This window comes from Crocodylus siamensis, chromosome 6, assembly GCF_052110815.1.
Source record: "Crocodylus siamensis isolate JL-2025a chromosome 6, ASM5211081v1, whole genome shotgun sequence".
Classification (NCBI taxonomy): domain Eukaryota; kingdom Metazoa; phylum Chordata; order Crocodylia; family Crocodylidae; genus Crocodylus; species Crocodylus siamensis.
This window is the reverse complement of record NC_143400.1, coordinates 28,100,905-28,243,102: the sequence shown is the minus strand read 5'-3', so window position 1 is coordinate 28,243,102 and position 142,198 is coordinate 28,100,905. Positions and strand designations below refer to the sequence as shown.

Below are 142,198 nucleotides of genomic sequence, written 5' to 3'. Positions count from 1 at the left end.
GGGCTTGGAAGACCTGTTTTTCTGACCACAGCAACAAGTGGTCAGTGTAGACTCCGTATTATAAAAGTCCCGTGATGTGTTGCCTCGCAGATGTGCTGCAGGAGATGTTAACGCACTTATGGGGTAACCCCTAGCCTTCTCTCTCCCTGTGTGTTTGCGCATGAACCAACAGCAGGCCTGGGAGTGTCACCCTGTCTAACCTGAGAAATTAGTATTTCCACTGCAGACTGGATCACTGTGAGAAGGCAGCTTTTCATGCCCAAGAGACAGCCAGCTCAGATTGCATCTGGCCTAGAGCCATTAGCCCTCATCCAAGCCAGACAGTGCTGAGGGCCCTGGGAAGTGCTAGAGAGCTGAACTTTTACAAGGGGCAACTATACACAGTGGAGCAGCAAGAATCAGGGAAATAGGATCAGAAAGTGAAATACAAAGCCTGATTCACCAGTGCCAGCAAAACCCCACCCTGCAACTGGCTTCATGCTAGCTGGTCTCCACTGATTGTTGGTGGACCAGCCCTGGTACAGTGCAGCAACGAATAAGACTCTTAGCACTGTGGGGTTTTACATCACACAAACAGTCCCAGGTTAGGAAACACCTCTGTGCAAACACATGCTCTCCTTTATCAGATGATTTGGCAGGTCATCCACCCCACCTCACAGTCCTGATTCTACCAAGAGGGGTGCATGTGCTTCACTCCGCACCCTGAGATATGGCCCACTGCTCCTGTAACAGCAGCCGGAAACAAAGGCAGCAGAGGTAACATCCAAGATGGGGTTGGTGGGGCCTGGGGCCCAATTCATTCCTGTCTCTAGCATCAGTGCATTTATAAAGGGCCCTTGCCTGGTATTCAGGGCTGAAGGTGAGGGAGTACCATGCTGCCACTTTCTAGACGAGCTATAAAACAGACCCCACATCACTTGGGCTCTTTAATACAGCCATAGGAGGGGAAGGCATTAACACTGCAGACTGGCCTCTCTGACAGTAGAGAGCGGCAATCTCTCTGCTCTCCATTTGATCATAGGTGTGGTTTTCACTTCCATCCCTGAAATGTTCCATCTAATATTCTGGTACATCTAATATTTGGAGCTCTGCTCCAAATGTCCCCAGACCTCAGGTGTCCTCTGAATGTAGCAGAGGGTTAGGGCAAGCTCTTTCCTACTTGTAAAAGTCCTGTTGCTCTTAGTTACACCACTGCAAATTCAGACGGATGTAGTTGTGCCCCTTTGGGATCTCAGTGGTGCAGTTTGGAACAGATCTAAGGCCCCAGCTGTCTCAGACACCTGATTTCCACCTCCAGTTATTTTTCCTGTGCGTATTTGAAACCTGTGCAAACAGCTCCCAGGACAGAGAGTATCATTTTACCTTTGATTTCCATCCCCCTTTTCAGTAGTTTCCACCTAGATCCCAGAGCCAAACGGCCAGGGTCCCGTTAACGGCTTGGAAACGCATCTTCATTCTGTTGCTGTCACATTAACAGACACAATCTATGCATCTCCCATCTTCTTGGGCCCCCTGAGTGACAGGCAAGTAATCTTCACACAACTGGCTGCATTGTTGTCCCGTCCCCCCTCCTCCACCACCATTCATGTACTGTATATTTAATCCAACAGGACAAAGCGCTGTGGAGATGGTGATTTGCCAACTAACAGAGTTTCAAGACTCTGCCTGCTTCTTGTTCACAGCCCTTCTAGGATGGAGGGGTATAGTGGGTGTGCGAGTGGTATGCTGTCTTAAAAGTAGGTTATGGTCTCAATCTAGCTGAGAAAATCCGTTCTGTTGCTCTGTTATCTTCCAGGCTGACAGCAGAATAAGGCTGTTGCAGACAAGTCGATGTTCCTTGATAGCTTGGAAAGCTACTGAGGTCTAGTCAGCAAGGGCAGGAAGTGGAATACAGAGACGATCTCTACTCCCCTACACAAGGTTCTGTAGGATGGGCCATGGAGAGACATGGCAAGTGCAATATTAAGAGAACAAAAAATGGAGGCAAAGACTCATGTACAAACTGGATGATTTATGGTCTTTCCCAAGTGTCTGTTCTGCATGCCTGAAAGCATTAGGAGCCCTTCCACAGGGCTGTACCCCATGCCCATGATATAGGAAGAGGATAACTATTGCTCATGGCAGAAAAGCAACATTACTGACTGGTCATGGGCAGCATTCCCCTGCAGGGACACCAAGCCAACTGCAGGCTGGCGCTGCCTTGTGAAGGGTTAACTTGAATTGTCAGTGTGATGAAATCATCAGCAAAACTAACCGCACTTTATCATCCATTAGCATGCATGACAAATAGAACCAAAGCGGCGATACTTCCCCACTATGCGGCACTGGTCAGACAATAGTTGGAGTACTGCATCCAGTTCTGGGCACCATACTTTAAGAAGGATGTGGATAACCTCAAGAGGATCCAGAGAAGGACCACTCATATGGTTAGCCCTATGAGGGCCCTGGGGCTAAGGGACCTGGATCTGTTCAGCCTCCACAAGAGAAAGCTGAGAGGTGATCTTGTGGCCACCTACAAATTCATTAGGGGGGTGCAGCAAGGAACCGGAGATGCTCTGCTCACCAGGGCACCTCTTGAGGTAACAAGGAACAATGGCCACAAACTGACAGAGCAGATTCAGGTTAGACATCAGGAAGAACTTCTTCACGGTAAGGGTGGCCAGAAGCTGGAATGGGCTCCCAAGGGAGGTGGTACTCTCCCCTGCCTTGGGGGTCTTTAAGAGCAGGCTGGATAGGCATCTGCCTGGGGGCCCAGCACTCTTTCCTGCTCAGGACAGGGGGTCGGACTCAATGATCTGTTGAGGTCCCTTCTGACCCTAGCATCTATGAATCTATGAACTTGTCCTGAACTGCTCCAAGGGCTGAGGTCAAGCTGTGTATCCAAGACCCTGCAAGCAACAAGGATTAGCCTACCTTCTGGGAGGTAACTTGATGAAGAAGACGAGGGAATAACCCACATTAATTGCATAGACACACGCACACTCTGTGGGGCCAGAAATAGACTCTTTGGTCAGCATAGGCAGAGGAGCTTGAAAATGCAACCCACACTTAGCATGAATTTTTGCCATCTCTTCTCAAAGATAATGTCCCCAATGCATATTCATGGGACAGAGGAGAAATGTATGCAAAGCTGTAAGATGGTCTAACAGGATTAATTCTGGCCTGCTGTGGTGCACAGTACCTTGAGGCCTGCTGAAATGAGGCAGATCTGTCGTGACTGGGATTTTCTGCACAAAAGGGCCAGTTCTGGCCTATTCACTTCTTCATTCAAAAATGTTACGGGGGGAGGTGGGAGAGGGATTTTTACCAATGACAATTCCAAAAGGAGAGTTTGTCATACAGCAGGGGAACAGAAGTGGGACAGAGTGGATAATTATTTGGTCTTGGCCCTCCGTTTTTGTCCAGTTCCGTGAACATACTGGGTGTGGTTGGCTGTTTGCATGAGCACAAAGTGACTGTGAAGAAGGGAGGGCCTCAGTTTTAGTCACTGTGCTGGGGCTTGGGGTCTGGGCTGGGTTTCCCTTTGAGGGCAGATTTCTGTGTGACCTCAGGCCAGTCTCGCTTGGTGCAACTAGACTCTGCTGTGCTAAGTACTACTAGTCTAAACTGCTAGCAGGTCAGAATGAATTATACCAGCTTGTATAGGTGTAAATTACCCTGTAGGGGACAAAGCAAGGGAGAGTCAGGACCCTGGAGCATGCTAGAGGTGATGGTGGCAAGCATGCTAGAGGTCATCAGCATTATCCCTCTGTGTTCAGGAAGGATGGGGAGCTGGGAGAACAGCATGCAGCCCATTTGCTTTGATGGCAGTGGGAGCTGCATTGGCAATTCCTTACCCTTCCCGCCTCTACCGCTTTTGTTTTTGTTTCATTGGGTAGCATGTGATGGGGAATGATGACAAACCTAAATGTAAATCTCTGCCATTGGCCAGCGGTGGGTAGGTGTCTTGGAATCCCCAGTGTTCGTGTAGACACAGAGGTGATTCAGCCCTCTTGGGATGAACTGACAATAATTTAGGACTTTCCGGCTGCTCCCAGGTAACCTCCTCTTGTCTCTATGCCACCTACACTGTCACATGCCCCCTGTGTTGTTTTCACGGCTGCCTCGCTGACCTTTTTAGCATGCTGGATGCTGATCTGTTGAAGCCATTCCTGCCCTCTCTTCCCACAGCCAGCACCAGGGAGATGAGTGTAATGGCCCAGCAAAACAAAGCATTTTGCTTTGTTGGAGTGGCTGGCATGGTGCAGATCAGGCTGCAGTGAGTCATGGGACATGCCCAGCACAGCAGTTCTGGCTCCGTTTGGGCTGAAGAACTTGTGAAAGCCCAAGACATTCCAGCTTGGTGATGATGGCAAGCGTCAGCAGGGGTTGGGGATAAAATTAGCTTCTTTATTAATCTTTTTGCAATGTACTGTTTCTAGTGATGGTGGCAAGCAGACCTGTTATCTCCAGTTCTCCAGGGCCAGGGGCAGAGCAGCCTTGTGAAGCAGGTACTTTGTCAGACCATGTGGTTCTCTCCCATGGAAATCCATGCTTTGTGCTTATCCACTTCTCTCTCAAGCAGTTGCACAGGTTCAGCTAACATGGACATTAGCCAAGGGAATAGTAATTAACTGGCTCGGGAATAGCATGGCAAGCAGTTGTGAAGGTGTGTGTTTTTTCTCTCTCACTTTGGTTCCAATGCGATTTGTCTGTGATTACATACGATAACAGTCTTCAAATACCTGAAGAGTGGTTTACAGAAAGGATGGAGATGGACATTTCTCTGGCGCCATATAAGATAGGACTAGGAGCAATGGCCTCAAGCTGCAGCTGATAAAATTGAGGTTGAAGATTAGGAGGAGCTTTCTGAGGTCTGGCATTGGAACAAACTATCTAGAAAAGTTGTGGAATCTCCACCCCTGGAAATTTTCAAGAGCAGGTTGGACAGGCACTTGGCTGGGGTTGTTTAGCCAGGGAGCAGGGAGTTGGATGAGATGACCTTGTGAAGTCCCTTTCAGCTCTACTTTCCTATGATCCTACGTTGCTTATGAGGAGGTTTAACTCAAGCAAACTCCTCGCAAGCTACAATGAGAATGCCTAGGCTCTCAGGAGGCCTGGTGCAGCCTGCACTGAAGCTCAGTGCTGTCAGGAGTTCATTGCTTTCTGTTTCTGGGCAAGATAGCTTAGAGCCAGCTCAAACACTTGTGCATGTGCTGCCATAATAACTCCTAACTGTAGTGGAGACAGCTTATATGCCCTTGTGGCTCGCTCTCTCTCCTCTGGTTTCATATGTGAGTGGCACTGGAGAAGGGAGGGCAGTGACTGCTTCTGCAGCAGCTGCAAGGGAGAAGCTGGCTTTAGGAATTGATAGCAAACCACTCAGTATGCACTTGAGGTCATCTGTGTAACATCGGCCTAGCTCAGTAGGGTCTAAAGAGGGATGGCAAGAACCTGGTATAGTTTCACTGAACCTGCCTCACATCAGTCAGTGAATTATCAAACAAGCTATCATCAGTGGTAACTTGTTTATCTGTCAAGCATGTCTTTTCAAAGCAACTGAATACAAGAGAGTGAGGCTTGATTCACTTTGTCACTTAGTCCATGACTTGGCGTGGCTCTGTAGAGAGAGAATGATCAAAGTGAAAGAAGAAGCCAGCCCAGGTGGTGGACTACAGAGTGCAGGAGATCTGGACACACGCAGCGGGTGTTCAAGTAATTGCTTTCCTTGGTCTGTTTATTGCAATATGGTGGAAAAAATACCCGGGTACCTGGCAAATGGAGCCAACTGCTGGCTTCCTGATGTTTGGCATGTTCAATCTCTGTTTATACATGTTTGCAGGGATACTTTGCTTTAAAAAAAGAAAAAGCACGCACTTCTGTTTGAGGAACAAACATCCAGCCCTGAGAATAACAAGATGTCTTTTTCCATGATTCACAGGAAAGTCTTTGACTGGCTCCCTTCGGCTGTGGAGGCAGCCAAGCCCAGAGACCCAAGCAACCAGGAGCTGAGATGCGGGGAAGTATTGAGTTCTGGGAAAAGATCTGCTTCTCTTTCAAAAGGGTTCTTTAGACCTAACCAATCGCTAACACTGGCCACAGAGAAAACAGTCTCTGAGTGTCTTGGTGGAGCGCTGTTTTGAGGGCTGTAGGCTCAGGTGCTCTCTGGTGGACATGACCACAGCTATGGCTATGCTGCCTTGATTAGAAGCACAAATGATCTGGAACCGCTGTGCCTGTAGCATCAAGGCAACTGTAAGCAGGCTACAGAGTTAATGGCATGCAGTGTCTCACTAGGCGGGCATGGACATGAAGGTGGGCATGGACATGAAACCTCAGAAGCTGCCATATGGGGGTGTTTGATGATGGATTGTGAAGCAATTCCCTGAGGCTGCCAGTCCGGTTTTAGTTCAGGCTGGAGAGTGACCAGTAGTCATTCTCACTGGTTCCTAGTAGACATCACCTCACCTCTGTTTCAAAAGGACCATGATAGGTGGCCATCTCAAAGGGAAGCCAAGGAGCAAATGAACCAGAAGACTGAAAGCATTCCCTCAGAGACTCAAGTGTAAGCAGGTGTCCTAGGGACTGTCCTTTGTCCTAGCCGTGGAGAGCAAAGACTCTGGGGAAACTCTGAGGCCTTAAAATCCCTTATTGAGGGGATCTGGGACAGAAAGTAAAAGCCAGCTTGCCCCCTGGGGACAGGGGGAATAGGGCAGTGAGAAGTTTCCACAGAAGGTCTGATGGCTGGTAAGACAGGCAGCGTTAACTCCCTACTTTGAGTGCTCAACCCAGAGATGTCAAGGGATCTGACCTTCTCTATATTAGTTAGTCACTGCTATCTGGGAGAGGAGCCTCAGGGTGAAAGAGCCTGAGGATGCTCCGGGTTGCTGCTGCTGCCGCCTGGTGCTTTCCAGGAGAAAATGGAGAGTGGGTTCATTCCGAATGAGTCACGCATGGGTTTTGCTCCTGGCAACAGTGTGTGAATGAGGTATATGCCACAGGGCTGGTTAGGACAGGTGAGAGCATTTGGCTGGATGAGGAGCTGGCATGTGAAGAATGTGCCTGGTACAGAAAGAAAAGCAAGCAAAGGAGGCTTTGAATGGGGAAAGATTGTGCAGGGGGAGTAGCTGGAGTTTCAGGGATACCCGCTGACTTAGATTTGAGATTCTCTCTTCTCTCACTTTCAGCAAAAACACTGCTAGGACCCATCTGCCTCCCCCTGAAATGGGTTTAAGTTCATTGGAGCAGCAGACTGGACAGTAGAGGTGGCTGCATTTTGTTTCTGACATTGACACTTGCCATGTGACCTCAAGTAAAACACCTTGCAAGGATGATACCCCCTAGTTCATATCTGGAAAAACAGCACCATGAAGTTTAAGTAACTTGCCCAAAGCTGGAGTCTGGGATGAAAAAAATCATTCCAGACCTTCCCTTTTGTTTACACAACACTCCTCTGGAATAAACATCACCTGATAGGCAGTGTAATAAATAACAAGGGTTTTTTTTATTTTAACTTAATTAGAGGATGATTTGGGTAATGTGTGATCAAGAGGCTAATTATTAGCCTGACTGAAGTCAGTAACTTAGACTGTTCTTGTATATCCTGACTCCTTGTCGTCATGGGATCAAGAAAAAACTCTTAACACCAGTCTGGTGAAGCAGATCTAACTTTCAAGCAGCTGGTTTCACAGCTTGAATTATAAATGAACAAGATTAATCAACTGAATATTCCTCCCAAATGGGGAACTGTTTTGGGAATGGAAAAGACTCCCACCACAGCAGGTCTTATCAGAAGAAATTCCCAGACCTGTGTAACCTAGCAGTTCAAACTAGAGGAGGATCCTAAAGCCCCTATGGTCTTAATCTGTGAATTCATGCAAGTCAGTAACAAATGGAGTTAACTAAACCTCGGGGTAAATGGTTAAAAACACTGCACAAAGTCATGGTCACTCCCCTGCTCCCACTTTTTCAGCACCCTTATCCTTTCCCTCTTATCCTGACATAGGGTTTTCTGTGGGATCTAAACACTGTGTCTGATTCACTTTTGCTGTGTACTGTGTGGACTCAGTTAGGATGTAAACCAATGTCTGTTGAAATCTGGGTTTTCCATTGAGTCCCAAGTCAAATAGGGATGGTTAGATCATCTGTATTTATCTTTGCAAAGACCAATGGGATGGAATTTATATTAAGATGACTATAAAAACTGCATTGCAGTATCAGTGTGTTTGTGTGTGTGTACAGGCATTTGGATCAGGGACCTGTAGTTTATACCATAACACATGCTGGGGCATGATGTTTTGTTTATTTTTAAGACATGAGGGTGGTTCTTTTGGGATTATAGCTTCCACAATCACTGTTATTATTGAGTTAGAAGAGATTTCCTCCTCCACATTCCTGTGTCACGATTTAGTGTTAGAGTGAGATCTGTCCTCTGGGAAGCTGGACCATAAGCCCAGCCTGTCTCATCAAAGCTTTTTTGAATGCAGTGTTCTTTGTCCTTTAGCTTGGACAATCCTCTTGGAGTTTCCCCAGGCCACCTGATTATATTTGAAGTGGTTGGACATTTTTATGGAGAAGGGAAGAGCTCTGAGACATTTGGAGAAACCACAGGCTTTGGTCACTTGTGTTGTACTGGGAAGAAAGTAAAAGAAAGATATTAAGTGAATGGAGCCCTATGTTTTTTCACAATGCACTGGACTAGTTCTTCTCTTTGCACGTGAACCCTCCACTTCCATGGACAGAAAGCCTCTTCATTCCACTTCTAGGGAGAGAAACAGGATGGAAAATACATTTGTGAGGAGAACTGAGGACTCTGGCATTATAAAATGATGGGAAGAGGTGTATGCATGTGTTGTTTCTCTTCTATTTGGATGGACTCAAAACTGCTCAGCTGTGTCATGGGCTCTATGCTGCTCTCCGTTGGTTTCAAGTTAATGAATAGAGCCTTGTGGTTTTTGGAGCAGGGAAAGTTGGGAGGTGTCCCTGGTCTGCTGCTCTGTGTGGTCACGGTGTGTAACTGTGATAGACACACAGGCCTGATGGCTATAGATGGGTCCCTGTGCTCTGATACACAGTTTGTTGCTAAGATGACCTCTTTAACAGTACTTCTGAAGGCACCAATGACTTAAACCTGATTCTGAGTCAATCAACCAGGGATAATGCTTTTCTACTTCAGGGGTCTGTAATGACAAAATATATTTGTTGCCATGAGATATCCAGATAGGTGCTGATGATGGGCATCATTACACAAGCTAGGAACAACTTTTTAAGCAGCAGATTTATACAACAAGGCACTCTGTTCAGACCTGAGCAGCAGCCTTGTGTCCAGAGAAATGCACATTCTGCTGGCAGCAAGGCTAGTGTAATCAACCACATGCTGATGTAAGAGCCGTTTCCCCTCATTTCCCTTTCTAAGTGAATTAACCTTTCCAACCAAGGGATCATGTGCAGTAACAGAGCTTTTGACACACAAAATGAGTGGCTTCCACCACTCCAGAGAAGACCTCTGTAGTTTATAAAAGCCCTGTGCCTGTAATTCTGTGCTCTGTTTGTTAGCTATTTTTCTTAAGTGTGAAAATTTAACCCCTTGATGAAGCAGGAATACTCTGACCTCTCCCTCCAGCTCTGATCACTGGTGTCCTCTGAGACATTACATGTGGCTTGTGTTTGAGCTAGATGTTCTAAAGGGCTCTGAGGCATGTTTTTGGATGCTTAGTATTAGGAACCCTTTATTGATCTAACACCAGATTGACAGATCTGATGCCAGTGGTGGACAGTGAGACCTTCTGGAAATTCTTGCTAAGCAAGTTGGGAATTAAAGCCTATGGTGAGGAGAGCCTATGGTGCAATGCAAGGTCCAAATATTGCATTGGAAAGGAGGTGACTTGTAACCAGGAGACTTCAGTACAATGAGTTTCACTGCAACAGAGGCTAAAAACAAGAAGGAAGAGAGGTGATGTACTCACTATTGGGTTCTCTCTGGCCTGATCACAGAAGAAGTCAGCTTCTAACTAGGTTGAAATGAGAACTTTGCACCCTTTATTCTCCTTGGCGGAAGTCCCGTGTCGTGTCCCGTCCCCCCTCCCCCCGCCCCCCTGCCAAATGGTAACAGATATACATCTGGAGCAGTTCAAAGGCTGGACTTTCCCCCAGTTCTGATGTGGATTTGGTTCTTACTGAACAGTTCAGTGAGGCCAGTCAGTCAGACCCTGCTCTGTTAGAGTGAGGCTGGTAGGTCTGTGCCCTGACCCTGGGCCCAGGCTCTTGATATACTGCAAGCTGTAGAGTATATCTCAGTTGCTCTCTCTCCAATCCTTTTCCCTGACAAGCCTGCAAGTGTTCCTTCCAGCACAAAGAGCCGGTGTGTGGGGCTACATGTTTGCTCCATAAACCACACTGTCACAAAAGAGTGAGCCAGGAGGAAGCAGCAAAGGGCAATGACTGAGAGCAGTTACTCATGGGGAAGGGAAGGAGGAAAGGAAACAACCATGCACCTTCCTTTTACTGCCTGCCTGTTAGGAACTTGAAAGCAGCCCTCCGTAATCCTCCTTGGCCAGTGGCCAGTGTTCTCAGTCACTGAGGAGAGATTTAAAAGAAGCATTTATTTTTAGGTGCCAGATCAGTTCTGGAGACTTGGCAAAGCTGCTGAGATCTTGGCATGGCCCCCCAGAAGCTCAGTCAGAGCAAAGAGCACAAGTGACATAGATAGATATAGATATCTCTCTCTCTCTCTCTCTAGGTATAGATGTATAGATTTTTTGTTGTTGTTCCATTGCTCCAAGGGCTGTGAAGGAGCTCAGATTAATACCTGCCAATGGGAGGAGGGAACTCTGCCAAATGATTCAGCCAGGAAGGTTGAGGGTCAGGCTATTCCTGACCTCCCCCCTGGTCCACCCCACTACTCTGAAGAAAATCCCTTGACTTCAGCTTCCAACCTGTGAAACAAGAACCATTTCCCCGGCACCTATGAAAGGGATGGTTGTTACCATTGATGATTATAGAGAAACCACCATTGACATTCCACTGCCAGCGAGTAGCCCTAGTGGGGTCAAGGTAAGATTCTTGCTGAAGGAACTGAGGGAAATGCTGACTTCTTCAGGAAGCAGCTGGCATGAGGCATCCCAGCTACACATGGCAGGCAGAGATGAGGTGTACTTTGACTATATTTGTTGCAAAAGTTGTATTTTGCAGGCAATTAATAGCCTGAATTCTTTCTGCTCTCTGCATGTCACAATGCCAAGAGCTTTCTGTGGGCTGGACACTACTGTAAACACACAGCTGCTGAGGTGCATCTGAGATGTGTGTTTCTGGAGCTGATCAATCCTGCACTGCGTTTCTTAGAAATGGTAAGAGTGGCTCCCAGAGGAAATCCGGAGTCCTTACTTCTGGTTTACATATTGCTTTAGGTTAGGGGTATCTCTGCTAATGTAGTACCGTGAGCACCTGTTAGGGAGGGAAGGCTGATGTTAGATGTTCTCTCCTATCCCATTGACTTCACCTCACTTGATCCATGAAGGATAGCTCTGCCAGCAAAGCCAGTTCTACAAAGCTTGACTTGATTGAGGGGTCTGTGATGGCATCCGTGAAGTGCCCAGGAGAGTATAAGCTACCCAAGTGGGCTAGGAAGTTGGAGATTATTAGTCACTACAAGACTGGGCAGTGCCTGCTGGGCCCACGCTGGAGAAAAAGGTAGGTGGTGGGGAAAGGTACTCTTGGGTGTAGCGGAGAGGGGGCAGGTGGCTTTCACATGGCTGATCTGTGATGTGGATAAGGAATCCACAGGCTGTGTCACACACCAGCACTACCTGCTGCAGCTTGGGAGTGGGGATAGGAGTGCAAATGTGAAGCAGAGCACCAGGGAACAGCCTTCCTGCCCTCTCAACACTCCTTCATCTCTTTCCAAATCATGTGTGTCCACAATTACTAAGTTTCCTGGCTGCTGTGATGGATTCCCTTCCCGTGAGACACCCTCTGGCTCTTTCAGCCTTGGGCAATCAACCCTGAAAAGCCATATTAGCTGGCTTTGTTTTTGTTTCCTTTTTCTCACTTCCCTGCTGTCAAGGCCCTGAATGTAGCTGGATTTGAAGGGGATAATTGGAAAGATATGACCCAGATCAATCTTGTTCTCCATTTGCTTCCTGATAACAAGTACTCTGAGCTGCCTTGGCTTGACCCATGCCAGCCCCTGACCCTGCAATGTCCTCCCCTCCAGACAGATGGTTGCCTCCAACAGCTCACCTGCTCTGCAGCTCTATAGCATGAAACAATGTTGCTAGATCTAAGATCCAGATTCAGCATGTTTGGTTTTTCCTGGGTTTTTTTGATTGTCACTGGGTGTACCCACACAAGACACTTAATGTGCAGTAGCCTAATAACACCATGCAGTAGTGCACTGGGCAAAAACACTGCTAATACTCTTCTGCACAGTATTATTAAGCTACTATGCAGTAAGTGTCACAAAAAAAGCTGTGTGCTGGCGCTACTGCACAGCAACTGTAGTTATTGTGCATTTAGTTAATACTTCTTTAAGCAAGTACTAAATTAAATGTTCAGTAACTACTGCACATTAATGAACATGTAGACACATCCACTGACTTGTATCCTAAGTGTCTACTGTTGTGAAATCATCATTGCAGTAAAAACCCTGTTTCCTTAGCATGGCCAATGGAATATGTGAAGAAATCTTTCCTTTGGAGGCTGTTTGGGGTGTTTCCTGTTACAATGGTCATTGTTGTGCCTTTGGATTACACAAGAACTGTTGTCCATGGATTCAAATCTATTAACTCATTCATATTAATCACCTAAACATGGACTAAGGGAACTTACGGCACCTGATTCACCCCTGTCTTGCCCTGACATTTATGGAATGTAAGAATAGCAACATTGCCAGTAGTCCCTGGAGGACTGGTTCATCAAGATTCCTATCTAGGCTGGTTTTCCACAGCTGGTGTTTCCTCAGGTGAGACATGCTGCAACTGAATGCTTGTGCCACACTGGACAATGGGTGGCCAATAATTGCAAATCCCACAGATGTATGAGGCTGCTTTGCTCCTATTCCATCACAAGACTCATCCTAACATTATCTGGCCACTTGCTGTTCCTAGGAAGGTGAGAAATGCCTGCTGCAGTGCCAGAATGGGCATGAGGCTAGATGTGCAGAAGTAGTCCCAGCTCTGCCCCATGCCTTCTATGACACCAGGGGTGAGTCCCTTGGGTTCTCTGTGCCTTGGTTTCGCCCTCCAGACAAGAGTGATGCATTGTTCTTCCTGAAGTGCTTTGGGGCACAGGCAGTTCAGTGCCTTGCAAGAGCAAAGGTCTTATGTGTTTAGCTCAGGTTATTCTGTGCTGAAGAATGTTCCTGCCCTCTGCTCTCTTGCTTGGAAATATGATGCAGACAGCTTTGCCTTATTCCTGAAGCCGGCTGTTCAGAGATCTCCAAGTTCTCATCATCCCCAGTAACTCTGACCTAGGTGAGGGTTGGGGCGGGGGATACAGGCCAACATCTGTGTGGCTTCCTGGAATCTTTAACAAACACTATCCATAATCCAGACTTTTAGCATCAGAGCATTGTAAATAGCACAGAGGCAGACAGATTCTGCAATAGGCGGACCTTTTATTACACACAATTAGGTATGCAGAAGGTAGGTCAGATTCTGATATCCCTTCTCAGTGATTACTCAGTGTTTACTCAGGGTCTGGTCTGAATCGTTTCACTCAATCCGAGTAGTGCTTTGCTCCATACTGACCGCTATAGTCAATAAAGCTGCTCCTAAGGTGCTAGAATCTGACTCATTCCTTACTCAGGTGATACTCTCCTGGCAGGATCTGAGACCTGGGACTGAGTCAGGAATTCAGGCTTTGACCCTTTCAGTCCCCTGACACTCCCTAATTGCTGTGTGCAACATCGTGCTGATAGAAGTTATGGGTTAGATACTGCCAGGTGGATTCAACCCAGCACCATTCCAGGGACATGAGTACAACTGATGATCTAATGGATGTATGTTCTTGTTTTGGAAAACTTCCACTGATTTGTTTTGGGAACTTCCCAGATATTTTGTTTTCTGCCATGTTTGTTGTATGCATCTTACTTGCAACCTACATTCCAGAGGTAGTTGTCTGAATTACATCTCGGCTCCATTATTTTAGAGGCTATGCAATGATGTGGTGAAAGACGGTCCAAGTCTCAGATGAGTTTGCAGTCTTGATGGGGCCATGAGCTGAGCGATGTGAATAAGTAGAGATCAGACCAGATGGACTGATGCTACACGGGGCATGTTTTATATGGGCTCCGCATGTGCACAATGGTTATCATCAATAGCAGATGCCTCTGCCCCTGGTCAAGAAGTGTAACCTGGCTCCTTCTCATAAGAAGAGGGGTTTGACCTTGACTTAGAAATTTCTCTTCCCTGTGTGTTTTACTGATTGGCTTCTACCCTGCCCCTGAGAAGTAACTACATTTGATTTTCAACAGCATAGCAGATATTTGTAAGGTGCAGTGGGGCTTTTTTATACTCAGCACCCATTACTGGAAGCAGACTTCCCGAAGAGGTTGGCACTCAGTTTAAGTACTTGGGAGGAGATCAGGAAGAGAAACAGCATTAGAGCTGGGGCATGGGGTTGTTCTGAACTGAAAGCAAATTCAGTTCATTTTGTTCACATGAATAGAGCTGATCCCTTGTGCCAAGAGGAAAGAAGATGCCTAGATCTGTGGGGTGCAGCTGTGCTGCAAAAACCTTATCCTGGCTCTTTAACAAGCTTCAATACTTCAGGAAGGGCTGAAGAACTCGGGTAGGCTTTGCACTCCCACTTGGCCAAGAGGGGTGGGGGGGAAGATATTTTTTGCTATGTCACACATTCTCCAGATTTTTCTCTCATTTTCTCCAGCTGCAGCTTCCCTCTGTGCCCAGCTCTGCTACCCCAAACTCTGTGCTAGCTGGCATGGGCTGCCAGCCCCTGACCTCCTTACATTGTGTTACAAAGCCCCTTGGTTATCAGACAGCCTCCCATACTGCTTAGGTTCTCCCTAGAGCTGTTTAGATCTTGCACTTTGTGCAAAGAAGGGAGATTTCAAAGATGCAGTGGATCCAAGCTAATGAGAATTTAAATTACATTACAATGATGAGGCTGAATTTACTCTCCTGAATCAGCCAAGAGGTTAAAGGCCCTGGATCTTAATAGGCTCAGGACAGGGAAGGGTGCTGTCCCCAAACAGAGAAGCTGTAGTGCCTCAAGCACTCCAAGCGGAAGCTTAAGGTGACTTCCATAACCCTTCTGCTGGGGGCAGTAGCCACAGAATTACAGAGCTGTTGTTTGTAATTGTAAATACTTGTTATCTCAGCATACAGTACATCATGTAGGTGTAATACTTCTTGCTTCCCCTGCCCAGATCTGCTGAACCTCAGCATCTGAAGAGGCATTAATCGTCCTGTGCACTGACAACTGAGGGATTCCATGCCAGGGATCTGTCTGTACTTTTGAGTTCTGCTCTCCTTTCTACTGATGCAACTCAGATGGCTTCAAAGAAATTACAGCAGATTGATGTCAGTGGGACTGAGGTCAGGACGGGGCTTGTGGGTTGTAAAACAGCCACCCATACCTCATTATATCTCTGCAAACGGTCACTCAGTGGAATTTATTGTAGCATACAGTCACTGAATCGAATCCCATGGGAGTTTTATCAGGTTGATCTGGGCACAGGGCAGATGCAGTTTGTCACCAACCTTCCAGCAGTGAATGAGTTAACCCAGAACACACCAGGCTTGCATACAACTTGTGGCCAGGCTGCCATCTCAGTGATGCTGATGTGATGGAAGAGTGTGAAGCTCACTGTGATTACTCCAGACTGAAGTCAGCATCACAGAACCGAGTGGAGCTAAAGCCATCTCTATTTTTAGAGGTGGTGTTAGGCTGTACATATCTAGCCAAGTACCTGGGAGGTGATTAGGAAGAGAAACAGCATTAGAGCTGGGGCATGGGGTTGTTCTTCATTATAGCAAATTCATGTAATACAACGAGAATTCAGGCATAGGTTTGGGCAGACCCTGGTTGTTCTGGGATGACCAGGACTTTCTGACATCAGACGTGTCCCGTCATCTGTGTCGTCATCTCCCCCCGTCCATCTCCCCGCTAACGTGCATGTTGGGGGTGAGATTCACCACTAGTCTTATGGTTCTTGGTTGGGATTGCCCCATCAGCTGAATGTTGCATCCTCTTCTACCCCTGCTCCAAGGCTAGGAACGAGAAAGGCAGAGGTGTGTGCCTGATAGCTCTTAGAAAACAAGGAATTCTTCCTGTATGGCCCAGAACCCACCTAGCGTGGCTGTGGCAAGAGGCACCTCCAGTAGAAGGGCATTGGGAGCCAGGACACTGTCTTGAATTGTGTGCATGAACGGTTTTGATGGGCTGAGTGGCCGTGTGTGAGCGGCGGGTTGTGTGCAAAGAATTTTCAGCAGCTGATGAGCACAGGCAGCCCGAGCCCCGCAGCCCTGCCCCAGCTATGCCTGGCATCTGGGAGTCAGCATTCTGCTGGTTTTATTGACATTTGAAAGCCTGCCTCCCACTTGATAGCAGCTTCATGGCCCAGGGCTCGCTTGCTTCTAGGGAATATCCATGCAGTTGTCTGCTGGTGAAGTCATCCTTTGCACAGAGGCTAGGAATGTGGCCCCATAATTGAGGAGGATGAACTCATGAGAAAGGCACACATTGAGAATCTGATCCCCACTCGTGCTGCACGCGACTGCCGCTGACTCCTGAGAAAGCTCCAGCCACACACTTAACCCCCTCTGCTACTTGTACAAGCTGATGATGATGACCCAGTGCAAGCCACAGGGGGATGCATGGATGTAAGTGAGACTAGATTCACAGCTGAACCATTACCGTTCATAAGGGCCATATCCAGCACTTGTTGTGAACAGTGCCATTGAAATAGGGTTAGATGAGCATCCAGTGGATGCAACAAAGATCAGAATCGGATGGAGGGACAGCAGCATGCGCCTGAGTGCCCACTTGTACTGTTATTGCTTGTATTCATGCAAAACATTCCTATTCTCACTGTGCAGCATTGCACATACTCTAACTGGTAAGGTAGAGGTTGCACACAACAATACAGTAGCATTACATGCAGTCTGCAATGGTGAGGTCAAGGATGCAAATGAAGACCAGATGTCCTGTCAGCTCCAGTCCCCGGCACTTGGAGAGACTGGCACATCATACCCAAGGCACTGTGGTGGGTGCTTTTAGAAGAGCTGAGAAACTTGGCTCTGGGCTCTCAGGTAGGAATAACCAACTTAGATAATGCTGGGCTCCTCCAGAACCATGCCACCTTCTCCATTTACCCAAAGCCTCACAGGTCACGTTTCCTTTTGTTCTCACCACATCCTTCAAATGGTCCAGATGTGACAGCTGGCTGCCCTGCTCCCTGCACTACCCACCACTGCCACCCAGCCTGACCTTGGCAAGGCTGCCTGGGCTGGAAGGCAGAGGGAGGAGGTGCTTGCTGTTTGCCTGGTGGCTGAAAGCTCCTTTTATTAGCAGGGTTGGCTGAGAGGGAACAGATCAGAAAAGCAAAAATGCAATTAAACGCAGGGCCCAAGGGTCAGGATTCACCCCCAGTGCCAAGGCCAGACAATTCAGCATAACACCCATGTGTTGCTACTCAGGACCTGATCCTGCCAACACTGACTTCAGCTGAGCAGTTGTGCTTTACACCAGCTGAGGGTTTGTCTAAGCACTGTGCTAACTCATTGCACAGGGATTAATTTCACACCCCCGACCCACCCCCATCCTTGGCCCTCTGTCTGTCTGTCCTCATGCACCCCAACCCTGTCTTTTCACACAATTTCTCTGTCTCAATGATCCTGCATCATCTAACTCCCACATCTAACTCCTTCACGTCTAACCACGTCTAACTCCCACCCTAACTGGGCTGCTTTTTCCTCTACCTCATCCACCCACAATAGCCACGTGAAGTTTTCTTGTTTCAGCCCCTCCACAGTCTTTGTCATGATTACCTCCAGGCCTTGCTTCTTTTCTGGCCCAGACCTAAAATCTTCTCTTCTAAAGTTATCTACAATGGTATTTTCCCCCTTTCTCTTCCTCCAGAGCTGTGGTGCTACTGTCTTATGATAAACCTCCCTAGGTCTATATTCTGGCCCAAAGCTTCATTTCCCTGATTAGGAACGCTGGCTTCCTCCCTGTATATGACCCTGATGCCCCTAGAGCTCTGTAACCGTGTCAGTCCTGCCCTACGGGCACCCTTTCTCTCACCTGCCAAGCCTTGTTGGTAATTGTAATAAATAGGAATGCTGCCCTTGAGTATGTTTGGACATGGTCCTAGTTTCATAGTTTCATAGATGCATCTCAAGCAGGTCCAAGGAGGTGATCCCCACCTCTATGTGGCACTGGTCAGGCCACAGCTGGAGTACTGTGTCCAGTTCTGGGCACCACACTTCAGGAGGGATGTGGACAGCATGGAGAGGGTCCAGAGGAGGCCACTTGCATGGTCAGGGGGCAGCAGGGCAGGCCCTACAAGGAGAGGCTACGGGACCTGAACCTGTTCAGCCTCCAAAAGAGAAGGCTGAGGGGGGATCTTGTGGCCTGTTACAAACTAGTCAGGGGGGATCAGCAGGCATTGGGGGATTCCCTGTTCCCCCCAGCACTGCCAGGAGTGACCAGGAATAACAGTCACAAGCTGGCAGATAATAGATTTAGGCTAGACATCAGGAGGCGCTACTTCACGGTCAGGGTGGCTAGGATCTGGAACCAACTTCCAAGAGAAGTGGTGCTGGCTCCTACCCTGGGGGTCTTTAAGAGGAGGTTAGATGTACACCTTGCTGACCCCAGTACTCTTTCCTGCCATGGCAGGGGGTCGTACTAGATGATCTGCTCAGGTCCCTTCCGACCCTAGAAACTATGAAACTATCTCTGCTCTGAATCATTTCTTACACCATAGTTTGCACAGCATAACTCCAACCTGTGCACTCTGCAAAATGTCTCATATGCCCACAGCTCTCAGTGTATCACTGCCCTTTGTTAAAGCCAGGAAAGTCCCGAACTGACTTAGTCTCAGGCAAGCATTCTCGGGGGGGCAGTGGTGGGTCACCTGTCCATCTGTCCACCTCCATTCAGAGCTGAGTAGACAACAGAAAGTAGCCTCCTCATTCAGCCGAGTCCCAGGGTTACTTAACCCTGAGGGCACTGAAGTGCACTGGCTGCCATGGAATGGTTCCAGCCTCCCACTGTGTAAGACTGGGGAGAGAATGGAGCTGAGGCACAAGGCATCCACAGACAGAGTAGATTTGTGGGATGCTCGTGGGGAGACCTCACCGTGCTAAATTTAGGCTTCACGCCATTCGAAGACTAGTAGCTACTGTCTACATAATCTGGAGGAGCTGTCTGTGTGTAACCAGAGCTTGGTCATTAAAGAACCACTCCTGCCCTAGGATAAACATATAGCAACACTTTCCCCTCCGTCAGGGGCTCGTTCTTGATTTCTGCAGCCAACATCGCTCTCACATTTTCTTAATAGCTTTCCTGCTGCCTGTCTATGGCCAGATCTGGCTGGCATCTATTTAGAGTGCTATGTGGAGCATCTCCCTCTGTGGTTTTGTGTTGTGCTACACTTTGGCCATGGTGATGATTTAATGAGCAATAGGGCCACTCAGAAATAGCTTGTACTGACCTGCCCCCAACTAACAAGGTGGCCCAGTGCAGGAGTTATTTTGGTGCCAGGTCTCATCTTTATTCCTCCCTCTTCCTTTCGTTTTTGCTCCTCTTGCACGTCGTCCCTGTCAGCTGACTTTGCTCCCGTGGGGGGTGGGTCAAGTTGTTGTTGATGATGTTGGGTTTGAGGCAGAGTTATTTTTATCTTCCTTGCAATCTTGGGGTGAAATTCAAACCTTTGCACAAGTCTGGCATGGGATCTAGGGATCATGCAAAGCTGTACACGAAAATCTGGGTTGTGGGCCAAAACAGCTCTCACTTAGCCCACTATCAGCCCAAAGGAACTCATGTTTATTTGTATTGCGGTAGCATCTGGGGCCCATTTGGATTTGGGTCTGCTCAGACTCCTTGGAAGAGACCGGTCCCATTCAGAAGAGCTTAGCAAAACCAGTGAAGGGAGGATTATTAGCTGTGTTTGAGAGGTAACTCCTGAGGCCCAGAGAGGTAAAAGGCCCTGATGTTCAGCAGTACTTAGCATTGGAAATAGTCTAAACCAGTGGCTTTTGACCTTTTGGATCCCACAGTCTCCCTCCCCCTGCCTTCCCACCCCAACTCAATTAAATCCATGAGAGAATACCTTGGAGGGTCTGTGCCTGTTCCCATGGATGTGTCTGAAAAATCCCAGCCTAGAACTAAGGGGAATGGGAGGGAGAAAAATTACTTTTCTAAAAGGGACTGGGGTGCCAGGTGTCTTCCACTCCTCTGAGAGGCGAGTGGGACAGGGGGACAGAGCCCCTCACAGTATCAGTCCTCCTAATGAGAATGCTCTTGCCAGCCAAAGTGCATCCCAGTTGCCTCCCGGCAGGTGCTGGGAACCTCCCAGACATTCCCACTGCAACGGGAGGATTTAATGCTGTGCTAACCTAATGGGGGTGTTTCATGCCAGCCCCATTAATCCAGCTGGAGGTAGTTTGGCTGTATTGTAGGGCTGTTTTTTGGCCTAAGGCTTGGAAACAGCAGGGCCTCCCTTTTCTGGGATGTCACCACGCTCTATTACTATGGCAACGCTTGATTAGGCCCAACTAAGTGAATGCTGCCTTGTCACTTCAGTGCTGTGGGAAAGGCTTTAATTGAGGCCAGGGTTCTGCCCTCATTGAAATCCAAGCCCGATGTTCGCTGAGGGGGCTTTTGGTGCCAAAATCTTAGGCAGGCATTATGTGAGGCCAAAGAAACCAGTTGGCTTGAGACTGCCCCTGGGGATCTGCAATCTGTTTGGATGTGTGTTAAGTGAACTCATGCTGCCAGTGGTCCCTCAGGCTTCACATCTTCATTGAATTGCTGAAGGGCACCTGAGTAAATAAAGTTGAGCCACAGCACCTACAAGCCAGCTCCGTCATATGGGCACAACTGGGGTTGGTGGACTATTGCAGAGAAGGACAATTTGCAAGGTTGCAGGTTCAACCCACACAAATTATCCACCCCAAAGTAATCAAGGGGCAAGAAGGAGCTAGCTCTTGGAGACAGAGGCATTGAGGAGGCTTTTGGAGCTTTTAAATTAAGTTAGGGTAGGACAACTTTAACACTATGAAAATGGTTGCAGTAAAGAGGATGGGGATAAATTATTTTCTGTGCTTGTTGCCGAGTGGCCAGAAAGAAGTGGGTTTATATTTCAGGAAGGGGAAGTTGGGGTACATTTTGATAAGAATTTTCTAACTCTGAAGGTGGTTCAGCAAGGGAAAAGATTGCCTAAAAAGGCTGTACAGTCCCCATGACTGGAAGTCTTAAAATGCAGGCTCGACAAGCACTTGTCCAGAGTGGTTCGCGCAGGGACGATCCTGCATTGAGCAAGGAGTAAGGCTAGCTGACCTCCTGAGGTCCTGTCTAGGCCCATTTTTTTATAATTCTATCTCCATGAGGAGTTGGGCAGTAAATACCCCTGTCGACTATGCTAATACACTTGCACTCCTACGTGGTGCTCTCCTGCAGAGTCACAGCACCCAGTTACCGGCAGTTCAAAAAGCACCATGTAGAGCCAGTCCAACCAGTTTGAAGAAACCAGCACCTGTAAGTCTATTTTACTCCCATTTTGAGAACTGACTAAAGTCATGAGACTTTAGACCCAGCTCTGCTTTCTCTAGAATCTCCTTGGGTGGTTGTCCCCTCCTTCTCATCTCTGGCTCTTCAGCCTGCTTCCCCATACAGGCTCAACTAATTTCCCTCTTCTGGAGTCTGTCTCAGACTTACGTTGTGCTAGGCCTTGAGCCACCTGTGGTCTCTGTCCCCTAGGTTTTAGATGTTTCACCCTCTGTGTGCAGCCTTGGCAAATCAGGCCACCGGTCTTGCTTCTTGTGCTGGACTGCTTACTCTCCTACATAGCCGTTATGTCTGCCGTATATGCTTCAGCCAGCTGGACCCAATCTGGCACTGCAAATATTCTCTTGCCATGCCTGCTAATGAGTTCCTCCAGTTTCTGTCTTAGTCGGTCCATCTAGTCTGTATGGTGGCTCTATTTCTGATTCAGTCACCATATGAATGCAGGCAGGATCTCTTCCTGTATGGTTGTAGGATCCCTCCATCATGGTGCTTTTCTCTGATTGCAATGGTCCTGCCTCATCTTTTGGATTCTCTGGGCTCAAGTATCCAGGTAGCTCCACATGTTTCTGAGGCTTCAGGACCCTTAGCCACATGGCCTCTAACTATGTCTCAGTCTCCCTTAAGGACTCTTTCAATGCCTCAAGTTCATGGAAGTGCTCTTGGCATTCACCTTTAGCCATGGCTGTGTTTCACCAACTCAGCTCCCAGCACAGACATCCTCTCTCCAAGTATGTCCATAGTCCTTAGCATTTGAGGCTTCAGTCCTGCTTCAGCAAGCGTTGCGACATATGCGGCGCCTGGCATCTCAATCTCATGGGCATCCTGGACTTGTATAACTGTCTGGTCCATTGTCTTGCATAGTATTTGATTCTCTTGATCTAGTGACTGAACTTGTTCTCTTTCAGCTTGCACCCAAGATTGTAACCGCTCTCCCTTTGCACCCATTACTGCCTCTTCAGCTGTGCTGACTTCTAAAAGAGTTTTCAGGGACTGTACCTGTTCCCCAAGCTGGTCCTTTTCCACCTCCACTCTTTGCAACTGGGTTCACAACCTGTCACACCCTTCAGTTCTGGCTTTTACCTCATTTTCAAGGGACTGCTTCTGATCCTGCAACGCTTTGTAACTCACCATATATTATTTAACTTACTCCATTTCTTTTTAAACCACCTTTCCTGTCTCCTCTGCCTGGCTGTGGCTTTCAATCAGCTTGTCTCGCAGCTCTTCTGCAAGGCGTTCTGCTTGCATGCATCTCTGTTGCCAACTCTCCAATTCCTCATGTAACTCTTATATCTGGTCCTCTTGGCTGTGCAGTTCTTTTTGGAGGGCTCCTGTAAAGCCCTTCGACACTTCCACTTTCCGTAGCACATCCTTCTATTCCTCTGTCTGGGCTGTGCGGGCTTCAGGAGACCTTGTCATCCGTGCTGTCATCTCCTTCTGCATCTTCTCTTCCCACTCCCGGCTCTTCTGAGCCGTATTCACGACGAGCTGTTCAAGTGCTCAAGTCCTCTTAGCCTCCACAGCTGTTAAGCGCCTGACTTGTTTGGGCCATCCTTCTTTCTTGCCAGATTGTACCCACAGCTCTAAAGCAGCCACCTTTGCCTTGGTTTGCTCCTTCTGGGACTTCACCAGATCTAACTCCCACTCTAACTGGGCTGCTTTTTCCTCTACCTCATCCACCCACAATAGCCACGTGAAGTTTTCTTGTTTCAGCCCCTCCACAGTCTTTCCCATGATTAGCTCCAGGCCTTGCTTTTTTTCTGGCCCAGACCTAAAATCTTCTCTTCTAAAGTCTCCTACAATGGTATTTTCCCCCTCGGCTCTTCTTCCAGAACTGTGGTGCCACTGTCTTATGATAAACCTCTCTAGGTCTATATTCTGGCCCAAAGGTTTGTTTCCCTAATTAGGGACGCTGGGTTCCTCCCTGTATATGACCCTGATGCCCCTAGAGCTCTGTAACCGTGTCAATCCTGCCCTACGGGCACCCTTTTGCTCGCCTGCCAAGTCTTGTTGGTAATTGTAATAAATAGGAATGCTGCCCTCGAGTTTGTTTGGACATGGTCCTGATGGACCCCACTGAACCCTGTGGGTTCCTAGACCCCTTTTCTGGGTCCTGGTCTCAATGGATACCTCACGGGATACCCTCAGCCTTATAAGCTAGATGCGTGGCTCCAAAACCACCCCTTTACCATGACCCATGCCTTGCAGGTGGTATTTAAACATTTTCCCTCTGAGACCTTAGTTTAGCGTGGCCTCTTATCAACACTGGGCTTGCCGTAGCCCCTTTGTCTCTGCACCCCAAATGAAGTCTCCTCCTCCCCGATTGTTATTTAAACCAGTGGACTGGGCTAAGGCTAACAGAACACACAAGCCCCTGGGCTATAATGTAATGCAAGCAGAGCAGGGTGCACTCTGTCCCTTTAATAGGGGCAAACTTCTCCCCAAACATTAAATACTTTGTAGCCCAGGGTGGGAGCCCCATTAGTCCTGTAAGCAACATACTGGGCAGCCACAGCATTTCTTGCAGTGCTTTTCCGTAGGCTCCTTTCCCCGGCTGCTGCCAGAGAACCTGTGCTGGCCTCAGCCCTGGGGTTTATACTGCCCCAGGCCCTGCCGCCTTGTGGTCAGCTGACTGGGTGCAGGTACAGGCTAATTCCCTCATTAGCCTGCTGCCATAGTAACCTGCATCTGCCAGGGATCTGCCTGGCTGCTATGGCCCCTTCTCTAGGCAGTTTCTGCCCTTAAAGGAGCAGGCACCTTAGTCCCCTGCAACAGCTCCCCTCTCCAGCTGAAGGGAATGTTAGCAGGGCGGGTGCACTGTGGGGTGTAACTGCCTGCTGCATGCAGTTTCCTCCTTCCTCTATAGAGTAAAGCCGAGACATGTCTTAAGACTTAACTATATACAGATTTATTAATATATATATTCCATTTTTAACTCTTCTTGTAAGACATGGGAACTACGTGCAATATATATATACAACTTATGCAAATACTCTGAATGTAGGTGAGGGGATCTGGAAAGCAAAGGTCTCAGTGAACGTCATGCAATCTTGTACTTTAATGAAATATAAATCTATAAAGCATGAGGTGCAGGATTCACAAAATATAAAACACAGGGCAATGGAAGGACAAACAGAGATTCTCAAGAAAACCGGAAGAATAGTGCGGGTTACCCTGGAGCAATAGCGGGACCCCAAAGATAAGAAGAGGGGAAAAGTGATCCTCAGTGCTCTTCAGGCCTCAGCAATCCAGCTTGAATAGCCCATGGAGACAGCATCCAATAAACCCAGACAGCCCTGCTCCTTTGGGGCTTCTCCTCCAGCTGCCATTCCCAAATGATGTGGGGGAGATCCCTCCTCCCCTGTGGAAATCCCCTTCCCCTGTAGCTTGCAGCTCTCCCAAGATCCAGTGAGGCAGGCCAACCTTGCCCTCCCCGGGTGAGGTGCCTCCTTCCTCAGCTGATTTGGGCCTGCTTTGCACCAAGGATTGGAGTCCCGAGCCGCCTTGTATGGTGCCATGGTCTCTGTCCTCTCCCAGAACCTCTGTGCACCGCCTGTGTGCCGTGGTTCCGGCCTCACGCCGGGTACTAGAGACCCAAGCCACTCCAGAATCCCAGCCCGCTCCCAGACCTTCTGTGCACCGACCTGTGCACCGCATGCCTGGCCTCTTGCCAGGACTTGTAGACCCGAGCTCCTCATGCAGCTCAAAGGGTCTCGGTCCCTCTGGGACCCTCTGTGCACTGACCTGTGCACTGCTCACTTGGTCCCCCTCGCAGTGGGGCTGGGAGATGCAGCCGCTTCACCACGCCCTACTCGATGAGGAGGCTTTGGGCTCTTCCGCAACAACAGCTTCATCCTGCTGGTCAGCTCTGCTAGCTCTCCTTTGGCCTCTTCTCCATCCCTCAATGCAGCTGCCCATGTGCTGGGCATGCTGCCTTTCTATTCCCTTTGGGGGCTTCACCTCTGGATTGAAAATGGACCAGTTGGAGAGAGGGAGGTGTTGGTCCCCTTTCAGGGGACAGTTGGTGAACTAAACAATCCATTTACTGCACAACTCAACCAACTATCAAGAGTGGAAAAGCAGTTGGGTTGGACTGGAACCCAAACAGATTTGTTGTACATGTATTTATGTTGCCAAACAGTGTGAAAATCCAAAAGATTTATTCTACCCAATGATGCCAGGGGGTTGCAAGTGGCTCCACACACATTAGGTGACCCTAGGCTTGATTTCATCCTCCACCCCAAGTTGTTGGGTCTCCACAGTTCTGAATGGTGGAATTGTTCAGCATCCCTGCAAGTCAAATTCCAGGTAGATGGCTTTTGAACTTGGAGTTGCTTATTATGAGTCTGATCTTACAAAATATTCAGATGCTAAGGGGGGCAACTTGTGCTGCAGGGGCATTTACTCCAAGCCTTTAAAAATGCAGTAGGTGTGCACAGGGCCATGGCTGGAAGTAGTGGTGGTGAGTTGTTGTGGTCTGTAGTGGTTTTGGATTCATTTACATTTTGGGCCTGAGCTCTGTGTGGAAAGGCAGTAGGTAATTTCATAGTTTTATAGTTGATAGGGTCAGAAGGGACCTGAGCAGGTCATCAAGTCCGACCCCCTTCCATGGGCAGGAATGAATGCTGGACTCAAATTACCCCAGCTAGGTGATTGTCAAGCCTCCTTTTGAAGACCCCCAAGGTAGGAGCGAGCACCACTTCCTTTGGAAGTTGGTTCCAGATCCTAGCCGCCCTGACCGTGAAGTAGTGCCTCCTGATGTCTAGCCTGAACCTACTTTCAGTCAGCTTGTGGCCATTGTTCCTAGTTACTCCTTGTAGTGCTTGGGGGAACAGGGCCTCCCATTCCCCACTGGTGCCCCCTGGTAAGTTTATAGATGGCCACTAGGTCCCCTCTCAGCCTTCTCTTGTGGAGGCTGAACAGGTTCAGGTCCGTAGCCTCTCCTCGTAGGGCCTGCCCTGCTGCCCCCTGACCATGCAAGAGGCCTCCTCTAGACCCTGTCCATGCTGTCCACATCCCTCCTGAAGTGCAGCGCCCAGAACTGGACACAGGACTCCAGCTGTGGCCTGACCAGTGCCGCATAGAGGGGGAGGATCACCTCCTTGGACCTGCTTTCAGTGCATCTGTGGATGCATGACAAGGTGCGGTTAGCCTTACTAACCTCACATTGGCAGCCCATGTTCATCTTGGTATCAGTAATGACTCCAAGATCTCTTTCTGCCTTTGCTGACGAGAAGGGAGTTCCCCAGCTTGTAGGTATGCTGCTGGTTCTTTCTCCCTAGGTGCAGCACCCTGCACTTGTCAGTGTTGAATCCCATCCTATTCTCAGATCTAGTTGTAGCCTGTCCCTCCCTTCTAGCGTGCCCACCTCTCCCCACATCTTAGTGTCGTCCGCCAATTTGAACAAAGTGCTTTTCACCCCCTCATGCAAGTCGCTGATAAAGATGTTGAACAGTGCAGGCCCAAGGACCGAGCCCTGGGGGTCCCCACTGCCCACATCCCTGGGGTAGCACTGTATACAACTTGATTTTTAGAGAATAATTAGAAACTGATTTGCCTTTTGGTTTGCTCCTTTAGGATACACATTTCTCAGCTTTTCTTTGGAAACACAAGGGCTGGAAATTACCTTTTTGTTTAAAAAACAAAAAACACTTATGTTCTTAGGGAACTGCATGATTCCGGGACCTGGGACTTGGAGTGAAAACTTTGGACGTCAAAAAGGTCATGATAAAATCTCGAGCATCGGCAGCACGTTAGATATTCAGCTGGATTCGCTCCCTATGATCCGTCACGCAGAGCTTATCTGTCCATCGAGGTGTTTCTGTCTCACTTGCTAACATGGTATGTGCCAAGATGGCTTGGAGATGCTAGTAGACTGAACACATCTGAACCGAACCCCCATGTCAAAGGCACGCCGTTTCTGCAACCAATTATCAACCCCCAGAGGCACAGCAGGGCCACTTTGCACCATGGAGGGCACCAATATGTAGCGCGGCACCGGCAGCAGTGGTGCGGCCAGCTGCTGCCTGTGGTGGGGGCTGTTTTTTTGCGTCCCTTCACAAAGGCAGCACCCAGGACTGCTGGCCTCTTTGTTACATTAAGGCAACTCCCCTGAGCTAGGCAGTGCTCTATTTCCTTCACCTTTCTCAACAGGTTAATACAGAAGATCATTATGTGTTCCTAAATCTCTGAGGAAAGATTACTCCGGCCTGGGCTATGGGACTAGGGGCCTTGTGTTTGTTCTGAGAGAAACGGAAGCCATATTGCTTGGCTCGCTCAGAACAAGTATGTTACAGCCATGCCTGACTTAAAAAACGATATAGTGCTGGAAAGGACGTGCAGAAGGCAGCAAGTCCAAGCGGGATCCGCTCTGTTGATTTGATTTGATTTAGCTTTTAGATTTATATCCCACCTATATGCAAAAGGCTCAGAGCAGCTCAACCTCTCTGTGGTTCAGGGAAGGCCTAGGTGACTCTGGCAGGCTTCTTCCTTCATGCTTTTTGAAGCATGAGGGGGAGAAATGTATACAGCCACAGTGTTTTATAATCTCACCCACCCCTGCTGGGCTGTCTGTGTCCCGCCATTATTACTGTCCCCAGTACAATACAGCTGCCTGCTCACTTCATACCTCCCTTCTTCTACAAAGAAGGGGAGTAGTTGACACCTCATTAAGGATTAACAATGTGGAGCTACTAACATCACGCCCACTTAACACTAGATACAGACTGAACCAGAAGTGAACGCCTAAAAGTCAAGCCTGAAGTGATTGGCTTGGTCCTCCTGACTGTCACCTCAGGAGTGCTTCCCTCTGCCTCAGAGCTTCCCCACATGTTTCCATGAGGAGAGGATTCGTTTTAACTGTCTGCCCCCAAAATTTCTGTCATGCCGTGAAGCTGACCCCTAAAGTGTGAGGAGATGTCACAATGTTTTCAAGCTGAAAGCAAGGCAGGGCGGCACCTTAGAGAAGCATAAGCTTTCATAGGTGATATCCTGCATCTTCAGATGCTAAGAATGGTCTTGCAGAAAACATGGTTACTAAGTAGAAAGGAATAAAATCATTTTCAATACAAAGGGTAAGGAAAAGAGGAGGAAAGCATAATGGCAGTCAGTATCAGGAGGGTTTTGGCCTAATTGTGGTAGGCCAGTCATGTTGTGCTTGGCTTTGGTCACCCCTGGCTAAAGTCTCAGGCTGTTTGGCTCTGGGAAGCATCACTTTGCCCCTAAAAGATCCAGCAGGAATTGAAGAAACAACCCTACTGAAACAAATGGGACCAGTCCTGCAGGAAGCCTAGTGTCACGGAGTCACAGAGGTGCTCCGTGATTGTGAGGGTGATTGGCAGAGCTGCCAATCACCCAGGCAGCTCAGGTGCCAGGTTACCAGGGCAACCAGGCGGTCACATGACCGGAAGGGGGCAGGGCCAGGCCTTTATAACTAGCTCAGGCCAGAGCCTGAGACACAGTTCCCTTCTGGCTGCCGCAGGAGCAGGAGCTCTGCGGCTGCTACTTCATCGTGCTAACCGGCTGCAATGATGCAGGGAACAGCATCGCCCTGACTGGAGGTAGGATTGTGAGCCCTGGTGGGGCTTGGAGTTATTAGGCGTGTGGAGCCTTTGCTTATGTTATAGCCAGATGGCTTGAGTATTAAGTTACAGTTTATCCGGAGGACCGGGGAGGCTGTAGGGGAGCGAGGAGGCCTCAAGGGGAGCTCCCCAACAGCTTGGGGGTTCCCAGTGCCCAGTTGAGGCACAGTGCCAGGGGCACTAGTGTTGGTGCGGCTGGGCATTATATTGTGCCAGGGAGGTGCAGTGTGCGGGGTTATAGACCCCAGCCCATAAGGGCGGTGTTTAGCCCCGGAGCGGGGCAGGGACAGGGCGCCAGGGGCGCGGAAGTTAGCCCCGAGAGGGCAAGGCCCCGGAGCGGGGCAGGGACAGGGCGCCAGGGGCGCGGAAGTTAGCCCCGAGAGGGCAAGGCCCCGGAGCGGGGCAGGGACAGGGCGCCAGGGGCGCGGAAGTTAGCCCCGAGAGGGCAAGGCCCCGGAGCGGGGCAGGGACAGGGCGCCAGGGGCGCGTGGTGTGTCGGCCCCGGAGGGGGGAAGCCCAAAGGGGCAACGCGCAGGGAGCGCGGTAGCGGCCCTGATGGGCAAGGCCCCAGAGAGGGGCCGAATAGCCAGGCCTAGCTAGCCACCCGAAGGCACCGAGACTAGGGCGGCAATAGCGCCGGCCCAAGGGCACCGAGGCTAGGGCGGCGATAGAGCTAAGGCTAGCGCGCCAGGCGAGAGTGAGCCGGCCCGAGAGCGCCGAGACTAGGGCGGCGAGAGTGCTCCAGACTCAGACCGAGCCAGCGATTAGCCAGGCGCCGGCTAGAACCCGGCCCAGGGGGGGCCGGTAGTGAGCGGCACTGGTGGAGCCGACACAGGAGGCGCCAGCAAGTGGCTGGGCGCCAGCGTGATAGGCCCAGGGCGTGGGGAACGGGCCAGAGATTGGGGCCCGACCCAAGGAGGCGCCAGGTGGGCGAAGAGCCCCGGTGCCCGAGAGTGAGAACAAGGGCACCCGAGGGGCGAGGGACCACACAAGCGTCCCCCGGAATAGCTGCGAGGCTTGGGGCGTGCTAAGGGGGAGGCTTGGAGGCACGCATTGCCCTTAAGGCAGGACGCTTATTAAATCCCCAATCTGGAATAGGGACGTACAACAAGACCGTCTATTAGGGAAACTGGCAGCCTCCACATTATATCTTTTACCATCAAAGTCGTGGCGGGCGAGGTTCTGAGGGTGCTACGTCACCCTAACGTGACGGTAGGGGGCGCTAGGGGGTTCACGGCCGCCCCTAGTCGCCGCTCCCTCACACCTAGCCAAGAAGCACATATACTACATGGCCATTTTTCTACTAGTCTGTAAGACACTTTTGCAGAGATTTTGCATGGATGTCTACTGTGAGGTAGGATTTTGAGCTGAAGGGTCTTGGTTGAAGGAGGAAGCCAGCATGGTTACGTGCCACTTAGCACTGGTTTTGGTTAGGCAGCAGCTTGCTATTAATATGGGAGAACATTGCATGCTTGCCAGGGGTAATCATATGTATTTATTTAAGCTGGTGCCCAGCAGCATTTTTTTTTTGGTTTCTGATGGAATAAATGTTAATAAATACTAGTTTGCTAAGAAGCTGTATTATTGTTACTGCTCCAGTTTTATAACCAAGGAAATTACCAGTTGCCACCTCTTTGGGTTTGGAGGTAGAGCTGAGCAAATGCCTCAAAACCCAAGTACTATGTATATGTACTTAATTTTTTTTAATTGCCTTTTCCCCCTGTTTGGATGCATCTCTTTGTGCCTGGAACTTACAGGGAGACAGCAGAGGATCTGTTTTCCACTTCAGTGCCATTTACAATTTATTTTGGGCACTTAAGTAAAGGACCTAAATGGTGGATTTGGATTATCTTATGCAAAGACTGCTTCCCTCTCCATGATTACTTTTGCAAATAAGTTTGCTGGAAGAAATATCCCAGGGAAGCAGCAAATTTTAAATTAATCGTAGAGGATTTAGATTAGATTATAATACCAGGAAGGTTTGACTGTGTTCATTAAGCCTTACCTCCCATTAAACTTCTATGGGACCCCCCTGAGTTGATGCCCAACATAGGCAAATCAGAAAATGGGGTAGAGAGGGTCCCAAGAGACTGCCCTGTCCCACGACAGCTAACCAGCTTGTTCTGAATATCCAGTATGAAGGACTTGCAGTGAAATTCTGAGAATAGGCCACATCTTAACAAACATTTCCTTGAAGGTACTCAGCATTGACTTCAGTGTAGGGGGCTGACTTTGCATTGCACTGAGCAGCAAAGCTAACTAGGTCATATGCCAACTTGAAAAGTTGGTGCATACCTCTAAACAGCCCCAAAGGAGGTTGTCTACTGGGTTTTAGTTTATTTGTTCCATGTTGATTCCCTCACAGGCTGGAGGGACGTCTGATACCCTGGGAAATCACAGGCACTGTAAGCTCTCAGCCAGAGAACTAAATTCCCCACCTTGTGCAGATTGCCCAAAGTTACAGACATTTGCATTCACTGAGGAACTGGCCCATGTACCTCCCTGATGCCGCACGCTGTGCCAGTTTTCTGTTGGCCGAGCGACATCCCTGACACATGGTTGACGGACAGAATTCCTCTGAGTAATGCCTAGCCAGGGTCTCATGACACCAACACCACAGCAGGCAGGGAGGGAAACAGGAGTAGTGCCCTCAGCTGGCCCAGTCCATTGAGCAGGATCCCACAGCGATGACATATGTCATTGGTTATTCCTGGGCATACAGAATGCTTCTGTGCTTGCCCTATGGGGGTCTCTGCTATTCCTGTCTGCTGTGTAAGTGCATGGCTAGAATAACAATGGGCTTTTCAACACTGGCATGCCAATTATGCGACATGCCCTCAGGTTGCAGAGGCGCTGCGCTTGGGCAGCAGGTCATTTGGCCTGTGTTTCCACAGGGCAGTGTTTACATAGCACAATTTTGCTCTCGTGGATCTGTTATTGATTTTGCACTGTCAAATTGGGCCAGGAACTGCACAAACTCATAACAGATAAGTAGCTCTTGCCACATGGAGCTTGCAGTCAAAGCAAAACATGTTACACACCTAATAGTACACCACAAGCTGGGCATGCTCACCCACCGCAGCTCCATTCACTAACTAAGCCGGAAGAGAAATCCAATTAGCAAAGCCCATCTGCATCTTCTCGGGTAATCAATAAGAAGTGCAGCAAGCATCCTCCAACTCAAACAGGCACATACTAGTGGCACGTTACGTGTGTTTTATTAGAGTAGATGAATACATTGCATTACTCCTGCTGGAAGGGAAAAAACCCAGTACAGGGAAGGGAACATAAAAAAAACCCTACTTCTTTTTAAAAAAAATTTCAGGTCCCAGGCCATATCAGCCAAATCAATTCCAAATTCTATCGACTGAGCAGAGCTCAGTTGTTCAAGTCTGTTTCCTGCCTCCCTTCCAGCCGGGGCTTTATACTCCCAAATTTATGACAGGTATCCTATAGGTCTGAAAAAGACATTGCATAAACCAGTTTGACTCAAATCAGTTAAGTCTCATACTACATTCAACCAGGTTTATCTTAAACCAGTTTCAGCCATTTTTTAAACTGGTTTATGTGCACTGAACTTATGTTCTGTTACAGGTTTAAACCAGTTTCTGAGCATTTAAACCAGCTGAGGTGTAATGTCTGTCCCTAGCCTTGGAGTTCAGATGCCCCCTAGTTCACTTGCCCCTAACTAAAAGGCCAAAGGAGCAAGCTAGAGGGAAAGCCTGAGAGCAATTCTCCATCACCAAAAACTGTGTAGTCAAGATCCTTCAATTGGAAGCATTGTAGAGTCTCACAGGGGTCAGCCTGCCTGTCCACTTTGATCATGATTTCTGCAAAGAGCTGCAGGTGCTAAGCAAAAGAGCCTCACAAATCGCAGGTCTTTCTCCAGGACCCCGGGAGCAGAGTGAGTGAAAACTCAGCCTTGTACCCCTTAGCATTCACCCAGTGTTTCTGAAGCCTGCGTAGCCTAGGAGTTGTTGTACAGCTGTCTTCATGTCTCATTCTCCCCCACTGATCAGACCCATACACGCACAGTTACACCCTTAAGGGTACAACACTTAGAGATGAAGTTCTCCCAACCAACCTGGAAACAGCAAAGTGGATCTTTGTGATGACCTGAGGAAGGGCACTTGATGCTAGAAAGCTTGTCCCAACAGCTTTCCCAACCATATAGCTGGTGCAATAATAGATAATCACTAAAAATCCTTGCCTCTAGTCTTTGTGAAGTATTTTTATATAAGCACCCTACATTCAATCATGATTTGCCCACTTTCTTGGGATAGATTTATATGTAGTGCTGCCTGCTGGGGAAGACAGGGATGGGCCAGCATCAAGTAGAGGGAGTCATATCAATCTTGTAACTCCTGTATACAGAGATAACAGGTAATCATACTACACAGACCTGGAGCATTTCTGGAACATGGGGAGTTCTAGATATTTCCAGTTTGCTTTGTTATGCTTAGCAATCAGGCAAATTGGTATAACTCTGTGACCTCATAATTCTCTCTCCTTGTTTATAGGTTCTCATAAATTGACCCATCATAGGGTTGTGCTCTGAATACCTCTGTGATATCTAAACACTTGATCCCTCCTGCATGTGGGGAAAAACTAGGCCTACATGCTGGGGGGCATATTTTGTGCCCAGGGGCAGCAGCATTGGTTGGGGTGACCGGCATGGCCCTGTATACTCTACGTTTGGTGTAATTCTGTAGAGGGGTGAGCAGATGAGCTACTCAGATGAACTACTTTAAAAAGCCAGTTCTGTGGTTGGGAACTTTCTATGCCTTCATGCAACCTAGAGGGGATTTTGATGGATAGGGTTCCTTATGCTGTAAGTAGGTGTTAATTATGTTCCCACAAGGCTCTGACTAACAGCACAGCTTTGCAAGAAGGAGCTGGACTTTGACACAGTTTAAGACTCTGAAGTGTGCATGTGCTTATCAAATCCAACACACCCAGGCTCCTGATGTACCTGTGAGGCCCCTGGAGTTCATTCTCCAGGCCCGAGATTTCAGGCCACCATTCCCCTGGGGAAAATGCAGCAAAGGTGCTGCCCCCAAGGGCTCTGTTCACACACAGCTCACTGGGGAGATGTCCCTGACATTATGTGCTATTCCTTAACAGCTTTCTTATCAAAGCTCTTTGCAAACTAATTAGATCTTTGTACCTTTTGTCCAGGGCACATTAACCCTTAGTTGTCCCAATGTTATGAATGCAGCACAATTAGACACACAAAGTAAGTAGGCACAACTCAGAGGAGCCAGGTTATGACCTGATTTGGCTTCACAGTGCCTGGCTTTAGCTACCAATCAGTGTTTCCTTTTCAATATGTAATTGGAATGGGATAAAGGGCCTGCTTTTTTCCATAGCCTGTGGATTGTGACTCTAAGCTGACTAAGAAGTTGCCCCATAAAATGCATTTGAAAGCAAAGAGTAAGGATTTAAGTAAATCCACCTACCCATCAGCCAGAGGACCATAGCAGACTTGCATGTTCCAGGGCATTGTCTCTGTTAACTGTCACTGGAGGAATTCTCTTAGTCAAGTGCCAGGAATTTTGCTTCCTACAACCAGAGCTGAAGATGAAAAAATGCCTTAATGGAAAAAAAACATAGAAGGAAAATCTTCCAAATATGATGCCTGGCAGTATTTGACCTTTGTGAAATCAATGAAAAAAAAAATTGGGAGACAGTCATTGGAGGGGAATTCCCAATGAGTATTCAAGAAATGCTGGGGGATTTAATTTCTGTTCATGAAGCTCAATAAATGAGACTCTGAGTTATGTTCTAGTTTAGGTGGCTGCTTCTGTACATTGTGGAGTCCTACTGTAGGAATTCACTGGGTCACTTGCAGTGGTGGCTATAAGAAAGGCACTGATCATACTCTCTGGCCATTAATTCCATGCATAGCTCCAGGAAAAATGTCCTCCCTAATTTAAACCTGTCAGCTGAGAGCCACCCAAGTCACTGCCAAGTGTTCCCACTGATGAGAATATTGCCTAGTGATGGAGGAGGCCTGGTGTGGGGTCTCCCACCCAATCCACAACCCTGATCCTGCTGTGTGATATAGGCAGGAGGTCTCACACAGAAGCCTCCCAATAACAAGTCCTGCTTTGCTCTGTCAGGGGGAGTTTAGGCTTGGAATTTTACTGGGAGTGAGGTTAGATTTTGCAGTAATACCCTGGCTTTCTGCTCAGTGTCTGTCCGAGTGTTTATAATATGCCCATAACTGAGTTGTGCTAGGCTGAGGAGCTGGGGCCTGCAAAGTTCTGTCTTATGCACATGCGCACGTGCACACTCACACACACATACACGGGTGAAACGCACACTTAAATAAAGCTCTGTCTAGCTCTAGGGTTCCCCTGGCTGCTTTCTTGGCTAGACAAGGGCAAGTGGCCATTAGCAAACAGTGGAGGAGAAATAAAACCTCACACCCATTTTGTCACGGAAGAGCCTTTGAAGAATGTCTGGCCCACTCTGAAGCTGTGGAGGGGATGAGCCAAGGGAGGCTTGCAATCTCTTGACCCTGGGATGAGCCTGACCAGCTGGCAAGGACCGTGGGAAAAGACAGAGAGTGAGCGTGGGTGTGAGCACCACACAGTGAAAGTCTGAGAGACCCGGAGATGGGCTGATGTGCTTTGAACCAGCTCACTCCTGTGGCTTTCAGGGAACACTTATTACCCAGGAGTCTCAGCCACCACATGCTCAAAAGCTAGGGGAGAAATTTCTCCCTGGGACTTCTTGTCTTCACCAGTACTGCTGTCATTTTTTAGGGTAATCCCAGTTAGCCAGACAGCCCTGTCAACTGACAGAGGATAATGTCCTGTAGTAGCTCTGAGGGCCAGGAGCCTGATGACCCTGATGTGGCTGACTCCAGCTAAGCTGCTTTAGCTGCAACTAAGTACAGCCCCTGCCCCTGCTGTACTCCAGTCTGGCATGTGGTTCACAAACCAGGCTGTGGTTTCTGGCCTTGCCAGGCTGTGTCCCAGCTTCTCAGTACCTTCAGGAGTCCCCCCACCCCTGCTCACTCCAGGCCTATAAAGGTGGTTTACTCCATTATTACGGGACTGTCTGCAAAGTACTTCAAGAGCATAGAAGGCAATGCCAGCACTCACACCTTTATTTCAGTTTACCGCCAAGTCAGCTGCAGGTATTAAGTGACTAGATCCAGGCTGAGCAGCATGTCAGTGTCAGCACTCCGCCAAGAACCCAGGCATCCTAATTCCCACTCACGTTTTCTAGCCCAGTGATTCTCAACCAGGGTGCCATGGCACCTTGGGGTGCCTTGAGGTCCTTTCAAGGGTGCTTCAGGGTACCACACAGTATTAGCACTGTTAGGTATGCAAATATGATTCACAAGATAAACCCAAAGATTTCAAACAGGAAGTGTCAAAACCATTTTCCCCTGTTGCAATTGTTCTGAGTTCTTTGAAACAGCAAAATAGCTCTATTATTTTTCTGTAGTCAAAAAACACATGAAAGCAAAGGGCTGACATTTTCTGAGGGGTGCCTTGAGGCTATTGAGAAGTGTCTTGAGTCTGTGAAAGGGTGGCTTGAGTCTGAAAAGGTTGAAAACCACTGCTTTAGCCAGTCAGTCACAGCCCATTCCCAGCTCTGCATCACGGCTCCCAGCTATAACCATCCCTTCCTTGATGGAGAGCAGGTCCTAGAATTATTTTTCTGCCATAAGAGGACAGAGGTCAGAGTCTACTGCACAAGGCCTGGGGGGCAGGGGGAGTTGGGCAAGAGAATCTCCGAGAGACCTGGGATATCAGCCCAGCCACAACCCAGCAAAATGCCTTCCTCCCTGCTTAGCCCTGCATACTGCCCTCTGGGACCGTGGGGCTATTTTATGTTTATTCTTCAAGGTAATTTTACTGCTGAAGCTAAAAACCGTTACCCTCAGCTCCTGGGCCATGGCCAGCAAAGGTTGCAGACAGGGATATCATTGTGAGGAGCCTTTCACTGGAAATGCTGAAATGCTTCTCTGCTCGCTACGGGCTTGTGCCTCCCTCCTCTCTGCCGCTGACAGTGTTGTGAGTAGTTTTAAACCACTGACTGTGCCCCAAGCAGTGTTCAGTGCTCAGCACTGCTCTGTCCATACTGAACAACCAGGAGAGATGGGGCTGAGGAGATTGCTGCTTTTACCCAGGCTTTCTGCAAACATTACACATGTAGGGCATTGCAGAACAGTGCAGTCCACAGGGCGGGGGGAACAGGTGCCCCTCGCGCTGGGGGGATGGGTGTGGGGAGCAATGATGCCATTCCCCTCACAACCCAAGGTTGGCACAAGGGCTTGGGAAGGAGATTGTTTGTTCTCGCTAAGCTAATGTTCTTGCTGTGCCTGCATAGGCTGATGATTTTTTCCTAACATTTCATCCCAAGATCCTAGATCCTCAAGAGCAAACCAGAGTGTCCCAGGGGTGCAGGACCAGAAGAGGGGGAAGCCTCATTCAGAGGCAGATCCCAGACCAAGGCAGAGGAAGGAAAAAAACTTACCTGTTGCAGAGGTCAGGAGGAGTGAGGAAGCGCACGGTGGAAAACCACCCGCATGGTTTGTCAGCCGCGTCCATATCCAGCTAGGAGGACTATTTAACTCTCCAACCCAGGGAAGGAGTACGGGGCTGAGTCAGGAGCAGCCAAGGGAAGTAGGCCTGACAGATGTAGGAACAGCAGGGAAGGACGAACAGACTACTCCAAGGAGCGAGACCTCCTGCTCAATTTACCAGGACTGTGCACAGACAGTCCAGGGCCTAGGGCAACACAGGTCAAAGACAGGCTCCACAAAAAGGGAAGCAATCCAGCTCAGGAAGGAAGATAGAGCCAATGCACATGAGATGAGAGGAGGGAACAACCAAGCAAAAGGGGATCAAAGCCTGAGAAAAGGCCTCAAGTCTATCTAGGCAAGTCATGTGGTGGAGGCTGAGAAACATCATTGAAGAGAAAGTTGGAGGAGTGGCATATATTAAGATCTATAAGGGACCGGTAGGGAGACTCACTGTCTGGGGAAAGATAGAGTTTTGGAAAGAATATGCCCAGAAGGCATTAAGAAGACAGTGGGAGATATGGGGAAGGCTCCAAGACCTCCAGGGAGCTGGAGAGAGACAAGAGACTCTACAATCTGCCTGGAGAAAGAGATCCGTAGGAAGGGAACGTGGATGGGCCAGAGAAGAGAGGGAGAAGAAACCCCAAAAAGTGGGCAGGAGCTCAGCCAGCAAAGGGTGCAACTTACCAAGTTTGGCTAATGTGGGGGGACTACCTGTGGCGGGTAACTCCCAAGTCCCACACGGTGTGCCTTGGGTAAAAGGCGAGTAGGAGGCACCTTAAAACCTCCACTTATGAGTATCTACATGGTCGGAGAATACGAGCCAGAATCGAAGAAGACTAAGATCAAGGAGACGCGGTGGCCGAGAGCTGAGATCTGTCTGAGTGAGTCGAAACCTAAAGGTGGGCAGTGTGTAGCAGGGCACTGAGGGGCTCTACTTGTGCAGCAGTAGGCAAGGAGACCAGCTGGTGTTTGCCAGGGAAACCGGTGGGAGTCAGCTGACCGGAAGGTGGCAGGGCCTGGCTCCTATATCACTCCCAGGCTGAGGCCAGGTAGGTAGTTTCCTTCTGGCAGCCAAAGGGGAAAAGGAAGGGACCTGAATGACTGAACAAGGCAATACTGGTGAGAGATTGAGAAACCCTGGAGTGGCTCAGATGTTGTTATAGCCAGATGGCTTAGATTTATTTTATAGCCTAGGGGCTTGAGTTTTGTGTTTAGGACCGGTGGTTTGGGTGAGGCTATTAGGGGTTGGAGGAGGCCTCGTAGGGGACCCTGGTGCCAGAGAAGGCACAGCATTTGGGGTGCGTTGACCCCAGCCCCAGAGCAGGTGCGATAAGCCCCGGTGTGAGGGGGCAATGTGAGAAGCCCCAGCATGGGCGCGCTGAACCCCAGAGCAAGGGGGCAGCGCCTGTGGGGCACGGTTGTGAGACAAGGGCTGCGGAGAGCCTGGGCACAGAGACAGCGAGACAGACCAAACAACGTCTGGTACATCTGCGAGGCTTGGAGCGTGGTACAGGGGTGGTTGGAGCCATGCATAGCCCATAAGGCTGGGGTGCCCATAACCCCATTATAGAAGCAAGATGCAGGGTAGCAGGAGCACCGTGACCAAGAAGATGAGCGGCAGCATCCCTTTACTATATTTAAGATCAAGACATGGTGGGCGAGAATGAGGGTGCTTTGAAGTAAACTTGGCATGGTAGGGGAGATCACAGCTACCCCTAGGACCCCGCACCATGACACAGAGATCCACAAAATCGCTGGGACAGTGTGATGCAGTGCTGCAGTAGACTGACTTGTACACTGCTGCCTTGTGGTTGGAATCAGAACTACTAAATTAGCTGCTAAATCGTCATAGGCTGTATACTGCGAGCGCCTTGGCAAGACACCTTTTGTCCGCTAAAGGGAATCTGATTTCTCTCCTAGCTCGCACCAGGAAGATCCAAATAGCCACATGGTGTAGCCCAGCAACAGCTAGTGGCCATGAAGATGAAACTTTACAAGTGTTTCTTTGCATGCATCAAACTTTGGCTTCAGACCAGATGCCAGCCATTAACTGGGTTTCCCCTGATCTCTGCTAGTGTCTTATGAATATCAGGCAATGCAAGAAGATGGATCAGAGCTGGTCATGGTGCCCTGATGCCATTGCTATTATGATGGCTAAAGGTTTCAACAGCAGTGAAATGAGATGCTCCTTCCCTTTTAAATGTGACGCAACACTCATTTCCTTCCTATAGCACTAACTCAAAGGGCTGGCAGAAATATGACATCCACAAGTACTGGCTATACTTGCAAACCCCTGAATAAGAAAGTCACAAGAAGGAAGGCGAAGCATAGGGTTCTATAAATTAGAAATGGGGAAAGGCAATTCAGGGTTGACAGATTGGCCTGGATTCAGAGCCAGAACTTTTCTTGGATATAGGATGTAGCCGTGTTGGTCTACAAGCAAAAATAATCAGAACTCTTGAGGAGGTGGTTATCTTTTATTAGACCAACTAGATAGTTGCAAAAAGTAATTCTATTTGCAAGCTTTTGGGCACACATGCCCAAACTCGGGCGTAGGAGAGTGCAACAATTGTTAAATTTCTCCCAGGTAGAAATGAGAAATCATATTTCACAGGACAGCTGAAAGTGTAACATCCATGAGATCTTACATCACCTTTCAGCTCTCCTATGAAATATGACTTCTCATTTCCACCTGGGAGAAATGTTATAATCTTTGCACTCTCCTGTGCCTGAAGAAGGGTGTGTGTGCTTTAAAGCTTGCAAATAGTGTGGGGGTTTTTGTTTGTCTGCTTTGTGTCATCTTTTTTTTTTTTCCCAACTATCTAACTGGTTTAATAAAAGATGTCACCTCCCCAAGAGTTCTGAGAACTCTTCTTGGGATTCTTTCTGTGTAAATATAGAATTAAAAAATGTGTTAATAATAAAGAGATTTGTTCTATCCTAAATGATCACAATTGCTTTCAGCTGCAAACCCAGTTCTAAGCTTTTCTCTGCTCGTCAAAATAATACACATGCTGAGTCGCAAGGAAGATACTTTGTCTTATGGAGATTATCATAAAAGGTTAATGTCCCAGCAATTAACTATACAAGCTTGCCTACTGCAACCAGTATACATACAGACAAACATCAGTGCAAGCTTCCAGCCAGAGATTCTTCTGAAAGCTAGGGAAAATCAGTGACATGTTTACCTGAGGGGAATCCCTTATGGGACCTCATTGGGACTGAAACTGCCTCCAGGTACTTCTGAAGGTGCTTTATGGTATTCGCTACAGTGAGGACTTATTTATTTTCCAGCCATTAATGTCTAGTGCCAATGGACCACTGCAAATCCCTAGTGTAGACAAGGGAAGCTGAATTTTGTACCAGAGGAAGGTAATATCCGAGTATCATTTCCTAGAACTGGAGCGTGCTTCTTAAGAGGATCTTGAATTTCTGTAGGGGGCAGAGAGTATTTGCTAAGGGAAAAATCCTATTGGACAAAGCTAATTTTTAAGGCTTCAAATGACATGGGGATTATTCATGAAGAAGGACATTTCACTTAGTGAAAATTATCCACAAAGCTTGTTAGCTGGTTAGCTGGAAATTATTCCATTTGTTTAACTGTTACCACAGTTACCCTGTTACCCATTTGTTTAACTGTTACCCCTGCTTAACCTCTCACAATGTTGATATGATCCATCATGCCACTTAGCAACGTAGGGGTGTTTCCAATGGATCACCAAAACCACACACAAGGATTGGAATTCTACGCATGAGAGAGGCCTGACCAGTCTTGTTGAGGTGGGAGGAGAACCGCACAATGTCTCCTGCATTTACAAAACACTTGATGCCCTAGAAGTGTCATTCAGAGGTTAGATGGTTGGGCTTTTCCCCAGGAGGAAGCCAGACAAAATCCAGCTGTAGAAATGCAAGACTCTTCCTGAGACATGGATGAGGAATTCATAGCATGTAGAGTTGGTGGAATCCTAGAATTCTTGATTTTTATTTTTATTTTTTATTTTTTTATTTATTTTCCCCATAAAACATTAATGGAAGCTTCTAGTGTTGCTAAGATCAAGGTGCTCACATATAAGATGTAGTAGCTCCAGCTGAGTGCAAGGGCTGCCTCAGTAGTCATGTGCTGAAGAAGTCTAGACAAGGTGAAATCATTCCTAAGTCAGTTTTAGATCAGGAGAGAGTGGGCATTCACATTTTCTTTGCTTTTCCCTAGAAAACCGAAATTAAAGGAAAAACCCTGCTCTTATTTTTTTTTATATGAAAATGGCAATATTTTCAGGTTGGCAGGTTTGACCAAAAATGTCTGGATTTTGATTTCCAAAAACTAACAAACAAAATGATTGTTGGCCTGGAATTTGGTTCCCTGGATCTGCCAGCTGTTAACCAGCTGAAGGATTGATTGTCACATCATTCAGGAGATGATCAAGGACAGTGGTTTTCAACCTGTGTTCTGCGAACCTCTGCTGATTTATAACCAATAAAAAGTATATGAATACCCACACTTACAATTCAAAGGGGTCCACTCCACACCTCCATTTGAAATTTCCAGAGGGGTCTGCACATGCATGCAAAACTTCTTAAGGGCTCGCAAATGAAAAAGATTGAAAACCACCAATCTAGGAAGACCTATCTTGCCTTGTTCTGTCGCTAACTATCTGCATGACCATGTGCAAGTGAAAGTAAATAAGTGCCCATGATGGACAGAGTATGGAATTGACATGGAATCGAGCCCACCCAAACTGACTTGACGTAACTGAGCCTACAGCTTCCAGACAAGACGTCATAGCACCATAAAAGAGAGCATGTGTTATCAGAGCAGGAGGCTTGGAGGGAGGGCTCTTGACGTCGGCTTGTTAGTTCTGCCACTTGTTCACTTTGTGTCCTTGGGCAAAGCAGTTAACCTCTCTTTGCCTCAGTTTATGCATTGGTAAAACACAACCAATAGTTAATGCATATCTCCTAGAGATATTTTGAAGCTTCTCCAGTTAATACTTGTAAGCCAGATCCTTAGATGAAAATGTCTGGGGAGTGCACAGGCCTGTGACAGGAGAATGGAGAGTGAAAAGCAGCCTACCATTTGGGTAAACCAGTTGACAAGAAGGCTCTAATGAACCCTTATGAACCTACAGCAGAATCAGAGCCTAACATCCTTCTAGCCCAGATAAAAGACCAGCACCACAAGCAAGGTGGAGCTTTCTGGAGAATGTAAAAATAAGAACTACTATAATGAAGGATTCACTTTCAAAGGCCCATGGCATCGTCTGATTCTCTTTCTAGATTCAGAATAGGGAAGAAAGCTCCTGCCAGTCCCCTCCTTTGCAATGCAGTACAATGAAGCTTTGTCACATAGAGCTCCCCTGATTCCATTATTTCCTTGCCTGTCACCACAAAGCAAGACCTCCACCTCATAGTCACTTTCCAGTCATTGCATCATATGAATGGTGCCACCCACACTTATGTGCCTGACTGGAATCAAGAAGCGTCTGGCCTTTCCTTTAAGATGAGACACACTTTCACATTCCTTAGCTAGTGGCAGGTCCAAAGCCCTGCAGTTCTGGCAGCCTAAATTAATTCAGTTTTGCCGAGTGTCTTTCCCAGTGTCACATGGATCCGTTTTCACAGCAGTTCTTTTTCCATGCTTATCAGGGAGGAGCCTCTGCCTGCTTATACCCATGAGAAGCAGATCAGTGTTGGCGCTTCAGGCTTGTTGACTGTGAAGAAGGTGAGGTGTTTAGAGATGCAGAGGGCATGTTTACACATGCACGTTTACTGCATAGTAACTGAAATTACTGCCCAGTACAGGCACACATAGGCATGTGCTCCCCCTGACAGGGCCGTCCTCTGATGCTGACACCGCCACTGGCTTCTGCAGGTACCCTTCCAGACTCAGGAGGCACCAGTTGTCCATTCAGGCGCATCTACACATGCATGCCCATACTGAACAGTAGATATGGTGACTTACACCAACTAGAGTGTAAATTTGATACCTGCATCATGCAGGTATCAAATTTACTCCTGATTAGTTACTGTGCAGTAACGCACATGTAGAAGCCTTACTGCTCAGTAACACTGTGTATGGAGTAACTTTAGTTCCAAATCAGTCGACAAACAGCTTTAATGTTCTTTAATGCCTGCATGTGTAGACGCTGGCCTATTCCTGCTTACTGCACAGTAACTTACTGCACAGTAAATTTTAAGCTGGTGTAAAAGTACATTTAGACAAGCCCAGAGAGTGCATTGCTAAGACATCTCCAGGCTGAGATTCGGAGCTCCCACAGCTGTTTGAATCCAAGGAAGCTAGAGGGGCTCTTAACCTCTGAAAACTAGGAGAAGGGAGGCCAGGACTCAGCCATTTTAAGGATACATTGCATGCATGCAAAGACTTTCCCACAGTCCAGAGCCTGACAGCTGTTAACCCTGGGCCTAGACATAGCAGTCCTGGCAGCGCATCCCAGATTTGGCCAGAGGGGGCCAGAGGTTCACTGGGTTTTAGTGAAAGGGTAGATTGTGTTGGCTTTAGAGGAGGCATATATGACAGCCCATGCTTTACAGTGATGCAACAGTGAGAACAAGCTAGCAGCAGGATTCCAACCATATGGCAAAGGAAAATCTAGCCAGTATGGGATGCAATCAATGCAACGGGGCTGGTGTGAGAGCTCATGCCACCTTACATAGAGCAAAGATGGCTTTTTTTTTTTTAAGACAGCTGACTGAAAGGAACCGTGTGTGACTGACAAAATACAGGTATTCAAGGTCTTTAAGGCATTAATACAAGTCCTGGGCCTGGCTAAGGCTTTCCCTGCACAATTCACACCTGGAGTATTGCGTCCAGTTCTAGGCGCCACACTTCAAGAGGGATGTCGACAGCATGGAGAGGGTCCAGAGGAGGCCACTCGTATGATCAGGGGACAACAGAGCAGGCCCTATGAGGACAGGCTGCGGGACCTGAACCTGTTCTGCCTCCAAAAGAGAAGACTGAGGGGGGATCTTGTGGCCTGTTATAAACTAGTCAGGGGGGATCAGCAGGCATTGGGGAAGTCACTGTTTCCCCGAGCACCGCCAGGAGTGACCAGGAATAATGGTCACAAGCTGGCAGAGGGTAGGTTTAGGTTAGATATCAGGAGGTGCTACTTCACGGTCAGGGCAGCTAGGGCCTGGAACCAGCTTCCAAGAGAAGTGGTGCTGACCCCTACCCTGGGGGTGTTTAAGAGGAGGTTAGATGAACATCTTGCTGGGGTCATTTGACCCCAGTATTCTTTCCTGCCATGGCAGGGGGTCGGACTAGATGATCTGCTCAGGTCCCTTCCGACCCTAGAAACTAGGAAACTATGGTTCTTGACTGTCTGGTCCATCTGCCTTTGAACTGGCTGAAGCCACCCACTTCAAATGCCCGGTGCTGATCACATCTATCAGGCAGCTGGAACTGAAGACACCGACACTATGTAAACCCATTGGAATGTGAAGTTCCATTCTTCTTTGCCTCCGCTTGACCCAAGATCCTGGCAACGAGAGCAGCAACTCGTCCTGAGACCATTACTCTGGGAAGATGTCTATTGGAAGCTATTTCTCAGACCTGTTGGCTGATGAAGCTCATTCCTGAATCCTATTGTGATGCACAAGCCATTTCATAATGAGGAGAAAAAAAAAGGAAGCCAGGACTGGGAACAGGTAGATTTGTTTCCGGCTTTCTTGTGAAAAAGAACAAGAAGTTATGAATGAAGTGGTATCTTCTGAGAGACTGTCACAACACAGATACATGTGCATGGCGGTTTGGTCTTTGTGGCCTGTTCAGTTTTGGGCCTCTCGAATGAGGCTGCTCATTAGGACCTTGTGATGGGGTTCTTGTGCCACGCATGCTTGTGTCATTCCCTAGTCAGTGTGCATGACACACAGGAAGTGCATGACACTCACTAGTGGGTTACGTTTGTACAGTGAAGGTGATGCTTTATCTCCTGAAGGCTCATTGCCTCCTATTCAGAGCTGGGTGTTTGTTATTACGTTTTTTTTCTGCTCCCACAGGAACCACCAGCAGCCTGTATGAAGAAAACGATGCTGGAGAATGAAAAGCCTTTCATGCTGCCCCCTGAACCCATGCCCCAAAACTATTCCTAGAAAGAGGGAGCTTGCTTCCTGCCCAGGGAGCTGATGGAAGTTATGTCGTGTTGCAAGAAAAGAGAGAGAGTTCTTTCCCTAAATGTCCCCCACTTCCTGCTATGCACGCTTCGGCTGATGAAATGTGGCAAGCTGCATCTTCCTTATTCAATCTCATTTGAGTTCAGGGGATTTTTTTCTCCAGGAAATATTCATTTGCTCTGCAGAAAGTCTCTGACAATGCACTGAAAATAGCTAGATTCTATTTTCCCACTCCCCACAGGACACCTTGTCTGGCTTATTTCCTTCGTGATTCCTGTTAATAATGATCCCTAGTGTAACCCCTGCCTGAGGCAGCGTAGCCCTCTCTCTCCCCCTGGTGACTGCACCGAGGTTTATGGTTCCTTTGCAAAGAGAACCAACTCTCTCAGCTCGTGGTAAACCAGTCTGGGCACATACCAGAGGACTGATTTCTGTGAGAAGGACAAAGTTGGGCAACCCAAGGAAAAGGAAGCCTCAGGACATGTCTTCTCTCCTCTCCGAACATGGGGAGCTAAGGGACACCTCTCAGCTGTAATCCCAGCTCTAGCATCCATGGCATTTGTGGCCTGAAATGGATCACTTAACATCTGTGCCTCAGTTTCTCTGGCTGCAAAGGGAGAAAGCCAACATGGCGAGGGACACGCACTCATCTCTGTGCAGCTTGCCTGTAAAACACAATCAGTAGTTAATGTACACTGACTTGGGGGGGTCCTTGTCCAGACGCTGATGGTGGGGGTGGGATATCACCAGTCCTTGTACAGATACTCTGCCACATTCGCTCTAGGCTTACAGGTTTTCCCTGAGGCTCCCAGTGGGAAAAGTAACTACATAGATCAGGGGTCAGTGTACCCCTGGTGGCCAGTCAATGAGCCTGAGAGGGGTGGGGGGTGGCCCCCCAGCAGCAGATCAGTGAGCGTGCCAGCAGCGCAGTGGTGGTGGAAGTGCCACTGCTGGGTACCCCCTGAGGCCATCCCAAGTACCCCCAGGGGTATGCGTACCCCCGGTTGAAAACCCATGACATAAAGAACAGAAATAAAGCGCTACTACACCAGCCCCAACCCCTGAGCCAGAGGGGCCTGACCAGGGGTCCCACAGGTAGCATGCTGCCCTCTGAGTGCCACTGGTGTATCGCTTGGCAGGCGGCCCTGTCGTGCTCGGCGCTGTACAAAGCGGGGAAAGAGGGTGCTCAGGCTGCCCTGCAATTGCTTAGCTCTCCACGCGGGGTGCACTGATGTCCCTGGGGTCTTGATACGCCTGTGCCTGGACTGGCTCGGGAAGGGGAGCAACAGAGAGCTCGCCAGACGGACGCGGGCACCCAGCTGCAGTACCCGGGCCGGGCACCGGGGGCCGCTGTGGCCCCCGGAAGCGAGCCTGGAAGCGGGTGCGCGGGCCGGTTCCTGTCCTGCAGGCCCACGCGGCTGTTGCGGGCGGCATGGCTGAAGCCCAGCAGAGCCGGGTGCAGGAGGCTGTGGATGGCATGGTGCAGGGGCTGGAGAGGGAGAGCATCCGCAAGATGCAGGTTCTGCTTTTGCATTGCATTATATTGCTCGGCGGCGGGGGGGCGCGGTGTCTCTGGCGGTGCACCGCACGGCCCCAGGGCCTGGGGCGGGCGGTGGGGAGGTCAGTGTGGTGGTCAAGGTCACTGCTTCCGGAGCCCGTTGCTTGGCAGGGTGGGGGGAGCGTTCTGGGTGCACAGGTCCCTTGGGAGAGCCCAGCGGTAGGTGTGACCCCTGCCATGTGTATCACCTGCAGGGGAGCATGTTCCGATGCAGCGCCAGCTGCTGTGACAACGACAAGGCCAGCATGCAGCAGGTGCACCACTGCATCGAGCGCTGCCACGCACCCCTTGCCCAGGCCCAGTCCATCGTCACCAGCGAGCTGGAGAGGTTTCAGGTGAGGGCAGGGTGCCCCAGGACCCCGGAGCTGGTCCCAAGGGGTCTTGCAGGGGAGGTGGGGTGGGGAAAAGTCCAGCCCTCCAGGAAAACTATGCTCTTGGTACATCAGCTGCTCGGGGAAGCCATGAGCAATCCAGACACAAAAGGGGCTGGGTAGTGCAGAGCACTTGGTGTAAATGGAGTGTCGGGGGAAGAGAGGGTTGGGGGCTGTGGCTTGGAGAACTGCTGTTCTCTGTCAGCTCAGACCCAGCCTGTCACAGCAAGGCTCAGGGTCCCTGGCAGGCTGTGTTCAGTGCTGGAGGAATAGGCTAGTGGTGAGTCCTCTGCGCGCCCTTGAGGCAGGTGTGGCCTGGGCAGAGTGCAAGCTTTTTTCTGTCTTGGCTTCTTCTAAGGCCCCTTTGCTGCCATCCCTGAGTGGCCCACGCCCTCCTAAAAGGTATTTATTCTTCAAACACACGTGTGAGGACACAGAACACCATCAGCCTCATGGGATGTGTAGGAAACTAAAACTGCAGGTTCCAGGGCTTGGCCAAGGTCACATTAAAAATCTGTTGCCAAGTGTGGGCTTGTATCCAAGTCCTGGATTAGTGCTGAGACCACCACACATTTCTTCCCCTCTCAAACAGCTTGATTCCCCTCACAGCCTCCTTCCTGCTCCAGTGCTTTGGCAGGGCTTTGTACACTAATAGGACCACTCCGAAGGTATTCAGGGGCTGGGGGAGCCAGCAGCGCTGTGCTTTTTTTGAGAGGTAGACACTTGCTGGAACTTGGGTTGGCACGTGCCATGTGTTTCATGTAGAGCATTCTGCAGCCATTGCACCATCTTCAGGTTGCTGCTGGTCTAGGCTTGGTTCACACTGGTGACCTCAAGGTGAAAGGGTCATTAGCAGATGGACATCATTCAGGGGTGGTCCCTAGGGAGGATGCCAGTGTGAATCTGGTGGCTCTGATGCAGAGTGTTTTCCACTGCCCCAACACATCGTACATGTGGCTGAAGCAAAATGAACTGTCCAGCCATCAGCAGGCCTCAGCTGTCCTCTTCCACAGTGCTGTTAAGAACCACATCCCCCTCTGAGTTGGCAGGACCATGGCTCAGCTGGTCCAGCTCCGAAACCCCTCCCTTGCCTTTGCTGTCTACCTCCTTGCAGGATCGCCTGACACGCTGCACCATGCACTGCAATGACAAAGCCAAAGACTTGCTGGACTCGGGCAGTAAGGAGCAGAAAGTGAAGCAGCAGCTGGAGGCCTGCGTGATGAAGTGCGTGGATGACCATATGCAGCTCATCCCCAGCATGACCAAGAAGATGAAGGAGAACTTGGCTGCCCTTCAGCAGTAGAAACACCACCCAGGGCAGGGTTAGGGGGAGGTATGCAGATGTTCAGAGAGTCATATAGATGGAATTTTGTGTGGAAAATGGAGGGGAGATTGTTTTTGTGTTGACTGTAAGCAATTGCAGTGGCTCATGCCCAGGCAGCTGGTCCGGTTGAAATGGCTGGTGTTGATCTGAGCAGTGTCTCCAGTAGTGGAGAGAGACCTATGACTTTGCCCCAGTCCTTGAAGGGTTGGCGGGTGGTGTAAACGCTGCCCATAAAAGCACTGTTCTCTACTGACCTGGCCCCTTCCCTCCCTGACATTGTATATAGGGCTGCTGGAAGGTGCTGGAGGGACAACCCTGGAGCCAGAAGGGGCTTAGCCTGTAGAACAGCAGTGGTAGCTTCCCTAGTGTTGCTTAGTCAGTCTGCACAGGAGGAACAGAAGTGGAAGCACAGGTCCTCAGCCCAAAGTGGTAGTCACTGCCTGGATTTGAATTGGCCCCTTGGAGCCCTGAGATCTGATATCCCTGCCTCCTCCCTTCCCCTGGGGCACTGTGATAAATATCTGCTTTGGAGACAGGTCCTCTCTCCAGGTCTGGCCCAGGCAGCTTGCCACACTCTGCTTCTCTGGTTATTTAAGAGAACAAATGACTGTGATAGTGTGTGTTATCTCCCAGGTGTTCTCTGGAGAACTGAATCCCTTGCAGGAAACGGGGGCCCTTTGAAAAGGACTGACCATTGCCCCACTTGCTGCTCCTCTCCTCCACAGGTTGATGATTTCAGTGGAAATGCATATGATTTACATTGAGGTAGAGACTAGGAGGTCTGGGCTGGAAACTCCATAACCACAGGGTTAATTCAGGCACACTGATCCATGCAATGTGGCATAAGCACCAGTGCCTTTGCTTCTGCAGCACTGTGTTGTCTGGTCTTCCTGCCAGAAAGCATCTGATTAAATCCATAGAGGCCCTAGCTGTATTACTCAGATATAAAACAGAAGCATTGCCGGTAGATTCAGGGCATTCACAACAGTGGAAGCCATTTACATGCTGCCAGTCAGGCTCAACACAGAATCCTGATCCCCCAGAGCAAGAAGGGCAAGGACTACCACAGAGGAGCTGGGTCTGATTCCCTGGACCAGGTTAGTAGCGTTTGGAAGTTTACAGCAGCATTAGCGGCTGGCTCTGATGCAGGGCTATGCAGGGTAATTCTGAATTTGGGGATCATACCAAAGAAGGAAAGCCAGGTGCAAAGAGGTTATCACCAGCAGACAGAAAGATGAAGATGACACTGAAAAAACTGGAGCATCTATTGACTGGATGCATAGTTGTGAGCATCTGGTCAAGGGAAATGCTGTTCTATTGACCTATTTTGTCCCATCCTGTGGCTACCTGTGGTGAGCACAACTCTTGTCTTGTCCTTTTCAAAACTGGCTTGTTTTCTAAAATGTGATTAAAAATATTTTTTTGAGGAAACTCTGCAGTTGAAAAAAGATGATCATTGCCATGCTGTGAGATGGGCTTGATTTTTGTCTTCTTTTATTAGAGAGGCTTTTTGTGGGCACTGTCTTTGATATGACTAATGGGCATGGTTGGGATAGCTTTTATGCGACATTCAAAAGATTATCTCAGGCTGTCTGTCCCAGCTATGCTGTTGGTCCAATAAAGCAGTGGTTCCCAACCTTTTAAAACTGTGGACCGGAAGTGGCCACAGACCAGCATACTGCAGTTTGGAAGTGACTGGCATACGGCAGACCGGCAGCCAACCCTTTTTTATACCAAGTTGGCTGCCAGTCTGCAGTATGCTGGTTACTTCCGGACTTTCAATCCAGCAGCCAACCTTCCTGCAGACTGGCAGCCAACCCTTTCTGGCCCAGTACTAGGCCACAGCCTGGGGGTTGGGAACCTCTGCAATAAAGGACATCACCTACAAAAATCCTTGTTGCTTGTGTTTCCTGGACCCCAGCACAACCATTTTTTTTTGTTCGCTTCCTGGTGTTGCTTCTTCATTCTGTATTAGAGCCCATGGGCTTCACAGGGAACACTCAAAACAGCTCTTACATTCTGCTTTGGAACAAAAAGCAACATAACATTGGTATCAGTCCTCATGTTTGTTATGAATCACAGAAAATTTCATAGATTTCATAGAGATCAGGGCTGGAAGGGACCTCGGGAGATCATCGAGTCCAGCCCCTGCCCAAAGGGCAGGAAGTCAGCTGGGGTCATAGGATCCCAGCAAGATAAGCATCCAATTTACTCTCAAAGGTGTTCAATGTGGGTGCTTGAACCACCTCTGCTGGCAGACTGTTCCAGACCTTGGGGGCTCGGACAGTAAAGAAATTCTTCCTTATGTCCAGCCTGGAGTTTGTGACCGTTCGACCTCGTCATCCCTTGGGGCGCTCTGGTGAACAAACATTCCCCCAGATCCTGGTGGTCACCCCTGATAAACTTGTAGGTGGCCATCAGATCACCCCGAGCCTGCGCTTTTCCAGGCTAAAGAGTCCCATGTCTCTCAGCCTATCATCGTAAGATCTGTTTTCCTGACCTCTGATCATGCGCGTGGCTCTCCTCTGGACTCTCTCAAGCTTCTCCACATCCTTTTTGAATTGTGGAGCCCAAAACTGGACGCAGTACTCCAGCTGCGGCCTCACCAAGGCCGAGTACAAGGGGAGAATGACGTCGCGGGATTTGCTCGAGAAGCATCTGTGGATGCAAGCCAGCGTTTTGGTCGCTTTACTAGCCGCAGCATCGCATTGCAGGTTCATGTTCATCTTGTGGTCAATGATGACCCCCAAGTCTTTCTTCTGTAGTGCTATCCAACGTAGCACTGCCGAGCCTATAAGGATGCTGCAGGTTTTTCCTCCCAAGGTGGAGAACCTTGCATTTTTTGGTGTTAAACACCATGAGGTTCTCATCCGCCCATTTGCTGAGCTTGTCCAGGTCAGCCTGGATCACCCGCCTATTTTCTGGCGTGGATGCTTTGCCCCAAAGTTTGGTGTCATCGGCGAACTTGGCCAGTCCACTCCTGACTCCAATGTCCACATCGTTAATGAAGATGTTGAACAGTATGGGTCCCAGGACAGAGCCTTGAGGGACCCCACTGGTCACAGGGCACCACGATGAGTGACTGCCATCAATTACAACCCTCTGGGTCCGACCACGGAGCCAGTTTCCCAGCCAGCAGATCGTGGTGGAGCCAAGGCCACAACTGGCCAGTTTGGCCAAGAGGTGATCATGGGATACCAGATCAAAAGCTTTTTTGAAGTCAAGATATATGACATCAATCTTTTCTCCCTCATCCAGGTGATAGGTCACCTGGTCATAGAAGGAAATGAGATTGGTCAAACAAGACCTACCCGCAACAAACCCGTGCTGGCTATCCCTTAGGATGTTAGCCTGGGCCAGTCCTTCAAGGATGGCCTTAATAAACTTTTCTAAGATCTTCCCCAGGATAGAAGTCAGGCTAATGGGCCTGTAGTTAGCCGGATCCACTCTCCTCCCTTTCTTGAAGATTGGCGCCACATTGGCCTTCTTCCAGTCCTCGGGCACTACACCAGAGCGCCAGGAGTTTTCAAAGATCCATGCCAGGTTGGGAGGGACCTCAGGAGATCATATAGTCCAACCCCCTGCTCAAAGCAGAACCATCCCCAACTAGGTCATCCCAGCCAAGGCTTTGTCTGCCCAGGTCTTAAAAACCTCTAAGGATGGAGATTCTACCACCTGTCTGGGTAGCCTGTTCGAGTGCTTTTACTACCCTCCCAGGGAAAATGTATTTACTCATATCCAACCTAAACTTTCCTGTTGCAACTTGAGACCATTGCTTCTTGTTCTGTCATCTGCTACCACTGAGAACAGTCTATCTCAGGAGTGGGCAATTATTTGGGTCTGAGGGCCACTTAGGGAGTTTTGATGAGCTGTTGTAGGCTGGGCAAGCACCCCACCTCCCTCCATGCCACAGTGCATCAAAACTCCCTAAGTAAACTCTGGTCCACACTCAGCTGGGTGGCTGGGATGGTGCTGCAGGTGAGCAGGGACCAGCATTCAGGAGCAGGATGGGCAGGCAGCGCTGGGGTCTGGGACAGAGCTGCAATCTGCTGCCCATACTTCCCTATGACAGGTGCCAGTTCTGTGGGCAAGGGAGTGTGGGGAGTGCATTGCAGCCCTGCCCCAGGCCTTATACTGTCACCACTCTGTGCAGCCCCATCCCATCTGCACAGCCACATGCCCTGCCTGAGTGGGTCCTGGCCCTGGTGGTGGCTGGCAACTGAGCTGCCCCAGCTTTGGTGTGCACCCAGGGGCGATGGGACTGGCTGCATGTTCCTAGGCCTAGGCCAGTGGTTAACAACCGTTTCTGTATCAAGACTCATTTGTAAACATCAGTGGCTAGTCCTGATCCAATGCCCCCCAGACCCTAGGGTGTGGGGCAGGGGACCCCAAGCAGGCTGGAACTCTGCCAGCCTGAGAAGGAAAAGCCAATTTTCCATGTTTTTCTCCTTTAAGGGAGAATTAATTTTTAAAGTTGGTTCACAACCCTTTCATATATTCTTGCGACCTCCTTTTGGGTCACAACACATGGGTTGAGAAATGCTAGCCTAGGCTACCCACCATGCCTGGGCCAGGCAGGAACGAGGGACACACCGCAAGCTAGATAAAATCTCTTGGTGGGCCAGATTCAGCTTGTGGTTTGTATTTTCCCCACCCCTGGTCTAACTCCTTCCTCTTTGTGACCCCCATTCAGGGAGTTAAAGGCTACTATTATTCTCTTCTCCAGACTAAACAAGCCCAGTTCCCTCAGCCTCTCCTCATAAGTCATATCCCCCAACCCCCTCACCATTTCTGTTGCCCTCTGCTGGACTCTCCAACTTATCCACATCCTTTCTGTAGTGGGGGGCCCAACACTGGACATGGTGCTCCAGAAGTGGCCTTACCAATACTGAATAGAGGGGAATAATCACTTCCCTTGATGTGCTGGCAATGTTCCTACCAATGCAGCCCAGGATGCTGTTAGCTTTCCTTGTAACAAGGGCACACTGCTGGCATATGTTCAGTTTATTGTCCACTGTAATAGGGTTCCCACTGAGCCAGGTACTGGGCAAATAGCATAGGACATTGTTCCAGAGAGTTTGCAGGCTGAGCAGGAGGGGGAGGGGGAGTGCGAGGCAAAGGGATGTGAAGCAGAAAGATGCAAGGACTGGGGGCAAATGTATTGGAGGCTTTAACTGGGTTCAAGCTGCTGATTTTCCCAGGGGTCTTGGCTGCACCCAAGGGGAGGGCAGATTTTGGAACTGTTGTGGAACCAGAGCTGGTGTCTACATTTTCTAGCTGGAGCTTTCCTCTGCATTGGGTCCAGCCAGGACCTTGCATGCACAGGGCAAGACTTTGGGGTACAGGATCCAACTCCAGCCTCGGAGCCCCTGGCTAAAGAAACTGTTGTGCAAAAGGACAGGAATGCACAGCATGGGGGCCCCTTTCCCAGCCACTGAGTGACAGTTGCCCTCCCTCTCCTCCCTGTTTGCCTCTGGGGAGCCCCATTACAATAACAGAAACTACAGCCTAAAGCAAGGTCATATTGCCCTGTGGAGTAGCGCAATCCTATCTGCTCTATAAACCTCCTCTAGGTTGGCTGATCTTCAGCTGGCTTTAAACTAGGCTTGTTGGGGGAAAGGGAAGATGGGGGTGGAGGAAGTCTTGGACCACTAAACTGGGCATCACCCACAAGAACAGTCCAGTCTAGACCAACGATGAGCAGAACAAATACCCGTCATATGCACCTGTCATAGGGAAGCAATGGGGCCTGGGTAGCACTGAGATTAGGGGGGCAGTGCATGCATCCTCAGGAGGCCTCAAATGTCTCTACACTAATGCTCGTAGTATGGGGAACAAGCAGGAGGAACTTACCCTCCTGCTAGCTAACACCAACCCAGACATAGTGGGGCTCACCGAAACGTGGTGGGACCCAACACATGACTGGGTGGTGAATGTCAAGGGCTATAGGCTGTACAGGAGGAATAGGACAGGGAGGAAGGCTGGGGGTGTGGCACTCTATGTCAAGGAGAAATACACATCCTCCATGAGTAGCACTGGGTCAGAGGAGGGGCACACTGAAGTGCTCTGGGTTAGAACACAAGGAGGTCAAGGGGAAAGGGACTTAACGGTGGGAGTCTACTACAGACCACCTGACCAAGGGGAAGAGCTAGACCATGAATTCTTAAGTCAGCTCATGGAAGCAGTTAGGTCAAAGGATGTGGTCATCATGAGTGACCTACTTTCCAGACATCTGCTGGGAAGAGCAGTCAGCCAGGTCTGACCACTCACGTAGGTTTCTAGCCGAGATACAGGACCCACATCGAAACCAGGAGGTGCACAGCCCCACCAGGGGAGTCGCCCTATTGGACCTGGTGCTGGCCACGGGCGACAACCTGCGGGTGCTCAACCACCTGGGCGACAGCGATCATCGCCTGCTGGGATTCACCATCCAGCACAAGGTGGCAGAGGCCTGCAGCAAGGCAGCAGCCCTGGACTTCAGGAGGGCGGACTTCAATGAGCTAAGGAAAATAGTTGGGGAGACACTGAGGTCCTGGAGGGGAGGGGAGTTGGGTGTTCAAGACAAGTGTTGGTCCTTAAGGAGATGATCCTCCAAGGCCAAAGGGAGATAATCCCAACATGGATCAAAGGGGGCAGGAGGGCGCAAAGGCCCCATGGCTCACCAAAAGCATCCGGGAACATCTCCTAGCTAAAAGGGAGGCACACACCCAGTGGCAGAGGGGCCATCACCAGGGAGGACTACATTGCGGTTGCTCGGGGATGCAGGGGGGTGGTCAGGAAGGCCAAAGTAGAGATGGGACTGGCAGTAGCTACCCGGATCAAGGACAACAAGAAGTCCTTTTTTAAATACATAGTGGGTAAAAAGAAGGTACCAGGTAACGTGGGGCCTCTGCAGGACACGCTAGGAAGTCTGGTCACCACAACAGACGACAAAGCTAACCTATTTAAGAATTTCTTTGCCTCCATTTTTCTGAGCAGGGACCATGTCACCCCCTTCACCGGGACCCAGAGGAGGCATGCCCAGGCCTAGGGTCAGAGAGGACCTAGTCAGGGAACTTCTGGAGGGACTGGACATGTGTAAATCAGCAGGTCCTGACTATCTCCACCCCCGAGTGCTGAGGGAATTGGCAGAGGTCATTGAGGGACACCTGGCACAGCTTTACGAGCACTCATGGTGCTCTGGCGTTGTGCCAGAGGACTGGAAAAGAGCCAATGAGGTCTCCATTTTCAAAAAAGGGAGGAAGGAGGACCCAGGAAACTATAGGCCAGTTAGTCTTACCTTGATCCTAGATAAGCTTTTTGAGAGAATTATCCTGGCGCATGTCCATGAGGGGCCAGCAGGGGAGATTATGCTCAGGGGCAACCAACACAGGTTCATTAGAGGCAGGTCCTGTCAGACCAACCTGGTGGTCTTCTACGACCAGATCACAAAATCCGTAGATGCAGGTATCACAGTGGACATAGTCTTTCTGGACTTTTGGAAGGCCTTCAACACTGTCTCTCACCCCGTTCTCATTAAAAAACTAGGAGACTGTGGCATTGATACCCACACAGTCAGATGGGTCACTAGTGGGCTGGAAGGCTGCACCCAGAGAGTGGTAATGGACGGGTCTTATTCAACCTGGCGGGATGTGGGCAGTGGGGTCCCCCAGGGCTCGGTCCTAGGGCCCGCACTGTTCAACATCTTCATCAGTGACTTGGATGAGGGGGTAAAAAGCACTCTGTTCAAATTCGCAGATGACATTAAGATGTGGGAAGAAGTGAGCACGCTAGAAGGGAGGAATAGGCTGCAATTGGACCTAGACAGGTTACAGGGGTGGACAGATGAGAACAGGATGGGATTCAACACTGGCAAGTGCAAGGTGCTGCACCTGGGGGGGGAAGAACCAGCACCATACGTACAGGCTGGGGAACTCCCTTCTCATCAGTACAGAGGCAGAAAAGGATCTTGGAGTCATTATTGATGCCAAGATGAACATGGGCCGGCAGTGTGGGGATGCGGTCAGGAAGGCCAACCGTACCTTGTCATGCATCCACAGATGCATCTCGAGTCGGTCCAGGGAGGTGATCCTCCCCCTCTATGCGGCACTGGTCAGGCCGCACTTGGAGTACCACATCCAGTTCTGGGCACCACACTTCAAGAGGGATGTGGACAGCATGGAGAGGGTCCAAAGGAGGCCACTCGCATGATCAGGGGACAGCACGGCAGGCCCTATGAGAGGCTGAGGGACCTGAACCTGTTCAGCCTCCACAAGAGAAGGCTGAGGGGGATCTAGTGGCCTGTTACAAACTAGTCAGGGGGGACCAGCAGGCATTGGGGGAGTCACTGTTCCCCCGAGCACTGCCAGGAGTGACTAGAAATAGTGGTCACAAGCTGGCAGAGGGGAGATTCAGATTAGACATCAGGAGGTGCGACTTCACTGTCATGGCGGCAAGGAGCTGGAACCAACTTCCAAGAGAAGTGGTGCTGGCTCCTACCCGCGGGGTTTCATAGTTTCTAGGGTCGGAAGGGACCTGAGCAGATCATCAAGTCCGACCCCCTGCCATGGCAGGAAAGAGTACTGGGGTCAAACGACCCCAGCAAGATGTTCATCTAACCTCCTCTTAAACACCCTCTTGGAAGTTGGTTCCAGACCCTAGCTGCCCTGACTGTGAAGTAGTGCCTCCTGATATCTAACCTAAACCTACCCTCTGCCAGCTTGTGACCGTTATTCCTGGTCACTCCTGGCGGTGCTCGGGGGAACAGGGACTCCCCCAGTGCCTGCTGATCCCCCCTGACTAGTTTATAACAGGCCACTAGATCCCCCTCAGCCTTCTCTTGTGGAGGCTGAACAGGTTCAGGTCCCTCAGCCTCTCATAGGGCCTGCCGTGCTGTCCCCTGATCATGCGAGTGGCCTCCTTTGGACCCTCTCCATGCTGTCCACATCCCTCTTGAATTACGGCACCCAGAACTGGACGCAGTACTCCAGCTGCGGCCTGGCCAGTGCCGCATAGAGGGGGAGGATCACCTCCTTGGACCTGCTTGAGATGCATCTGTGGATGCATGATAAGGTGCAGCTGGCCTTCCTAACTGCCTCCCCGCACTGCCGGCCCATGTTCATCTTGGAGTCAATGATGCCCCCAAGATCCTTTTCTGCCTCCGTGCTGACAAGAGGGGAGTTCCGTAACCGGTAGGTATGGTGCCGGTTCTTCCTCCCGAGGTGCATCACCTTGCACTTGTCTGTGTTGAAACCCATCCTATTCTCATCTGCCCACCCTTGTAACCTGTCTAGGTCTGATTGTAGCCTGTTGCACCCTTCCAGTGTGCCCATGTCCCCCCACATCTTATGTCATCAGCAAATTTGAACAGGGTGCTTTTTACCCCCTCGTCCAAATCACTGATGAAGATGTTGAACAGTGTGGGCCCGAGGACCGAGCCCTGGGGGACCCCACTGCCCACGTCCTTCCAGGTTGAGAAGGACCCATCCACTACCACCCTCTGGGTGCGGCCCACCAGCCAGTTGGCGACCCATTTGACTGTGTAGGTGTCTACACCACAGCCCCCCAGTTTCTTAATGAGAACGGGGTGAGAGACAGTGTCAAAAGCCTTCCAGAAGTCCAGGAAGACTACGTCCACTGCTACCACTGCATCTAATGATCCGGTGATCTGTTCGTAGAAGGCCACCAGGTTGGTCTGACAGGACCTGCCACTGATGAACCCGTGTTGGTTGCCCCTAAGCATGCAGTCCCCTGCTGGCCCCTCCTGGATGTGTGCCAGCATAATCTTCTCAAACAGCTTGCCTAGGATCGAGGTGAGACTAACCGGCCTATAGTTTCCCGGGTCCTCCTTCCTGCCTTTTTTGAAGATGGGGACCACACTGGCCCTCTTCCAGTCCTCCGGTACCTCACCAGAGCACCACGAGTGCTCGTAAAGCTGTGCCAGGGGACTTGCAATGACCTCGGCCAGTTCCTTTAGAACTCTAGGGTGGAGATCATCCGGACCGGCTGACTTGAATACGTCCAACCCCTCCAGAAGCTCCCTAACTAAATCCTTGCTAACCCATGGCCCAGGTATGCCTCCCCCGGGGCCCAAGGGGGGCCCAGCAGGGAGGTGACTGTTCTGGTCCCTACTTAGGAAGACGGAGGCAAGGAAATTGTTAAACATGTTATCTTTGCCATCTGGTGTGACAACCAAATTTCCCAATGCATCCTGCAAGGGCCCCACATTACCTGGGACCTTCTTTTTACCCCCTATGTATTTAAAAAAGGACTTCTTATTGTCATTAATCTGGGAAGCTAGTCCCAGTTCCATCTCTGCCTTGGCCTTCCTCACTACCCCACTACATCCCCGAGCAACTACAGAATAGTCCTCCCTGGTGATGACCCCTTCTTTCCACTGGGTGTAAGCCTCCTTTTTAGCAAGGAGACATTCCCGGATGCTTTTGGTGAGCCACGGAGGCTTGTGTGCTCTCCTTCTCCCTTTGATCCTCGTTGGGATTACCTTCCTTTGGGCTTGGAGGATCATCTCCTTAAGGAGCGACCACTCTCCTTGGACACCTGGCTCCCCTCCCCTCCGGGACCTCAGCGCTTCTCCAACTATCCTCCTTAGCTCATTGAAGTTTGCCCTCCTAAAATCTAGGGCCACTGCCTTACTGCATGCCTCTGCCACCTTGCACTGGATGGTGAATCCCAGCAGGCGATGATCGCTGTCACCCAGGTGGTCGCGCACCTGCAGCCCCCGCACCAGGTCATCACGGGTCCAACAAGGCGTCTCCCCTGGTGGGGCTGTGCTCCTTTAAGAGAAGGCTGGATAAACACCTTGTTGGGGTTGTTTGACCCCACTACTCTTTCCTGCCATGGCAGGGGGTCGGACTAGATGGTCTGCTCAGGTCCCTTCCGACTCGACCAACTATGAAACTATGAAACCACGCCAAGTCTGGGTGTGCATTCAGCAGCATTGCAGCTATCTCATGCTTTGAGCTTTTAATGTTCCCATGGCCTCTCAAGGGTTACAGGGGAGCTCTGGCCCACCCTGACAGGCTTGACTGGTAGTTGCTGGCTCCACTAGGGTTCCCACCCAACGCTGTGATCAGCTGTTGGCTCAAGTGTCATGTGCAAGGCAGATTTACTCCATGATAAGAAGCAAAGTTCTTTGAGGCATTTCATCAAAACAACTCTTTTCTCACAAAATCCATTGTATCAGACCAGCGATCCTCAGCCAGGGCCCTAAGCCACCCTGTGGTGCCAGCGGGTCCTGTGACAGGTAAGGCAAGGTGTGAGGAGATAAGTAAATAAGGCACATCCAGGCTTGTCCCTGCCTGAGCTATCCTCCAGCCCTGCTTCTCAGCCTGTGTTGGAAGGTAAACACTGTGATATATATATTCATTTTTTAATTTAGATACTGCTCCATTCAAAAAAGGTGTGGAGGAGTGCCTCCAGCCCAGTGAGTGGTGCCTTCAGTCCAAAACGGCTGAGAAATACTGCCTTAGATTTGACACCTGCTTGATTTCCTGTTATGGGAATTAAAAAAAGAGCATCTGGAGATCCTTCCGTTGCAGAAGGCTACATCTGCACGGATCAGATTGTTTTAGTTGGTGCCACACTATCATTACAGCCTGTGACAACGGGGCGTGCGGCGAGGTCGGCGGGGGAGGGGTGTGGTTTTCAGCCCCGCCCCGCCCCGTCCTCCCAGGCTGCAGCGCGGCGCGGCGCCATTGGCGGTGAGGCTGGTTTCCCGTTCGCCGTTTCGGCGCGAAATCCCGGCTCTCCTCCCGCGGCGCCGGCGGGGCTAGGGCTCAGGTACCGGCTGCAGCTCCCGGCGGGGCGTGGGGGCCGCGGGCAGGATCCAGGCGGGCGCCGCCGCCGTTTCCACGCGGGCCGGGGCCACAGTGGCAGCGTAGGCGGGGGCCGGCCACGTGGGATTTCAGCGTTGACCCAAGTAATGCCTCGATATAGCCATCGGCTTTCTCTGGACGTGGCGGAGCAGCCGAGATGCCTTGCTTTTCAGCTTGCCTCTAGGAGCAGCTCACAGCTCGGTTTTCAGTTCCTGTCTTCCAAAGCTTCCACGTTACACCGCACGACTTCTGACATCAGCCGTTGGTGCTTGTGGCGGGGGAGGCAGGGGTAGCATCTGTGGGTGAACATCTTGGTAGCTGGCTGACTTGTAGACTTAATTGCCTGAGAAACACCATTTAACGAGACATTCCCACGTGGGGTTTAGCTACTGGGCCTCATATGTTTTCACCCCATCTCGAGCAAGGAGGCTGTGGGTATTTAGCAGGGTGTCTCCGAAGAACACGCACAGTTGCTGTGGCGAACGACAAGCTATGGTTCACAGTGGACAAATGCAGTTTTCTTACCCACTTATACATTTTTGCTCTTTCTCTTTTGTAGTTTTTAGTTGATCCTGTCTGATTGCTGTTTAGAAATGCAGTGTAAAGTGCTTTATATTAGTATATAGTTTACAATGTAAATGTTAGTTATGGGTGTTTTTTCCTTCAATAGAACAACCATTTCTGACCGTGAGGCAGTTGTGGCACCGAGGGAGCAGGCACCATGAGCAAAGCACACCCGCCTGAGCTGAAGAAGTGAGTGGAGGATGGGAGCAGGCTGGAAGAAAATTCAATATTCTTGCATCCCCCTGTATCCTGCCATGCACCTTGTTCTGGCCTCCGGCTCCTGCCCTCCAAGTCTTCCCCACCCCATGTGGTCCCCCCAGCCCCGCTGAGCATGTGGTTCCCCTCCCATGTGGCTCTATGGACTGGGGTCCTGCCCTCCCTCCACCCCTCACCTTTCCTTTGCTAGGGGAAGCCAGGCCCCCAGTAGCTGTTAGGGTAATAGCAGGGCAGCTGGGGCTTCAATCCTTCTGGGTTCATGGTGTGGAGGGAGGCGGTAACTGGTAGGAGGGGCATGTCTTGGAGGGAGGGGGTGTTTGGTGGAATATGTTGCCTGGGGAATGGGGTACACCAAGGGGGCGGGGAACAGCTGATGTGTTGTAAACTCTGCAGGCTGGGGTTGCCATGGAGACCAGGCCTGGGCCAGTGGCAGAGCCCCTGGGACTGTGCGGCAAGGGCAGCTTGCTCAAGCCAAGGCAGAGCCACAATCTGTTGCCTGCATACTCGAGGCAGGGGCCTGCAGGCTAGGGATCATGGCTCTGCCCTGGCTCCAGAGCAAGCTACCACCATGGCAAGATCCCAGCGGCTCTGGGGCAGCTCCCTACCCTGCTTTGCCACGAGCTCTGCCAGCATGGCTGTGGCTGGTCTCCATGGAGACCATCCCCAACCATGCTGGGAAATGGAGTCTGCTGCTGACCAGATCTGGCCTGTGGGCCAGACTTTGCCCATCCCCAGCCTAGACTGTGCAGGGAGCAGGGGTCGGTTGCCTACCCTGGGTCAGTGCCCCAAACTAGAAATGATCCCTTGGCAGTGTGAAGAAACTGTAGCCCCTCTGGAGGGTTACAAGCCAGGGCAAAGGGGATGGAGTGAGCTCATGGGTGTCTCTTGGTTTAGTATAGAGGATATCAGGCTCCTCCCATGTCTTGGGCTCAGAGATGCCCCAATTCACCCCTCCCCAGAAGGGACAACTGCCCTGGACCCCACGCTTTGGGGGGCCCTGTGGACAGAGCTGTTGACACATGCCGAGGGTGCCACCACTCCGCACACCACTGGCTTTGCGCTCTGGCCACTTGCCACCTTCCCCCCCATACACAGGCTCTGTCCAGGCTGATATGCCCTGGGCCCTGCACACCCCTAGGATTGGCTCTGCCTGGGCTGGGTGCAGAGAACAGAAGCCGTAGCCAGTGGAGGCTCCAGAGTGAGCAGCCATGGGACCAGTTGGGCTGTCCCCTGCTCACCCCTCTGCAGCCCATGTTGGTGACACCCCTGATCTAGAGTAATTTTTTTCAGTCCAGATCTGTGAATAACAGCTGATGGCTCTTTCTCTGTTTTTTTCATTGCAGGTTCATGGACAAAAAACTGTCACGTGAGTTATTTCTATCACTTCTGAGGTCCTGCTTTTTAGACATCTGTGTAGCAATAATGCTTTGCATGTTGGTTCCAGTCAGCAGCTTTCCCTGGGTGGTGCCTTCCCATGGGAGTTGCATGGGAATGTAATGAGTGGTGCCACTGTGAAGTGCTGTCAGAGAGAGCTAACAGAAGTGAGGGTCTTTGAGGATGTGTTCCTATTGCTGTATTGCTCATTACTGTAAAAGACACAGGCAAATACAGAGACACAGTCTCTCTCCATAGTATTCCTAATCTAAGTGGAGGAATGAAAAGCAGTGGTGCCATAGATCTGATCAACATGAAAAGGGGTGATTTGATTCCTGCATTTTGAAGAGTATCATGACTGAATTAGCAGTTCAGTCTGCTAATGTTGATTGCCTTTCTGAAAATGATGCTGCATTTCAGTACATGAAGTTATAAGGTGGCAAAATGCTTCCTGTTACTGGTGATTCTTTACTTCTACAGTGTGGTGAAGCTTTTAAATTTTTTTTCAAGCTACAATGACTTCAGCAGTATTTTCAGTGCTTCAGTTGCATGGCTTTTTGGATGGAAATGTTAGTTGGCAACTGTCTGCCACTATGTGTGTTGTGTCTTGTGTTTTAACATGCTATTTATTTTAGTGAAGTTAAATGGTGGCCGACACGTCCAGGGGATATTGCGGGGGTTCGATCCTTTCATGAACCTTGTTATAGATGAATGTGTGGAGATGGCACCAGGTGGACAACAGAACAACATTGGGATGGTGGTAAGTGAAGAGCTTTAAACCCATGGGGTGGCATGGTTTGAAACCCTTTAGAGAGGGATTTTTTTCTATAGGCCTTGTGTCTTGAGATTCACCTGAACCAGCTGAATCGTAAGCAGTTAGACACTTCCCACTATGGATGGGGCTCTTGGTGGTAATTTTCTAAAAGAGCTAACTTTCAGCTTTGTTTCTCTAGAAATATCTACCTCCCAGAGTTTCTCAGCTGAAATGACTTTCTTATGTTAAATACCACTGATCTGTATCTGTTTTCTTAAGTTCTGCTAAACCTTGTGGATGGTTGCAAATTCCTCATCTTTTCAAATGTCTTATTTCTGGGTAATACAAGGAAACAGTATCATTCTGTTAGAAGCCTTGGAACGAGTCTGGATTAACCTGTGAAGAATCCTGCCTAGCACTTAGCCACTGCTGGAGCATGGAAATAGCTCACGAGATGAGTGGATAGGCAACCACACAGAGTTGGATATGCTTTAGAAGTGTAAAAGTTATATAAAAATATGTGTTTAAGATGTGTGGGGTTTTTGGGGGGAGTGGTTGTAGTATATGGCATCTTTGGTCTGCGAGAGATGGTGGACATTGCAGCCTGTCGCATGTGGTTTGCAATGTCTCATGTGACTGAATAGTCCAGTCCAAGATTTGCATAATCTGTGGCAGTGGTTGCAAATGTATGTGTCATGGTTGGGTAGTTTGGGAGCTGCTTGGCCAGTTGGATCCATTGCGGGATTGGCCCATGCAGGGAGCAGCTGACATGGCTTATCTCTTGGACTTTTGGAATTGAAAATAGGTTTCCCGCTGCTGCGGCCCCCCCACCCCACGGGTTTAAGCATCACCCCACTATGTGTACCTGTTCCAGTGTTAATCGATTTTCAATTGGATTTACTCTATTTTAAAATCAGTTCTTAAAATTGGTTTTAAATGAGTTTAGACACTATTTTAATCCAGTTCAAACCCGATTTCCATTCTCTTTTAGTTAGTCTGGTGAAAGTGGTGGCAGCCTTTCTGATGCAAACATTAAGTCCTTCTTCCAGTGAGAGGTTAGCGGTCACTGTAGAACCTAGGTAGCTGAACTTTTGGGCGACTTCTAGCTGGTTCTCTTTAAAGGTGACTGGATGTTGTGGAACTCCCTGTCCTAGTACAACTATTTTATTTATGCTGATGGGCTGTTCTAAACCCACACACTGCCTCTCCCACCCAGACCACGGCCCCCTGTAGAGCTGCCTCAACTACAGGCTGCTGCGTGTGGCGGGGATGTACTGGGTAGAGTTAGGGGCCAGCTGATGACATGGACCCAGCTCTGCTGCCTGCAGTGAGCCCCTGGGACATGCTGCACCCCAGCCTCCTCTGGGCAGCCCCCATGCCTGGCCCTAGGGATCCCTGTCCCCAGAGATCACAGCCTCTTCCCTACACCCTGTGAGTGTGGTGCCTGGCTACCCTGTACCTATCCTGCGGGGGGGCCTGCCCCATGCTTCATCTCTCTCTTATTCTTTCACTCATCACAAACAATAGGACTCTGGTTATTTTGCAGAGTGTCTTTGAAGAATGGACAGAATTGCTATGGCGAACTAAAAGCTACAGTTTACACTGGACAAAAGATGTAGTTTCCTTATCTACTTCTATACATTTTTGCTCTTTTACTTTTGTAGTTTTCAATTGATCCTGTGTGATCACTGTTTACAAATGCAGTTTAAAGTGTATCTTTCTGCAGACCTTGTGGTGTCTTGGTGAGATTCACCTGAACCAGCTGAATTGTAGCAATTTGATACCTCCCTCTATGGTGGGTGCTGCTGCTGTTCATTTTCTAGAAGAGCCAACTTTCAGCTTTGTTTCTGCAGAAATGCCCACCTCCAGGCATTTCTTAGCTGAAATATCTTCCCTGTGTTGTTAAATACCACTGATCTATATTGGTTTTCTTAAGCTGTGGTGGTGGTTGCAGATTCCTCATCTTTTTACATGTCTTTTTAAGTTGGTAGCATTGTAACCAGTTTCTGTAGGCAGACCGTACTTAACTGGGAACTGGGTTAAAATGACATGAAGAATGTGCATATTCTATGAATCTTACAGAGTGATAGCTAGCTATCTTGAACAGAGAATTAGAACAAAGAATTAGAGGTTACACTAGTTGTGCGGAGATGTGGTACTTGGGATGGAAGGGAATGATTCTAGTGTTGTATAGGGCTTGATAAGACACAGGTGCTTACAATTCCAAAGCAAAAATAGTTTCTTTCATCTTCTAGTTTCTCTTCTAGTATGTGTCTTAAGTCGGGGTGGGTAAAATATAGCCCGCGAGGCCATTCTATCCGGCCTGCGGGGCCCCTTTAAAAAAAAAAAAAAAAAATTTAGAAAATTAATATTTCTCTGCTCTTGGCCCTTCCCCACCCACGCCCAGTGCCCTGTGCTACAGCTGCTTGCAGCCCGCATGGGGCTGCCTGTGCCTGCTTTGGACAGCCGCATGCGGGCTGTGAGCGCCTGCAGTGTGGGGCAGGGGAGGGCCACCCCCCTCCACAGCTTTTCCCTGAATGGAGAAAAGCGCTCCTTTCCCTGAACGGAGAAAAGCGGCTCCTTGCCTGCCCCATGGCCGGTGCTCCCTGCTGTGGGCGCTTGTAGCCCACGTGGGGCTGTCCAGAGCAGGCACAGGCAGGCTGCGAGTGGCTGCAGCAGGGAGCGCTGTCCGTGGGGCGGGGAGGGGCTCCTTCCCTCCCACACACACTCAGCACCACCTTGTAACCTGGCCCCACTGCCAGGCTGGCAGTGAGGCGGGTTACAAACTGGTGCTGAGCGCAGGGAAAAGGTAGCCCCTTGCCCACCCCATGGCCAGTGCCCTGTGCTGCAGCCACTCTCAGCCTGCCTGGGACTGCCCGTGCCTGCTCCAGACAGCCCCGCGCAGGCTGCGAGTGCCTGCGGGGCGCCAGCTATGGGGCAGGCGAGGGGCCACTTTTCCCCATGCTCAGCACCAGCTTCTTCCCTGCTGGCAAGCAGGGGGTCTAGGCTGTGCACTGCCCCCCGCCTGTACTGGCTGGGAGGCACTGGGTGTGACTGGGTGGAAAACCAGTAGGAGCACAGGCCCCGCACCGGTGTCCCAGTGCCAGTGCCGGTGGGGCCCAGAGCAGGGTGGCAGGAGTGCAGGGTCCCAGCTGGCAGGGGCTCTATGGAGCCAGGCCAGCTCCCCCCTCCCTGCTGGTGCAGCCCAGCACCACAGACTCCTGCCAGCCTACACCCTGCTTTGGGTCCCTCCAATGCTGGCCCTAGGACATTGGTCCCAAGACTTTGCGACATTGGTCCCAAGATGGTGACCAGGGAGTGGGGCACCTGTCAAGGGATGGGGCCCATGCGGCCCTCAACAGCCTGCCAAAACTGGGTAAGCGGCCCTCTGCTCAAAATAATTGCCTGCTCCTGATCTAAGTGAAGGTCAGTACTCCCTTGGAGTCTGGTACTGTTTTAGAGGAAGAATACAGTACTTCACTCCATAACTGAACACAAAAAAAAAAAAAGACAAGCAAAAATCAGTTGTCTGGACAGTTAAATGGTAATGCTAACAAAACATTAGCTGATAGCACTTCACATGAGAACTGCTATGTTTAAAAAGACATATTTATACTATTTATGCCCCATTCAGTTTTGCATTTGCCAGTAGTCCTTCAGAAGTTAAGAGGACTTATCACCTGTTTAAGTAGCTCAGTCTCTTGGCCTTGATTTAAGGGGACAAATGCTGGATGAAGCCAAACACTACAAGGGAACATTAACTGTTCTTCAGCCCTAAACTAGATATTTTTAATAGCAATAAGTGAAGTACTGGCATTGTTTTTTGAATATGTACTTTCACAAAAGTATCTTTTCAAATTTTGTGCTGGTTAGTGTAAAACAAATCTAAAACCATGCCACTTGATTAGAACCTGTGCAGTCAAAAATGTTTCAGTTCGAGCCACCTTTAGGCTTTATTTGAAGCCACAGCTAATATGAAAATAGTAAATTGAATGGACCTCTTTATGTACCATAAAATACTGTTGAAACTGCACAGGATTTTCTGTTGCAAGTAAATCCAGGAGTGGAAAATCACAGTGTCTACTGATTAAGCTGAATTCTCTACCTTATACTATTATGGCTACAATAAGATGGGTGGGTTGTTTTTTAAACAACTAGATGACTCAAACTGTACTTAACACAAATATTATAAAACCTATTGGGAAGCAAATTGGAATGCCTCTTACTTGCTGTGTAGTGCTTAGTTAATGAAGCCTGTAAAGTCACCCAAAATTAAATACTAAAAAGTAACAGTATCAAGTCATAGTAAAAGAATGTCCCTAGCCAATCTTTGATGGAAGCCAAGTCCTTTTAGTTGTGGAAACCAGTGTTAGTTTTTTACCCTTGAGGTTAGCTTCGGCCTAAGTAGCAACAGTAGTTTAGCTCCTCATTTTGTTCAATGGCTCATCTTAATCGGTTATTCATTATTCAGACCTGAATATTTTGCAGTTTATTTTTTGTGTTCCTGAGGCTTACTTCTTCCTGAGAATTAGTGCAGACAAATCAAGCACACTCCTCTTCCCTACTCTGATAATTTCTAAATGCTGAAAGATACTGATAAAGGGCACTTTTAGGCACCTCTTCCTTTGCATATGGTTCTAATGCACAAGAATTGGTAAAAAAGAAAGGTTTCTAAAAAGAAAAATCAACCCCCTTGCCTTTTCAGCAATGTAGGATATCTTTCTAAAGAAAGATTTCTGCAGTTCAGGATTACATTTAAGATTATTACAGTCTCATTGTTGCTAAATTACATCTGGAACTTACTGTACATGTGAGAACCACTCTATCACAGTATAGACCTTGGGTATGCACTATGAAGTGCTGGTAGCAGACTTATTTTCCAGTGTTATACAGTAAAAATCATTAGAGTAAGGTGCACCTGATATCCACACAGTGTTCTCAAGTCAACCATAAAGAAGACTGCGTATGCATTATTTGGATTTAAGTGTGCAACCAAAGGGAGACATGAGGCAGAACCTGTTTTATTTGGGATAAAATACTGTCTCTCTAAATTTCTGGTTTTACTGCACTGCTTGTTTGACTATGGATGATGATTTTCATATCAATTCTGGTATTCTCAGATGCATCAACTTACTGGAATGTTACTGTATGAATGCTTCTTGAGTTCTTACTGTCTTGCAGTTTTCTGTGAACCTTAGCGCTATTCTTCTTTCTCTCTTATTTCAAGTGTTCTTATTACATAGTGTATTTTGTAACCAGGTTACAGTACCATTAAGGTATGCTACTTCATGCTAGTGTGTAGGCACACTTAAAGTCCACACTCAGATTGTGAAAGCATGTTTGGTTTTGCTGGAGGGATCTTTGAATGGCTTCTTCAGTCCTTGGAAAATACATGGCTGCAATCAGTAGTGAATAATAACATTTAAAGATGCTTCTAGCTCTTTGTGGTCCAATACCATCTGCTCATTTCAGAGAAGCCTTTTTTTCAGCTATGAAATATCCCTGGTCACATGTCCAAATAGATGCTGTGCCCTGTATGCCTGTAACAGGCATTTTGACTATCGGGGCTACAATAAAGCAAGAAGGACAGTGGAATAAAAGTGTCAGTGCAGAATATGTACTGAAGCTGGTCTGTGTTATAAAGCTAGAAAATCTTAAAACTGATTTTAGGAAGTACTTTCATAGATTTCATAGACATTAGGGCTGGAAGGGACCTCGGGAGATCATCGAGTCCAGCCCCCTGCCCAAAGGGCAGGAAGTCAGCTGGGGTCATAGGATCCCAGCAAGATAAGCATCCAATTTACTCTCGAAGGTGTTCAATGTAGGTGCTTGAACCACCTCCGCTGGCAGACTGTTCCAGACCTCGGGGGCTCGGACAGTAAAGAAATTCTTCCTTATGTCCAGCCTGAAACGGTCTTGCAGGAGTTTGTGACCGTTCGACCTCGTCATCCCTTGGGGCGCTCTGGTGAACAAACGTTCCCCCAGATCCTGGTGGTCACCCTTGATAAATTTATAGGTGGCCATCAGATCACCCCTGAGCCTGCGCTTTTCCAGGCTAAAGAGCCCCATGGCTCTCAGCCTGTCATCTTAAAATCTGTTTTCCTGACCTCTGATCATGCGCGTGGCTCTCCTCTGGACTCTCTCAAGCTTCTCCACATCCTTTTTGAATTGTGGAGCCCAAAACTGGATGCAGTACTCCAGCTGCGGCCTCACCAAGGCCGAGTACAAAGGGAGAATGACGTCCCAGGATTTGCTCGAGAAGCATCTATGGATGCAAGCCAGCGTTTTGGTCGCTTTGCTAGCCGCAGCATCGCATTGCAGGTTCGTGTTCATCTTGTGGTCAATGATGACCCCCAAGTCTTTCTTCTATAGTGCTAACCAACATAGCACTGCCGAGCCTATAAGGGTGCTGCAGGTTTTTCCTCCCAAGGTGGAGAACCTTGCATTTTTCGGTGTTAAACACCATGAGGTTCTCGTCTGCCCATTTGCTGAGTTTGTCCAGGTCAGCCTGGATCACCCGCCTGTCCTCTGGCGTGGATGCTTTGCCCCAGAGTTTGGTGTCATCGGCGAACTTGGCCAGTCCACTCCTGACTCCAATGTCCACATCGTTAATGAAGATGTTGAACAGTATGGGTCCCAGGACAGAGCCTTGAGGGACCCCACTGGTCACAGGGCACCACAATGAGTGACTGCCATCAATCACAACCCTCTGGGTCCGACCACGGAGCCAATTTCCCAGCCAGTGGATCGTGGTGGAGCCAAGGCCACACCTGGGCAGTTTGGCCAAGAGGTGATCATGGGATACCAGATCAAAAGCTTTTTTGAAGTCAAGATATATGACATCAACCTCTTCTCCCTTGTCCAGGCGATAGGTCACCTGGTCGTAGAAGGAAATGAGATTGGTCAAACAAGACCTACCCGCAACAAACCCATGCTGGCTATCCCTTAGGATGTTAGCCTGGGCCAGTCCCTCAAGAATGGCCTCCTTAATAAACTTTTCTAGGATCTTCCTCAGGATAGAAGTCAAGCTAATGGGCCTGTAGTTAGCCAGATCCACTCTCCTCCCTTTTTTGAAGATCGGCACCACATTGGCCTTCGTCCAGTCTTCAGGCACTACACCAGAGCGTTTCTTTAAGAGTACACAACACACTTGAACTCCAGTGGTCAAATGTGGAGGACAGCACACAGTTCTCCCCCTCTGGTACCTATACAGTTGCTGAAATGGCAGAGTAACTATATGAAATCACAGAACTGATTTAAATCAGCTTTAGCATAAGTTAGGTGAGCCAAAACTGAGCAAGGAGGCTTATTTCAGAATCCCTGATTTTCCCTATTAGAAAAAATAGAAAACACTTTAAGTCTAGCTACCTACACCTGCCACACTTAAAAACGTTTCCCTTGTTGCTGTTTAAAAGACCCTGAAACTACTTTAAGTGCATGCTGGACTTTAGCTGTGAAAATACTCCTGTAGAAGTATATAGGACTAATTCTGTAGGTGAAGTTAGGTGTGTATTTAAAAGTCAGCAGCACTGATTCTAGACAACCAGGTCCTAACTCAGGATACTATCCCAAGTTAGAAAGGCATTCTTATAGAGACTGGACTCAAAACACTTGCTGGAAGCTTGCCTAAAATAGGCACAGAAGTTTAGTACTTGCTGGAATTCCTGCAGAAAATAAAACAGATCAGTTTCATCTAAATCTAATCAATCAGTTTTAATCTAATTCCCCAGCTGATTCTTCCCTTATGCCACCCCTACAGTTTCAGTGTTGTTCTAAATAATGGCTCTGACTACTGTATCAGGTTAAAGAAGGAAAAAAGACTTCCCTATGTAGTCACTTGGTATGGTTAACAGAGGTGCAGCACTTTGCTTGAAATCACCATAAATTTTCTCTGACCATGGTGGAGCAGCCTAGATGTCTTCGTTTTTGGCTTGCATCTGGGAAGAACTCAAAGCTTAGTTTTCAGTTTCTTGTTTGTTTTCCTGGTTGATCTTGTGCGTGTTCCTGTACCAGCAGTGATAAGCGAGGAGCACCACATTTTTGGCAGCTATGGTACTCATCTCTATTGTGCTGGCAGCCCATTCTATTCCATTGAGGTAGTATATGTGATCATGGAGGATGACAGGTGGGTGTGTGCACAGCTGTACACAACTGGCAAGTCTGCTGTGGAAGGGGAAGGGCATGGGAATGGGGGGCAGATTAACCACCCCTCCCCTGCAGTGAGGGAGGGGGCAGGCAGGGGTTGGGTTTGGGGTGGGGGCTACTGAGGGGGCTGCAGCCACCCCAGATTTCACTGTAGCTCCCTTCCAGCACTGCCATGCACTCGGTACAGCCCTGGCTCTTCCTGGTGCATGGGAGGAGGCAGGGGTTGAGCTGGGAGGAGCCGGGGTTCCAGCTCATAGCTGCACCTCACCCTGCCCCACACAGATCTGGGGGGCACATGCCCTCCCCTCTGCCCCGACAAGCCTCCCATGCTCTGCCCCGGCTGGGCAGGACCTGCCCCCTCCCCTTCCACCACAAGAGACTTACTACCTGGAGGCAGCTCTCTATGCTTTATTGGAAATTGGATGGGTATCGGCTGATACGCCTCCTTAAAATATTGGTATTCGCCCTAAAAATCTGTGCACCCCTAACAGTTGTTGGTTTTCTTTTTCAAATCCTTTTTGCAGTAGTAATTTTTTTTTGGGGGGGTGCCCAATGTGATGCATTAAAAGAAGCCTTGTTTATGGAAATGGCATGTTCCCCTTGTGAACAGAGACCTGAACAAAAACCTAGAGTTGTATAACTTTGGATGTCAAACTGCACATCAGTGTTTTAGCATGAGCGAAACAGTTTCTACCTTTACAGTTTGTTCCTCCAAAGAACTTGAGTAAGCCTCACCTGATGGCTTGGGCTGTGTTTTCAGCTCTACAGAAGCAAGAGGGCCAGCAATCAGTTGTCCTCTGGAAGCAGAAAGAAGGCCAGTGCAGGCATGTTTGTTGCCTCCCATGACTGCCCAGAATCTGGAGTCCATGCCTGCCAGGGAAATGAAAAAAAACCACTCAAATCTACTGCTCTACCTCCTGGTGCCGTTGCGTGAAACAAAGAGGGGATTGGACTGTCAGTCAGCTCCAGGAACAGTGAAGCAAGTATGCACCTGCAGTCCTAATAGGACACACACAACTTGCTGGGGAGTAGTTATGTCATGCAAATAAGCAAGCATTGATGACATGTAAGTGCTGACAGTGGTAGGGCACCAACTCCATGTCACTGCTACCCCTGCTGTTGCAACAGGGCTGCAGCCCCGCCTCCAAAGGTCGGTATGGAAATTGCACTGTTGCTGCCACCCCCACTGCTGCCAGGCCATTGCTTTGGCTGGGCTGCAGTCCTGTTCTCCCCATCCCACCATTGGTGCAGCGTTCTGGCCCCCCACACTCCTACTTCTGCGACACATTGGCAATGTGTGCAAGTTGCTGTTTTTGTTATAGTTAGAGGGGGGACTGCTGAACTGTGGGAGGGGGTTGCCTTTTCGCCAGGACTGAATGCTAAAAGGCCAGGGAACAAGTACCAGAAGAATCAAAGCTGAGTGTCTAGTCCAGCAAGTAGAAGTTACTGTTCCAGTAATATAAGGATGCATTCTTATGCTGCTAAGAAGGCGGCCACCTGAGTTTGAAGTACAAATCACATGCTCACTGAAAAAAATATTGATGTTGGCACCTTGTCCGTAATTGATTCTCATGACTGGAGTTACCATCTTGTTAATAAACTTCTGGGAGAAGCTCCTCTTCATGCAGGTCCTTAACGAGACTACTGATGAGGCTATGCAAAAGTCATCCCTTCCAAGGCATAGAGTAGCCCCTCTGGCCTGGTGAAGGCATAATCGTGATCCTGGTAGTCATAGATCCTTTATCCAAAAGGAGAGAGGAATGTGAATCAATGAAAATAGTTACACTGGTAGCAGTGTTTCTGAGTTATATGCAACTGTTACATCTTACAGTATGAAGACCAAAAAGAGAAAGTGATTCTTGTCTCGAACTGTATGATTGTACAGTGCAGGGTAGATTTGCACCTTTGAATGATTGTGGTAATTGGGCTTGGGTGTAGCTGGTAGGAGAGAGGGCAGTAAAGAGGCTAGCTAGCCCTCAGCTGCCCTTAATTACCTGAGTGGGCCTGGCTGTCTTGGTTTTATTAGGGTTTTTTTTTTCCCCGTGGCATTCGTCACCACAGCTTCTGTCACATGTAAGTCACTCAGGTAGTGGAATTTAATTTAGTTCAGGTTTTACAGATGACACAGTTACCTGTTGAACTTGTGCAAGATATTTTTCACCACTTGTTCATTTGCCAAGTGTCCAACCTGTAATGCTGAAGAAGTTTAAGAACAGTGATGATGTACCTGCTACTCTTCTCAAATACAGATTCCTCTCTGTTTGTAAATGCCTGCCAGGCATTTCTGGGCTTGTGTAGAAGAGAGTCCTGCATATGAAAGAAATACCTGCTGTAAGCTACAAGAACTTACATAATCCAAAAGGACAAGTCTCCATTCACTACATGAGGGTTATAAATAGACCCCCAAAATAGAGAATGGAATAATTCTTATTGAGCAGCTTACACCATTGAGGTTTTATTTCTTAGCAATGTGGCTGGCACTTGGAACAATGAGTAATGCCCCAGCAGGGTAGTAAGTTAAAGGGAGGGAAGAGAATCTTGTGCTCCCTGGGAGAAGTCACTTACCAAGTTCCTTGACAAAGGTTTTCCTGTACTTGGTAGCAGGATGGACGACGGATCCTTCTGCTTTATAGTCTTTGCCTCCTACACCGATAGTAGCCAAACGTTCCTTTGACTGCTTCTTTCACAAGCTGGTCGATCTGTACATCTCCACCAAACTCTTAGCGTAAAAGAATAAACTATGCTGGTGCTGCTGATGACACCACCAATAACAGCTGAAACCAAATTTCAGAAAGAAGTAGTGTTCTCATTTAGGTCATTGCCACAAGCTCTGGATTCAGATAGCCCTCATTATTTTGGTGTCCTGTTTGTCCTAGGTTGTGGTGGAGCTTCCCCAGGGTTGCCAGTTTTTTACAACAGCATTTGTTCAGAAATGTTAATGCACGTGGTAAATAATGAGAGAAAAGAATGGGTCTTTACTTTTTGCAACCCTCAAGCGGTCTCTTGAGATATGACATATGTATGGGAGGTGTGTCAAGAAGAGGACCCCCAAACCAAAATCCCCAGGAGCACCAGTTGCTGCACAGCCAGAGCTCAAACACTCCGGCTGCTGTTGCTGTGTACCTTCCCCAGGGCAGAAGGAGGTCTGGGCAGGAGCTGCCAGTGGTGTCTGTACTGGAGCAGCGTAGGGCAAACCTGCAGCCCTAATGCTCCCCCTAGAGACGAAGTGTTCACACAGCACCCACACAGGCCAGGTCTGGCCAGTGGGAGCTATAGGTCATGCCCACACACTGCAGGGACTGTCCAGTACTGCAGCCCAAGCTCTGCATGCGAAGTGCTGGGCCTCTCTCAACCTGGGGATACCGCATGGGGCAGCGCTGCTTGCGCAGCACAGCTGTGTGTTGCACTGCCCTGGCCAGGGATGTGCAGGCAGAGTCTGATCATGGGGTGGTGAAATGGACATGGGGGAGGTGCTGCCAGGCACCAGTGCACAGGCATGGAGCAGTGAGACTGGGAGCAGGGTCCAGGTGGGGCACTCCTGCTTTGGCACTGACTGGCCCTACCACCCCTGTGCTTGGATATGACCCCAGGGCCTGCAGGTCCTGCTCCTCTGTGGCCAGTGAACCAATGCAGCAGCAGGTGCCAGCTCTTCTGACTTGGAGAACTTTAAGTAGGGACAGATCTATGAAGCAGCCACCACGCCACAAGTCTCTGATTGGCCAAGGCAGCCTGACAGTCCTGTCCTTCAGTGCTGACTGGATAACAGGGCTGCCCTTTGTATTGCTCTCCACCTTGCCACTGATTGGAACGGCAGGTAGCCGTGTGGCTGATCAGTGGCTGAAGGAAGATAGTGTGGTCGCATGCTGGCATCTCCCCACCTTGCTTCTGCTGTGAGGTGGCTGCAGTGGCTTCTCCCTGCCACTGGGGGCAGCATTTATTTTTAGGTTGTGTAATGTCTGATTCCTTTGGAAATGATCAGTGGGAGGTGAGGGCAAGCAGCAGCAAAATAGATTAATATTAATTAAAGCTGATTGAAATCCATTAATATCCAAGCATAGCGGGGTGATCCTTGTATATTGGGGGGGAGGTGGTGGCAGGAAAACTTTTTAATTCCAGAAGTGACATTGAGCGGTCATGTCAGCTGCTCCCCACACGGGCACATCCCATGCCCAGCCCTGCACTGGATCTAACCAGACTGCAGTCTGAGGCTTTTCTAAACCCACGCACCATCGCTCCAAACCCATACCAGGGCTGCCTGTGCAGCTGCCTCAGCCACAGGCTGCTGCGCGCAGCAGGGGATGTGCTGGGTGGAGTTGGGGAGTATTTAGGGGGCAGCTGATCAGTGTTCCTTCTAAGCTGCGTGACATGCATGGCTATGCAGGCACACTCATGCCTTGCTGCCAGGTGTGCCTGCGCGGCTGTGCACACCATGCAGCTTGGAATGCTGCAGCTGATAACAGACCTGACTCCACCACCTGCAATGAGCTTTTGGGTTGTGCTGCGCCCTCCCCCTGGCAGCCCCTGTGCCCAGCCCCAGGGAGAACAGCCTCTCCCTTGCACCCCGGGAGCGACAGTGAACAAATGTAGTTTTCTTATTTACTTTTATACATTTTTGCTCTTTCTCTTTTGTAGTTTTCAATCAATCTTGTGTGATTGCTGTTTACAAATGCAGTTTAAAGTATGTCTTTCCAACTTTCAGCTTTGTTTCTGCAGAAATATCTACCTGTGTTTCTCAGCTGAAATTACTTTCTTATATTGTTAAATCCCACTGATCTCTGTTTTCTTAATCTGTGCTAAACCTTGTTGATAGTTGCAGTTTTCTCATCTTTTTACATGTCTTATTTCTAGGTAATACGAGGAAACAGTATCATCATGTTGGAAGCCTTGGAACGAGTCTAAATGAACCGGTGAAGAGTCCTACCTAGCGTCTAATGACCAGCCTGTATTTCCAGTGATCACATGTAAACTAGCTTTTTTTGATTAAATAAACTTTGTAATGGTTGAAGTAATTTGAGTAAGTTACATCTAACTTTTTAGTGCATTTTGGAGACTGAAATGTTTTGTGCCTGTTCCAGAAGGTCTTGGCTCTTGAACACAGTGCAACAGAAAGACCTGTTGTTCTGACAGCACAGTATGTAAAATAATGGATCAGTTTTCTCATGCAAAACAGATGATCCTGCATGTTATCGTTAAGGGTGCAGCACAACAATCATCTTTTCTGGCTTGGTGGTAGCAGGCTTAAGTTGCAGAAGCTCCCATAATGGCTGAGTGACGCAGATGGCCACTGCCCCGCTGGAGTTGGGAAGTGGACAGGGTAGCTCAGAGGTGCCAAGGATTCTCTGGCAAGGTGAGCATTCTCGACCTCTGGTTCCAGTGCTGGGAGCTGGTGAGTTTGGGAAATGGCCCAAAAGATGAGTGGGTAGGCAAGCACACAGAGTTGGATGCAGAGTGTGAACTTCATTTTAAAATGTGTGTTAAATGTGTGTGGGGCTTTTGGGGAGCGGTTGTAGTGTACTGTGCATTTCTTTGGTAAGAGAGTCGTCCTGAATACTTCTAGCACTAATCTGAACAGTACATTATAGAGGTGCACTGATACATCCATCCCATATCCTATCAGCACCGATAAAAAGAAAATTGACACTATCGGCAATTGGCTTTTTTTGGCTGACGTGGCTGATAATGTTGCCAATAAATGTCCCATGCATGCGTGCAGCACAGCATGCAGGAGGCCAAGAGCACAGCCTGGCGGCAGAGAGCAGTGTCTGGCTGGTAAGTCTGTTAACTTGTGTGTCAGACTGAGGCCCTGCCATGAGTGAGGGAGTGGGGCGGCACTGGGGTAGGGGCAGACACTGCGCAGTTAGATCAGAGCATGGGACAGAGCTGAGAGCAGCTTGGCTGGGGGATGTTGGGGGGGGGGGTGGCTCCCGCCACTGCATGCACCCTGGGACAGCTGAGAGCAGCTTGGCTGAGCCAGCAGGAGGGAGGGGGAGGCCAGGCCAGGCAGGAGAGCTAGTCCAGCCTGTGGCTGCCCCTGCTTCACATGGGGCTGAGCCCCGCTGGGCAGCCAGTGCCAAGCTCCCACCCACCCCTACTGGCCCAGGCAGCGTGCAGCTTCCTGCAGGGCTGTTCGCAGTGCGACTGCAGTGGCCAGTGCAGCTCTGCTTCCCTTGCCCCAGTGGCTGCTCCCACTCCTGCCCCTGCTGCCACTCTGGGTGGGCTAGGGGCAAGCTTCAGCCTGGTGGCTGCAGCTGGAGGGAGGCAAGAGGAGCACAGCAGCACCTGGCTGGCTGTAACTGCACTGGGAACAGCCCTGTCAGAATCTGTGCGCTGGCCAGGGCTGGCGGGAGTGCAGCATGGACTGCTCAGCGGGAGCAGGTCTGCATGTGGAGCCCTGTGGGCCGGATCCCACCCAGCCATGGTCTAGAAGCAGTGGTGGTTGTTTCAGAATCTTGCTTCCACTTTTGCCCCTCTGGTCAGGCGTTCATTGCAGGTCCGGGCTGTCTTGAGAATGGAGACTCTTTAATCTGCTTTGTTCAAGCAGTTGTCTCACCTTCTTGTTCCTTCCCTTGGGATGGACGGGAAAGTTTCTAGTGTTGTATAGGCCTTGATAAAGGTGCAGGTGCTTACAACTCGGAAGCAAAAGTGGTTACTTTCATCTCCTAGTTTCTCTATGTGCAAATGTGAAGGGCAGTACTTTCCTCTAGTCTGGTACTGTTTCAGAGGAAGAATACCGATACTTAAAACTTCATAACTGATTTTTTGTCACTTATCTGGACAGTTAAATGATGATGCTAACAAAACATCAGCTGATAGCACTTCAGATGTGTAGTACTACATTTTAAAAATATATTTATACTATTTGTGCTCCATTCAGTTTTGCATTTGCCAGTAGTCCTGAAATCAAGTGGCCTTACCACTCGTTTACTTAGCTCAGCCTTTTGGCCTTGATTTAAGGTGGTGAATGCTGGCTAAAGCCAAACACTACAAGGAAAAATTAACTGTTCTTCAGCCAAAACTTAGATGTTTTTAATAGGAATAAGTAAAGTATTTGCATGGTTTCCTGGATATTTGCTTTCACAAAAGGTAACCAGCCCCAAATTTAAATACTTAGTGCAGAGCCGGGCAATTATTTTGAGCGGAGGGCCGCTTACCAAGTTTTGGCAACCTGTTAAGGGCTGCATTGGTAACCCTGCCCCTTGACAGATGCCCCTGGTCCCCATCTGATAACTGGAAGCCCTGCCCCCTAACCCCTGACCTTTGCCACCAGAAGTCCCTCCGCCCCTTGTCCCCAGAAGTACACCTTTCAACAAGAGGTTTTGCCATCTCAGAACCAGAAAAATACCAAATTATATTCTAAAAAGCAAACATCTACAGCATTCATTAACTTGGTTTCAAAAAATATTTTTGTCCTGATTTACATGCGTTTGTATAGTGTACATAGAGGTCATTTCACAATAGCTTAAAATGAATCTGACTCGTATATTGTGGGAAGTGGGTATAAGTTTGTGGGGAGCTGTGGGTGTGAAGTGAGAGCATGTGGCGGGGATTCGGAGATTTGAATCACTGTCCCAAATCAATTTGGCCAAATCTGATTTGGCTGAATCTCCGAATCATCCCCTGCCCACTCTCGCAGCCCTGCCCAGCCCCAACTTTCTGAAGAAGAAAAAAAAAAACCCTAACTCACCAGCTCCTGCCTGGTGGGAAGGCAATCCCCAATGCCATGTGGGGGGCTCTGCCACAAGCCTGCTCCCCCCCGCTCTCCCAGCCCCCACATGGCTGCCCTGCCCGGCCCAGCACCTGGCCCTTTAAAAACCAAAAACCCTGGGCTCACTGGCTCCTGCCCAGTGGGGGCGGGGGGCAAGCCCCACTGCTCCCTGCTGCATTGGAGGGCTTTTCCATATGCCTCCCGAGGCTGCTGCAGCAGCTGGTGAGACTGGGATTTTTGTATTTGGTTTTGTTGTTTGTTTGTTTTTTTAAAGGGCCAGGAGTTGAGGCAGGTGGGGCAGCCATGGGGAGGGGCTGGGAGAGCGGGCAAGGCTTGGGGGAACTTGTGGCAGAGCCCCCCCACGTGGCATGGGATAGTGGGGGCCAGAGGGACTTGCCCCCCGTGCCTGGCAACATCTGGTGAGTGGGAGCTTTTTTTTTAAAGAGCTGAGGCTGGGGCTGGGCAGGGCAGCCATGGGGCTGGGAGAGCAGGCAGGGGTTGGGGCCTAGTGGGGTGCCCCCGTGGTCCCCTCCCCCCTCCCGCAGCCAGCAGGGACTGCCTGAATCCCCGAAGCTCTCTGAATCTATTTGGAGAGCTCTGAATCAATTTGAACCTTTTAATTGGTCCCGATTTGATTTGGAGATTTGGCCACCAATTCTCCTCTGAATTGGCACCTGGAGCTTTGCACGGCACTAACACAAAGACTGTCCCTGCTTGCGCGCGCACACACACACACACACGCGCGCACTCTTCCTGTCCCTGCTTGCACGCACACTGTCCCTCCCTGCACATGCATCCATCCCTGTTTACACACACACTGTTCCTGCTCATGTGCACATGCACCATTCCTGCCTACACACACACAGTTCCTCCCTACAGGCATTGTCCCATTGCACACATGAACACTGTCCCTGCCTGTGCATGCACACAAACAAACAGTTCCTGCCTGTGCATGCACACACACACCTCTGCTAACACTGAGGAAGCAGGCTTATTTCAGAATCCCCGACTTCATTAGAAAAAAAAATTAAAATACTTTGTTAATAGGGAGGTGCAAAATTTTCCCCGGCATTTCATTTTGAAGCTTTTTCAAAGCATTTAAGCTCGAAACTGCAAAATCCAAATGAAACAATAGCCTTTGAAATAGCTTTGAAATGAAACAAGGGAACTCGAAACATTTCTAAACTTTTCAAGTTTCGAAGCCAGGCCCAGCCAGCAGCACCTGTCTCCCATCATCTGGCAGGCAGATCGGGGGCTCACCTGTACCCCTAGGAGAGCTGCGGGGGCTATGCTGGAGTCCTCCCTGGGGTGTGGGCCCCCAATCTGCCTGCCAGATGAGAGAAGCCGGATGCTGCCACCTGGGACTAGTACCAGGAAGACTGGTGCTGCCGCCGATCCCAGGCGCTCCTTGGTGACTTGGAAGTTACTTGTTGCTCCAAGTAATTGATCTGACTACTATATCAAGTTAGAGAAGGAAAAAAAAATTTATATAGTCACTTAATGGTTAAAAGTAGAAGTGCATTGATATATCAGTGACATACTGGATTAGCACTGATTTGGCCAGCGTAGCCAATAATGTCACTGATAAATGCCATAGCCTAGGTGCCTTGGTTTTCACTGAAAAATATCGCAGCATGCATGTGGCTAGGAATGCAACCCAACAACTTGGGAGAGCAGTGTCTGGCCAGAAAGTCTGGGGGAAAGGGTGTGTGCATGCGTTGGTGGGGGAGGGGGACACGACAGATTGAGGGCCCCACAGTGAAGGAGGGAGTGGAGCAAGGGCAGGGACAGGCGCTGCCCAGCCAGGGCAGTGAATACAACCCTGGGAGCGGGACAGAGCCATGGGTGGCTTTTTGGGTGGGGGAAGAGGCTCCCTGCCACTGTGCACCCCCCGGGGGGAGACATGGGAGACATGTGCCCCCCTCCAGATTACAGCATGGGCAGAGGGCAGGCTGCCCACTATGGGCTTGGGGCCAGAGGCTGTGCCAGCCTCTTCCCAGCAGGGGGTCTTGGCTCAGGGTGGGTAGTAGCGGTGCTGGGAGGGGTGTCTAGGGGTAGGCTACAGCCACCTCAAAATTCCGCACAGCCACCCCATCCAGCACTGCTTGCCCCCACCCTAAGTGCAGCCCCTGAGCCAGAAAAAGGCTGGCACAGCCCCTGGTCCCAAGCCCACAGTGGGCAGCCCGCCCTTGCCCTGTGCACAAATCTCAAGGGGCACATGCCCCCATGACTCCCCCAGGGATGCACCCAGTGGAGGGGAGCTGCCCACCTCCCCACCCTCTGTGAATAAGCTGCCTGTGGCTGTCCCAGTCCCAGGGTTGCATTCACTGCCCTGGCTAGGCAGCACCTGTCCCTGTCCCTGCCTTACTCCCTCCCTGACTGAAGGGGGCCTCAATCTGCCTCCTTCATACCCATTTCTTCCCCCATGTTCCTCCCCACACAGACTTAGCAGCAGGACTCTGTTCTCTAAGCTGCCAGGCTGCTTTCCTGTAAATCAACAATTGGCCAATACCGATTCAATATGGCTGCTTAATAATCAGCCATCTGTATTGGCCAAAAAAATCTTTTATCAGTGCACCATTTGCTCAAAATAGCTATAAACTTTCTATGGACATGACAGCACAGCTTAAATGCCTTGGTTTTTGGGTTGCAGCTGGGAGGAACTCAAAGGTCAGTTTTCAGTTTCTCATTTAGGCCTTCTTGGTCAATCTTGTCTGTGTTCCCATACCAGCGGTGATGAGCGAGGAGTGCCACATTTTTGGCTGCTATGGCACTCATCTCCATTGCACTGGCAGCACATTCTATTCCACTGAGGTAGTACATTTGATCATGGAGGATGACAGATGGGCATTTCTCGGGGGGACTGTAGTGCGGATAGGCCAGCCACTGCTTTGCTTTCATTGAATCATAGGATGAGAAGAGCAAGTTGATCTGCTCCTCAGTGAGAGGTTCTTTAGAGAACACTTTCCAGACAGCCCATCCCAGAGATTGCTCCAACTTGTCCTGTTCGTTTTGGACAGGAGATACCACCCCCATACTGTTGATGAACAGCTTGGGATTGTCTGTTGTGAAAATGCCATCTGTGTGGAAGCTGGAGGAATCCTGGTATCCAAAGAAAGACGCATTTATCTGCCCATGAATGAAAGTTGCTATGGTCTGATGGTAAGGCCTGGAGAACTCCGGAATGGGTGGGTTGAAGTTCCAGAAGGTAATATTGGACATCTTATGATTCAGTGGTGTAGCAATGACAACTATATCATAATGGGCGATGGCTACCCCAGATGTGGAATTGTAGCGGATTTCATACTGCTGAGTTTTTCCTCCTAGAAAAATAGTTAAGAAAAGGAAGACTTGGTAACAGAACAGAAGTTGTGTTTTTGTTTTTTGTTTTTTGGGGGGGGTCCAAAACATTTTCAGACTGACTAGTGATTTTTTTTTGGTGGGTGACCAATGCGATGCATTAAAAGAGGGCTTGTTTACAGAAATGGCATGTTTCCCTTGTTAACAGTGACCTCAACAAACACCTAGATGTGTATAGCTTTGAGTGTTAAACTGCGTATCAGTGTTTGAGCACGTCTAGCTTCACAGCTTGTTCCTCCAAAGAAGTCAAGAAAGCCTCACCTGATGGCCTGGGCTGTGTTATCATCTCTACTGAGGTAACAGTGCTAGGGATAAGCTGTGCTTTGGAAGCAGAAAGAAGACCATCACAGACACGTTTGTTGCCTCCTGCGACTGACCAGAGTCCAGAGTGTGTGCCTGCCAGAGACACTGCACCTGCCAAGGAAAGGGAAAAAAAAAAAAGATTTCAAATCCACACACTACCATCCCAGTGCCATTCAGTGAATTGAATTGTCAGTCAGAGCTCAGTGAATGAAGTATGTACCTGGGGTCCTAACAGGAACACACGACTTGCTGGGACATAAAAGTAACAGGGTCATGCAACTGTGTAAGTTGCTGTTTTGTCACAGTGAGGGGTCACTGCTGAACCCTGGGAGGGACCTGCCTTTTCACCGGGACTGAATGCTAAAAGGCTACAGAACAAACTGAAGAACTGGAGCTGTGTGTCTAGATCAGCAAGCAGAAGCCTTAGAAGGGTGTATTCATGTGCTAGTAGAAATGGGGCCAGGTAAGCTTGAAGTGCAAATTACATGCTCACCAACAAAACCATTGATGTTCACAGCTTGCCCATAATTGACTCTCATGACTGGAGTAACCAACTCATTGACAAACGTCTGGGAGAAGCCAGCCTTCTGCAAAGCCTCGTCGATAGTCTCATTCAGGAGCTGCAGGAAGTAATCCCCTCCCAGCGCACTGACTAGCTTCTCTGTGCTGGTGAAGGCATAGTCATTATCCTGGTAGCGGTAAATCCTTTATCCAAAAGAAGACAGGAATGTGAATCAGAAAATGTTTATACTGGTAGCAGTGTTTCTGAGTGATATGAAACTGTTACATCATACAGGACAAAGACCACTTGGAGGAGAAAGGGTGATTTTTGTCTCTGACTATATAACTGCAGAAGGCATGGCAGATTTGCACTTTTCCAAGATGGTGACACATAGGTGTAGCTGGTAGAAGAGAGGGAAGCAGAGAGGCTGGCTAGCTAGCCCCCAGTTTCCCCTAATTACCTGAATGGGTCTGGCTGCATTTTATTAGTGGTTTTTTCTGGTGTTCATCAGCACAGCTTCTGTCACATATAAGTCACTGAGGTAGTGGAATGAGTTTAGTTTAGGCTTCATAGATAACACTGTTACCTCATGAACTTGTCCAAGATATCCTCCACCCACATGTACATTCGCAGAGGGTTCAACCAGTATTGCCAAAGAAGCTTAAGAACAGTGATGATGTACCAGCCACTCTCCTCAAATACAAATTCCTCTCCATTGTAAATGCCTGTCAGGTGGTTCTCGCCTTGTGTAGGAGAGAGTCCTACATAGGGAAGAAATACCTGCTGTAAGCTAGCAAGATTTGATAGCAAAGGAAATCTCCATTCACTGCACAAGGATTATAAAAGGACCCCCAAAACAGAGAATGCAATAATTCTAATTGACCCATTTATACCACTGAGGTTTTATTTCCTTTTTAATTTCCTACCAATGTGGATGCTGCCACCTGGGACTAGGGCAGGGAAGACTGGCACTTGAAACTATGAGTAATGCCCCAGCAGGGTAGTAAATTAAAGAGAGGGAAGAGAAGCTTGTGCTCCCTGGGAGCAGTGACTGACCGAGTTCCTTGACAAAGGTTTTCATGTGCAGGTTAAGGGGGTGGATGACGGATCCTCCTGCTTCATACTCTTTGCCTTCCACATGGATAGTAGCCAAACGGCCCCCGACTGCTTCTCTCTCAAACAGGTCGATCAGGACGTCTCTGCCAAACTTCTGGCGTAAATAATAAGCTGTGCCGGTACCACCGATACCAGCTCCAATAACAGCTGCAAGCACATTTCAGACAGAAGTCAGTTTCTCAGTTCGGCCCTTGCCACCAGCTCCGGACTCGGGCAGGGATTTCCGTGCATGATTTGTCTGACGCTGGGGCGGAGACCAGCCGCCGGCCACCCGTTTCGTGCCGGGCGCAGGGGTCACGTCACGGCCCCCGAAAGCGTCGCCAACGGTCACCGTCGGGTGGGCGGGGGCGCGCGCCCTGCCGCGGCCGTGCTTTCTTTTCCGCAAATGCGCGGTGCCGCACGCACCGCTTCTCCCCCCGCGCTGGCGGCTGGCGGCGGGCGGCAGCTGGTGGCTCCGAGCCCAACTCCCGCCCCGCCCGGGGCCCCCCCGCCCGGTACCGATCCTGCCGGGGGCGCTGGCAAGCGCCTGGCTCCAGACGCAGCTCAAAAGCAGGACAGCGGCAGGCACGCGCTCGGCGCTCCGCACGTCCATTGCGGAGTTGTGCGCAGGCGCAGCCCGCCCGCCGCGCCCCGCGGGGGTGCCCCAGGCGTGTTGTGACGGCTTCCTGTCAGGAGTGCGGCGGCCCTTACTCACGTGAGGGCTGCGAGGAGCTGCTGTGTTGCGCCTTACTGATGTAAAGAGGGGTTTGAGTGGCAACAATTTGACGTTTCCCAAACAGAGTGCTGGTTTCCCCGTAGTAACTGGCCTACGTGTGTCTTTAGGTGGTATCCTTGTAAATGAAAAACACTGATTCATACATGTTTGACCAGATTAACACGCAACCAGACAAAAAGGCCCGTTATGTCCGAATGAAAACTAAAGCTAACTTCCAGGTTTCCTGTAATGGAATTCAGTAAAAATGCATGTGGCTGACCAGAGAGCAATCACATTTCTCCCAACAAAGCTATCACTAGCGCTGCAGTAGTGCTTAGTGACCCTGGTCTTTGGCCAGTGCCCTGCTGTAAAAGACGCGTGCAAATACAGACTAAAAAGACAGTCTCACTCCATAATAATCTGCAGATAAGTGGAGGAGTGCAAAGCAGCAGTGCCATTAAATCTGGTTGATATGAGAATGGGGCAACTTGATTCCACATCTTGAAGAATATCAATTGAATTATTAATTCAGAGTCTGCTAATGTTGATTGCCTTTCTGATAATTATGCTGCATTTTGGTACACAAAGCCTGTAAGGTGGTGAAATGCTTCCTGTTACTGGTGATTCTCTTCTGCAAGTGTAGTGAAGTTTTTTTTTTAAAAAAATTCAAGTTACAATGACTTTAGCAGTATTTTCACTGCTTCAGTTGCAAAGGTCACATTTCAACCCAAGAAGCTGTGCAGCATCTGCTACTGTGTGTGTTGTGTCTTGTGTTTAACACGCTGCATATTCTAATGAGTTAAATGGTGGCCGAGATGTCCAGGGGATATTGTGGCGTTTGATCTCTTCGTGAACCTCATTATAGATGAATGTGTGGAGATGGCACCAGTTGGACAACAGAACAATATTGGGATGGTGGTAAGTAGACAGCTCTAAACCCATGGGGTGGCATGGACTGAAACCCTTTAGAGAGGGATTTCTTTCCACAGGCCTTGTGGTGTCTTGATGAGACTCACCTGAACCAGCTGAATTGTAAGCAATTAGACATTCCCACTATGGCTGCTGCTGCTGCTGCTGTTCATTTTCTTCAGAGATAACTTTCAGCTTTGTTTCTTCAGAAATAACCACCTCCAAGCATTTCTCACTTTCTTGTGTTGTTAAGTACCACTGATATAAATCCATTTTCTTAAGTTCTGCTGAATGTCGTGGCAGATTCCTCATCTTTTTATGTGTCTTTTTTTAGGTACTACAAGAAGACAGTAACATCATGTTAGAAGCCTTGGAATGAGCCTAGATGAACCAGTGAAGTGTCCTGCCTGGTGCCTGATGATAAGCCTCTATTTCCAGCTGTCGCATATAAACTAAGTTTTTTTTGTTATTTTGACCAGTACAAGATTTATTTAACTTGAATAAGTTGCATCTAACTTTGTAGTGCATTTTGGAGACTGAAATATTCTGTGCCTATTCCAGAATGTCCTGGCTGCTCTGATAGTACAGTATGTAAGATAATGGATCTGTTTGCTAATGCAGAACAGATGATCCTGCAAGGATGCAGCACAAGATCATCTTTTCTGGCTTTGTGGTAGAGGACTCAAGTCACAGAAGAAGCTACCATAAAGGCTGAGTGACCCAGATAGCCACTCTCCCCCTGGAGTTTGGAAGTGGACAGGGTAGAAGTTCAGAAGTGCCAAAAATTCTTGGGCAAGGTTAGCTTTTCAGACCCCTGGCTCCTCTGCAGGGAGTTGGTGAGTTTAGGGTCCCCAGCTCTGGGGCAGGCCACTGCTAGAGCCAGGAAACAGCCCACAAGATGCACGGGCAGGCAATTTACAGAGTTGGAAATGCTTTAGAAGTGTAAACATTATTTTAAAATGTATGTTAAACTTGTGTGGGGTTTTCAGGGGGTGGTTGTAATGTACTCTGCATTTCCTGGGAAAGATCAGCAGTTCTGAAAACTTCTAGCAGTACAGTGAACAATACCCGAAGCTACATTTTAAAACATGTATAAGGCAGTATGCTTCAAATACAGCAATTAGTTGACTGTGCTTTGCTCCTGTTTGTAGAAGTCAAAACAGAGATGCACATAGTGGTGCAAACAGAAGGCAAAGTATCTAAAGATTTAAGTACACTAGAATCTAGCACAGGGGTGGGCAAGTATTTGGGCCTGGGGGCCACATCAGGATTTTTGATGAGCTGCCACCAGCTGGGTCAGCATCTTCTCCTCCCCCTAACAACTCCCCAAATCTCCCTATGGGGCCTTAGGGTGGGAGCAGCATTCGGGAATGGGACACATGTGATCTGCTCCCTGCCCTGTTTGGGTGGGAGGTAGTGAGGTGTGGAAGGGGCATGTGCACTTGGCAGGGGGCTTGAACTTGGTGGCTCCAGCTGGAGGCAAGGCATGAGGAGCAGAACAGCACCTGGCCAGCTGTAGCTGCACTGGGAACGGCCCTGCCAGAAATTTCACGCTGGCTGGGACCGGTGGGAGTACAGTGTGGGCTGCCCAGCGGGAGCGGATCCCCATGTGGAGCACCATGAGTGGGATCCTGCCCAGCCCTGGTCTAGAAGCAGCAGCTGTTGTTTCTGAATCCTGCTTCCACCTTTCCCTCTCTGGTTAGGCATTCATAGGTGCAAACTATCTTGAGAACTGAGATTCTTTAACATGCCTTGTTCAAACCATTGTCTCGCTTTGTTCCCAGAGATATGCACTATGAAGTACTGATTGCAGAATTTTTTTCCAGTGTTAAGGTAAAATTCCCTGGAGTAAGACCCCCATGATGTGTACACACAGACTTCTGAAGTCTACCACAAAGAAGACTGTTTCTGTAATATCTGGATTCCGGTGGGAGGGACAAAGCACAACCTATAACCCAGTATAAAACCCAATCTATCCAAATTTCTGGTTTTACTGCACTGCCTGTGTGATCATGGATGGTAATTTTTTTTTTATCACATCTGGTATTCTCGGGCACTTCAACTTACTAGACTGCTACTGCATCTGGAGTTCTTACTGCCTTGCATTCTTCTGGAAATCTCAGCACTGTTCTTCTCTCTCTCCTCATTCTGAACAATATATTTTGTAAGCAGGTTACAGTACTGTAACCTATGCCGCTTCATACTACTGCATAGGCATATGTTAATCCACACTCAGATTGTGAAAGTATGTTTGGTTTTGCTTGTGGGATATCTGAATGGCTTCTGCAGTCCTTGGAAAATACAAGGGTGCAATCAATAGTGAATAAATTGCATTTAAATCTGACTCTAGCTCTCTGTGATACAATACCTTCTGCTCATTTCAGAGAAGCCTTTTTTTCAGCTATGAAAAAGACATGGTTGTATGTCCAAATAGATGCTCTGCCCTGAATACCCACACAAGGCATTTTGACTGTCAGAGCTACAGTAAAACAGGAAGGACAGTGAAGTAAGTGCCAGTGCAGACTACTGAAGCTGGTTTGTTTCATAGTTTGTAGGGTCGGAAGGGACCTGAGCAGATCATCTAGTCCGACCCCTGCCATGGCAGGAAAGAATACTGGGGTCAAATGACCCCAGCAAGATGTTCATCTAACCTCCTCTTAAACACCCCCAGTGTAGAAGCCTGCACCACTTCTCTTGGAAGCTGGTTCCAGACCCTAGCCGCCCTGACTGTGAAGTAGCGCCTCCTGATATCTAACCTAAATCTACCCTCTCCCAGCTTGTGACCATTATTCCTGGTCACTCCTGGCGTTGCTCAGGGAAACAGTGACTTCCCCAATGCCTGCTGATCCCCCCTGACTAGTTTATAACAGGCCACAAGATCCCCCCTCAGTCTTCTCTTTTGGAGGCTGAACAGGTTCAGGTCCCGCAGCCTGTCCTCATAGGGCCTGCCCTGCTGTCCCCTGATAATACGAGTGGCCCTCCTCTGGACCCTCTCCATGCTGTCCACACCCCTCTTGAAGTGCGGTGCCCAGAACTGGACGCAGTACTCCAGCTGTGGCCTGACCAGTGTCGCATAGAGGGGGAGGGATCACCTCCTTGGACCTGCTCGACATGCATCTGTGGATGCATGACAAGGTGTGGTTGGCCTTCCTGACTGCCTCCCCACACTGCCGGCCCATGTTCATCTTGGCGTCAATGATGACCCCCAGATCCCTTAAGCAATGTAATTATATTAAATCACTTCTGTGATTTCAGTCAGCCTTAGTGTAAATTAGGTGAGCCAAAACTGAGCAGCAGTTTCAGAATCCCTGACTTCATTAAGTCTAACTACCTCCACCTACCACAATTAAAAATGTTTTTCTTGTTGCTGTGTAAAACACCCACATGGAAAGAAACACTAAGGCTTTACCCTGAAAATACTTAAGAATATGCTGATCTTTAGCTGTGAAAATACTCCTGTGGAAGTATATAGGACTAATTCTGTAGATAAAGTTAGGTGTGTATTTAAATGTCAGCAGCACTGATTCTAGACAATTGAGTCCTGACTCAAGATGCTATCCCTAGTCAGAAAGGCATTTTATAGAGACTGGACTCAAAACCCTTGCTGGAAGCTTGCCACTCACTCATATATATGCATGCACACACTCACTCATCCATACATGCTCACTCATATACACACACTCAGTCTCATACTCCCTCATATACACATTCATACTCCCTACCCTACTCCCTCACACAGTCATATATACATACTCACTCATACATGCACACACTCAGTCACTCATACACACTCACTAAATGGACAGCCTTGCTTACCTCTCTGATTGATAAGCTGGACAGCAGAACAGTTTAAGGCTCCTCTTGTCTAATTTTTGCCAATAATATGTAATTCCACTGGGAAAAGACTGGAATCAAAAGCCTAATGTTTATTCACTTGATCAGCTGGATGAGAGAAATTCGAAACCAGGTTCTGCCATGCAAGTGTAGAAGCACTGCTTAGAGGGACATTTTAGGATGCAAAAGTCCCCTCTTTTGGAGAGGATGGTTCTGGAACCCTGTTGATACAGATGAAGACTGCCCCTTCCTTATGCCCTGCTTATCTCAATTAGTTTGGAAATGCTTTATAGACCTGAAACAAAATACTGTGGTTTTGTTCTTACCGTCTGAAAATGTGTCCTGTTTCTCCCCAACCCCTGTCCCCATTCAAATGTTGTGGAAGTGAAGGGAATGCTAACTGCAATTTGCAAATGGGGCTTGTGGGGGGGTGCGCTTAAGAGATTGCTATGCTGTGTGTAATGCAGTGACAGTAACATAGTGACTCATGAAACTCTGGAACGGATGTGCTGCAAATGAAACAGCCCACCAGCTCTAAAGGAAAATGAACTCCACTGGCATCTGTTGCATGGGGAGGGGATGAGCGGGTGTTGACTCTTGCCTTTTGTAGCCTGCACCAGAAGGGGGTGGGGGGCCTTGTGATGCATCTGGCAGTGGTGAACTGCAAGTGTGTGAGATTTGGGCATTTAATTTGGAGAGAGCAAGGGAAGATACCAAGAAGCAGCTGCTTTTCATTTAGCGTTTGGATATCTGAGGAAGGGAGAGGGGAATAGGAAAGCGAAGATGTCAGTGTAGTGACAGATGGGAATCTGGAGCAGGGCAGGGACTTGAAATGGGAAAAGGAGATACAGAGCAAGGGTGTCAAACTCATCAGGCTCCACAGGCTGGTTGAGAAGCATGCAGCTGGTTCATGAGCCAGATCAAACTGCAGGCTGGCCCTGCATACTGGATCCAGTTCACAACTATGTGCCCCAGCCCTGGCCTCCCGTGCACCATGCACCAGGCTTGGCTCCATGGCTGGAAGATAGGGATTTGTGGGCCAGATTTGGCCTGTAGGCCATGTCTTTGACACCCCTGGTATTAAGTGAAAGTTTAAAAGGTGCATTTTTATAAATTGTGCTGTTGATCTTGGGGAGTGACTTGCTGCTTTTAGTATGATTAATCATTTTACATTTCTTCTGAACACTGGGATGAGAAGTGAGTGTATGTAAATGGTGATTCTTGTATGAGTTCTAGGACACCAGGCCACTTCCTGTTTCTCTTTATGTTGCTGATAATCACATACAGAGGTTGTCAGTAAAAAAATCAGTGTTGGCTTGGAGTTACTGCCTGGTACCAATGAGACCACTGTAGTTTGTCAGGCCTGGTAAAGGGGGTTGGTGGGTGTACATGTGTGTATTCATCTGTGTGTGCATTTATATTATGTCAGGATAGGAGAACTCATTGTGGATCATTTTGACACCTGCTTAAATATTGCAAATTGGAAGTTTAATCCACATGGTGGTGTTTTCATGTCCTATTTATGAGGTGGTAGCATAAAAAAGGCATATTTATGGCTGGCCAAGTTTGGGGTGGAAGGTGGAAGAAGAATGACAGGAGAGGGCAGCACATACTTCATATTTAATTTTTTTTTAATTGATTTGAAGTTTAGCCCCATTTAGAGCATGGTTCAGTGTTTTAGCCCCAATGCTGGCCCACAGGCTGTATGCAGCCTACAAGGAATTAATTTGCAGCCCCTGGGCTCCCACCCAGCTTCCACTCCCCTACCATTGCTCCAGCTATAGCAGCAGCCAGTGTTCTGGATTCTCTTCCCTCTCCCTTCTCTGGCTTCCACTTCCTGCCCCTGCCCCAGGGGGTGTGATTGAGCAGCCTGTGGTACAGGGAAACCTGTGGAGCACAGTGCAGTGGGAGAGCCTACACAGAGGGAGCCCCCATGAGCACAGTACAAGCAAAGTGGGTGCTTGGCATGGCAAGTGGGCCCTCCTTCCTTCTGCAGTTGAGCCATGGCAGTGGGGTAGAGCCATGGCCCAGCATATTAGCAGCTGGTGGCAGGAAGAGGTGAGGGCAATGTCTGTTATTCCTCTCACTGTTGGCAGTGCAGCTGGTGTGGGGGTCCTGGTGGTGGTGGTGGTGGCAGCAACAAGTCTTGCTACCCTACTTAGCCCTCCTGCCACTGGGCTAGAGAGGTGGCTCCTGCCCATACCAGTCTGGCCAGGCTGCAGCTCTGTGCCCAATGTGGGTGCATGTGCCCCACCCCTCTCCAATGCCTTGTCTATGCCCACCGCCTTCTGCCCCATAGACTTATCTGTAAGGTACTGCAGGAAATGCTGCTTGGTCTGTGCATGTGCATGTGCATGTGGACATGGTGCCTCCTGTCTGATCACCCTCCTCTTGCTTGCCCAGCCTGCAAGAGGAAACCTTTAAAGGAGAATCCATTTTTTAAATTTGTTCGCAAGCTTTTCATATATTCTTGCAACCCACTTTTCGGTTGTGATCCATGGGTTGAGAAATGCTGGTCTAACCCTCTTGTCTAAGCCACACCTGTGGAAAAGCCTGAGGAAGACATGTAAAATCTAGTAGTACCTTAAGGGCCTGGTTTAAGATCTATGTGTGACATCACTGAAATGTAAGGATTCTAAAATTGGCATTTTGTATAAAAATCCAGGCCTGAAATATCCAAGCAAGATGACGATAACATCAGAGGGAAGCAGGCTCTGTGCTCAGACTTGCCCAGAAAATTCAGTTGTCTCAACTGATCTACATAACTCTGGTAGAGTACAAGGAGACTGGGCAGACTGAAGCATGCTACAACTGTACTGGAGTATAATAAGGAGGTTGATGTATGAAATATATTTGGAGAACTAGTTTGAGGGGTGTAGCAGGGCACTGTTGATGCCTGCCACTTCAAGGCCTGAGCCGAGCAGCTAGCAGGTGCTTGGTTGCGGTGGCCATTTTAGATCTCTGGTTGCATATATAATAGAACAGTTCACTGCTGGTGTTGCACAAAGGTGGTTCGTTTCCCTGGAGGCAACGCAGAGATCACAGACACACAGACATCAGTCGGCACAAAAGGATGTATTTGTTTGCAAACAAAGGTCAGAGAGTGGAGCTTTGAAGCTCTCTCTGTGTTGCCTCCAGGGAAACGAACCGCCTTTGTGCAACAATTTGGCGAGCTAGGCAGGAGCAACTTGGACCACCCCGGGACCCAGTGACAAGATCGTCCCTGCCGCCATGGGGAGTGCGCACCGAGCCGCCTTTTTGGGCTCGCCCAGGGGGTTTGAGATGTGAGTCGGGATACCCGGGAGGTGAAAACCTACCTGTGCAAAATTCTTGGTTTCTGAGGACGCCAGACACACATTCCGGCATTCTGATCGAGATCTCTAGGATACTTGAGTGAGTATACGAATCCCCTTGCCCACTTTGGTTTCTGGATCCGGGGACAAAGAGACTTGTTCGATTTGGTTTTGTTCCGGGGATTCTTTTGGCCCGGTATTTGGTGTGCATCAGACGCACTTTTGCGGACAGTTCTGGCTCGGATCCTTTAGTGAGCGCTTTCTGGTATTTGGTGTGCGTTGGGCGCACTCTCGTGGGCATTAAAATGGGTGCCGGTAGCTCCCATGTAGAAAGCTCAAATACTCCTTTGGGTTGTGTTTTACGGAACTTTAGCAAATTTACAAAGCAGGCAGATTATGGGGTGAAGATGAAAAAGGATGATGTAATTAAGTTTTGTCAACTCGAGTGGGCAACATTCGGGGTCCACTGGACCCTGAAAGGATCCTTTGTAGTAAAAGAAGTGATAGCTATCTATGAAATAATTATGCAAAATGGACACTGAGATTAGTTCCCTTATATAGACTGTTGGTTAGGAGTGGTCCAAGATCAGCCACCTTGGATTAAGAAATGCTTAGTAAAGTCTCATGTGATGGTTGTTAAAGGAAAGACCCGAGGAGGACCGCCTGTACTCCCTGAATCTAATGGGGGGGGGAATCCTGAATTGGCCGAGTATCGGGCTCGTTCTCCGGTCACCCTGACGGGTAGCGAGGATGAATCAGACACCTCCTCAGGACCCAGTCCTTCTGCACCACCACTCCCTCCCTCAGGGAAACCACCACCGGCGTATCAAAGCATACCTAATGATTCAGAGCGAGTGCCTCAGCCAAGTGCCCCATCTGAATCAGGGAATAAGGGCTATAATTTGTGCAAGACTGTAGAATCACAGCCGCTGCTGAACTGCTCGATGCGAGAGGTTATCAGAGAGAGGGGCGATGCAACGTTTGTCTACACCCCATTTAGTACTTCAGATCTATTCAATTGGAAGAATCAGAGCCCCTCTTTTCGTGAAGACCCTGAAAAGATGAGGGACTTGTTTCGATCCATTGGGCAAACCCATCGACCCACTTGGGCTGATGTCCAGATGATGCTCCAAACCCTCCTGACCCCGGAGGAGAGGAGATTAGTACTGGGGACAGCAGAGCGCATTGCAGCAGCCAGGGTAGAAGCGGAGGGAGCTGCTGGTAGTACCTTGCATGATACCTCCCCTGTTGAGGAACTGGGATGGGATAATCATACCGCAGCAGGAAGAGAGCTGAGTGCACAGTATCTGGGGATTATAGTGGAAGCAATGGGGAAGGCAGTGCCTTGGGTTACTAATCTGTCTAAATTGTATGAAGGACAAGGAAGTATCAAGGAAAAGAAGAGGATCCCTCAGCTTTCCTCGGGAGGCTGTACGAGGCATTCCGCAGGTTTTCGGACCTAGATCCAGAAGCCCCAGATAATCAACGCATGGTAAATCTTATGTTTATTTCTGATATTCGTAGGAAGCTACAGAAAACTAAGGGAGGTCCGGGGAAACCAATTTCAGAGCTGGTGGAAATTGCATATAAGGTATATGGGAATCGTGAGCAAGCACAAGAGCGCAAGGAGGATAAAAAGGCTCAGTGACAGATGGCAGCGCTGGCTGCTATAACTGGAGGTAACCCTGGAAAGGCTGGGATACAGAAAGGGAAAGGAGAAAGAGTGGGAGCAGACGTTTGTGCTTACTGCAGGGAGAAAGGACACTGGAAGAGGGAATGCCCAAAGTTGAAGAAGAAGAGAGAGGGTGAACCAAGAGGTCACCTCATGCGGGCAGAGGAAAAGGGTGAGGACACAGAATGAAAGGGACAGGGATCTAAGACCACTACCCTTCGGGTTGGAGCCCAAGAAGATCCCATGGTAACTATTAGGGTTGGTGGCAGAGACTTTGAAGCCTTGGTTGATAGTGGGGCTACATTTTCAATGATTCCAGAAAAACTCCCCTGTGCAGGAACTAGTGAACAGCATGTTCTTGTGGAAGGAATTGAGGGAACGCAATCCCGATTCCCTGTTTGTAAGCCACTTCTCACCAAAGTGGGGGACCATTTGCTTGAGCACTCCTTTGTATATTCTCCAAGTTGCCCGGTTGCACTACTTGGGCGGGACCCGGAAAGGATCATACTCAAAGATGGGGAGGGGCCTGTTCAGGTAAAGCAGTATCCACTCAGCCGAGCGGCCAGAGCTGGACTCAAGCCGTTAATAGAGAAATACAAGAGGTGCGGATGGCTAGTGGAAGGGTCCTCACCATATAATACCCCCATTCTTGGAGTGCCGAAGGCAGATGGGGTCTCATATAGACTGGTCCAAGACCTGCAAGCAGTAAATAAGAAGGTTCTTTCAGACCACCCTGTAGTCCCGAACCCACACATGATTTTAACACAATTACCGGGGGAAGCCAAAATATTTTCAGTGTTAAATTTAAAAGATGCTTTCTTCTCCATTCCCCTTCACCGAGAGAGTTCAAAAATTGTTTGCTTTTGAATGGGAGGACCCAGATACTTTCCATAAAGCCCAGCGCATGTGGACAGTTCTCCCACAAGGATTCATAGCAGCCCCCCATATTTTCGGACTTGCCCTTCAGAAGGACTTGGAGGAGTGGAAGGGATCACACCCCGCAGTGACTCTCCTCCAGTACGTGGATGACCTGCTGGTTGCAAGCCCAAATTTGCAACTCTGCGAGGAAGCCACCAGATCACTGCTAAACACCCTAGGGGAAAAAGGATATAAGGTCTCTAGAGAGAAAGCCCAAATATGTCAGCCTCAAGTTACATTTTTGGGATATAAGCTCTCAAAAGGAGTCAGAGCCCTGAGTGCAGACCGCATGCAGGCAATCCAAGGTCTAGCCTCACCTAAGTCACCCAAGGAGCTGCGGGCATTCCTAGGGCTAACTGGGTTCTGTTGACTATGGATACCAGATTATGGTGGGAAGGCTAGACCACTGACCAAGGAGAGTCTCACTGAATGGAAATGGACTAAAGAAATGCAGCACGCCTTTGATCTGCTTAAGGCAGCATTAACCCAGCCCCCTGCCCTGGCCATCCCAAATGATAAAAAGCCATATCGACTGTATGTTCATGAGAATCGAGGGGTCGCATCAGGGGTGCTGACACAGCCATCAGGCCCAACTTGGAGACCCGTGGGATATTACTCAAAGGTTCTAGATCCAGTTGCGCTCGGATGGCCAGCCTGTCTTCGGGCTGTGGCAGCCACAGCAGTGGTTGTCGAAGAAGCCCAAAAGATAGTCATGGGTAAGGACATGGAAATACACACCCCACATGGAGTTCCCCAGATTCTAGGGACCGAGGGAGGAAAGTATCTCAACCCCTCCAGACAATCACAGTATGAGATATTTTTGCTCTCTAATCCAGGACTTACTTTCAAACATACTACAGCCTTGAACCCTGCAACCTTGCTGCTGGAACCAGGGAGACCAATGCATGACTGCCTTGAGGTCCTGAATCAAACCACACAGGTGCGACCTGATCTTGCTGAGGACCCAATTGAAAACCCAGATGCTGAATACTTCGTAGACGGCTCCAGCTCTGTCATCGATGGAAAAAGACGAACAGGATGTGCAGTGGTAACCTTGGATAAGGTAGTATGGAGGGAGTCATTGCCAAGCTCATGGTCAGCACAGGCTGCAGAACTCACTGCGCTCACCCGAGCATTACAGTTGGGGACAGGCCAGCGGGTTAATGTATATACTGACTCTCGCTATGCTTTTTCTACGGTTCATGCGCATGGACTATTGTGGAGAGAAAGAGGTTTCATTACGGCTTCTGGGAATAAAATTGCTAACGGCCCCCAGATTATCAAGCTACTAGATGCACTCCACTAGCCTAAAGAGGTAGCAGTAATTCATGTGCGAGCCCATGGGAAGGCTGCTGAGGAAAAGCGTAAGCTTAGAAACGCAAGGGCTGATGCGGCAGCAAAGGAAGCCGCATTTATTGGTGCAGAGGCGGAGGAAGTATCCAGGCAGGCCTTGTCCCGTGCCGTATGGCCATACGTCCGGGATCTAGTCCCGCAGTATTCCCCTGAAGAAGATAAAATTGCACAGGAGGCTCGCACAGAAAAGAATTCCCATGGGTGGTGGATAGTACAAGGAGGAAAAGTCATGATACCCAGGCCATTGCTTCAGAAGGTGCTGCAACAGCTCCATGCAAGTACCCATATGGGAGGCTTGGCTATGGGTGATCTGGTGATCCGCCAAGCAGTAGCCCCAGGGCTATATGTAGAAGCTCAGCGTATTGCTACCAGGTGCATCACATATCAGAAAGTAAAGCCTCGAACGAAACCTCCTGTGCCAATGGGAGGTAGACCCTGGGCAGCGTACCCTGGACAAGCATGGCAGATTGATTTTGCTGAGCTCCCACGATCTGGACATCATAGGTTTTTACTTGTCATGGTAGACCAGCTCTCCGGTTGGGTCGAGGCATGGCCCACCAGGACTGCCACTGCGGCTACAGTAGTGAAGTATCTGTTGCAGGAGATCATTCCCCGGTATTCTCTGCCCGAATCCATCGAGTCGGATCAAGGACAACACTTTGCGGGAAAGTTAGTTCAAGAAGTCGCGCAAGCCCTCAAGATCACTTGGAAACTACACACACCATGGAGACCACAGAGTTCAGGACAAGTGGAACGCATGAATAGGACCTTAAAAACTCTACTCACCAAGATCTGTATTGAAGCACACCTTAAGTGGCCTCAGGCATTGTCGCTAGCTCTTACTTGCATTCGAAACACTCCCCGACGGGGCATTAAATTAACCCCATCTGAAATTATGTTTGGCATGCCTCCTCGAGTCTTACCCCCGGGATGCGAGAAAATGTAACTTTTGAATTAGGTAATAGCGAGCTTCACATGTACGTTATTGCTTTGTAGTCTGTCTTGTCTTCTCTTCACAGGTATGCAGCCTCCTTTCAACGTCTGCCTTTAGACGTTCTGGTACATGAATTCCACCCAGGAGACTGGGTCTTGGTGCAGCGGTGGAAAAACGAACCTTTGACTGAGAGGTGGAGTGGCCCTTTCCAAGTACTTTTAACAACCCACACCGCTGTAAAGATTGCTGGCCATGACCGTTGGATACACCATACCCGTGTGAAACGACATCCACAAGCGTCAGAGGGCACCAGCTCCCAGGACGAGCTCACTCCGGAGGCTGAGCCGTCCTCAGAACAAGAAGCCAGCAGGTGGAGCTGTGAACCTACTGGTGATCTCCAAGTGCGCCTGAGACGGCTTAATCAGAGTTCAGAAAATCAGATGAGGAAGTAACAAAGGAAAAGTTTAGGCTGTATTTGATCTCAAGAGAGGGAGGATATGGTGGGAGTCTTAATATGCCTTGTTGTTATCTATGTAGTATAAGAGGCAGGATTGAGCAGCCCTAGTCGCCAGCCTATATCCCCGTTTCCCCCAGTTGCTCCCCCAGGAGCAAATTTGTATGTTGACATGATGGAAAGAATTGCAGGTACTTTCAATCTCACCAACTGCTGGGCCTGTGGGGGACTTCAGAAGGTCGAAGGATGGTGGCCTTGGAGAGCTTTTCCTCTGGCCCCAAAGTGGCTAGTGAGTAGTAAGGCGGATGTTAAGAGTACTAGCCAAGAATGGGAAGCAGAAAGCATCTTGAGGGGGGAATATTGTTAGAAATGCACAGCTTGCATCTTGCTCCTGATAAGAAAGAAATACTGTCCAAGGCTCCTCTCCCGCATCCTCCTTAGGCTTTCTCATGCTGATTACAGAGACTAGAATTTAACTGCATGGCCTTGGGGTATAAACTTTTGAACTCTTGTGGTTTTCAGCATGCTTAACGAGCTGTTGCATATTTACCTTTCCGCCCCATATACTCAAATAACTAATTATAATATACATGCAATGTATGTAATGATGTAACTACATGTATGTTTGTATGAAACGGAAGTAGGCTGCAAGAATTCCTGTGTCTGCACACGTGCCCAGGAGAGAGAAGATAAATTCCTCTTGCAAACACAATTAGTTCGCCAGAGGTGATCTGAGCTTCAAAGCTCCATTCTCTGACCTTTGTTTGCAAACAAATACATCCTTTTGTGCTGACTGATGTCTGTGTGTCTGTGATCTCTTTGCCTCCAGGGAAACGAACCGCCTTTGTGCAACAGCTGGCATGCAGGCAGAAACAGGCTGGTGTAAGAAAAACAACCATAAAAAAGGGGGAAAAGAAGGAAGCAGATCACCTTTTAAAAGCAGAAGCTTAAAAAGCAGAAGCTTAAAGATAGCCCTTTCGCTGAAGCCCGCAGAACCGGTCTCAACTAGCCTAAACTTGTTCTGTACCATATTATGTAATCTTATAACAGCAAGTAAAAAACCCAAATGCGCATGCAGCGATGTAACAGTTAATATATAAATACCAAACTGTAAACTCAAGTCAAGAAAGCTCTTTGCCTTTGAGACACTGAGTACCCCTCTACAGAGCAATAATAACTTGCATACTAATACTCCCTCGTTCTGAGCTAAATTAATCGCAGCTAAAAACAAGCCCAAAAACAAAACATAACCAGTGCTCCTCAGCATATGAGCACACCCTTCAGTGTATAAGTGCTATGCAGTAACTAACCTTTTCCCCAACGCTGCAAGGCTGAATATAACATCCTGGAGGTACGGGCAGGAGCTGTAGGGAGTGGTTGGGAGGCTCCTGGTCCTGGGCATGACCTAAAACTGTACCCTGCCAGGAGTGGGGGGCCTGGTGGGGTTCCCAGTGGCATGGGAGCCTCCAGGCAATGCCAGGCCAGTTACCACCCCAGTGAAAGGCGGATCAGGGCACTTTAATAACCCTAGCTCCCACAACTGGGTGGGTTACCCCATAGAAGGGTCAAGAAGGTGGACCCAGGTTATAGAGGAGGCTAGAGGCTCAGAGACCTGACTTGAAATCCCTTGACTGGTCAATGCTGGGGCCAGGACCAGAAGGGTCAAAGGGCCAGGGGCTCACCGTGAGGGATGCCCAGAGCGGAGGGCCTAGAGTTTCCGACTGGCCTTGGAGGTGGGCCAGGGCCCGTGTGGCCAAAGGTCCCGGGGGGCCACACCCGGGCGGAGAACAGTTCAGGAGCTCGGCAGCCCAGAATGGGGGTGGAGTAGGCCACCTGATTGGAGGGGTCTAGTTGGGGTCTAGATCAGAGGATTCTGGGGCCCGTGTAGGGCTGGTGACGTTAAGGACAGTGGATGCCATCTGTGAGGCTTGGGCTGTGGTGTAGCGGAGAAACAGTTGCAGATAGCGCTCCCTGGCATCCGGGCAAGAAAAGGGCAGCCTCCTGCCTAATTAACAGCCTAATTATATATCATCAAGGCATGGCAGTGAGGAGACGGGCCATTGGCTCAGAAACAGGTGGGTGGGCCAATGCCAGATCGGCTCCGAGGAAGCCCCCTGTTACAAGGGGATTGAATACATGAAAGAGGGGGAAAGATATTGAAAGGCCATACATGAAACCCATAAATTAGTATGCTGGAAAAAATTAACTTGAAAGACATGAGTTTCCACTCACAATTTGGAACAGCTTTTAATGCAGCAGTAAGCCTTTCTTAGCATAGTTATTTTTAATGGGATTTCTAACATGGTTTCTCAGTGTATGCTGCAACTCCCTATTCATTGTTTTTAATTGTTGTTTGCAGTTCAAAAGCATGCAGCTTAGATATAGAGGAGAAATATTTCTCATGAAGTTATGCTGGAATGTTATATGCTCATTTTAAAAATCATAGTTGTACTCAGTGATATGCATAGTGATTTTTTGGATTTTTTTATCTTCTCTTGAGAAATGGGCATAACTTGACTGTATACACCATGTTCCAGAGTTTGTTTTGTATCTGCTTACTTCTCTGGAGTTTTTAGGGTTTTTTGCTAGATGAATAACTGCTGCATATTATGCATCTGTGAATCAGTTTTACTATTTGATACATCTTTCTGACATCATATAAAAGCTCAGCGAACTTCTGTATGTGAGATAAATCCACGATAAGACATTAAAATACTGAATTTATGCGTTTAATGCACACTTGTTTTCTACTGTAATAAAATTACTCCTTGTTTTTAAGAATGGAGTACTGAAGCGCAAATGATTATGATTTTAAGGAAGCCAAACAGAGCTACTTTCTCTTTGTTGAGTGTAGAAACAAATCTCAGCTGACATCTTCCCACCAAGAAAAAATAGAACCTGTTAAACTCAGTATGCTTTTTAGTAGGAATAATGCCATATGAATGGAGTAAGAACTCCGTGTTTATCTTATTCTTCCAATTGAAGTGTAAAAGTCTTTTTGTTGCTACAGGAATAAGTATGTTTTAGCATTTTTCCCCTTTCAAAGCTGAGCTGCAGTGCGTTTGTGGTTAGATTAATGAAGATATTGACGGCCTGACTATAGATGTATTTTTCACTGATTTTGGTTGGCAAGGTTCTAGGAATACTGTGCCAGCCCTCAAAATACCTAATATTATACTGTATTTAATCCCCATCCCAGCTAGACGCTAGTCTCTGGTTAACAACTTAAAGTCATGCTGCATTAGTAAACGGTCTGCAAAGCAATAAAAAATGGTTGCTTTTGGCACAGGACTGAGTGAAATAATTTATAAAAGGTATATTCTTTTTTTAAATAAACTGGAATCAATTGTGATTTATGGGAGTGTGTTAACACTAGGCCCACAGTAAACTATTAATGAACACTTCTGTCACTATTGATTTCTTTTCTCCTCTTGTATTGGCCTTTTAAATTTTGCCTGTATCTTGTTGTTCCAGGGATAGAGCTCTGTCCTTCTGGGCATGAGTTCATGATCACCATGCTGAAAAGCTTCATTACAGTGGCTGGGCAGTTCCTCATGCCAGGTCTCGCTGCCTTCTGCTGGGACAGGCAGGTTCTCCAAGCTGTCATCATCTGCCCTTTCTTGCTGATGCTACTTTACTGGTCATAAGCATTTCTGTCCCCTTACTTGGGGATAAATATACAAGCACGCTGAGGAGGAAGTGTCTGGTACTGTCATGTTCCAGACCTGCTGGTCATCTGTAGTGGCCAGAAGGAAGGTGGTGTTTGGCCCCTGGGTTTTTTGCTTGCTTGTTTTTTACCTTCCTCTGAAGCACTGAATGTGCTGCATGTGAAAACTGTGAAAGCTTGGGCAGTGTCTTGTGCATAAAAATGCAGGACAGTGGCTGGGGCAAGACTGGATTGTGGTAACAAGACTGCCACAAAAAAATCAAAGTCCGCTAATGGATTGCAACCCATTAGGCGATGAGACAGTGGAATGCTTGTGGTACCCAATACCAGACCATGCCATAAAATAATAAAAGTGGTTAAAATTGGTGGCAGAGTCCTGATGTGCTCATCACAAAAGTGTACCTTTTAAAGAAAGTCTGAGCCAGTGAAGGCAAGGAAACTGCATATGCATTTCAATTGACCTAGTAGCTAAAGGAAACAAAAGACTAAATATCCATCTCAAAAGAAACCTGTAAAAGGAGCACTGAATATAGGCAGGATGTTCTGCATGTGACCTCATACAGACATCCAATGTCACTCTAAGGTGTTAAAATGTTCACTGTATGTCTAAAGTTTTGAACTACTGTGAATGTACCCCACTGATAAACAAATACCCAAAAACAAGTTTGGTAGCACCTCTAAGTATCCTGTCTGACACTCCAGGCCCATCACCTGTGACTGACCTATAATTGCAGAGGCTGCAGAAATGCACAGTTTTTACACCCCAATGATGCATAAAGCGGTTTGTTTCTCTGGAGGCCACAAAAATCACAGACACACACTCATTAGATGGCACAAAAGGTGTATTTGCAAATAGGGTCAGAGCAGAGTCAAGAACTGAGATTACTCTGAACCCACAAAGGAATTTTGCAGGCTGTATTTATCTCCTCCCTCCTGGGCATGTGTGCAGAAACAGGAACTCTTACAGCTCACTTCCGTTCCATACAACCATACATGTGGTTACATCACTACATACATCACATGTATAGTATAATTAACTACTTAAGTATGCAGGGTGGAGAGGTAAATATGCATCAGCTAATTAAGCATGCTCAGAGACTACAATAGGTCACCAAGAGTTCAACCCCCCCCCCCCCTTTTCAGGGACACAGTCAGTTGCATTCCAGCTTCTGTAATCTGTATGAGAAAGGCTAGGGAGAAGCTGGGGGAGAGTCTGTGATTTAGCATAAGAAAAGCTGTGGCAAGGCTGGGAAAGGAAAAAAGTCCTTGGCAGTGTTTCTTTCTTATTGGGTGCAAGATGCAAGCTGTGCATTTCTAACAATACTCCATTTCTAACGATATTCCAGTTCTAACAATATTCCCCCCTCAAGATGCTTTCTGCTCCCCATTTTCATTTAGGCAGATCAAGATAATTACGAGGAATTTTTCTGAGTACATGACTTTTGCTACAGTCTGCGCTTTGAGGGGGACTGCTGCAACTTGCATCCCTTCAACTGTGGTGGTTATCAATCTAGTGACAGTACTCTCCTAATGCCACTTGGGAAAGATCCCAGCTGAGGTTCTCATCCCATTCTTGACCAGTACTCTTAACATCCGCCTTATCACTTACCAACCATTTTGGGGCCAAAGGAAAAGCCCTCCAAGGCCACTGTTCTCCGGCCTCTCAGAGTCCCCCACAGGCCCAGCAGTTGGTGAGATTGAAGGTACCTGCAATTCTTTCTGTCATGTCAACATACAAATTTTTCCCTGGGGGAGCAATTGGGGGAAGCGGGGATATAGGCTGGCGGCTAGGGCTGCTTAATCCTGCTTCTCTTACTACATAGATAACAACAAGGCATATTAAGATTTCCACCATATTCTCCCTTTCTTGAGATCAAATACAGCCTAAACTTTTCCTTTTTACTTTCTTGTCTAATTTTTTGAACTTTGATTAAGCCGTCTCAGGCGCACTTGGAGATCACCAGTAGGTTCACAGCTCCACTTGCTGGCTTCTTGTTCCGAGGATGACTCAGCTTCCGGAGTGAGTTCGTCCTGGGAGTTGGTGTCCTCTGACGCTCGTGGATGTCATTTCACACGGGTATGGTGTATCCAACGGTCATGGCCAGCAATCTTTACAGCGGTGTGGGTTGTTAGAAGTACCTGGAAAGGGCCACTCCACCTCTCAGTCAAAGGTTCCTTTTTCCACCGCTACACCAAGACCCAGTCTCCCGGGCAGAAGTCATGTACCGGTGCATCTAAAGGCAGACGCTGAAAGGAGGCTGCATACCTGTGAAGAGAAGACAAGACAGACTGCAAAGCAATAACATACATATGAAGCTCGCTATTACCTAATTCAAAAGTTACATTTTCTCGCATCCCAGGGGATAAGACTCGAGGAGGCTTGCCAAACATAATTTCATATGGGGTTAATTGAATGCCCCATCGGGGAGTGTTTCGAATGCAAGTAAGAGCTAGCGGCAATGCTTGAGGCCACTTAAGGCATGCTTCAATACAGATTTTGGTGAGTAGAGTCTTTAAGGTCCTATTCATGCGTTCCACTTGTCCTGAACTCTGTGGTCTCCATGGTGTGTGTAGTTTCCAAGTGATCTTGAGAGCTTGTGCGACTTGTTGAACTACCTTTCCCACAAAGTGTTGTCCTTGATCCGACTCGATGGCTTCAGGCAGAGAATACCGGGGAATGATCTCCTGCAACAGATACTTCACTACTGTAGCCGCAGTGGCAGTCCTGGTGGGCCATGCCTCGACCCAACCGGAGAGCTGGTCTACCATGACAAGTAAAAACCCGTGATGTCTGGACCGTGGGAGCTCGGCAAAATCAATCTGCCATGCTTGTCCAGGGTACACTGCCCAGGGTCTACCTCCCATTGGCACAGGGGGTTTCCTTCGAGGGTTTACTTTCTGGCATGTGATGCACCTGGTAGCAATACGCTGAGCTTCTACATATAGCCCTGGGGCTACTGCTTGGCGGATCACCAGATCACCCATAGCCAAGCCTCCCATATGGGTTCTTGCATGAAGCTGATGCAGCACTTCCCGAAGCAATGGCCTGGGTATCATGACCTTTCCTCCTGGTACTATCCACCACCCATGGGAGTTCTTTTCTGCACAAGTCTTCTGTGCAAATTTATCTTCTTCAGGGGAACACTGCGGGACTAAATCCCGGACGTATGGCCTTACGGCATGGGACAAGGCCTGCCTGGATACTTCCTCCACTTCTCCACCAATAAATGCGGCTTCCTTTGCTGCCGCATCAGCCTTTGCGTTTCCAAGCTTATGCTTTTCCTCAGCAGCCTTCCCATGGGCCCGCACATGAATGACTGCTACCTCTTTAGGCTGGTGGAGTGCATCTAGTATCCAAGGTTACCACTGCACATCCTGTTCGTCTTTTTCCATCGATGACAGAGCTGGAGCCGTCTACAAAGTATTCAGCATCTGGGTCTTCAATTGGGCCCTCAGCAAGGTCAGGCCGCACCTGTGTGGTTTGATTCAGGACCTCAAGGCAGTCATGCGCTGGTCTCCCTGGTTCCGGCAGCAAGGTTGCAGGGTTCAAGGCTGTAGTATGTTTGAAAGTAAGTCCTGGATTAGAGAGCAAAAATATCTCATACTGTGATTGTCTGGAGGGGTTGAGATACTTTCCTCCCTCAGTCCCTAGAATCTGGGGAACTTCATGTGGGGTGTGTATTTCCATGTCCTTACCCATGACTATCTTCTGGGCTTCTTCGACAACCACTGCTGTGGCTGCCACAGCCCGAAGACAGGCTGGCCATCCGAGCGCAACTGGATCTAGAACCTTTGAGTAATATCCCACGGGTCTCCAAGTTGGGCCTGATGGCTGTGTCAGCACCCCTGATGCGACCCCTCGATTCTCATGAACATACAGTCGATATGGCTTTTTATCATTTGGGATGGCCAGGGCAGGGGGCTGGGTTAATGCTGCCTTAAGCAGATCAAAGGCGTGCTGCATTTCTTTAGTCCATTTCCATTCAGTGAGACTCTCCTTGGTCAGGGAGTCATACAGTGGTCTAGCCTTCCCACCATAATCTGGTATCCATAGTCGACACAACCCAGTTAGCCCTAGGAATGCCCGCAGCTCCTTGGGTGACTTAGGTGAGGTTAGACCTTGGATTGCCTGTATGCGATCTGCACTCAGGGCTCTGACTCCTTTTGAGAGCTTATATCCCAAAAATGTAACCTGAGGCTGACATATTTGGGCTTTCTCTCTAGAGACTTTATATCCTTTTTCCCCTAGGGTGTTTAGCAGTGATCTGGTGGCTTCCTCGCAGAGTTGCAAGTTTGGGCTTGCAACTAGCAGGTCATCCACATACTGGAGGAGAGTCACTGCGGGGTGTGATCCCTTCCACTCCTCCAAGTCCTTCTGAAGGGCAAGTCCGAAAATATGGGGGGCTGCTATGAATCCTTGTGGGAGAACTGTCCACATGAGCTGGGCTTTATAGAAAGTATCTGGGTCCTCATATTCAAAAGCAAACAATTTTTGACTCTCTTGGTGAAGGGGAATGGAGAAGAAAGCATCTTTCAAATCTAGCACTGAAAATATTTCAGCTTCCCCCAGTACTTGTGTCAAAATCGTGTGTGGGTTCAGGACTACAGGATGGTCTGAAAGGACCTTCTTATTTACTGCTCGCAGGTCTTGGACCAGTCTGTATGAGACCCCATCTGCCTTTGGCACTCCAAGGATGGGGGTGTTATAGGGTGAGGACCCTTCCACTAGCCATCCGCACCTCTTGTATTTCTCTATTAACGGCTTGAGTCCAGCTCTGGCCGCTCAGCTGAGTGGATACTGCTTTACCTGAACGGGCCCCTCCCCATCCTTGAGTATGATCCTTACCGGGGAGACCGACTTAGCTCGTGCAGGGGTTCCATCAGCCCATACCGAAGAGTCTACTCCAGTCATGTGATCTTCAGAACTTACTACAGGGCGTCGGTCCTCCAGGAGAGCCATCTGATAGTTTGAGCTCTGCTTGACAGGTAGCTGGACCACCATCTGATCGTCTCTGAAAAATATCTCAGCTTGCAATTTTGTGAGTAGGTCCCGCCCAAGTAGTGCAACCGGGCAACTTGGAGAATATACAAAGGAGTGCTCAAGCAAATGGTCCCCCACTTTGGTGAGAAGTGGCTTACAAACAGGGAGTCGGGATTGCGTTCCCTCAATCCCTTCCACAAGTACATGCTGTTCACTAGTTCCTGCACAGGGGGGGTTTTCTGGAATCATTGAAAATGTAGCCCCAGTATCCACCAAGGCTTCAAAGTCTCTGCCACCAACCCTAATAGTTACCATGGGATCTTCTTGGGCTCCAACCCGAAGGGTAGTGGTCTTAGATCCCCGTCCCCTTCATTCTGTGTCCTCACCCTTTTCCTCTGCCCACATGAGGTGACCTCTTGGTTCACCCTCTCTCTTCTCCTTTAACTTTGGGCATTCCCTCTTCCAGTGTCCTTTCTCCCTGCAGTAAGCACAAACGTCTGCTCCCACTCTTTCTCCTTTCCCTTTCTGTATCCCAGCCTTTCCAGGGTTACCTCCAGTTATAGCAGCTGCCAGCGCTGCCATCTGTCGCTGAGCCTTTTTATCCTCCTTGCGCTCCTGCATATGCTCACGATTCCCATATACCTTATATGCAATTTCCACCAGCTCTGAAATCGGCTTCCCAGCACCTCCCTCAGTTTTCTGTAACTTCTTATGAATATCAGCAGCGGATAGACCAATAAACATAAGATTTACCATGCGTTGATTATCTGGGGCTTCTGGATCTAGGTCCGAAAACCTGCGGAACGCCTCATACAGCCTCCCAAGGAAAGCTGAGGGATCCTCTTCTCTTCCCTGTCTCACTTCATACAATTTAGACAGATTAGTAACCCGAGGCACTGCCTTCCCCATTGCTTCCACTATAATCCCCAGATACCGTGCACTCAGCTCTCTTCCTTCTGCAGTATGATTATCCCATCTCGGTTCCTCAAAAGGGCAGGTATCATGCAAGGTACTACCAGCAGCTCCCTCCGCTTCTACCCTGGCTGCTGCAATGCACTCTGCTGTCCCCAACACTAATCTCCTCTCCTCCGGGGTCAGGAGGGTTTGGAGCATCATCTGGACATCAGCCCAAGTGGGTCGATGGGTTTGTCCAATAGATCAAAACAGGTCCCTCATCTTTTCAGGGTCTTCACGAAAAGAGGGGCTCTGATTCTTCCAGTTAAATAAATCTGACGTACTAAATGGGGTGTAGACAAAAGTTGCATTGCCCCCCTCCCCGATAACCTCTCGCATCGGGCAATTCAGCACCGGCTGTGATTCTACAGTCTTGCGCAAATAATAGCCCTTATTCCCTGATTCAGATGGGGCACTTGGCTGAGGCACTCGCTCTGAATCATTAGGTATGCTTTGATACGCCGGTGGTAGTTTCCCTGAGGGAGGGAGTGGTGGTGCAGAGGGACTGGATCCCAAGGAGGTGTCTGATTCATCCTCGCTACCTGACAGGGTGACCGGAGAGTGGGTCCGATACTCAGCCAATTCAGAATCCTCCCCTCATTAGACTCAGGGAGTACAGGCGGTCCTCCTCGGGTCTTTCCTTTAACAACCATCACATGAGACTTTACTAAGCATTTCTTAATCCAAGGTGGCTGATTTTGAACCACCCACAACCAACAATCGATATAAGGAAATTTATTCCAATATCCGTTCTGCATAACTATTTCATGGATAGCTATCACTTCTTTTACTACAAAGGATCCTTTCGGGGTCCAGTGGACCCCAAATGTTGGCCATTCGAGTTGACAAAACTTAATTAAATCACCCTTTTTCATCTTCACTCCATAATCTGCCTGCTTTGCAAATTACTGAAGTTTTGTAATATATAACTTAAAGGTGTATCCGAGTTTTCTACACGGGAGCAACCCGCACCCATATTAATGCCCGCAAAAGTGCACCCAACGCACACCAAATACCAAAAGATCCTAGTTACAGACTGTTCGCATATACCAGGCCGAAAATTCCCCAGCATTAAACCAAATCGAACACGTCTTTGTTCCCGGATCCAGACCAAATTGGGCAAGGGAATTCGTATACTCACTCAGATACCCCAGAGATCTCGATCAGAATGCCGGAATGTGTGTCTGGCATCCTCAGAAACCAAAAATTTTGCACAGGAGCCTTTAATCTCTCGGGTACCCCGACTCACATCTCAAACCCCCTGGGCGAGCCCAAAAAGGCAGCTCGGTGTGCACTCCCCGTGGTGGCAGAGACAATCTTGTCACTGAGCCCCGAGGTGATCCAGAGACGTCCCATCTGGGGTGCCAGATTGATGTATAAAGTGGTTCGTTTCTCTGGAGGCCACAAAAATCGCAGACACACATTCATTAGATGGCACAAAAGGTGTATTTGCAAATAGGGTCAGAGCAGAGTCAAGAACTCAGATTACTCCGAACCCACAAAGGAATTTTGCAGGCTGTATTTATCTCCTCCCTCCTGGGCATGTGTGCAGAAACAGGAACTCTTACAGCTCACTTCCGTTCCATACAAGCATACATGTGGTTACATCACTACATCACATGTATAGTATAATTAACTACTTAAGTATGCAGGGTGGAGAGGTAAATATGCATCAGCTAATTAAGCATGCTCAGAGACTACAATAGGTCACCAAGAGTTCAACACCCCCCCCTTTTCAAGGACACAGTCAGTTGCATTCCAGCTTCTGTAATCTGTATGAGAAAGGCTAGGGAGAAACTGGGGGAGTGTCTGTGATTTAGCATAAGAAAAGCTGTGGCAAGGCTGGGAAAGGAAAAAAGTCCTTGGCAGTGTTTCTTTCTTATTGGGTGCAAGATGCAAGCTGTGCATTTCTAACAATACTCCATTTCTAACAATATTCCATTTCTAACACCAACAAGGAAAGAACAGGAGCCAGGCAATTAACAGTTATGATATGATGATCAACCTTTTCCTCCCTGCTTTGTTCAGACTTTAATTGGCAACCATCAAGAAAAATCCTGTGAAGAAACAGTATAAGAACTAAGCAGATTTGTCAGCAAGTGTGTGCAGTCCAGACCAGAAGTCATCCTGCCAACAAATGAATGACTCACACTTTGAGGCTGTACAAGAACTGCTTCCTGCGTGCATTGGGTAAAGATCTCTGTGCAGCTAAGATAATACTAAGGACTAATAGCTTATTTTATATCTGGAAAGAGTTTTTTCTATCATTTAATTTTGTATCTTGTTAGTGTTATTAAAGCAAGCCTTTCTGCTATTCATCAGCTGAGTGTTGTCAATTCATAAAGCACTAGGTTAGAAATTTGGTTTATAAGTTGGTTTTTAACTAATATTTTAGCCTTGGCTAGAGGCTGGAATGTACTCGTGTTCCTGTCAGCACTTAAAAACCTCTCATACACCTGGCTAGAGAGACTCAACATCAAACTAATCATTAGATTAAGGTTCAGAAATAATTTTTCCCCTTGATTAGATTGGCAAAGGACTATGGGTTTTTTAGTGATTCCCTGAACAGTGGTGCACTATCTGTTTAGGATCAATCTGAACCTAGCAGATTCCCTTCTACTGCAGTAACCAACACAGTGTCAGTGATCTTGTCTCTCCTGATCTTTACCTGTGGCACATTATAGGGATTTTTACTATTTTGAACTGATAGAGACTTTTTAGGCTGATACCAATGGCTGATTTTTAATGAGCCATATCAGCCGATATCGATTTGATTGCCTGGCAGCTTGGAGAGCAGGGTTCAGCTGCTAAATCTGTTGTGGGGAAAGGGGGATGTGGAGGACAGACCGAGGCCCCTGCAGTGAGGGAGGGAGTGTGGCTGGGTCAGGGGCAAGCGCTACACAGCCATGGTGGGGCGTCGCATGGGACAGAGCCATGGCTTACCCAGAGTGTGCGGGGGAAGGGGGTGGCTCCTGCCATTACATGCACCCCACAAGGGCATGGGGAGCATGTGCCCCCCAGATTCATGCTTGAGGTGAGGGCAGGATGTTGCTGTGGGCTGGGGCTGTGCCAAGTTCTTTCTGGTGTGGGCTGGGCAAGGCTGTGCTTGGGGCAGGCGGTGGCAGCACTGGGAGCAGGGCTACAGTGAATTTTGGGGCAGCTGTAGCCCCCCCCTCCCCCAGTACTCCCCCTTCCAGCACAGCTGCCACTTGCCCTGAGCACAGCCTTGGCCCAGCCCCCACTGTGGAAGAGCCTGGTGCTGCCCCTGGCCCCAACCCACCCTCGCTCCATGCACAGATCTGGGAGGCATGTGCCCCCATGGCTCCCTCAGGGTGTACATAGCAGTGGGAGCCTCCCCACACCATGCCCCCTGGACGAGTCTCTCCGGGCTCTGTCTCGTGCCCTGCTCCAGCCCCACTCCTTCCCTTACCACAGGGGCCTTGATCTGTGCCCCCCCCACACCACTTCCCTCTCCCACGTGCCTTTCCCCACAACAAACTTAGCAGCCAGATGCTGCTCTCCACGCTGCCGGGCTGTGCTCCTGGCTGCCTGTGGGCTGTGCTGCAGCTGCGCTCATGCAGCGGACATTTATCAGGGATATTATCGGCCACATCAGCCAAAAAGACCTGATTGCTGAAAATAATGTCAATTTTCCTTACATTGGTGCCAATACAGTATGGGACCAATATGTTGGTGCACCTCTAATATGGATAACAAAGCATTATACTACATAGACAGCATGAAAAGCTTGCAATTTTGAGAGAACAGTGAACAATTCCAGTATTGATGCAGCTGTTTTCCTTCAGTGACTGCACCACCACTGGTTTTCTACCCGAAAGGATTCTGGGGTATATATGTATCCATGCATCTAGGGTGAGAGAATGTATTTTAAAGGAAAATTAGAGGAGCAGGCAATGTTGTTTAGCTTTCAAGGGAAAAGCAGTGGAAGGTGTATTCCATTCAAACTCTTTGGGGGTAGCCTTACAAAATGCTGAACTTTCACAATACATTCTGCAAGAAAATATGCTGAAGCAGACACATGGGATCAGTTTAGTGAAATAGCTATTTTGCTGTCAAGGGGAATGGCTGAATGTATTGCTGTACATACTTGATGTTCTTTAATCTATTGGATTGTTAAGACAGACTCTCCATTTCTTTGTAATGCACACGATTAATATTCTTTTGTCTTTCTCTAGGGTAGTGTTCTAGCTCAGGGCAATGTGTACTGTCTTTAACTCCAGAAGGCTGTATAATGGTATAACTGCTTGCTTGGTTTTCATCCCCTTCCATTACCTCAAAAACGTAAGTGTTTACTTTTCATCTGTAGCAAAGGCCACTGCATTGTGATGCAGTCTATAATATAATTTAATTTTATATTTTGGAGCATTCAATTAATTTGAGTTAGTCAACACAGACAGGAGAGAGTGAAACTGAGGTCCTCATAGAGGAGGAGGAGGTGTCTTTAAAAGTGACTGAAAGTACAATAGTTCTGTGACATACAAAAAACTAGAACTCTTTGTTCCAAAATGATACCTTTTATTAGACAAACTTGAAAATGGCAAGAAATTTGTCCTTTTCTGCAACCTTTTGGGATCAAAGTCCCTTTGTCAGGCTCTAGGACAAGTGTAGATGGTACAAGATGGTAAAAAGTCCCCATAGGTAGGAAATAAACTTCATTTTTGCACAGAGGGAGCTGAAGATGGAAGTCTGTCCCTCTGGGTCCATAAGAGTGTCTTTGTGAGCCGTGCTGAGTAGCTCTTTGATGTGTAGATCAGGTACAATTCCTTCCCTGGAGGTGTCAGATGGCAGGCAGGGAAGCAAAAAAACTTCCTTGTTGTTCTGCAATGAAGTTTAAAATCCAAAATGAGCTAAAATTCAGCATTTTCCATGTTTCACGGGTGTACTTCGTAGGCATGTTGGTCTGAGACAAACAGTTCTGTGATGCATTTATGCCTTGTGGGGTTTCTTTTAGGTGAGTTCTATATGTGCCTTTTTGGCAATATAAAAAAAAATTAATGGATCTAAAAACTACACGGAATCATAGAATCATAGAAGTCAGGTCAAAAGGGATCTTATAGATCTTCAAGTCTGACCCCCTGCCTGGGCAGGAGAAAAAACTGGGCTCAAATGATTCCAGCCAGGTCGGCATCAAGCCTCCTCTTAAAGACCCCCAGAGTAGAAGCCAGCACCACTTCCCTTGGAAGTTGGTTCCAGCTCCTAGCCTCCCTAACTGTGAAGTAGTTCTTACGGATGTCTAATCTAAACCTACTGTCCAACAACTTATGGCCGTTATTCCTTGTTATGCCAGGGGGCGCTAGGGAAAACAAGGTCTCTCCCAAACCCTTCTGGTCCCCACTAGTGAGTTTATAGACGGTCACCAGGTCCCCCCTCAGCCTTCTCTTGTGAAGGCTGAACAGGTTCAGGTCCCGCACTCTCTCATTGTAGGGTCTGCCCTGTAGTCCTTGGATCATGCAAGTGGCCTTCTCTGGACCCTCTCAGTGTTGTCCACATCCCTCCTGAAGTGGGGCACACAGAACTGGATGCAGTACTCCAGCTGTGGCCTGACCAGTGTTGCAAAGACCGGGGGGGAATCACCTCCTTGGCCCTGCTTGAGATGCACCTGTAGATGCACGACAAGGTCCGGTTAGCCCTGCCAACCATGACCTCACATTGTGGGCCCAAGTTCATCTTGGAGTCAATAATGACTCCAAGATCCCTTTCTGCCTCCGTGCTCTCAAGAAGGGAGTTTTCCATCTTATAAGTGTGCTTCTGGTTACTACTGCCCAAGTGCAGCACCCTGCACTTGTCAGTATTGAAGCACATCCTGTTTTTGCTAGCCCACCCCTGTAACCTATCCAAGTCTTGCTGCAGTCTTTCCCTTCCTACTAGCGTGCTCACCTCACCCCAAATTTTGGTATCAGCAAATTTAAACAGGTTGCTTTTCACCCCGTCATCCAAATCGCTGATAAAGAGATTGAACAGCGCAGGCCCAAGGACTGAGCCCTGGGGGACTCTGCTGCCCACTGCTCCCCAGATCGAATATGACCCATCCACCACCACCCTCTGAGTATGACCCTTCAGCCAATCTGCAATCCATCTGACTGTGTACCCATCAGTGCCACAGTCACCCAATTTCTTAATGAGGATGGGGTGGGAGACGGTGTCAAAGGCCTTGCTGAAGTCCAGAAAGGCTACATCCATGGCAACAACTTCATCCAATGCTTTTGCGACCTGATCATAAAAGGCAATCAGGTTGGTCTGATATGACCTACCCCTAATGAAACCGTGCTGGTTGCCCTTGAGCATCATCCCTGAGGACAGCCCATTGCAGATGTGCTCCATGATGATTTTCTCAAAGAGTTTCCCTAGGATTGAGGTAAGACTGACAGGCCTACAGTTGCCCGGGTCCTCCCTCCTCCCTGTTTTAAAGATGGGGACCACGTTGGCTATTCTCCAATCATCTGACACCTGGCCTGAGCACCATGAGTGCTCATAAAGCCATGCCAAGGGCCCTGCAATAACCCCTGCTAGCTCCCTCAACACCCTGGGGTGGAGAGCATCTGGACCCACTGATTTGAACACGTCCAGCTGCTCCAGAAGCTCTCTAACCCAGTCCTCCCCAAGCTGAAGTCTGGAGGCATTCCCCTCGAGTCCGTCTTGCATCATGGTGGGGAAGTCCCGGTCCCTGCACAAGAAAATGGACATGAAGAACTGGTTAAAGAGTTCCGCTTTCTCCTCTGGCGCAACCACCAGATTGCCCAACATATCTTGCAGGGCCCCCACATTTTCCGGTGCCTTCTTCATCCTCCCTATATATTTGAAAAAGGACTTTTTATTATCTTTGATCTTGGATGCTAGTCCTAGCTCTATGTTTGCCTTAGCTTTCCTGACAGCCCCCCTACAGGCCCGAGCAGAGGAGGTATACTCCTCCTTGGAGATAGCAGCCCCCTTCCACTGGTTGTATGCCGCCTTTTTGGCAATCAGACATTCCCATACACCCTTGGTGAGCCAGGGGAGCTTTTGGGTACTCCTGCCCCCCTTGCTTTTTGTTGGGATGGTCACCTCTTGGGCCCTGAGTATCGTCTCCCTAAGGAACGACCACTCATCTTGGGCACTGAGCTCCCCTGCTCTCAAGAACCCCAGCGCCTCTCCCACTGATCTCCTCAACTCGTTGAAGTTGGCCCTCTTGAAGTCTAGGGCTACCATCTTGCTGCAGGCCCTTGACACCCTGTGCTGGATGGTGAATTCCAGCAAGCGATGATCACTATCACCCAGGTGGTCAAGGACTTGGAGGCCTCTTACCAGATCATCGCCTGTGGCCAGGACCAGGTCCAACAGGGCATTTCCTCTGGTGGGACTGTGCATCTCCCGAATTAAGTGGAGGTGCTGTATATCGGCCAGGAACCTCCTGGAACGGTCCGACCTGGCTGACTGTTCCTCCCAGCAGATACCCGGGTAATTTAAATCACCCATGACAACTACATCCTTTGCTTTAAGTGCCTCTGCAAGCTGGCCTGAAAATTCCCGGTCTTGCTCCTCCCCTTGGCTGGGGAGGTCTGTAGTAGACCCCCACCATTCGATCCCTCTCCCCATGGCCCCCTTGTATCTTGACCCAGAGCACTTCAGCTTGCCCCTCTGACCCCATTTTGCTGGCAGAGGATGTGTATTGCTCCTTGACATAAAGCACCAGACCCCCGCCTTTCCTTCCTTCTCTATCCCACCTGTAAAGCCTATAGCCCCTAATGCTAACTGCCCAGTCATGGGATGAATCCCACCACGTTTCTGTCAGCCCTATTATGTCCGGGTCTGAACTGGCTATTCTGAGGGCGAGTTCCTCCTGTTTATTCCCCATACTACGAGCATTGGTATATAGGCATTTAAGGCCTTGCCTAGCCGTGTGTGCCACCCCCCCGATTTGGGAGACTGTCTGGACCCCTGTTTCTTACCTGGGCACTCCTTGCATTTGACACCTGTCTTGCTCGGGTGGTATTTCCTCATCTTCCTGCATCCCCCTCCCCCCAGCGATGCTAGTTTAAAGCTCACTGTACAAGATCAGCCAGCCTGGAAGAGAAGACACGCTTGCCTTTAGGAGAGAGGTGAAGCCCATCCCACCCCAGCAAGTCCCTCGCCCGAAAGCCTGAGTCATTATCAAGAAACCCAAGGCCTGCCTGACAGCACCAAGTGCGTAAGCGCCGGTTGACCTCGCCAATACAGGCCCCATGTCGCTGTCCCCGCCTACTCACCGGAAGAAGAGAGGAGAATACCACCTGCGGCCCTGTCTCCTTAAGCTTGTCCCCCAGAGCCTTGAAATCCTTCATAATGCAGTCAGGGTTGCCCCTGGTCACGTCATTCGTCCCCATGTGGATGACAACCATGCGGTAATCGTCTGCAGGTCGGATGTAGGCCAGGATCCTCTCCGTGATGTCTCTAATCCGAGCCCCACCCATGAAGCAGACCTCTTGCATCATGGGGTCTGGCCGATAGATGGGACCTTCCAGTCCTTGTAGGATGGAGTCTGATGACGAGGACCCAGCGTTTCTTCCTGCTGATGTTCGGTCTCTGCCCATTCTTTATCATGTGGGGAGTGACATCGTCCCCGCCGGAGGCAATTTCACTGTCTTTCTCCATCACAGCTACCAGGGTGTCGAACCTGTACCCCAGGTGAACCTGGGGAGCTTCCACCACTCTAGGCCTAGCAGCTCTGGATTTGGACACCTTTTGCCACTCCTGCATTGGAAGGTTAGTAGGGCTAGAGATTAGAGTGAACATCTGCATTACAGGAAATAAACATGTATTTTTCTTCAGATATATTTTTAAGAAACACCCTTAAACAGTAAGGTACACAGTTTTGTGTTTGCGTCACAACACATGAGCACTTAAGCAATAACCACTTTCATGGTTATCGCTTAAGTATTTTATGGGTAAAACTGTTTTTAATGGCACATTACTAGATATAGGATGTGGGTAACTAAGTATCAGATCAGGGATCTATCTGACAGCTGTTTTTAATGATCTCCACACCAACTGCCTCTTAGTTGTTAGCTTACCAGTGTAGTCTAGTAATTTGCAAAGACATTTTCTGCTAGTTGGTTTAAATTAGAATCTCTTAACCTCCCCTTTATGTTGGAATCTATTAGCTCTCCAAATTCTCATAAGCCTTCCTTTTTTTAAACCGGGGTTCATTTTCATAGTCCAGAAGTGACAATTACATGACCTAATCAGGGTCTGATAGTTTGGTCTGCCTACAGGATGCCAAGTCCAAGTGAAAAGCTGGTGCCTGTCCTGTGTTCTTTATTTGGGGTACTGAGGTTATCACATTTACGCAAACTCCTATCCAAAAGATTTCTTTCAAGTTTGTTCCTAAATGTAAAAGTTTTCCCTGTTTCTTACCCACCTAAAGGGAAATGAACTGAGATATTATCTGTGAATGTTATCTGAAGTGTTTTAACTCCTTTTTAAGTGCTGTTTCCTGTGACGTTAGTATTCTATTTTGAGTTTTATTAGCATTCATTCCATAGTCTATTGAGTATGTGCCCATCTCCTCTCGATGGTTCACTCCTGCACTGCGTTTGCCCGAGCAGCCGACCTTGCTCGCCAGGGAACCTCATGCAGACCCCAGAGAGTACCTCGGTTACCTTTAGGGTGACCCCCAAACTCACCTGCCATGACTTTGGATGGTCCTTCAATGGAGGGGATCCCCTTTGAGGATGCCTCCAGAGTTGTCACGTGTCCCAGTGGACGTCCAACCTCCCATATACCCTGGAGCGGGGCTCCAACCTCCCATATACCCTGGCCATACACCAACCTTAGAGACAAGCCTCAGGATCTTTTGTGGCTATCCCCTGTTGAAGTCTTCCCTGGTCTCCACCTCCTCTCTTGCAGATGAGCAACCTGGGCTCTGGCTGGACCTGGGGGGTCTGGTGACACTTGGCCTTTGAGCTTGTCCTCTTCAACGCCCTGAGCCTTCTATGGCTGATGCCGTTGGCCCTCGCTGTGTTCTCACGTGGTTCCTTTCCCAGCCTCGGATGAAGTCTCTGCTACCCCAGCCTGGTATGGAGAGCTCCGCTAACCTGCTCTCACCAGGGAACTAAAATAGATCATCCCAAAAAGGGGAACGCAACTGATACCCTCACCACCATAAAACCCCTTGCCCGGAAATGACCCGACGTGAAACAAAAAAAATTAAAACTAACAACACAACTACCCGAGAAGCACGACAAAGGGAGAACAAAAAGAAGAGAAGCACCCACAGGGAGAGTCCCATACTCCCCTAGCCCCTAACGCCCCTAGACTAGCGCGTCCTCTGGGTTGGGGTCCATGCCTTCACCTCAGCTGGGGTCTCTCTCCTCCCCTCCAGGACCCGCAGCACCTGTTGCCTTTGATGGGAGCTCCCACACCGGCCTCTCCAATGGTTCCTTTGATCCCCACCGGTCTTCTCTGGCACAGGGATCCCTCTCAGCTCCTGCTGCTGCTGCCTCTGCTGGCCACCCTGCCGGCTCCTTTGGTCCCTGCCAGTCTTCCCTGGCTGGGGGATCTCTTGCGGCTCCAGCTGTTGCTGCCACCGTTGCCAATCACAGCAGCTGAATGCTTTCTGCCCTGCGGTTCCCCGCCACTCCTCATCCTCCTTCCTGCGCTTTCAGGGAAGATTTTTATCTTCACCAGGTGGCGTCTCTTCATGACGTCACCCAGCCCCAGCTGGAGATGGGCGCAGCTGATAAACCTCATGGGCGGTGTTTCACCGCGTGCTTCCTTGCTTCTCCGGGCCCCTGTATGTGTTTTTCTTCTTTTACTTTGGTTTGGGGTTTGCCTCTGAATGAGGCTTCCCCCTTGTCTGATCCTGCACCCCTGGGACACAGTAGTCTCCCATATATGGGACATATGTATGCTGGGACCCATGCAAATAAAATAATTTTGTTTTCATTAAAACAACCTTTTCCCATAACAAAACAAGGATGTTTATTACACACTTATAGCAGTATGAACTGCTTGGTCTGGAGCAGGCCTTGAAAGCTGTATGGGTCACTTCAGACCTAGAAGAAAAAAGTTTAACATTTTGCAAATCCTTAACCTGCTTTAAAACAAAATCACTATTGCACTGTTTTATTTTTTTTTCTTCCAGTCACTTCCATTAACTAGAACTGGTTTTCTTCTGATCCAGACTGCCATCTGGAAATTATGCAAGTTTGTAGTTCTCCAGAATGAGTTCTCTACTTGGCAACTGGTGGCTACTGCAGACTTCCTAGTTTCCCCAACCCTTTGTTACATTGTAATGGCCATAGTTCTACTGACAGACCATATTTTGTTTTATTGTTCCCCTATTTACTAACAGTGTGGTGTGCCAGGAATCTTTTTACATATGAATCCATGTGTAAGTGGTATAGGTACCCGAAGTAGTTTGTATGTTTACTTGATGACTTGCATAACATGCGTACTAGCCCCTAGGTCACAGCTGCTCTTCTAATTAAGGATCTTTGTCAGCACATCCACCCTATTCTTTCCTGCCATGACTTGTTGGATCAAAATAAAAAAAGAGGGAGGCTTGCTGTTCTTAATTACTGGTGACCTGGGCACTCATAAGGACTTTTTTTGCACTCTATTTTACTTTTGTGAGGCACTGTTATGTCTAAGCTGCTGGGGCGTTATCTCTGTGGTGCTCCCGGTTATCTTATCCTTATCGTTAATTTTTGGCGGGCTGCAGGACTGGGGAACCCTGCACTCCCCACAGGTACATCTGTCCTGAAGCACCGCCACCCGCAGTTGGTTGTTTCCCACCTCCTCAGGTTCCTAGGCTGAAATCTTCGTTGCCATGTCGGATCTCGCTAATAGTGTGCTCTTTTTACCAAGTACTTACCAAGTAAGTATGGAAACTCCTCCAAGTCTCAGGAAGACAGTCTCCCACTCTCCTCCTCTACCCCTCCCGAGGCATTGTCTCTGGCTTCATTTTTCTCAATCTTCTGTCTCCTCGCTCTTCTCGTCTCTCTCCTTCTCTCACTTCCGGTGGTTGCTGGACACGGTTTTTTTAGCTGTTCTTTGTCCTGCACCCAGCCAACTGGAGCCAACAGGAGCAAATTAATTTTGGCGCTTCTGATCTTCCTGCTGCTTGTACTTTCGTTTCTTCTCTCTCATGAGGTAAGTGTTGGTGCTCGGAGCAGCCTCTCCAGCACGCCTCAGTCTTCGGGAACCTTTTCCTGGGTCCCTGTGGCCTCTTCAAGGTGGGCAGCAGGATCTTGCTGCCACACCATGTCAAAAGGATTATGAGAGGATGGAACAGGCAGCCACACAGAAGTTACAGAAGATGCTTTATTTTGAAACATCTTCATCTCACCCCTCAGGCAATAAGGGGTCAGATTTTCACTTAATCAGCCATTTTTGAAGCTGTCTCAAGCTATGCACTTGAATTTGGTCACACCTATAAACTGCTTTCTGTGGCCAGATAGGGCAAAAATTGTCACTTCTCTCTGTACCAGGCATGTCTATTCAGTTTGCAGAATGTGTGTGTTCCTGTGTTATTTATGCTGTTTGCAAAAAAAGGGCTTTTAAATATTTCAGGAAACTCTTACACTCTCAGAGAATTAAGTAATAACTATGAAGGAAGCAAATAAATGCAATGAGCTCCCACTGACAGACACTTGGAGTCATCCACTAACATATTTTCTGTCTTTGAAGTATTTTCCCAGAATCTCTCCGGTGCCTGATGGCCACACAACAGTTTGAGGCATCCAAGAAACATTTCCTTTTTTTCACAAGAAGAGAATGAACACTGAACATGATATCAAAGGAGTGATGCAGGGTAAGTAAAAGTGCCTGGCAAAGTCAGGCTGTGGAAATCCAGATAGATGAAACCTTTTAATTTTTTTAAACAAATATCCACGTGGCACAGAATGGTATAATCATGTTACTATCTGTAAAATTACCCTATTCAATCATTTTGTATTTTTTGAAAAACTCATTAGCTATGTTCCAATTACTCAGCTTGTTGAAGAGTACTAGCAAGTGTATTCTCATCTTTTAGTGTCATGTGCTTTTAGAGTTGTCTAGTGGTAAAATTCCTCATAGCTACAGAGCATTGTATTAGCTTTGTATTTCTGGACCTTGTATCTTGAGAATATCAACAAAAGGGATTGTGCCTGTTTGTATACAGATTCATTTATTCATATGGGAAAGTGGCAGCCCCCAACCACCAAGTAGTAAGAAATTTCCTTTCTAGCACATTCTGAAAACGGTGCCAATTTCCACTTCTTGTGATCTTGCGCAGCTAATCAGTTCACTTAAAGTCATTTTGCATTTGAGCTACATAGTATTTTAAAAGCAGTTTTTACTGCTGATGGTAATAAGATGCTTTTTCTTGGGGAATTTAAACGTGGTTAGTTGGTTTGGGCTTTTAAGAAGAGTTAGTTGTTGAACGATTGTCACTGAAACACTGATGTTATTGCCCCCCCCCAGACTGCTTCAAGAAAGAGGAGCTTTATTGTGGCTCCTCCTGTGTACAATTTTAACTGAGGAGAATGCTTCCTAAGACTCCTTCATTTGTCAAATTCTTTTCAGGCTCCCCTTTTACTCTTCAAAGCTCTGGCAGTGCCCATCAATACATACCTGAATTGGCAGAAATCAGGTAGTGTGTTTTTAAGGTCCTTTTGTAGCTGAACTGTTCCATGCTAGGTGAGGGTATGCTTTCTTGGTGCATCTATGATCTGTGTCCATCACTGTAAATTTAATCTTTGGGCTGAACCCACCTTCCCCACCCTCCACCCCCAAACTTCATGAGCATCTCAAATCCAGCTAGCCCAGGAATTTAGTGAAATTATGCTGGATCTTTGCATCTGAGTGAATTTCATTCATAGAGTGACATCTTTAATACCTAACAGTGAATGATAATCTTCCTCGGCAACTCTCACATAATCCTAGTTAAGATCTTTATTTTGTTGTTGTTACTTAGACAATGGTGATGTGTTCAGAGTGGCACAGATCACGCCACCATCATACTTGTTTGTGTATATTTAGTGGTACCTTCTGAGTATAAATCATCATAGGCAGCAGAAGGCTAGGGCTAACAGGTCTCAGCCCCCACAAACGCGGCTCCACTGCTCCAGGGCCAGAGCCAAGTCCGACACCCCTGCCGTATGCTCTGCCACAATAGCCCTGCACGAGGGAGAGATGGGGGCCAGGCAGGCACCCACCATCAGCTCTGTGCTGGGAGTGGGGAAGAGACTGAGGTTGAGGTGCCTCAGGCCCCTCCCACTGCTTGCTTCAAGATGTGGGTGCAACGCACCAGTACAGAGTGGATGCCGGAGCCCAGCACAGCTGTTTGCAGCCTGCCTGCTGCACCTAGCCCTGGCTCTGGGTAGCTGCTGCCAACCACGGAGCCCAGGATGCTTGCAGCAGGTTGGCAGCAGCTACCCAGAGCCAGGGCTGGTGGTGGTGTGCTGAGCAAAATGGCCTCACATGCTATGCTCAGCATGCGTGCCGGGGGTTGCCGACCTCTGCTCTGAGGCCTTTCAAAGGTTCATGTTGTTCCAATTACTTGGTGCAGTTTAACAGCTGCCCATGTGTTAGTGACATTGCAGCTAAAATTGCTTCATTGAAACTAGATGCAAAAGCCCATTGCTATGTAGTAAGGTAGCTCACAGAAGGAAGAGGTTAAATGGATTAAGTGCACGCATACATCCTGAGATTTTAACACAATGGGGCTCACAGGAGAAACGTGAAACTTCATGAGACATTTTTTAGGGATATCTCACTGAATCAACGAATGAAGTTGTGACAGTGATCCTGTCCCCACCTGCACATGTGTGCAGATATCTCTGCCCAGCCTCATAGCCAACAATGTCTAAAGCAGCTGACCAATCTAGGAGGAGCAGCAGGGACATCCAGGCCATTGACAGGAGATGCTTAGCCACCAAGACCAGCATTCTTGTTGCCACACCTAAAACAAAAATGAGACTACTGAGGGACAAGGCTATTTTGTTGTTTCAGATGATTGCTGTTTGTTGCTATCATATTCTCATTAGCCTTGGACTATGGGCTTCATTTTTATGCAAGAAGCAAGAATTCTTGTGAGTGATATCTTGTATTGGACCAGCAACATAGTTTGGATAGACATAGACAAGCTTTCAGGTACCTGCCTCATTTTTCTCTGAGCAAAAGAACAAAGGAAAAAACTCCTCTTTACAGCTATTTTATTATTCATTGCTAAACAGGCATGTTGATGGTTTTCCACAACAATTGATTTTGGGGGTTTTTTTCCCCATTTACACTTTTTTGTGCATGGAAGTGCCATTTAGAGCTTATGACATCTATTTTTTCACCCAAAAAATAGAGAGCACTGCAGCATTTCAGATTCTTCAAAAGGACTGATTTTTACTGATGAACTTTTTAATCAGAATTCAGCATTGAAATCTGTCTAATAAATGAAAAATTCAGTAAGTATTCTAGTAATTTTTAAAAGATTTTCAATACAATGTCTGTAAAAATGAATCTGTTTGACCAAAAGAACTGTTTTGACAATGTTGACTCTCATAAAAATGTCACTTTCATTTTTTTTTTGATTGGGGAAAAACAATCCTTTGAAATTTCTACCCTCTCCAATCCAAAATTTCTCCCTCTGGGAAGCAAGAAGAGACTGGTATTTCAATGTAGCTGAAAGACTGAGGAGTTGCTTTTCCCAAATAAGAGTATAAATCACAAGGAACTATGTGGAAGAGAGATCTATTTGGGGAAGGCAGTGAGAGGGAAGCTTGATGATGGATTTTGACATTAATCTCCTTGTGCCCTTAGAGAATGGGATCCTGTTTTAAACTTATTCTGGTAAGAGGTTTTGTACATTTGGGATGAAGGGCAACATCCTTAGCTGGCGTAAACCAGGTTCTACTCCAGGTTAGAATACAGCCATATCTTGCTTTTTGTTTGTTGGATGCTATTTAGAAGTCTAAATAAGTAATTATCTGAGTTTCAGACTCAGTGCTTCCAAGGAAACCAGCCTTTGTGTGCGTTTCATCATCTTTCCATACATAAGAGCCATTGTAGACATTCCTTGAAGGAAAAGTAACTCCTTTACCATGTTGAATAGGAAAAACCCCTTTTTGCTGCTCTCTAGATGAAAAACTAAACAGGGTGGCCGATGTTGACATTCAGGATGCAGGTGTTCATTTCCAAGATAGGTGTAGGGGAGTCGCAAGAGTGTTAGAGAGTACAGGAACAAATGCAGATACAATTGCAAAGGTAGTCATCAGATAGGGAACACATAGGAACATGCAGTATATTCATGTGGTGTATTAAAACTCAGGAAAGAGAGGGAATTTGGTGTTAGAATACTGTTTTTTCCCCATTGGGAGGTCATTTCTGAATCACCTGATAAGGAGGTTTCAGAACCAGGTACTGAGTCTTAGCATTCTCTGGCTGACAGCAAATACCAGCAAAATCTGTGGGCAAAATCTTTCTCTCATGCCCACCCCACATATTCTGTCTGCTAGTGCTACCAGTAGCTCAGGTGGGAGGGATGAAGCTCTGCCCGTACAAATCCAAACCCTGAAGATGTGGACTCAATTTGGTTCCAAACATTGCAATTAGGAATGTTTTGTTTTAAGTATAGAAAAGTACATTAAAAAAGTTAAAGGCATATAAATGTTAGACCACTTGAATCCTTGCATGCTTATGCAATCTTTATTTGGCCTCCTGGCATCCATGTGTTAGGATACAGTTTTTAATAACTTGATTACACCCTATTTTTTCCACATGCCTAATTCCATGCATAGGGAGGACGATGCTGGGGGAAGGAAGCTGTTGTTTGTAGGATCCCTTCTTCAGTTGTTGCAGAGGTTGGAAGGTGTGTAGTGAATGAGGCAGGGAGACAAAAGATGGTTTCAAGGCTAAGGAAGTTGAATTCCACCCTGAAGAACTGGATTCTTTCCCTGTGTCTGCCACAGAGCACCTAAGTGATACAGGGCTAGTGACACCAAATTTTTCACAGCTGCTCACCAGTGATGTGTGTTGCATTTTCTGGTTACCTACTTGGAAACACTGGAGTTCGCTTTGCACAAGTGCTGAGCATTCACAGCTGCATATTTGGGAATTGCAATTTAGGCAGGTAAAGTGTTATTAAATGATAAGTACTTTGAACAATGAGGACGTAAGTATCTCAAGTGGGGTTTCTGAGATTAGGGGGTCTTTCTCCTTGATCCCTTTTCTATTTGAGTACCCCATCTGTGAAAGAGAGAGAATCTTCCCCCTCTCAACTCTTAGGAAACTTGTGGAGCTTATTGCATTTATGTTTAAGTAGCATCATCATATACCTGCTCATGAGGAAACCAGTAAATTTGTGTGTTAAATAAAAACTAGGACTGCCAACTGAATAAGGAGAAGAAAACATACTGAATTAGCTGCTCAACAGTTTAGGATATTAGAATAAATGATGAAAATGTAGATTAGAGGGCAAAACACGGAGGACAAATTAATTGTATGGGTATCCAATCTGTCACGTGGCTGTCACCTCTAAAATTCATCACAAATTAATGTATTGTTTGTGTATGTAATGGATTAGGATTGCCCACTAATATATCAAATACCATGTTGGCTCACTAGTAAAGCTCACAGTAAAGGTCAGAAAGAGATTCTCTGTGGAGTGTACGGTATAGATTTCTAAAGCAAATGATGGTATATTGATATAACATGTAGCCAGTCACGCTAGAGGCTAGAATCCACAAGTGGCAATGACGCACAGTAGGGCTGTGCTGGTTTGTTTTAGAGGAGATTTGGACAGATTCAGTGGCTGAATCTCCAAATCTGAATCAAATCAGGAGACCAATTAAAAGGTCTAAATTGATTAGAGGCTCTCCAAATTGATTCAGAAAAGATTGGGAGAGCTTTGGCGATTTGGGCAGTCCCTGCTCCATGCTGGTAAGTAGTGGGTAGAGAAGGAGGGAGGGGACCATGGAAGACCCCTGCCCGCTCTCCCAGCCCCCCCATGGCTGCCCTGGCCCCGGCTCTTTAAAAAAAGCCCCCACTCACAGGCTGCTGCCAGGTGGGGGTTGATCCCCACGCCACAAAGGACAAGTGCTATAGTATTTGGGTAACATGGATCTGCTCAGTCAAAAACCTCAAGCATGAGCTTAATGGCTTTGCTGAATCAGGGTCTATAATGAAACTGTTGTAATCCAAGCACGTGGCGCTGCCTGTGGCCACCACTGAATAGTGGGATCCTGGGGTGCCTGGTGGCTGCAGCAGGTTCCTCAAGAAGAGGGTCTCCCTGTACAGAGGATGAGTCTTGCAAACCGGGTTAGCTATATGCAGGATTTAATTATATACAATATCAATTACAAATAATCAAACAGGTTTAACTCAAAGGCCAGAGCAGGCGTGGGGCAGGCTGGGATTGTCCACTGTCGGTAGTGGCAGGGATGAGCCACAAAGCCCACAAGCTTGGCACATTTGGGGCTCAGGCAGAGGGGGCAAAGTTGACTGCCCTGTTGCAACTCCCCAAAACTGCCTGTGTGGCCCCCAAGTCCACAGTTGCCCGACCCTGGCTTACACCAACGTCCACCATATACAGGAGACAACGCTACCACTCTGCACAGCCAGAGGAGGGGGGACAAGGAAACTGAAACAGATAAACACGTTAAAGCTGAGAGAAGCAAAGAGCAGGGGGCAAGGAAGTATTCTCCCCACCTCCCCTACAACACTCTAAAGGAAGCTGGTAAAAAGTGGTGCAGGCATGCTGCAGACTGGGACAAGACAAGGGATTTCATGGAAAGCCTTTAGAGGAACGATGAGGCTAGGAAACACTGACACAGGCTGCCCAGTAGGACAAGGTCACAGGGCCTAGATATTGGGCACACAAGGTTCAGTAGCTAACAAGTGCGGAAGCCTGCAGAGATCAAAGTGGTCAACACCTCATCCAGGCACAAGAAGGGAGAATACAAAACCTGTGAGGTCTGGGCCCCCTGGATCCTGCAAGCCAAGGGGCAGGTCATTGCTTTTGGAGGGTGCTACCAGCAGTTAGAGGCAAGAGCTGCAGTCACTGGAGGTGTTACCAGAGGAGCAAGACACGCAGATGATGTACCTCCAGGCAGAAGCCTAAGCAACTGTGGGTGTGTTCTGCCTGCTGAGTGTGTTAAAGGCAGAAACTCGTACTCACCTGTTACCCGTGGTGCCTTGGATATTTCCAAGTCCTACTACTGTCACGCTGCAGCTCCTCGCTGCCACTGCTTCCGCAAACAGGTGCACGAGGAGCAGGTGGAAAGAAAGGGCAGACCCACGTTAGCCAGTTTCATTAGGGTGGGAAGGCACACACCACAGTGGATGAAATGACCCCCATGGGCCCACCCAGCACATTCAGAGTTATCAAATCACCACGCGCACACACATACACCAAAAAAAATAAATAATCACCCTTTTCTATACACATTCCTATAAAAAAGGTTTCCAAATCACCATGCATTTTCCCCTCATACAACATAACCATATTTCCATACGTTTACCCATTCACCACACAATTTTCCACAGGTCGCACAAAATAGTTCCCAAATCACCCTAAAGTTACCACACCATTTTCTAAAAATTAAATCACCATATTTCCACACATTTCCAAAGAAAGGTCCTATAAACCACAAAGTCCTACATTCCACAAAAAAAAAAAAATCACATTTCCAAACATTTCCAGGAAAAAGTTCCCAAAGCACCACCAAACTCTTCCAACACCACCATATTTCCCCAAACCTTTCCACAAAAAAACTTCCGTATCACCACACAAAATGACAAACCTCCCACCAAAAAAAAAATAAAAAAATCACCACACTGCCAGAAAAAGGTGGTCAAATCAGCACACAAAACCACCAGTTTTCCACATGGAAACCACCACATGGCCAAACACACGTGCCTACAAAAAAAAGGTTGTGCAACCCCCATCACCACTTCCCTCACACAACACAACACAAGCATATTTCCACACACTCACCCAATCGCCACAAACTATTCCACACATCCCACAACACACCAGTCACACAAACAGTTCCCAAATCACCCTAAAATCACCACATCATTTCCACACATAAAATCACCAGATTTCCACACACATTTCCACAAACAGTTCCCAAACCATCACTTTTCTGGAGATATGCAGAGCTGGAGATATATAGAAAGGTAGATATATAAAGTTGAAGCTATTCAGAGCTGGAGATGTATAGAAAGCTAGATACATAAAGCTGGACCTAATTAAGAGAGGTAGATAAATAGAAATGTGATACGCAGAGCTGGAGGTATAAAAAAAAGGTACATATATAAAGCTGCAGCTAATCAGAGCTGCATATCTTCAGAGAGGTAGATTAATATAGAGATGTAGATATATCAAGCTGGAGATAGGCAGAGCTGGAGATTTATAGAAAGGTAGATATATAAAGCTGGAGACATTCAGAGATGGAGCTATTCAGAGATGGAGCTATTTTGACCTGGAGATATTCAGAGAGAGAGAGATAGAGCTACAGATATATGAAGCTGGAGATACGAACAGCTGGAGATAGACAGAGAGGTAGATATATAGAGAGGTGGTATATGAAGCTGGTGATGTTCAGAGCCGGAGATATTCAGAGAGGTACCTTTATAGAGATGTAGATTTATGAAGCTGTAGATATATAGAGCTGGAGATATGTAGCACTGTATATATATATATGAAGCTAGAGCTATTCATAGCTGGACATATGTGAAGCTTTAGATATACTGAGCTGGAGATGTTCAGAGAGGTAAATATATAGGAGATGTAGATATTCAGATATAGAATGTGGAGACTCATAGATTCATAGAAGTTAGGGCTGGAAGGGACCTCAATCGGTCATCGAGTCTGACCCCCTGCATAGGCAGGAAAGTGTGCTGGGTTCAGATGACCCCAGCCAGATGCCTATCTAACCTCCTCTTGAAGATCCCCAGGGTAAAGGAGAGCAGCACCTCCCTTGGGAGCCCACTCCAGATTTTGGCCATTCTAACTGTGAAGAAGTTCTTCCTAATGTCCAGTCTAAATCTGCTCTCTGCTAGCTTATGGCCATTATTTCTTGTGACCCCCAGGGGCACCTTGGTGAGTAAAGCCTCACCAATTCCCTTCTGCGCCCCCATGATGAATTTATCCGCAGCCACAAGGTCGCCTCTCAAACTTCTCTTGCGGAGGCTGAAGAGGTCCAGGTGCCCTAGTCTCTCCTTGTAGGGCCTGGCCTGCAAGCCCTTAACCATATGAGTGGCCCTCCTCTGGACCCTCTCCAGGTTATCCACATCCCTCTAGAAGTGTGGTGCCCAAAACTGGACGCAGTAGTCCAACTGTGGTCTGTCCAGCGCCTGATAGAGGGGAAGTATCACCTCCTTGGTTCTGTTTGTCATGCATCTGGTGATGCACGATAAAGTGGCGTTAGCTTTGCTGATGACTTTGTCACACTGACGACTCACGTTCTTTTTGGAGTCCGCTAGGACTCCGAGATCCCTTTCTGCTTCCGTGCTGCCGAGCAGGTCATTTCCCAGGCAGTAGGTGTGCTGGACATTTTTCCTCCCTATGCAGCACTTTGCATTTCTCCTTGTTAAATCGCATCCTAGTCTTTTCTGCCCATTTGTCCAATCTGTCTAGCTCTGGCTGTAGTTATTCCCTGCCCTCCAGTGTGTCCGCTTCTTCCCACAGTTTTACATCACCCACAAATTTGGACAGAGTACACTTCACTTTGTCATCCAAGTCACTGATGAAGACACTGAAGAGTATCGGTCCAAGGACCGAGCCCTGCAGGACCCCATTGCCCACTTTCTTCCAGGTCAATACCAACCCGTCCACCACCACTCTCTGGGTACGACCCCGTAGCCAATTTGCCACCCACCAGACTCTAATCATTCAAGTCACCGCCTCTTAATTTGTTCACCAGTATGGGGTGGGATACCGTATCAAAGGCCTTCCTGAAGTCTAAGTAAACGACATCAACCCCTACTCCTGTGTTCAGGTGTTTTGAGATATTCAGAGATGGATCTATATAGAGCTGGTGATATTCAGAGCATGAGATATATAGAGATATAGAGCTGTAGATATATGAAGCTGGAGATATATCGAGCTAGAGATGTTTAGAGCTGGAGTTATACAGAGCTGGAGGTATACAGAGCTGCATGTAGATGGAACTGCACATACAACGAGCTGGAGATATTTAGAGTTAAATATATTTACAGCTGGAGATATTTATGACTGGGGATATATGGATATGGAGATATATCGAAGTAGACATATTTAGAGCTAGAGATATAGCGAGCTGGAGATGCAGAGATGGAGATATATAGAGCTGGATATACTGGAGATGGAGATATATAGAGTTAGATATATATGGAGCAGAAGACATATGGAGATGCAAATATTCAGAGCTGTAGATATATGGAGCTGAAGGTTGCAGAAAGGAAAGTGCTCAACACCTCATCCAGGCACAGGGAGGGGGAATACCAAGTCTGTGGGATGTGGGGCCCCAGTACCCTGTGAGCCAATGTGAGGATCATTGTTTTTGGAGGGTGCTACCAGCAGGTAGAGGCAAGAGCTGCCATGACTGGATCTGTTACCGCTGGAGCACGGCACGTGGTGATGTGCATCCAGGCAGAAGCTGAGCGTCCACCGAGTGTGTCAAAGCAGAAAGACGTACTCACCTGTCGCCTGTGGTGCCTTGGCTGTGTCAAGGGATGGGTGCAGGCCCCACACACCCGCCTGAGTGCCCAGAGTGACCCTTGCAGACATGACAGGTCCTGGGGGCCCTTCTGCCCCAAGTCCCGCTTCTGTCACGCTGCGGCTCCTCGCCAACACACTGACTCCAAGGACCAGGGCACGAGGGGGAGCCTGCGAGAAAGGGCAGGCCTGTGTTAGACACTTCCACGCAAGTGAAAACACACACACTGTTTACCGCACTGCAGTGGATGGGCTGACCCAGCACACTCCCATGAAGATGCTAAAATCACCAGACAAAATGACCAGTTTTCCACACAAAAGCCCTCACATGCCCTCAAGAAAGGCCACACCATTTCCCTCACACACCATAACCATATCTCCCGACATTTACCCAATCCCCACGAAATTTTCCACAGGTCCCACAACACGAGTGGCATGAAAAGGTCCCTAAATCACCCTACAATTACCACACCATCTTCAAGACACAAAAGTAGCATATTTCCCACACCGTTCCACAAACAATAACCAAATCACCAGTTTTCTTCACAGAGTCACCATGTTCTCAAAAAGGTCCTTTATCACTGTTGCAGAAATCTGCTATGGTTCGTTTCTCGGGAGGTGAAAAAAAAACTCTCAGTCACAGACACACTCCATTAGCAATACAAAAGGTATATATTTGCAAATAGGGTCAGAGAGAGAGACAAAAGATCAAACACTCTGCCCGCGGGGAACACTTCTCAGCAGGCTTTGATCCCCTCTCTCCTGAGCACACAGAAGCAGGAACTCTTACAACTCATTTCCGGTTCATACAAACATGTATGTGAATACGTCACATCATACATCGCATGTGTATTATAATTAACTACTTAAGTATGCGGGGCGGATAGGCTTATTACGCGTGCTTAGAAAGAACTTCAGGTTACAAAAGGTTCAAGCTCAAGGCTAAGATGGCAATTATTCTTATCTAGCCTAAGAAATGTGGGAGCCATGAAAGAAAGTGTGATTTAGTGTAACAAAGAGATAGTAAATTTGCAGAACAAAGAGAGAGTGATACCTTAGTACAAAGAGCCCTTAGTAGCTTTTTTTTCCTTCAATCTCCAACCCCTCCCCTCTTCCACCAAGGAGACAAGGAGAGCTAGCAGCTGTGCTTTTCTAACAATACTATTGATAATGCATTTTTAATAATATTTCTAACATCACCACAGACAATGAGCCGTTTTCCAAAAAGCAAAAAAAACCCCAAACCAAAAGAACATGGCAGCCACCCAAAAAGAGGGGGTCTCCCCGCCGCAGTGCCCGGCGCGGCCACAGGAGGGCGGTTCCGAGCAGGGTCTTCATCTTCCCCTGCCGCGGCAATGCCCCGACGGGACCACAGGAGGGCGGCACCGAGCAGCGGGTTGGCCTCCCGTCCGCGGCGCCGCTCCTCGGGCCGCACCACTGCGCCGGGTTTGCCTTCATACTGAGGCGGAGACAAAGCCCTGCTCAGAGCCGCCCTCCTGTGGCCGCGCCGGGCATCGCGGCGGGGAGACCCGGGCGGGCACCCAAGCCGGCTCCGTGCTGCCCGCCTGGGGCTGGAGCGGGGCTTGGAGCCCGGAGATACGGACCCGGAACAAAGCCTGCCCCGTCCCGCCCTCCCTGCGCGGAGCAGGCGGGGTTTAAAGGCAGAGACAATCACATGGAGGAGACAGCGTGGCTCCCCAGGCGGCAGACGGGGAGGAAAGGGCCACCGGGATAGACAAACAGCTTCGCGCTTCAGCACCCCAGAGGAGAGCCCGACAGGCCCCGCGCCCTAGGTACGCAGTGTGTCGCACAACCCACTAAGGTCGCCAGACCATCTCACCGCAGCACTCCGGGACCGGCCGGGTGCGCGGGGCTGCGGCGGGACGTGGATCGGAGTCGGACCAATCGGAACACAGAAGCGTGCACGGCGCCCACCATTCCCTAGGAGCCAATCAGAATGCGATCGGGGAGGGGGGCGTTCTTTTGTTTCCCCCTCCGTCTGCCAAAGCCAACGAGAGGGAAGAAGGGCGGAGCGGCTCTGACCCCCCCACTCCACTCCACCCAATCGTCTCATGCCCCAAGGTGGCCAATGAAAACGTGGGCCTCCGATCCCGGCCCGGAATGAAGGTCCGTGACTCGTGTGTCCGTCGCGGCCGCCGTCACTGCTCTAGTCACGACGCCCAGAGCGAGCGAGGCCGCTTCGTGCGCACGTGGAGCCGCCCGGGGACGTGCCGCGGGGAAGGAGCGGCTCCGCACACGGGCGCGCCCTTCCCTAGCGGCGCAGGCGGCGGCCGGGTGTGGGCGGGACCTGCGGCGCGGTTCGGGGCGCGGGCGGCGGCTCCCGGCGCAGCCGGGCTGGGGCGCAGGGGCGGCGGCTTGGGCTGGCCTCTGGGCCGCGCTCCCGCGCCGGCTGCTCCGAGGGGGGAGCTGCACCGTCCTGCGCGGTGATTGGCCGCCGCGTGGGCTCTCTGCCCTGATTGGTCCGCCTACGGTCCGGAGCCCGCGCAGCAAGATCCTGGCTGCGGGAGCTGAGCTCAGGGGAGCCGGCGGGCAGGCGGGAAAATGCCCTGGGACCTGTGCTGGCGCCACCAACACCTCGGGCCTCCTTTTGGCAGCCAAGGGCTTATCTCAGTACCTCAGCAAGGTGACGCTGTGCTATGACCCAGCCCTAGGCACTGGCCCCAGTAGTAAGAAGTGACTAGTGATGTTGGGGCCCTAAGCACAGGCTTTGGAAGAGCCCCGATTTTCAGAAAATGTGGAAAACCCTGCGCCTGTGAGAGGACTATCACAGCTCTTCAAGGTGTGTCATGACAGGCACTCAAAACCAGAGGCCAGTGGGGAAAGCTCTGCCCTTGCCCCCGCTGTGAAGATGAAGCCATGAACTTCATTATGAGAGCACAAAGATGGGCAGGGGAACACAAGGAGCAGAGCAGCGTGTGAACCATGGCTGCTCACTGAGGAAATAAGTTGTGCTCCCCCCAAACTGAGCAGCCCCTCAGGGATGATATGGATAGAGCGGGCTAAAAGCCTGCAGACATTACATTAAACAGGCAAGGCGGGCAGGATCATAGCTGGACTTAAGGGACTCATGCAAACCTGGAGGCAGCTGGGGATCCACATAGTCCTTCCTGCAATGGTGACAATGCAGCTTCCCACCACTGGGCCCCAGCCCTTAGAGAAAAAGCACCCACCCTGCCATTAGAAATAGCAAGACTTGTACTGAAGGCATTCAGAGAAGAAGGTCTGAAACAAGTGTTTTATTTTTACTGGGACCATTTTTGCTTTTTAGACAAGGAACAGCTGAACTTCACCAAATTATACAAAGCATCACATCTCCACTGGACCTTAATATATTTTATTTCTTAAAAAAAATTAAAAGTAACAATTGTAAACTGAAGACTAGGACCCATGCGTCACATGTTCTTTCACCACTGGTCAATCAGAAGGTGAAATATTTCCATTCCACAAGTAAGAACAGAGATTGCTTCGGCAGACTGAATGAAAAAAATCATCATTCAGCCAGCTCGCAACAAGAAAGGCCCGTGGCCAAATCTTCTCCACATAGAAAAGCGCCAGCCATGAGATGAAGTTTCTTAGACAGTTTATTGTTCGACTGAGCACATCTTAGGCCCACTTGCTCCTACTGATTTGACGTTGACCACGCCAACTACCTTTAGGATCGTTTGGACACAGGATGAGTCCTTCATCCTCACGGGCCATGGAGCTGGAGATTAAACACTTTCAAACACCCATGAAGCCTTAACTTAGAGACGCAAACAAGTTACACCACCAACAGCCTCAAATTGGCCCCACAAGCTCCAGCCTAAGCAAGCTACAGTGAAACCACAAACAGAACCAAGCATAAACCTGCATTTCTACACTAACACTGAGAACCGCTCCACAGCCCAACCAAGGAAAACCTACACACTGCCTTCAACTGCATCTATTCTGATCCACTGCTTAACTAGCAAAGCCAGACAACCTGCAAACCCCTTGCCTGCTGCATATCAATACCCACAACTAGCACAATGCCTCAACCAAGTTGTACACAACCTGAAAAACCCTTGACTGCTATATCGATATGCATGACTAGCAATAATGCCTCAACCTCCCTCCACACAACCCAAGACTGAATATGTGGTGCAACTTGAAGCGTGCGGCTGGTTGCTCCAAATGGGTGTTAGAAAGTGTAGAGATGCACTCAACAATCTCCATCTGTACTTATCTAAGCAGACATTGAACAGTCCCCTTCCTCCTCCCCACCCCAGCCCACACTTGTAGTTCCCAAGCTTTCTTTTGTGGCTTCTGTTCCTTCTTCTCCATCAGCCTTTCAGGGACCTGCAGGAGTACACAAGATGGAAGTGGAGTTGACTGGCAATGAATCCCACACCCCCTAAAAACAGAGAATGTAGCTCCCAGTGCCCATTGTACTCTCAAGCTTGGCATCCTTTAAAAATAAGGGGGTTGTGACACCTCCGGTTTACTAAAAGAAGATGAGTACCACCCTAGCAGTTAGCCGTGTATGACAACAGCAGGACCCAAGACACGAATCCAGTGCACAAGGAGGTCCCAGTGCTCCGACCTTCCACAAGGCGCTAATCACAAGGTCGACAACTTGGGGATGCAACTTGCAGAGAGGACAGACACCGTGTCCAAACTCCCTTACCTTTCCATCCTGCTGCATGGGCAGGGGTTTCTTCCTTCCTCAGTCGCTTGTCTGCTGCCTTGTCTCCTCTTTCTGGGAGCTTAAAAAGCAGACAGACACTGGATTTAAGTCATCACACCAGAGGACAAGACTACAGGTCCCAATTTCTCTCCCTCTTTTACTCTTACCAGGACCCATGGTCACTCTGTCCTCTGTCCATAGGAAGTCGGAAGGGCAGATGTCCGCGGGCTTGGCTGCTGACATCTGGGCCAGCTAGAAGCACAGTGTGATGGGCCAGGGCTCTAGACAGAGCTGCTAGGACGGCACCATGAACAGTGACCAAAAATACCCAAAACCCTGCTTAAAGGGCGGTGCTCCCTGCACACAGCTGGCAGCTGGAGCATGAAGCCAGGAAAAAACCTGCAAAGTCTTGAATGCCAGCTGACACGTGCCTCAGGCAGTCTCGATCAGGGGTCAAAGCTACCCCGTGGACAGAAGGGCCAGACAGGACAGAAGAGCCTCCTGCCACAGAGCCCAAAGGACTAAAGGAGGCCTCCCCACCACAGGCTGGGGGGCAGGGGTGCAATCCTGTTGACAGGGTGCAGGGTGAAGCCATCGCAACTGCCAGGAGCAGCAGAATATAGGAGCAGAGACCTGGACCTGAGTTACAGGAAGGTCACTAAGCCTTGGGGTCCCAACGCACTCAGTACCCTCCAGAAGCCTGCAGCCTTCCCTGTCGTGTGGGTATCGTCTCTGGCCAGCCTCACCAAGTGGAACAAGACCCAATCCAACCCAAATCAAGGGGACCTGGACCCTGCTTACAGGTTGCAGGCAGGGGGCGGGGGTGCAGAAGAACGGCGGGCTGCACTTGCCGGGGGACTCAGCTCCAGGGACTCGGGGAGGGAATACATAGCCTGCCCCTGAGAAGGAGGGCAGTAACCCTGCATGCGAGGGACCAAGTAGCCCAAAGAACACAAAGAGAAGGGGCCCAAGACCTGTACCCTGAGATACAGGGAGGTCACATGCCAAAGGGTATTTGGGAGGGTGGGCTAATGCCCTGCCCGACCCCCCATCCGAGGCCAAAACTCACAGAAATCTATGCCAGTGCTTATCCCCCTAGGTATGGAGGGGGGAGGAGAAGGCTAGAGGACACATCTTGCCCCTTTCCCAACACTGGGAAGAAAATAAAGTACACTGCAGCAATTTTAACAACAAAAAGAAAACAAACGCTTTCGTTCCCAGGTGCTCCTCTCTCTCGCTCTCCACACTCAGACAAGAATGATAGGACCAGCACCCACCTTACAGGGCACAGCCTGTCTGACCAGCCAGACTGCCCACAAGGGGCAAAAGGGAAAGGCCCAAAGCCCTGCTTACAGGGAGGGCCCACAGCCAGGCGAAGGACAGAGCTGTCCGCAAAGGCACGTTGAGACCTGCACCCTCCTTACAGGCACGTCCACAGCTCTGCAGAAGCTAGCCGTCCTACAGGATGCACAGGACTTGCACCCTCAGTACAGGGTGGCCCTGGGGTCTGGACGTGGAGTACCAGGCACTGATGCAGGATGAGGCACAGATGCTTGGACACCAGGAACAGTGAGCAGGCCACAGGCTTCAACCCAACCACAGGAGGGTCATCAGGCTCCGGGGTCTAAAGAGTTTGCTGTCACCAGCGAGACTCGGCTCCTGTCTGCAAAGCCGTCCTGCTGCACAATGCGGCAGGCTGCTCCGCCTCTCAACGGCCAGTGGTAGGAGGCTACGCCCACCCTGCTGACAGGGGCACCTCTTCGACTGGCTGGCAATAGCAGTGGACTTGGACTCCCAATTACAGGATGTCCAGTGCTGCACACGTTGGTATTGCCTGTCCTCACGTGTTAGGAGGCAGCGTACAGGAGGCTGCGCCATTGGCAGTCATGTTTGGCGGCTGGCCTGGACCCTGATTACAGGGCGGCTGCACTGCACAAGCCCACCAACCAGATCCACAGCTGTTACAAATGAAGTAACGGTGACACACACCTTGCTTACAGGGTTGTCCATCTCCCACCCAACTGCTGCAGAAGAGCAACAGCATCAAGGGCAGAGACCCAGTTCTGAGTTACAGGGAGCTCGCCCAAAGGCTCACGCAGCCAAGCCAAAGTTTGGCTAAGACATGATCAAGACCTAAAGGGAGGGAGGTCACTCTGTCCAGAGTCCCTTTCCTTCTCACCCCGTTTCTCTGACTGGCTTTACTCCTACCTCACCTCTTCCCCTCTGCTTGCCCATCCGCTTCTCCTTCCCATTCTTCTGAGGCCTGCAAGAACAGAGACCGAGACCGGCTGCAAGTGAACAGAGCCGGAGTACGAGTCCCACAGCTTGAACTTCTAATACACTTACCATCCTCTGGAAACCTGCAACTTTCCCTGTTACCTATGGGCAATACCGCTGGCCAACCTCACGAAGTAGCCTCAGATGAGTAATAATAAAGCAAGAAACCTGGACTTTGCTCCCAGATGAGGGACACAGGAAATCCCACCATCCCAAACCCCCAAGGCTCATGAACCCCAGGGTGTACCACTTAGTGGTAGAGCATGAGGAATGGACACTTCCTGTGTCAAAATTGTCTTGCCTTTGCCTCCTGTTATGCTGGCCTCGTTTTCTTCCCTCCCAGTCGGCTCACTCCTCCTCGTCTGCCATCTTGTCTGTCTGCTTGTCCTTCCCAGGACAATGTGCAGACCCCCAAAGGTCACCTGCTTTGCAGGATTCGGGGCTGCAGCCTCAGGTGGCCAGTCCAATCTCCGACACTTGACTCCCAGAGAGCCAAGTCAAGCCACGTCTGGCACTAATCCCTTTTCAGCAAGGGATTCAGCATCCTGGGTGACCAGCTTGGAGGCACTCTGAGCACAGCAGTCACAAGGGAACCACTGCCGAAATGACAGCGGGGCCGTGGCCGGGAAACTTGGACATGAAAGGACAGGAGAGGAGAGAGCAGAAACAGCACAGCGGGGAAGGATGAACTTGGAGGTGAAAGGCACCAGGCACCAAGGAGGTGGCTGGCAGATCAATTTTATTAGTCCATTAAATAGCAGGCCAGCTCACACCTGCTTTTCTGTTGTCTTCTCTGCTTCTCTTTTCTGGTGGCAACCAATGTGCTCTGCTCCCCGACGGCCTTGAGAGGGCACAAGACCCCCAAGTGACCATCAGCGCTTGACCGCCCATACAGCTAGGCAGCACCACACCGTAGCTCAGGCTAGGGGGTGTGACAGACTGTCAGTGCTTGACCCTTTTGCGAGCAGGGCAGCACCACAGAGCAGCTCGGCAAGACGACCCCGAGAGCAGACAGCGGAGACCTCCCGGCCCTTGCCTGCTGCAGCCCCAAATGACGCCCTAAGGAGGGGCCGCGGGCCGAGCTCTACGGACCTTGCCCGCTGCCCCCCACTAAAGGCGCCTTAAGGAAGAAACTACTGAGGCTCGGACCTTCCCCGCTGCCAACCCAAACGGCACCTTAAGGGAGGACCGCGGGGGCCCTCCGGCCCTCCCCACTGCTGACCCGAATGATGCCTTAAGAGAGGACCGCGGGCAGAGACAAATCGACCCTGCCCGCTCCTCCCCCCATGACACCTTAAGGGGGCACCGGAAATGGCTACGGACCTGAGCCTCCGCCCCCCGAATGACGCCTTAAGGGAAGGAACAGAAACTTGCAAGCCCACCGCTGCCCAGCCCCCGGGTCACCGGTACTTGACAGGGACTACGAGCCACACAGCACCCACGTGGCTCGGGACGTCACTCCCCACAGCCTGACACACACCCCGGCCCACAGAGGGGCCGTAGGTCCCCACCAGCAGCCCAAGTGCTGCTCCCCCCCTACGCTCCGGCACAGAGGCTGCAGGGAGCTCCACGGCTCCGCCTCACCTCTTCAGGGCGCTTCCGGGGTTACCGCTCCCCCCACTGGCCAGCTCCACCAGCGCTTCTCAGGGCTGCGCGTCGTCCATCACCAATGCTGCCTGTGCACTCAGCACGCCGCCTTTTATCCCTGCTGGAGGCCCCGCCCCCGAGGAGGGACCAATAGGAAAGCTTGAGGGGGTCAGTCCCCCTCAGAGCTACTTTGTCACCTCGCCCCTAGGTCAGGGCGGGCAAGCCTTCCTCCTGCCATCTCCTGACTGGAGGGGAGAGAAACGCCCCGTCAATCGTCTTGCACCATGCTGCCGGCTGCCTGCGAGCCTCGCCCCGCCCAGCCCAGCCCTGCAGGGACAAGAGAGAAGAGATTGATGTCATATATCTTGACTTCAAAAAAGCTTTTGATCTGGTATCCCATGATCACCTCTTGGCCAAACTGCCCAGTTGTGGCTTTGGCTCCACCACGATCCTCTGGCTGGGAAATTGACTTCGTGGTCGGACCCAGAGGGTTGTGATTGATGGCAGTCGCTCATCGTGGTGCCCTGTGACCAGTGGGGTCCCCCAAGGCTCTGTCCTGGGACCCATACTGTTCAACATCTTCATTAACGATGTGGACACTGGAGTCAGGAGTGAACTGGCCAAGTTCGCCGATGACACCTAACTTTGGGGCAAAGCATCCACGCCAGAAGATAGGCGGGTGATCCAGGCTGACCTGGACAAGCTCAGCAAATGGGCGGATGAGAACCTGATGGTGTTTAACACCAAAAAATGCAAGGTTCTCCACCTTGGGAGGAAAAACCTGCAGCACCCTTATAGGCTCGGCAGTGCTACGTTGGTTAGCACTACAGAAGAAAAAGACTTGGGGGTCATCACTGACCACAAGATGAACATGAGCCTCCAATGCGATGCTGCGGCTAGTAAAGCGACCAAAATGCTGGCGTGCATCCATAGATGCTTCTCGAGCAAATCCCGGGACGTCATTCTCCCTTTGTACTCGGCCTTGGTGAGGCCACAGCTGGAGTACTGCGTCCAGTTTTGGGCTCCACAATTCAAAAAGGATGTGGAGAAGCTTGAGAGAGTCCAGAGGAGAGCCACGCGCATGATCAGAGGTCAGGAAAACAGATCTTACGATGACAGGCTGAGAGCCATGGGACTCTTTAGCCTGGAAAAGTGCAGGCTCAGGGGTGATCTGATGGCCACCTATAAGTTTATCGGGGTGACCACCAGGATCTGGGGGAACGTCTGTTCACCAGAGCGCCCCAAGGGATGACGAGGTCGAACGGTCACAAACTCCTGCAAGACCGTTTCAGGCTGGACATAAGGAAGAATTTCTTTACTGTCCGAGCCCCCAAGGTCTGGAACAGTCTGCCAGCGGAGGTGGTTCAAGCACCTACATTGAACACCTTCAAGAGTAAATTGGATGCTTATCTTGCTGGGATCCTATGACCCCAGCTGACTTCCTGCCCTTTGGGCAGGGGGCTGGACTCGATGATCTCCCAAGGTCCCTTCCAGCCCTAATGTCTATGAAATCTATGAAATCTATGAAATCTTTAGTCTGAAAAAGAGAAGGCTCGGGGGGGGACTTGGTAGCATGGTTCCACTTACATGAGGGGTACATCAGAACCTGAGAGAACAACTGTCCGCCAGAGCTCCCCAAGGGATAACAAGATCTAATGGCCATAACCTCCAGAAAGGCTGATTTAGTCTAGACATAAGAGAAAAGTATCTTACGGTGCGTGCGTCCAGGGTCTGGAACAGACTCCCCACCAGAGGTGGTGCAAGCACCTGCTCTGGACTCTTTCCAAAAACATCTGGATATTTTTCTTGCTGGGATCACTTGATCCCAGCTGACTTCCTGCCTATGGCAGGGGGCTGGACTCGATGATCTCACGAAGTCTCTTCCAGCCCCTAATGTCTATGAAATCTATGAATCTATGTCAGACATCCTCCCTGCAGCAACTGAGACCCAAGAACTGGGCCCTGCCATCATACTGGCTTCCCTTGGGACAGCTTGTGTAACAGCAGAGCCCTGGGAGCTGAGAGTCGTGGCTGGGCCGTGGGCACGGGTGCTCTGCTCCACCCCACAGGAGAGGCAGTGGCAGAGGCTGCTGGGAAGGGCTCTGGGCAGGGCCAGGGCAGCTGTGAGGAGGGCAGAGCAGAGTCACCTAAAACAGGGCAGCCCTTCAGGGAGGCTTTGAGGCCAGCTGTTGTGTTGTAAGCGTGCATGCACACTGCGTTCCGCTCGCTCTTGGCCATGGGCAAATTGCGTTGCTTTCGCCG

The 142,198-nt window shown here is 49.0% G+C and overlaps 3 protein-coding genes, 1 long non-coding RNA gene and 1 pseudogene across 6 annotated transcripts; 4 read left to right on the top strand and 1 right to left on the bottom strand.

Moving 5' to 3' along the window:
- Window positions 1-47,330: 47,330 nt before the first annotated feature.
- Window positions 47,331-51,105, top strand: TIMCC (TIM double twin CX3C motif chaperone). Its single transcript, XM_090054542.1, has 3 exons — window positions 47,331-47,503; window positions 47,737-47,877; window positions 49,028-51,105. The coding sequence occupies exons 1-3, from the start codon at window positions 47,417-47,419 to the stop codon at window positions 49,214-49,216; spliced, it is 417 nt and encodes a 138-aa protein (XP_089910668.1). The 5' UTR covers window positions 47,331-47,416; the 3' UTR covers window positions 49,217-51,105.
- Window positions 51,106-60,858: 9,753 nt separating this feature from the next.
- On the top strand, window positions 60,859-77,112 carry SNRPG (small nuclear ribonucleoprotein polypeptide G). 2 transcript variants are annotated; one of them, XM_090051463.1, is made up of 5 exons: window positions 60,859-61,015; window positions 61,721-61,803; window positions 63,174-63,196; window positions 63,840-63,964; window positions 76,952-77,112. In XM_090051463.1, exons 2-5 carry the CDS (start codon window positions 61,772-61,774, stop codon window positions 77,000-77,002), a joined length of 231 nt encoding a protein of 76 aa, XP_089907589.1. In that variant the 5' UTR covers window positions 60,859-61,015; window positions 61,721-61,771; the 3' UTR covers window positions 77,003-77,112. The 2 variants fall into 2 exon arrangements, with proteins under 2 accessions (XP_089907589.1, XP_089907590.1); XM_090051464.1 differs by having other exon boundaries at window positions 60,913-60,936.
- Window positions 77,113-79,431: 2,319 nt separating this feature from the next.
- PCYOX1 (prenylcysteine oxidase 1) lies at window positions 79,432-85,714 on the bottom strand. The gene is made up of 6 exons (XM_090051462.1): window positions 85,588-85,714; window positions 85,030-85,236; window positions 84,560-84,734; window positions 83,965-84,176; window positions 83,430-83,582; window positions 79,432-83,131 (listed from the first exon to the last, which is right to left on the bottom strand). Exons 1-6 carry the CDS (start codon window positions 85,679-85,681, stop codon window positions 82,473-82,475), a joined length of 1,500 nt encoding a protein of 499 aa, XP_089907588.1. The 5' UTR covers window positions 85,682-85,714; the 3' UTR covers window positions 79,432-82,472.
- Window positions 85,715-85,947: 233 nt separating this feature from the next.
- Window positions 85,948-89,008, top strand: LOC149862050 (small nuclear ribonucleoprotein G-like; annotated as a pseudogene). The gene is made up of 3 exons (XR_016443186.1): window positions 85,948-86,022; window positions 86,583-86,701; window positions 87,027-89,008. The product of XR_016443186.1 is annotated as a small nuclear ribonucleoprotein G-like (transcript).
- Window positions 89,009-93,637: 4,629 nt separating this feature from the next.
- Window positions 93,638-100,270, top strand: LOC149862049 (uncharacterized). The gene is made up of 3 exons (XR_016443203.1): window positions 93,638-93,919; window positions 95,197-95,311; window positions 98,782-100,270. It is a non-coding gene; the product is annotated as an uncharacterized LOC149862049 (long non-coding RNA).
- Window positions 100,271-142,198: the final 41,928 nt, after the last annotated feature.

Excerpts from the sequence above, each read along its gene's own strand:
- SNRPG (XM_090051463.1), top strand. The coding sequence starts at position 61,772 with ATGAGCAAAGCACACCCGCCTGAGCTGAAGAA. Across the intron at positions 61,804-63,173 it reads CACCCGCCTGAGCTGAAGAA|GTTCATGGACAAAAAACTGT; the intron begins GTGAGTGGAGGA and ends TTTTCATTGCAG. Across the intron at positions 63,197-63,839 it reads CATGGACAAAAAACTGTCAC|TGAAGTTAAATGGTGGCCGA; the intron begins GTGAGTTATTTC and ends TATTTATTTTAG.
- TIMCC (XM_090054542.1), top strand. The coding sequence starts at position 47,417 with ATGGCTGAAGCCCAGCAGAGCCGGGTGCAGGAGGCTGTGGATGGCATG. Across the intron at positions 47,504-47,736 it reads AGAGCATCCGCAAGATGCAG|GGGAGCATGTTCCGATGCAG; the intron begins GTTCTGCTTTTG and ends TATCACCTGCAG. Across the intron at positions 47,878-49,027 it reads GCGAGCTGGAGAGGTTTCAG|GATCGCCTGACACGCTGCAC; the intron begins GTGAGGGCAGGG and ends ACCTCCTTGCAG.
- PCYOX1 (XM_090051462.1), bottom strand. The coding sequence starts at position 85,681 with ATGGACGTGCGGAGCGCCGAGCGCGTGCCTGCCGCTGTCCTGCTTTTG. Across the intron at positions 85,237-85,587 it reads CAGCGCCCCCGGCAGGATCG|CTGTTATTGGAGCTGGTATC; the intron begins GTACCGGGCGGG and ends ATGTGCTTGCAG. Across the intron at positions 84,735-85,029 it reads AACCTTTGTCAAGGAACTCG|GACTCTCTCCTACACAAGGC; the intron begins GTCAGTCACTGC and ends TTCCCTATGTAG.